This window comes from Poromitra crassiceps, assembly GCF_964638095.1.
Source record: "Poromitra crassiceps genome assembly, chromosome: 4".
NCBI lineage: Eukaryota > Metazoa > Chordata > Actinopteri > Beryciformes > Melamphaidae > Poromitra > Poromitra crassiceps.
The window spans coordinates 48,915,913-49,060,091 of record NC_139626.1 but is presented as its reverse complement, the minus strand read 5'-3'; the positions used below and the strand labels follow the sequence as shown (position 1 = coordinate 49,060,091).

General features: G+C 42.6%; 4 protein-coding genes and 2 pseudogenes across 8 annotated transcripts; 3 read left to right on the top strand and 3 right to left on the bottom strand.

Annotated features, from left to right (window-relative positions):
• Nucleotides 1–26,569: 26,569 nt before the first annotated feature.
• Nucleotides 26,570–41,931, top strand: grap2b (GRB2 related adaptor protein 2b). 3 transcript variants are annotated; one of them, XM_083636335.1, is made up of 9 exons: nt 26,570–26,646; nt 27,386–27,545; nt 28,929–29,007; nt 31,115–31,206; nt 33,962–34,084; nt 35,506–35,668; nt 36,143–36,211; nt 38,078–38,167; nt 41,387–41,931. In XM_083636335.1, exons 3-9 carry the CDS (start codon nt 28,930–28,932, stop codon nt 41,570–41,572), a joined length of 801 nt encoding a protein of 266 aa, XP_083492461.1. In that variant the 5' UTR covers nt 26,570–26,646; nt 27,386–27,545; nt 28,929; the 3' UTR covers nt 41,573–41,931. The 3 variants fall into 3 exon arrangements, with proteins under 3 accessions (XP_083492461.1, XP_083492460.1, XP_083492462.1); XM_083636334.1 differs by having other exon boundaries at nt 36,140–36,211; XM_083636336.1 differs by lacking the exon at nt 38,078–38,167 and having other exon boundaries at nt 36,140–36,211.
• A 3,805-nt stretch (nt 41,932–45,736) lies between these two features.
• Nucleotides 45,737–60,097, top strand: fam83fb (family with sequence similarity 83 member Fb). Its single transcript, XM_083634654.1, has 6 exons — nt 45,737–46,033; nt 46,550–46,737; nt 55,635–55,756; nt 57,310–57,676; nt 58,648–58,957; nt 59,386–60,097. Exons 1-6 carry the CDS (start codon nt 45,748–45,750, stop codon nt 59,433–59,435), a joined length of 1,323 nt encoding a protein of 440 aa, XP_083490780.1. The 5' UTR covers nt 45,737–45,747; the 3' UTR covers nt 59,436–60,097.
• Nucleotides 60,098–64,561: 4,464 nt separating this feature from the next.
• cyth4b (cytohesin 4b) lies at nt 64,562–86,544 on the bottom strand. The gene is made up of 13 exons (XM_083635469.1): nt 86,441–86,544; nt 82,033–82,115; nt 80,226–80,290; nt 77,731–77,797; nt 75,875–75,993; nt 73,927–74,007; nt 71,956–72,068; nt 70,347–70,495; nt 69,017–69,128; nt 68,796–68,872; nt 67,580–67,648; nt 66,155–66,309; nt 64,562–66,021 (listed from the first exon to the last, which is right to left on the bottom strand). The coding sequence occupies exons 1-13, from the start codon at nt 86,457–86,459 to the stop codon at nt 65,940–65,942; spliced, it is 1,191 nt and encodes a 396-aa protein (XP_083491595.1). The 5' UTR covers nt 86,460–86,544; the 3' UTR covers nt 64,562–65,939.
• Nucleotides 86,545–93,285: 6,741 nt separating this feature from the next.
• On the top strand, nt 93,286–111,828 carry LOC310776013 (ras-related C3 botulinum toxin substrate 2). Its single transcript, XM_083636159.1, has 7 exons — nt 93,286–93,413; nt 98,862–98,933; nt 99,883–100,000; nt 100,906–100,968; nt 107,884–108,043; nt 108,429–108,563; nt 109,643–111,828. The coding sequence occupies exons 1-6, from the start codon at nt 93,379–93,381 to the stop codon at nt 108,557–108,559; spliced, it is 579 nt and encodes a 192-aa protein (XP_083492285.1). The 5' UTR covers nt 93,286–93,378; the 3' UTR covers nt 108,560–108,563; nt 109,643–111,828.
• On the bottom strand, nt 103,991–105,955 carry LOC310776012 (endoplasmic reticulum chaperone BiP pseudogene; annotated as a pseudogene). The gene has a single exon. The product of its transcript is annotated as an endoplasmic reticulum chaperone BiP pseudogene (transcript).
• A 2,264-nt stretch (nt 111,829–114,092) lies between the features above and the next one.
• Nucleotides 114,093–115,598, bottom strand: LOC310775828 (serine--tRNA ligase, cytoplasmic pseudogene; annotated as a pseudogene). The gene has a single exon. The product of its transcript is annotated as a serine--tRNA ligase, cytoplasmic pseudogene (transcript).
• Between the last annotated feature and the right edge of the window lie 28,581 nt (nt 115,599–144,179).

Here is a 144,179-nt window from a genome sequence, read left to right as displayed (position 1 = left end):
GAAACGCAACAAAATCTGTGAATCTGTAACCGGCAAATTGTAATTGTTTCATATTTTTTTACATGACAAATGACACGACTAATCGCTTATCAAAATTATAATTGATTATTTTCTCCTTACTCTTTTATCCGCACCCTCTACTTTTCTCCCTCTCCGTCTCTCTCTCTCCCAGACAGACACAGGCCCTTCTTGTTCTCAGACTCTCCCTCTGAATAAATCAATGGCTCCTCTAACAAGTGTTCAGATCGGCCAAAACAAATCACTGGCACGCAGTCTAGAAACAGATGGTGATTTATACAGCTTCGATACTTCTGCACACACTGGGCAAAATGCTAAACTCTTACAAAGGTCACTGTATTTGGTTATACTCAGCGTGTGTGTGTGAGCTCGCGCGCGTGTGTGCGTGTGTGTGCGTGAGATGTGTGATAGAGAAAATGAACAAATTAGACGAGAGAGAAGAAAAATGGTTGGAGATAGAGAATATAAAAGAGAATAAGAGAGAAGGAAGGAGCGGAGAGATAGAGGAAAGGAGAGATAGAGATAAGAAAGATATAATGTGTGTGTGTGCGTGTGTGTGTGTGTGTTTGTGTGTTTGTGTGTGTGTGTGTGTGTGTGTGTGTGTGTGTGTTTCAGCAATGGCAGTGATTTGTTTGAAACTGAACGGAAGAAAATGAGTTGCTGTGGCACCTACAGAAACTCAAACTTCATCAACAAAAAAACCCAATGTCCCGGTCCCGCCCACACTGGCTGATTGACAGGCGATCTAGGAAGTGCAGTGTTGAAATGCCACAGCAATGAACGCTGACTGACGGGGGCGCCAAAACGAGGATCATCACTTTAAATGAATGTATTACGAATTCCGATGGACATTTGCCATAATTTGAAATGCAAATAAAAGCGTACAAAAGGGAGAGCGCGGGGGTTCGAGTGACTGGAGGTGCTCTTCTCCATGGCAACGCTATATACAGTATGTGCGTCCTATTGCAAACATGGAAGAAGTGGCCCTCATTTCAATAACATGCATATTCATTTCATCTGTATGACACACACACACACGCACGCGCACACGCGCACGCACACACACACACACACACACACACACACACACACGCACACACACACACACACACACACACACACACACCCACACACACACACACACACACACCCACACACACACACACACACACACACACACACACACACACACACACAGAAGGGTGGGTGAGAGCATCGACAGAGAAAAGATGGATGGACATATAAGGAGTGCAAGTGCACACATCCATCCATATGTACACACACGCACGCACGTATGTACACACACGCACGCACGTACGTACACACACACAGACACACACACACACACACACACACACACACACACACACACACACACACACACACACACGCACAGGGCCCCCTGCCAGGCCAGGGAGTTGAATAATTCAGCACAACCGAAGTGTGTGTGTGTGTGTGTGTGTGTGTGTGTGTGCTGAGGGCAGTGGTGTGTGGAGTGTGTCCTCTACAACCCTGACTTACCCACTCACCTTGTTGCACTGTCAGTCACACACACACACACACACACACACACACACACACACACACACACACACACACACACACACACACACACATCTGCAGGATGAAAGAATCTCTTAACCACTCTTAAATGACAAGTTGAAGATGATTGGACTACATTTTCCTGGTGCTGGTGTAACGGCGTTGTGTTGGTGGTACTTGCAGCAACCCATGTTAAGGGCTTACCCAGAGGTGGATTTGAACTGCCGACCTTCGGCTTACGAGGCGGACACGTTAACCACTTCACCAAGAGACCAATTAACGTGCCTTTATACTGGGGGAGTGAGTTTAACCAACCTACTCGCTACCACTCGGGACTCACGAGGAATCTGCGCTGATTCACTTCGGTTACACTGGGCCAACAGGCATTCGCTTAATCTCTTTCCATATGAGCGCTCTCACAATCTGTTTTGTTTGCCTTTTCATGAGATTCTCAGATCAATGTGGACTTGACAGAAGTCAGCATGGAGAAAAGGTGACACTGGCACGCCTGGAATTGCAGTAAGTGATCGGACGCACTGATTGTGCACTATAGGCCTATATGATTTGTTATTATACTGTAATAAGATATAGAATCTACAAAAAGGCAACAGACAGACAGACGGACAGACAGATTGTCTTTCAATCATTTATTTGAAGGGTATCTTTCCAGAATAAGAAATTTGAACAAAAAAAACAAAGCAAGCAACGCCTACTGTAACAGAACACTAAAGGGAGCAGGTCAATAACGTCACTGATAATGCAACGGAGCTTATTTAGTCCAAGTGGACTGGCAACATCTGCCGCATGTCTCAATCTCCCCTCGGCGATCAATAAAGTTATTCCGATTCAGATTGATACATTCATTGTTTTCCAGCGATTTCGGTTTTTGAAATACTGTAAGAAGAAACTCCGCCCGCTATTATATTGATAGAAAGTTGGACCCTGACATGATATTCAACTATTCCAGGATAAGCTCCGCATCCATTGTGTGTGATGGACTGTCTCTCCAGCCTTGCTACCAGTTGAGGCCCTCACCATTGATTTCACAGCCGTTTAAAAAGCTGGAGGCGGTGTCGGCGTGCTGCAGCATATGATGCATGGATATGAGCTGCTGATGTATGAGGCCAGAGGCTGAATGATGAATGGGCTTTGGGGGCAGATGACAGGCGCTTCTCTCCATCAGTGTGCCCAGGACAAGGCCAGAACACCGAATGGAAACGGAGGCCTATCAATAATGCAATGTTTTATTGTCACTTGTGTCCCTTCCACAGGGAAGTCACGGCCAGGTAGCGCTGGGCCTTGTCATAGGGATTCTCAGTGTCTTCTTGCTTAAGGACACTTCAACAGGGTGGACGACGTGTGCTGATAGCTTATGGCAGCTTGAAGCTGCATCCTGCGCTTGATGTGTTAGACCAGGGGTCACCAACCTTTTTGAGGTCGAGGGCTACCTGAAGGGTAGAGAGTCATGTCGGGGGCTACCTGTTGAAATTTGCTCGATTTACCTTTAAATAATGAGTATTATGCATTTAATCGAGACATACACTCTTTTCTTTCACTGTTGTGAAGAAGAACTCTTCCTCCCACTCCTCTTGAAATTGGTAATGTTTTTTCTTTCACTTTTCTGCCATTGTTCTTGCGTTCCATCATTTAGCTTAGCAGACTGATATAATCATTGGCAGCTGGCAGTCGCACTGTCGCAGAGTGAATGACGTAGTGACGTAACGTAAAACTAAACTTTGACCCCAGCCCAGGCGGATCAAAATAGTTAATCAATAATTAATTATACACAGACAATAAATTATACACAGACAATAAACGTTTTTAAAACGTATGCATTGTTAAACAAATTATTTTCTACATTTGTGTGTTATTGTGGGAAGGGAGGAGAAAAACAAATAAAAAATTAATTTTTCTGATTATATTTTTTTGTTTCGTTTTTTTGTTTTTTCTTTCTTTCCCCTGTGGCTGAGCCTGTTTGTCTGTTTTGTCTTGTTTGTGTAAAAAAAAAAAAAAAAAAAAAAAAAAAAAAAATTACATTTTTCTGAACGTGGCTTGCGGGCGACACAGCGCCACGGGCGACTGGTTGGCTACCACTGTGTTAGACCCTTCTTGCTCGCTAAGCCCCTCTGCTGGCCAAAGTGTGAATAGACTAAGTCAATCCTTCCTTCGATGATGGCAATGCCTGGCGCCTGATGGCTGTAGTGGAGCAAGGCCGGAAGGAGTTTTATTTGGGTTTTTTTTCGATTCCCCCCCCCCCATTTTCTCCCCAATTGTACTTGACCAAATTTGTCCCCTCTACTGCCCCGGTCGCTGCTCCCACCCTCTGCCGATCTGGGGAGAGCCAAGACTAGCACCGTGCTTCCTCCGACACATGCGCAGTAGCCAGCCGCTTCTTTTCACCTGACAGCGGGAGCTTCACCGGCAGGACGTAGCACGTGGGAGGATCACGCTATTCCCACCAGTTCCCTTCCGCACCGAAGGACTGCAGGACTACAGGAGAGAGATAGAGGACAGTGGGGGGTTGGGGGTTCCAAGTTACTGTGACCAAACACTGTATTTCAGTGATTGCTGTCAAAATATAGAGTCATGTAACACTTATTTTAACATAAAAACATCGCTGAATGCAGCTTTAATTCATGAATGTTAGAATTGTGCTCTTCTTAGTTTTGCTGTCAGTCATGCTGTTTTATAAAGCTGCTGGGTTATGTTTAGTCTTTAGTCTCTCTTGGCTTTGCCACTGTGCTAACACAGACAGAGCCACACTCAGTCACTTCTGCACTCTGAGCACAGTTCATAGGCTCATTAGCACTGTGTTCAGACATAAGAATCATTTCCACCTGGATCAACAGTGTGATGAGATGACACGAGGGTACATGGGATATGTCATGTAGCCCATTAAACCATGGCCAATTGGTAGGTGTCACACACGCACGCAGGCACGCAGGCACGCAGGCACGCACGCACACACACACACACACACACACACACACACACACAGACGCACGCACACGCACGCACGCACGCACGCACGCACGCACGCACACACGCACACACACACACACACACACACACACACACACAGACGCACACACACACGCACACACACACACACACACACGCACACACACACACACACACGCACGCACGCACGCACACACACACACACGCACACACACACACGCACGCACACACACACACACACACACAGACGCACGCACGCACGCACGCACGCACGCACACACACACGCACACACACACACACACACACACACACACACACACACACAGATCATCATGTCAAAATGAATAGGGCTGTAAAATGATGACCTTTAAGCAACAAACTAATGGTGATCTTAACAAAAACCTCTGAGGTGAGTAAAAGCCTTTATGTATCTTGCAGACGACCTATTAAGAGCATCTATTGTGCTTTTCTTCATGTTGAGGTATATTGAGGTGGGTTATTATTATTATCATTATTATTATTATGTATGAAAATGCATTTGTCCATTGTTGAATTATACCCTTATTTAATTTGTAATAGATTATGCCTTAATTAGCCTATTGCAGACAGCCTTTCATTTTTAGTTTCTGATTTATGTGTGGTGCTGATGGACAGGTCCTTTTTTTCTTTTAAGATAAAAAGTGCTCTGAGAACACATTGTTTGGCCTCTGTACAGTTTAAGTGGGGAAAAGGTTTGGAACTGCTGGTCTATTTCACCTTGGCTGTCTCCTGTTCTCGCACCCACCCTCCCTCCCTTTCTTTCTTTCTTTCTGTATAATTTCTGTTTTGGGCTGAAGTCACGCTGCTTCTCAGTATTGCTGTTCGTCAATATTGGTTCCTTGCTGCACCTGATTGGGCGAACATGCTGTCACTCACTGGGGCATCTGCACCTGATTGGGCGAACATGCTGTCACTCGCTGGGGCATATGCCCCCTGATTTCAAACTGGAAAAACATGGCAGCTCATGGAGCTTATGGAGCGGACAATGTGATGCCCTATCTCTCGAAACCAGAATGCATTGCACGGCTGCTTACATAGAAAATGAATGAGAAGCGTCAATGTCGACTTGACAGATCCTGTGGAAACATAGCTAAACGGTCCAGCCATACCATGTTTTACCTAAGTCCTTTTAACACTAGAACAGCCACGGAGGAGAGCGTCCGGGTAGTGTAGCAGTAGATTCCCTGCCTACAAACACGAGGGTCGCAGGTTCGCAGCCCCGTGTTACCCCCGGCTTGGTCGGGCATCCATACAGGCACGATTGGCTGGTGTCTGCGGGTGGGAAGCCGGATTGGGGGTATGTGTCCTGGTCGCTGCACTAGCGCCTCTTCTGGTTGGTCGGGGTGCCTGGTCGGGGTGTAAGGGAACTGGTGGGAATAGCGTGATCCTCCCACGTGCTACGTCCTGCCGGTGAATCTCCTGCTGTCAGGTGAAAAGAAGCGGCTGGCAACTGAGCATGTGTCGGAGGAAGGATGGTGCTTGTCTCGGCTCCCCTCAGATTGGCAGAGGGTGGAGCAGGGACCGAGGAATGCACTGTACTGAACTGCACTGTACTGTAGCTATACTGTACTGTAATGCACTGCACTGTACTGTACTGTACTGTAGGCTACTGTACCTAGTTCTAGTGGAGAAGTTGTTGTTGCAATTTTCTTCCTTTGGTTTATACAGCCCAGTTATAGTTTAACCAGGGCTTGTAAACAAAGGTCACATCACTCACAAGTAGCTTGCTTGACACACTAAGGCTAATGGGCTAGAACAGTGGTATGCAGCCAACCTTGCCCTACTCAGGAGCCACATTGACAAAAATAATTCTTTACAAGAGCCACAATCCAAAAAAGTCCCTTTTGTCCCTTTATCTTATTTTTATTTATTTATTTATTTATTTATTTATTTATTTATTTATTTATTTATTTATTTATTTATTTATTTATTTATTTATTTATTTATTTATTTAAAGTAGGACTTAAAAGAGCCACAACTACCCATAAAGGAGCCTCGGGTTGAGTACTGTTGGGCTAGACTCAAGAAAACTAATCTTTTTTCTTGTAACCTGCTGCCATCTTGTGGCAAAACATAATCATACAGCAGAATCCAACCCTCAATCTAACCTTCAAACGTCCTGATTTACCATAACCCACATTAAAAATAAAAGAAAATATGAAAAGTGAAAGTAAATAATAGTAATTAAAAGCTAAATGACTAGAATTGTACGGGGGAGGGAATTTCCAACAGGGTCTTGTGAGACCTGTTACATCTTAAGCTCCATTCTTCAATGTGAATCACACAATTTACTGGTGGTGAATAATAAGAGGGCATTTTAGAGGTGAATGAAAACAGACGTGTAACAGCTCTCACAGCAGAGACAGCAAAACAAGTAGATGTACAGTATGCTGTGCTGCAATCTACAGTACAAGCTTAAAACTCAAATTCTTATCATACATTTATTGTAGCCAATGCAGCACACGCCATGTCGACTCTCCGGCTTTGCTAGGAATAAGCTGTGAGATTTCAATAAACAAAGTAATGAATTATTCAGTCACACACTAAATATTGTACAAAACCAGTGGTTAATAAAAACACACGCTCACATGATGCTGAATATGATGCACACACAGTGGTGGATGAAATAGCCTGCCTGAACACAGTGGTGGATGAAATAGCCTGTCTGAACACATTGGTGGATGAAGTAGCCTGCCTGAACACAGTGGTGGATGAAGTATCCTACCTGAACACAGTGGTGGATGAAATAGCCTGCCTGAACACATTGGTGGATGAAGTATCCTACCTGAACACATTGGTGGATGAAGTAGCCTGCCTGAACACATTGGTGGATGAAGTATCCTGCCTGAACACATTGGTGGATGAAGTAGTCTGCCTGAACACATTGGTGGATGAAGTAGCCTGCCTGAACACATTGGTGGATGAAGTATCCTACCTGAACACATTGGTGGATGAAGTATCCTACCTGAACACATTGGTGGATGAAGTAGTCTGCCTGAACACATTGGTGGATGAAGTAGCCTGCCTGAACACATTGGTGGATGAAGTATCCTGCCTGAACACATTGGTGGATGAAGTATCCTACCTGAACACATTGGTGGATGAAGTAGTCTGCCTGAACACATTGGTGGATGAAGTAGCCTGCCTGAACACATTGGTGGATGAAGTATCCTGCCTGAACACATTGGTGGATGAAGTATCCTACCTGAACACATTGGTGGATGAAGTATCCTGCCTGAACACATTGGTGGATGAAGTATCCTGCCTGAACACATTGGTGGATGAAGTATCCTGCCTGAACACATTGGTGGATGAAGTAGTCTGCCTGAACACATTGGTGGATGAAGTATCCTACCTGAACACATTGGTGGATGAAGTATCCTGCCTGAACACAGTGGTGGATGAAGTATCCTACCTGAACACATTGGTGGATGAAGTATCCTGCCTGAACACATTGGTGGATGAAGTATCCTGCCTGAACACAGTGGTGGATGAAGTAGCCTGCCTGAACACAGTGGTGGATGAAGTAGCCTGCCTGAACACATTGGTGGATGAAGTATCCTACCTGAACACAGTGGTGGATGAAGTAGCCTGCCTGAACACAGTGGTGGATGAAGTAGCCTGCCTGAACACATTGGTGGATGTTAAAGTCACCTATTAAAATGTATATTTACTGTAAAGGGTCACTCCAGTTTTGCAGGCATTCAATTAGTTTGACAGTTATTGCGAGTTGATTTGAGTTCAGTTGTGGACCAGTGATGTTGTTTTCTGCATCACTGTTCCACAACTTAACTAAAATCTACTCAACTCTCAATAACTGTCAAACTAAACGAATGTCTGCAAAACCACTTACAGTTTTCAGATATGCATGAGATTATGTGCAAAATAAATGAGCATTGTTTTTCCCTTTAAGCATAAAGCTTAATTTATACTTATTAGAAAGTGTCACTCAGCACATGGTCGCAGACGAAAAAGAAAGTGTCGCTCATGGTGTTGCATTTATACTTCAGTGAATGTTCGCCTCGGTTCAACGGTCACGTGACACCCGAATGCTATAGTGCAGTGCAGACAGCCAAGAGAAGAGAGTGAATGCACAGTGAAACCACCTCGGAGGCAAGATGTAACGTACTTGGCTGCAGCCACATATAAACGACACACAACTCACCTCCTCTCTCTCTGGGAAATTGGTCACAATGTTCTTTGTGATTTTCACGAAGTCATACATCAAGGACAGGCTGATAAAAATAGCGGGGACACGCAGGGACGTGCAGAAAACATTAGAGGGGCAGGCGCTCTAATTCTTAAAAGGGCACTTCGGCGCAGAAATGCTGCTGTCCAGAGGGCGGCGGCGGAAATTTCAGGCAATTTGAAGGCCAATTTAGGGGTATAACTCATTTTAAATATTCAGATTTTAAGATTTAGAGGAATATCTCATTTTAGGATGATACTTGTCACGGAAAAATAACTCCACTCCTGCTGTCGTTCAGTCTGCTGGTTCAGAAGTTATGGACCAAAAAACAGGAAATTGGCTGTTATAGCGCCACTATCTGGTGGATTGGTGTAATTTTTTTACTCTGAGTAGTGGGTGATGTCGTGAACCTGTGTGGAAAGTTTGGGTGATGGTGGGTGTATGGTTTCTGAGATGTTGGTGGTCAGTAAGGGCGTTGTGGTCAGTCAGGGCATTGTGGTCAGTAAGGGCGTTGTGGTCAGTATGGGTGTTGTGGTCAGTAAGGGCGTTGTGGTCAATCAGGGTGTTGTGGTCAGTAAGGGCGTTGTGGTCAGTAAGGGCATTGTGGTCAGTAAGGGTGTTGTGGTCAGTCAGGGCATTGTGCTTAGTCAGGGCGTTGTGGTCAGTACGGGTGTTGTGGTCAGTATGGGTGTTATGGTTAGTAAGGGTGTTGTGGTCAGTAAGGGTGTTGTGGTCAGTCAGGGCGTTGTCGTCAGTAAGGGTGTTGTGGTCAGTAAGGGTGTTGTGGTCAGTCAGGGTGTTGTGGTCAGTCAGGGCATTGTGCTCACTAAAGGCATTGTGGTCAGTCAGAGTGTTGTGGTCAGTAAGGGTGTTGTGGTCACTCAGGGTGTTGTGGCCAGTAAGGGCATGGTGGTCAGTAAGGGCGTTGTTGTCAGTCAGGGTGTTGTGGTCAGTAAGGGTGTTGTGGTTAGTATATATACAAGCCCTGAGATGCCAAGTTGCCTTGAAAATATGTTTAAACCCTGTTTTTAGCTTAAATCTGCACTGGAGCTAGCGGCTGAAATACACCAACTAGGGTACAAACTTGCTACAGTGAAGATTTAAGCTAGAATCAGAGTGTAAATTACATATTTTCAAGTCAACTTGGCATCTCAGGGCTTGTGGAGACTTGGATTACGCCAGTTGAGCAGTATGGAAGCATTTTATGTATTTTTCTGTTGTTTTTTACGTTTTTGCTCATGGCCAACTTCAACAGCTCTCTGTGCCTGTTGTTGGAGTGCAATTCTCCTATCTCGGTGCGTGATGCGTCCAGAGTGCTTTGCCCAGTACACTGACTGTATGAGAGTACCTCATAGTGATGTATCCGTGCTTTACCCAGTACACTGACTGTATGAGAGTACCTCATAGTGATGTGTCCAGAGTGCTTACCCAGTACACTGACTGTATGAGAGTACCTCATAGTGATGTATCCGTGCTTTACCCAGTACACTGACTGTATGAGAGTACCTCATAGTGATGTGTCCAGAGTGCTTTACCCAGTACACTGACTGTATGAGAGTACCTCATAGTGATGCGTCCAGAGTGCTTTACTCAGTACACTGACTGTATGAGAGTACCTCATAGTGATGCGTCCAGAGTGCTTTACCCAGTACACTGACTGTATGAGAGTACCTCATAGTGATGTGTCCAGAGTGCTTTACTCAGTACACTGACTGTATGAGAGTACCTCATAGTGATGTGTCCAGAGTGCTTTACCCAGTACACTGACTGTATGAGAGTACCTCATAGTGATGTGTCCAGAGTGCTTTACTCAGTACACTGACTGTATGAGAGTACCTCATAGTGATGTGTCCAGAGTGCTTTACCCAGTACACTGACTGTATGAGAGTACCTCATAGTGATGCGTCCAGAGTGCTTTACCCAGTACACTGACTGTATGCAAGTACCTCATAGTGATGTGTCCAGAGTGCTTTACCCAGTACACTAACTGTATGAGAGTACCTCATAGTGATGCGTCCAGAGTGCTTTACCCAGTACACTGACTGTATGAGAGTACCTCATAGTGATTTGTCCAGAGTGCTTTACCCAGTACACTGATTGTATGAGAGTACCTCATAGTGATGCGTCCAGAGTGCTTTACTCAGTACACTGACTGTATGAGAGTACCTCATAGTGATGCGTCCAGAGTGCTTTACCCAGTACACTGACTGTATGAGAGTACCTCATAGTGATGTGTCCAGAGTGCTTTACTCAGTACACTGACTGTATGAGAGTACCTCATAGTGATGTGTCCAGAGTGCTTTACCCAGTACACTGACTGTATGAGAGCACCTCATAGTGATGTATCCAGAGTGCTTTACTCAGTACACTGACTGTATGCAAGTACCTCATAGTGATGTATCCAGAGTGCTTTACTCAGTACACTGACTGTATGAGAGTACCTCATAGTGATGTGTCCAGAGTGCTTTACCCAGTACACTGACTGTATGAGAGTACCTCATAGTGATGTGTCCAGAGTGCTTTACCCAGTACACTAACTGTATGAGAGTACCTCATAGTGATGCGTCCAGAGTGCTTTACCCAGTACACTGACTGTATGAGAGTACCTCATAGTGATGTGTCCAGAGTGCTTTACCCAGTACACTGATTGTATGAGAGTACCTCATAGTGATGCGTCCAGAGTGCTTTACTCAGTACACTGACTGTATGAGAGTACCTCATAGTGATGTGTCCAGAGTGCTTTACTCAGTACACTGACTGTATGAGAGTACCTCATAGTGATGTGTCCAGAGTGCTTTACCCAGTACACTGACTGTATGAGAGTACCTCATAGTGATGTGTCCAGAGTGCTTTACCCAGTACACTGACTGTATGAGAGTACCTCATAGTGATGTGTCCAGAGTGCTTTACCCAGTACACTGACTGTATGCAAGTACCTCATAGTGATGTGTCCAGAGTGCTTTACCCAGTACACTGACTGTATGAGAGTACCTCATAGTGATGCGTCCAGAGTGCTTTACCCAGTACACTGACTGTATGAGAGTACCTCATAGTGATGTGTCCAGAGTGCTTTACCCAGTACACTGACTGTATGAGAGTACCTCATAGTGATGTGTCCAGAGTGCTTTACCCAGTACACTGACTGTATGAGAGTACCTCATAGTGATGTGTCCAGAGTGCTTTACCCAGTACACTGACTGTATGAGAGTACCTCATAGTGATGCGTCCAGAGTGCTTTACCCAGTACACTGACTGTATGAGAGTACCTTATAGGACCCCACTTCAAACAAACTAATATCCCTTTAACAAATCAACTCTCAATAAGTGTCAAGTGTTGTGTTTATTTTTAGAGCTGTTCTTCCTTGTGAGAGCTGCTGTAATGAGTCAGTTTCCCCACTGTGGGATTAATAAAGGCAATCAATCAAATCAATGGACACAGGGAGCACAGGGAGTTTTCCCGTTGGCCTGGCCTGCTAAATGGCCTGCAGGCTTTTTTTTCTTTTTTGCCCTCAGTCAGGCGTGTGGACACGCTGAAGAAGGCCGTTAGGCTGAAACGTTCGTGTCTGTGTACCTGGTGAACTGGAATAAAGAAAAGAAAGGACATTCTGTGTGCTGGCTCTCCTTCTCCATAAAATACACCTGTCCCATAATCGTTTAGCCTGTGGTACGCACAATCATGTACAAGTTATGTACGAGATAGAGATAGAGATGGAGTAGGCTATATTATGTTCCTGGCGCACAATCTATTTTCAGTGAATGGATAGCTCAGTCGGTAGAGCACAGTGGTCAGAATGTGGGAGATTTAAGATCCCATTGAAATATGGTCTAAATATCAACGTCTGCAATAGTGGCTGCAAAAACTTTCACTTTGGAACCTTTCTTGCACGTTTTTTCAACGTTGACCCTAAACGTTTTATTTTCAACCGAAAAATGCTCGCTGGGCTGTTTCTACAAAGCCATTTGGACCTCGTTGAAACATCTGTTTAGGGGAAACAACGGAAGATAACGCTTGCCCTTACACTTACACTTGCGGATGTGGCCCAGAGTGAGAGCCTTTGGGTGCAACACTTTAGGTTTCAGAGCAACATTTCATGTGGGCTTATCAGGGCGTTCTGCTCTGTTCCACCAGCAGAACACATCACAGCAGACCGGACACGTGGCCAGCTGTGCACAATACAGGCTCCAGCTGATCACTTATTCAGAAGAGGTGTCTCCATCTCCCACTATGTCAAGCGAGTGTAAAGTTGTTGTTGTGCTGTTGTTGTTTTGCGAAATTGAGGATGTTTGTTCCCCCCCCCCCCCCCCGAATTTTGCAGGTCCATCAACATTTTCTAATCTAAAATACTACCTGTGTGCCTGTTTGCTTGCAGGCCATGGTCACAGTCAGCTTGCATATAGCTTGCATATGGCTCCAAAGCTTGCAGATGTGGTTTTTACCCCCACCCCCTTGACACCAACAATGGCTCATTTCCACCACATATAACAGCACAGTACAGCTACCCCATCTGGCCTTTACTCATCTCTACTTGATATAGACTCTGTTTCCATAGCAAGTTTACTCGCCTCCGCCCACACCTGGTCGTCATAGCAAGTAAAAGGAAAGTTAACTGAGAAGAGGGCACATTCTAACTGCATGCATAGGAGAGCATCTGTGTCTCATTATAGTGTGATTCAAGATGAACAGCAGCAGCAGTTATCTGGTTAACAGCACTCTGGGGTGAGACCTTTTCACTTTTGTTTGACAGGAGAGATGCCAGTATAGGTTGTAAATTTACAACTCACCAGATCTATAGGAGAGCAATATGCCTCTGTATGATGTGCTGTATTTTGTAATATGAGACAAATATGAATAACAATGAGTGATGCTGTATGACTTTTTAAACAATCACTTTTAACAAGCTAATCAATATTTATTCTGCTTTAACAAAGACAGAGGCTCCCCAATTCCCACCTGATATTTAAGTGCACAATACATTTAGTAAATTTGATATTGCCCTGATATTTGATATATTTCTGCAAATGTTTAATCTGTATTTAGCGAATGAATATTTTGGTACAGTAACGCTTTATATTAAGGTTCTATTAATAAGCCTGAATGGATCAATAAATAAGGCTCTTATAAGTCCTTATAGGGTGCTTAAAACACTTAAGTGCTAATAAGACTAATAAGTATTAATAATGGTATCATAAACATGTTTAGTGGTAACTTATAAGACATTTAGAATTTATTTATTTAGCGAATGCAAGGTCCTTGAGCCAAGCAGTTGCCTCCTGATCTGCTGTGTGGAGGGTGACTAGTCCTCCTTCAAGTCTTTGTAGAGGGCAAGCTTCGATGATGTGTTGCATTGTCTGCTGCTCTCCACAAGCACACAGTGGGTTTGGGCTGCTGCCCCACTTGTGAAGGCTGGCCAAGCAGGGGCCATGTCCAGTCCTGAATCTATTGAGGGTTGACCACTGCCTCCTTGGGAGGTTGGTGGTGCCAGGGACCGGTAGAGTGGGGGTCTGACACCAGGTGTTTGTTTGGGACGTCCTTGGACTCCCATTCCTTTTTCCAAGCTGATTTGGTGGTGAAGTCAGCTGCTGGAGGGTTCTTCCAGATTGGTCGTCTAGATGGAAGACGAGCAGTGGGTGGGTTGAAGATGTCTGTGTGGATTGGTAGGTGGGGGGAGTCTTTGGCCTTTTGGAGCATCCTTTGAGTGAAGGCTTCTCGCCGGATATGTGGAGGGGCTATGTTGGATAGGACAGGGAGCCAGGGGAGTGGTGTTGAGCGGATTGTCCCGGTGATGATTCTCTTTTTTTTTTTTTTTTTATAATTGTTTTTATTGAGTGAGGGTCAGGACAGGTTACATGAAAACCAAAACATGGTTTACCTTATATTTTTGAATATACCATCAAAAATGATCTGCATCCAAGGCATAATACGTTTCCTCCCACAACATTTTTTTTTTTTTTTAACCCACTAACCACCCCCCACCCCGCCCACCCACACTGCACACACACGCGCACGCACATTCACTCCTAAAACAAACAAAAAACAAAAAACAACAAACAAAAAACAAAAAAAAATAAAAATGTTTGATAAATGCTGGTTTGATTTTCTTTTCGCTGCCTCACTCAGTCTACAGAGCATCGTAGATTAACTTCCATATCGTGTGAAATTGTTTCTCTTTGTTGCTGTCATCCGACATTGTCTTCTCTATGCTTAAGTAATATTTCATTAATGTTTTCCATTTTTGAATTGAAGGTGCGTCTTTACTTTTCCAATTTTGCAGTATTAATTTCTTATACACCAGTGACACAAAAAGGATTTGCCACCTAGCTGGATATCTTATGTCATCAATGTCTTGAAAGATGCAGATCGTTGGAGAGAAATTTACTTTGTGTTTACACACTTTTGTCATCCACTTTTCGATATCATCCCAGACCTTTCTAACTTTGTCGCAGTACCAAAAGGCATGTATGAGGGAGTCACTATGAATACTGCATTTTAAACATTTATCTGAGGATCTGGTATCAAATCTATGAATTTTGTCTCTACTATAATATATTCTTGTCATTAATTTGTATTGTATTAAGCGTAAATTTTCATTTGTGGTAAATACATATGTATGTTGCAAACATTCCTTCCATTTTTGTTTTGCATCTATTCCAAGATCTTTGCTCCAGTTTTTATATATATTTTGAAGTAGTTCATTATTGTCCTCCGCTTTAAGAAGTATTTTATACGCCGCACCCAATAATCGCCTCTTTTCATCTGTTTTTTTTTTTTTTAGAATTTCCCCCATCTCAGTCGAAATTCTATTTCCAAGGTCAAAGTTTGTTATTATCCAATTTTTTAATTGAAGATATTTAAAAATTTCTTTGTCGTTCAATTTATATTTATTCTTTAATTCCGGAAATGAAAGTAACGAGTTCTGGTCTATGATATCTGATATTTTCTGAATTCCGCTATTTATCCATGTTTCCCAATATAATTGCGTGTTCTGAATGGTTATTGATGGGTTTTTCCAGATTTCTATATGTATGGGGATTCCTATGTCTTGACCTAGTATTTTTTTCATTTTTTTCCAGGCATTTAATGTACTATTAATTATAAAATTTGTAGATTTAATTTTTTTTTTGGAGAAAAGAGCTAAAAGAAAACTGCTGGGCTTTAACTGTTGATTTTCGATATTTATCCATGGTTCTTCACTTGTATTATTTATTATATGATCGAAATAAAACATTTGAGCTGCATTATGGTAAAACTCCAGATTCGGTAGGTTCAAACCGCCATCCTCTCGAGGATAATACAGTAACTTTTTCTTTAATCTGTTAGCTTTATTTGACCAGATAAAAGAAGAGAAAAGAGAGTTCACCTCCTTAAAAAATACCTGCGGTGGTGTAATTGTAATAGTCTGGAATATGTATAAGAATTTTGGCAACCACATCATCTTGAGAAGGTTAATTCTACCTATTAAATTAATTTTCAATTCAGACCACCTTTCTATATCTTGTTTAAGTCCTTTTATGAGTGGAAGAAAGTTATCCTTATATAGCTGTGTTTTATCTGCACTTATGTAGCAACCCAAATACTTAATGTTCTTTTTTTGTATTTTAAACTGTTTTAAATTTTCCAATTTAGTTGTACCTTTTTCTATTATCATTAATTCTGTTTTCCCTTCATTCATTTTATAACCGGATAATTTGGAGAATTCTGTAATAATTTCAATTACCTGTGCGATTGAGGTGTTTGTGTTACTTAAATAAAGCAGTAAATCGTCAGCAAATAAACTAAGTTTATATTCATTTTTACCAATTGTAATGCCACTTATTTTTTCCGATTGTCTAATTTTTTGGGCTAACGGTTCAATTGCTAACGCAAATAAAGACGGGGATAAAGGACACCCTTGAGCTGTACCTCTACTTAAGGGGAAAGGGTCAGAAAGAATGCCATTTGTGTATACTTGTGCTATTGGTGATTTATAAAATGTTTTGATCATATTAATAAATTCAACTGGAAAATCATAAACTTCTAAAACTTTAAACAAATAAGACCATTCAACTCTGTCGAAGGCTTTTTCTGCATCAACCGCCATGAGTGTTAATTCTTTGTTGTACTTTTTTGCATATTGAATTAAGGATAAACATGTTCTAGTATTAGTTTTTAGATCTCTGTTTTGTATAAATCCGGTTTGATTGTGATGTATAATATTTGGTAAGATTAATGTCAGTCTGTTATTTATTATTTTAGTAATAATTTTTTTATCGCAATTAATTAAGCTTATCGGTCTAAAATCAGAGGGGCTATCACAGTCTCTGCCTGGTTTTGGTATTACGGATATAGTTGCTGAATACATTGTTTGTGGGAGTTTATGATTAATTTGGGCTGATTTAACTACTTCTAAGAAAAGGGAGTCTATACTTGACCAAAATGTGGAATAAAACTCTATTGGGAGACCATCCATCCCTGGAGCTTTTTTAATTGGAAAATTTTTAATGGCCGATTTAATTTCTGTGCAGGTAATCTCCTTACTAAGTGTTTCTTTTTCCTCCATTGATAAACATTTTAGGTTAAGTGATTGAAGAAAGGGGAGAGGATCATTTTCTTTTATTTCTGATGTATATAATTTCTGATAAAATAATTTAAATTCTTCGTTAATTTTTTTGTTATTTATATAAACTACATCTTGTGTTTTATTTTTCAGAGATATAGGTTGCCTCGCTAAAACTTTTTTAACTAAAGAGCTTAAATGTTTGCCTGATTTATTAGCAGAGATATAATTGAGTTTATTAGAATTATGTCTGAAATCATTTGCTTTTTTTAATAACAAAGTATCTAATTTTAGTTTTAATTCCTGTAATTCATGTAATGTGCTATTATTGATTTGTATTTTATGTTTTTTCTCCAATGTATTTATTTGATCTTTCAGTTTATTTAATTCTTTATCCAGGTCTGCTTTTCTTTTTGCTGCAAATCCTAACATTATTCCTCTTATGTAGGCCTTAAAAGTGTCCCAAATTATGCCGATTTCTGGTCTGTCTAAGGGGTCCCCTTCCTTTACATTGGTTTGAATGAATATATCAATATGTTGTTTTATATGCTTCAGGAAATCGGTGTCACTCAAATATTTTCTATTCATTCTCCATATCCTATGTAAAAGTGTGTTTTGTTTTGGGGTCATAGTACAAGTGACTATGGCATGGTCAGATATTAATATGTCGTTTATTTTACTCGAAAGTACAGTGTCCAAACCAGTTTTAGAAACAAATAAATAATCTATTCGGCTGTAGCTATTTTGTGGATGTGAGAAGTATGTATAGTCTATTGTATTAGGGTGCAGAGTTCTCCATATATCTTGTAGTTCATTTACCGTAAGAAATTTCAAAAGTTTTTTGGGAGGGTTAATTTTCCTATTTTTTGTTGAGCTATCGTTAGAACTAAAAATGTTATTCAAGTCACCCCCAAGTATAATCACTCCTGTTGGAGATCTGTCTAGCACTTTTTGAATTTTACACAAAAAAGACATATCTGAGATGGGAGGCTTGTAGATATTAATTAGCGTATAAAGTTCTCCAAACATTTCACATTTCACTATTAGGAATCTACCGTAAGTATCAGCTTGCTGAGAGAGCAGCTTAAATGGTATCCTCTTATTGATTAATATTCCCACCCCCCTGCTTCTCGAAGTAAATGCAGCTTCAAAGGCCTCCCCCACCCATTGCCTCTTAAGGTATTCTATTTGCCCTTTTTTAAAGTGGAGTTCCTGTAGAAAGACAATGTCGGATGAGAGTTTTCCTAAATGATATAAAACCTTATGTTTTTTTGTACCTTCCTGCAGTCCGTTCACATTCCAGGTTGAAACTTGAAAAGTAGTCGGAAGTGTCTGTACAGGATTTTTATTAGCCATATTCTTTATCTAAACCAACCGTAGTAGTTTTAGAGATAGAGCAGCAAAAATCACACCAGCTAAGAACTAAAGAACCTAACATAACGTAAAAAGACAACATAGAACTTAAACCTGTGAAAAAGAACACCCTTTCATACACCATCACACAGACACATATTACAAACACATACTCCCACCCTTTCTCTTCTTTTAGAAACATGCTTTGTTAGAGCTTTAAACCCCCTAACTCTACTTTGGCGAGCCGACAATGGTTTAATTCCCCCCCCCCCCCACACACACACACCCACACACCCCCCCCCCCCCATGCACACACATCCACACACATCCCCCTCCCACACACCCACATACAAACCCCCATACACACACATTCAACCCCTCCCACACCCACCCACACACACTAATCATTAAGCACACCTGTCTCTTATATGAAATTTACAATTTCTCATTCAGTTTCACCCACTACGGTTGCATATCTTCCTATTTAAGCCGTCATCCCTCTTGTTATGTTATAAAGTTAACCAAAGATATCCAGGCACAACCAGTCTTCTGGACATTATTACAAATAATAATAATAATAATAATAAAAAAATAATAAAAATAAACAAGTATATATATATATACACACACATACATACATACACACACACACACATATATACATATATGCATACACACACACATACACCTATATACACACACACATATACACACACACATACATACATTCATATATACATATATGTATACATACACCTGCAGCATACCCACATACACACCCGCATACTTACATACATACACCCACATACATACACATACAAATAATAATAACGATAATAATAATAATAATAATAATAATAATAATAATAATAATAATAATATTAATAATAGTAACAATAAAACAATAACAACAAAACTAAATATATAACGAAAATTGGAGGGTTACTAGTAAAATAAATTTATCAGTCTCCCTAGGGCCTTCACCTCAGTCAGTCTGTCTCTGATAGTTAATACCAGCCAGGCTAACTATTTACCCACAATATGAAGGGTAGAAGCTTTTTTTTTTTTTTTTTTTTTTTTTTAATAATAAGGCCCTGTAAAATAATAAACATTCAAATAAGTAAATTAACAAAATAAAATAGAGAGGGAGAAGAAGATCAGGAGAGAAGAAGATCAGGAGAGGGGGGGGGGGGGAGAGAGGGGGAAGAGAGAAACGGAGAGAAAGCAAGAAGGAATAAGATGACAGAGATGACCGGTGATGATTCTCATGGTTGTGTTGAGTTGCGTGTCCACGTGGTGTGTGTGGGATGACCTGGACCAGACATTTATAATAAAAAAAAACTTCTTAACAATTTATAGACTTCTTAAAAATGTTAATAAAAGCCTTATAAGTTTCTATGAATTAATGAACAAATGAATACATTTTTATTATTGTGCCATGCATATGCCCAGCCCCAGGGATGTATTACCCTACCAGGCCCAGGTCCAGGGGCCCAAGAGCTCAGGGGGCCGATAACCCACCAGGTGCCCTTGAGCAAGGCCCTTAACCCCAACCGCTCCAGTGGAGTTGCTCATTGGCCAGCAGATGTGAACAGGGCGCTCCTGAAAAAGACAGCATTGCTCTCTGTGAGAGTCCCATGAATAAAGCTTAAATTAATAATAATAATAATAATAATAATAATAAAGGTAATAATAATAATAATAATAATAAATATAGCCGCAAGCGGCGATGCGGGGTCCAAGCTTCCGGTGACTTGGGGGGTATATGTCAGATAGTGCACATTTATTCAGACTTGGTATGTGCACAAGTAAACAAAGTTTGGTTGAGATCCGGTGACCTGACGGTTTCCAAGCAGTACTAGTAGTAGTAGTAGTAGCAGTAGTAGTAATAGTGTTGGTAGTAGAGGGAGTGGTAGCAGTAGTAGCAGCAGAAGTACTAAGAATAGTAAATGGTAAATGGACTGCATTTATATAGCGATTTTATCCAAAGCGCTTTACAATGTGCCTACATTCACCCATTCACACACCGAAGGCGGCCAGCTGCCACGCAGGGTGCTGGCACAGCCATCGGGAGCAATTTGGGGTTCAGTGTCTTGCCCAAGGACACTTCGACGTGCGGACTGGAGGAGCCGGGGAACGAACCACCAACCTTCTAATTAGTGGACAACCCGCTCTACCTCCTGAGCCACAGCCGCCACTAGTAGCCAATAGTAGTAGTAGTAGTAGCAGCAGCAGCAGTAGTAGTGGTGGTTGGCTGTTATAGCGCCACCATCTGGTGGGTTGGTGTAATTTTTTCCTCTGAGTAGTGGGTGATGTCTTGAAACTTGAAGTAGTACTTGGATAGAAAGCAGTTTTTGTGTACAATATCCCTTTAAGTATCTGGACAGAAATTGGTATTTGGGTAGAACATACTGTCAATACGACAAGTACTTCTCTGGCTCTGCAGATACATATAATATGGTCTACAAAGTCAAATACAACAGTCTGGATAGCTCACTTGGTAAAGCTCATGACTTATGCTAGCTAAAGACTATTGTGGCTCAAAGTTCAAACCCCATGTGGGATGAACAATTTTCAACTTCAGACAGTTAAGTCAGTAATAGTAATTAAAACCCCACATGTTGCCTCCTTATTTTGCGGTGTTTCATGAACTTTTTCAATATCTTGGAAATGTTAGCTGGAGATTGCGTGGCTGTGTTCAAGAACGTGTTTTGCAACAGGAGAGGTTAGTTCTTGTCTCATGATGGAGCTTTTGTGTTCTGAAATCAGAATTTTCAGTTGTCATTGAGTCTTTCCCACACACACATCAAACCATAGGGCATAGTGGCGTCCACTACAGAACGTTGATGGTTTTATCCCTGAAATTGCTTTTGATGACTATAGCCAGCACCCTGCATTGCAGCTTGTCATGCAGTCCATTTACCATTAAGGACATGTCTGTATTACACACATAATCCACCACTTTACATTAAAAGTCTGCCCTGAATGGAGGTGTTTGAACTAATTGGTGTGGGTTGTGCTGTTACAATGGAACTAAAGTAAAGGTAAAGTCCCACTGATTGTCACACAATGTGTGAAATTTGTTCTCCGCATTTGACCCATCCCCTGGGGGAGCGGTGAGCGGCAGCGTTCGCCGCCCTCGGGAATCATATGGTGATCTAACCCCCCAATTCCAACCCTTTGATGCTGAGTGCCAAATGGGTCTCATTTTTATAGTCTTTGCTATGACTCGGCCGGGGATCGAACTCACAACCTCCCAGTCTCAGGGCGGACATTCAGACCACAAGGCCACTGAGCTGGACACATGAGTGACAAGGATAATTCAGATTTAATTCTCTTTTTTGACCTTTCACATCTGAAGACACAATAATGTATTGGAATGTTTTTCCTTTCATATATCTGAAAGAAGGCTCCCAGCAAACACAATTACATCATGATGATGTTCTGATATCATCTTTCAGTGACGTCCAGGACTAGGCCAAATCACAGCCGATTTGGGGATCATTTAGACATCTACACAGGAATGTCAAGAGGACGTCGAAATATGACGTTAACATAAATAGGCATATTCAGTTATTCTGCTATGTACACAGTGTGTATTCAGCAGCGTTATACATAATTATATTTACCTTTATTAACACATTGACTGCCAGACGTTTTTCTTTGCTGTAGATAGCTTCTGCCAAGCCGTTTTTTGAGGATTATGGCTCATTTTATAAGAGCCGAGGATTCGTTTCAGCTTGGAGTTTGTGAACATACAATATCTCAAAAGTACTAATAGAATGTGTACTTTCTCTGTCTAAAAGAGTTAGTTTGTAGAGTTAGTAGTTATGTAAGCATTAGCAGTTGAATACAGCATGGTTTTAGCGTGAAAAAGAATATTCAGAGATAAACGGCTTTTTGTGAAATTGGATGGAACGGTCACTTTAACCATTCATTTTTGGCTCTCTCTCTCTCTCTCTCCCTCCCCCTCTCGCTCTCTCTCTCTCTCTCCCTCCCTCTCGCTCTCCCTCCCTCTCTCTCTCTCTCTCTCTCTCTCTCTCTCTCTCTCTCTCTCCCTCCCTCTCGAGTTGCTTCAACTCCGCCCTCCGTGGGCGGACAAGCTTGTCACCAGTCAGTGCTTTGCTGCTCTCCTGTGCCTGCTGCATGTCTGGGCCGCTGTTTGAGGAAGTCGGGAGGGACTCGCTCGTTTGGAGTTTTGGTTGAGAGAAGCTTTTGCGATTCTGGTCATATTTATGCTGCGTGTTTCAAAGTGTGTTCCTGCACCTGTAATCTATCACCCGATCATAGTAGATCGGCTGAATCTATTATGTAAATTTGCAATCCCGCATCGCCAGCAATCAGCGCGAAAAGGAGAATGGCTGGGCTGAGAATGGCTTGACAAGTTAAAAAAATGCTTTCCTTCCTCTAGCAAGGAGAGCACTGTTGCCACTTAGTGGGTCGGTGGAATGGGTTGTAAACGTTCGGTGGCTCCAATAATTATATAAGAGATGTAAAAGGCTTAGATGCACAACCCACCGTCAAAAAAAAAAAATCGATGCCAAAAACGTGTAAACACGTTGTTGGCAGGGAACAGCTGGATTCTGAAAACGTGTTCATACGTTGTTGGCAGTGAATGAGTTAATTAACCTTTATTCTACATTTTCAAAAAATAAAACAGTTACCTGGCCGTGGTTTGAACCCAGGACCTCCAGCTTTGGTGTCTGCTACTTTACCCCTACACCATCCTTCCACAGCAATGACAAGGCACGGATATAACCTTATTATGGCATAAACTTGTTTTTATTCAAACGTGGGTGTCAAGTCTTTGTGGATCGGGCATTACTGTGTGACATCTAAACCAACTATGTATTATGCTACAGCAGATGCAGAACCCCAAAACACATTAACCCCACCCAAAATGCTACATTCCAACTTCCAGTAGTAGTAGTAGTAGTAGTAGTAGTATTAGTAGTAGTAGTAGTAATAGTAGCAGAAGTAGTAATAGTAGTAGTAGTAGTGTTGGTAGTAGTGGGAGTGGTAGCAGAAGTAGCAGCAGTAGTTGTAATTGACCGGTTAATGAGTTGTGGGCAATTTAGTGTTGGCGTGTGTTTCATTAAAAGTTTAGAGATTTATCATTTCAAAACGGTTTCACGTATCCAAAATCCTTTACTAACCTTAGGTCGGGGTAGCCCATAGATGACCCAGAAAAAGTTTTGTGTGATTTGGCCAAACGGTCTAGGAGGAGCTCGCAAAAGTAGGTTTTTGATCAAATTCAAAATGGCGGAAAATCTACCACACAGAAATGGGCGTGGCCTAGTGGGTTAGATACATGATGCTCCAGGGAAACCAGTAGATGTGGAATTTTGATTCTACAGCTCGCAGTTCAGAAGTTATGGACCGACAAACATGAAATTGGCTGTTATAGCGCCACCATCTGGTGGATTGGTGTAATTTTTTTACTCTGAGTAGTGGGTGATGTCGTGAACCTGTGTGGAAAGTTTGGGTGATGGGGGGTGTATGGTTTCTGAGATCCACACACTTTTAGGGCAGGAAAAGAACAAAAGTAAATACACAAAAGTTTAAACATTTATCATTTCAAGACGGTTTCACGTATCCAAATTCTTTCTAAGATTTTAAATCAGGGAAGTCCAGAGATGACACACAAAAAGTGTGGGCTCATTTGGGCAAATGGCCTAGGACGAGTTCGTTTTTTTTTTTTTTTGAGAAAGTCCAAGATGGCGGAAAATCTAGGCACACGCAAATGGGCGTGGCCTATATGGATAGATGCGTATTGATCCAGGGAATACAGCCGAAGTGGAATTTTGATTCTACGCCTCACGGTTCAGAAGATATGGACCATAACGCGAAATGGTCTGTTATAGCGCCACCATCTGGCCAATATGGCTAATTTTTTGTCTCTGAGTAGTGGGGCACATTTCCAACCTATGTGCAAAGTCTGGCTACTGTACCCCTTACGGTTTTTGCCGTGCATACTGTTTTAGCGGAGAATAAAAAGAATAATAATAAACGGAACAGATACAATAGGGATCCACGCACTTCGTGCTTGGACCCCTAAATATAGCCGCAAGCGGCGATGCGGGGTCCAAGCTTCCGGTGACTTGGGGGGTATATGTCAGATAGTGCACATTTATTCAGACTTGGTATGTGCACAAGTAAACAAAGTTTGGTTGAGATCCGGTGACCTGACGGTTTCCAAGCAGTACTAGTAGTAGTAGTAGCAGTAGTAGTAATAGTAGTAGTAGTAGTGTTGGTAGTAGTGGGAGTGGTAGCAGTAGTAGCAGCAGAAGTACTAAGAATAGTAGTAGTAGTAGTAGCAGCAGCAGCAGTAGTAGTGGTGGTTGGCTGTTACAGCGCCACCATCTGGTGGATTGGTTGTCTTTTTGTTTCTGAGTAGTGAGGCACATTTACAATCTATGTGCCCAGTCTGGCTACGCTGAGCATTACAGTTTCTGCTGTACATACAGTTTTACCGGATACAATAGGGATCCACGCACTTCGTGCTTGGACCCCTAAATAATCGGAACAGATACAATAGGGATCCACGCACTTCGTGCTTGGACCCCTAATAAATATAGTGTATATATATAGTGTATATATAATGTCAGGGGTTCAAGCCTTGCGCAAATTGAACACCTAATAGTCCTTGAGGCAAATTTGTAGAGCACGTTCAGGTGAACATGTGGAAAAAGGTTGCTTGAAAATTGGAGAAACAGCCTGGGAGTTACAAACGGGTGTGAAGTTACGGCATATTTTGTGTTAGGCCACGCCCATTTCTGGCGTTTATGGCGCCCCTTTTGGTCGAATTGCACAGAATTTGACACACATAGTCTGTGATGATCTCCGAACATCTCCAGCAAGTTAATCGGTCATGAAGTTATGAAAGTAGATTTCAAAAATCCAAAAATCAGGATTGTAGAGCTTGCTTGCTAGCTTGCTCCATAGATGCTTCCTGGTGATTTTGGTGGAAATTGGTCAAACGGTCTAGGAAGAGATGTCAAAAATGTGTTTAAACTTTTCAAAATATCTCAAATTTTTTCCAGACGGACCTTAAAGCTTAATTTATACTTATTAGAAAGTGTCGCTCAGCACATGGTTGCAGACGAAAAATAAAGTGTTGCTCATGTTGCTGCATTTATGCTTCTCTCCTCGGCTCAATGGTCACGTGACGCTATAGACAGAGGGAGGCAGAGAAGTAGTGCAGACAGCCAAGAGAGGGAATGCTGTCAGTGAACCCACGTCGGAGGCAAGATCTAACTGCAGCCGCATATAATATAACGACACACAACCACACAACTCACCTCCTCTCTCTCTGGGAAGTTGGTCACTATGTTCTTTGTGATTTTCACGAAGTCATACATCAAGGACAGGCTGATAAAAATAGCGGGGACACTAATTTCAATCGAGCGAAAACTAGCGAGTGGACCCCAATCAAAACAAGGAAGTCAAGCGAGAACATCTGGAAAAAAAAGTTTGAAAATCGGACAAACGGCGTGGAAGTTATGGCCTTTAAGGTAAAACCTCTAATTATAGCGCCACCTTCAGGCCGATTCGAAAAATATTCCTTGAGCAGAAATTAGCACCCAATATCTGCCTTTGTGCCAAATTTCAGGTCTCTACCATTTACCAACTCACGGGAATTTGCGTCAAGGCAGATGAACAACGACAACAAGGACGACAAGAATAAACCAGCACAAAAACAATAGGGTTTCAGCCCCTTCAGGGCTTGAACCCCTAATAATAATAATTACATAGTACTGTAACCAAGTATTATTACGTTGTTAGCACTTCACAGCAGAAGTACCATCCAAGGAAATGAGTTTGACAATCCACAACCACAAAGTGTGCTGAAAGTGAAATGTTGCATAGTAACACAACATGCTTTTCACAAGTCATATTCTTTACTTTTACAGGAACTAAACTTCCCCTTCTCAGACAGCAGCGAGCTGATGTTGACCGAGTGTCTGATGCTGATGCCTGTGCTGCTATTGCTGTGGCCGCTTTGATATGTAAGTAAAACAACGCTTTTTGTTTCCTTGTGTTGTAGAATGAAATTGCCGATGCTAAATATGTGCTGTAACTATTTATTGTTATCAGTGCGTTGTCTTAACTGGGATGTGTGCTTATAATATGACATGGGGAGGAGTTAGGCTACAGGATATGGTGATATGGGTTATTAACTGGACACTTCCCATGAGCATTTAGGGTTAGGTTTAGGATTACACTCTGGTTTAGGTTTAGGTTTACACCTTTGGTTTATTTTTTAGGATTACGTTTAGTTCCGGGGGCCGAACAGTAAAGCCCAGTCTTTTCTAAATTCCCATTTCATTTTGCATCCGTGGGAGGATCCCATACCAGGAGGTACACAGACAAACAACCACTGGTTGAGTTATCTAATTAACTGAAACTCTTCTCAAGAGAAAAACTTTTGACACAAGTTGACTGTATACACAAGTTGTACGTTTTTGCCCCCCTGACCCCACACCACCTCCTTCATAACGTGAAGAATTTTCTCAAGGGACCCGGTGCAAATAAAAACTGCGGATGGCCTGTGCTTGATGAGGGGCATATTGTAGTAGGTCTAGTTAACAGTGGAGAGAGAGAGAGAATCAGCCATAGAAGATCGTGGACTTTGTGTGCATAATAGTATTTGTTTCTGTGCCTGTGTGTGTGTGTCTATGCATGTGCATGAACCATCCACTTGCACAGGTGCTTATTCCAGTGTGTGCTTGTGTCTGTATTTCCAAGTACATTACATTACATGCCCCAAGTGGTCAGCAGCAGCAGAAGGCCTGTTTGAGCAGCAGCTGCAGTCTAACTGGACATCCTAGTGGCAGTCGGTCCATTCACTCTGTCCACTGTAAGACACTGCCTGTTGGCTCTGCAGGGAGAACAACACGTACAAGAGGTGAGAAACACAACAATATCACTGTCTCTTTTCAAATGTTTTACTATGTGTTTTCAATGTTAACATACCAAATTTCCCTTCTGGGCAATAACAGTTTGACCGAACTGAACCAAGAGGTTAGTTGTAAGAGTTCTGTAACATAAGAGGATCATACTTTCAGGGCAAGCTTCCCTGAGCCTAGTTTACAGCAGGATGGATTTTTATTTATTTATGTATTTATGTATTTATGTATTTATTTATGTATGTATGTATGTATGTATGTATGTATGTATTTATTTATTTATTTATTTATGTATTTATTTATTTATTTATTTATTTATTTATTTATTTATTTATTTATTTATTTATTTATTTATTCATTTATTTATTTATTTATTTATTTATTTAAGTGACCCTAATCATCTTCGGTAGTATAGAGAGGCAAAGTGGAACGTCACTTCCTGCTTCAGCACTGTACCAGAGATTTTCATCCGCCATTTATTTTCCCATAGACATTTCGTAAAATGCTTATAAAATTGTTTTACTTCGTCGAACCAAACAGTTCAGCTAACGCTATAATTGGGAGAGACCATAGAACATTTCACTCAGACCAAAACTTAGAAAAAATATTTTCTTTAAACCCGCATTTTTTTTTAAACGTTTTGGTCCCAGTTAAATGTTATGCAATCTCTCCTGTTTCTAAATATATCTGTACCATTTGGTTTGAACCAGTACAACAATTTTTATAAGCATTTTACAAAATGTGTATGGGAAAATAAATGGCGGATGAAAATCTCTGGTACAGTGCTGAAGCAGGAAGTAGGCGGTCACTTTGCCTCTCTATTAAATTGTGTCTGGTTAAAATTTTTTTTTTTTTTTTTTTTTTTTAAGAAATTGCAGGAGACCCTATTTGAATTCCAGACGACCCCACTGAGGGTCTCAACCCTAAGGTTGGGAACCACTGCCCTACAGTATGAACTTCATGATAGATTACAGTACAGTAAGGCAGTAAACCTCACCTGCATTTGGACTGACATAGTACACAATACATTTTTGGGTGAACTATTCCTTTACAATGTGCTGATCTACAGTATACCCTATAGCTTGTATACTGTTCTACAGACTACAGAGTATCAGCAAATACCTACATGTATGGAGTAAATACACTGTAAATGCACCCGGTAAAGTGAAATAAGAGGCAACAAAGTTAACTCTGAGAAAGCATTTAAAATGTTTCTAAAGACTGATTTTTAAACTGTACACAGTCCAAATCAGAAGGCCTTTGCACTGTAGGCAGTTTAAGTTCACACTTCAAACTATCTTCAACGTTTCTCTCACTTGCTCTCCCCCCTCCCCCCACACACACACACAGACCTTTTGATCTCCATCTTTCAATCCTTGTAGCATGGAGGCTACGGCCAAGTATGATTTTGACGCAACAGGTGCCGACGAACTCAGCTTCAGAAAGGGAGACCACTTGAAGGTAAGGACACACACAAACACACACACACGCACGCACGCACACGCGCGCGCAGACGTCACACACACACACACACACACACACACACACACACACACACACACACACACACACACACACACACACACACACACACACACACACACACACACACACCCACACACACACACACACACACACACACACACACACACCACACACAAGATCAGTATCTTCTAATTGTCAATGTAGCCTTGACAGCTTGACATTCTTCATTATTATGAGTAATACGTATTTGCATCAACACTGTTTTCAGAAGGACTTTGAAATAGTTCTGCAGCAGATTGTGAAAATGCATCATGATGAAACGGCCTCAGTCTGTGCTAAGAGGCTGTTCTCTGGGTGTCTGAGTGACAACCTCCTGCACCAAGGAACCTATAAAGAAGGAAGAGGCATTACATCATCCTGACACTCTACTATGGGGCCAGTTCTATTGAAGCCTATAGGGAGATGCATGGGGAAGCACACTAAATCCCAATCAGTGTAGGACTTTAGCCCGGGGCAAGAGCAACAATGCCCCAAAAGATTTCGATAATGTTATTTTCATTCGACTCATTCAATTCCCATTTACACTCAGCACCTGCAAGCTGGTTGCCCGGAAGACGAGGATGAAGAACACACTCACACAAACAGTGCTGTTCACACCACGCTTTAGCAATCTCATGCACCAATTACTATTTTTTAGGTGCACCCAAAAAAAAAGTAAATGCCCCCTGTTTTTAGATAGTAGGGGCAAAAGTTGCCCCCAATATATATATATATATATATATATATATATATATATATTTTCCTACACTGATCCCAACATATGTCGTATGAGCTTTGATGAAGAACATGCCTTTACCAGGATGAAAGAACACACTTCAGAGAATAGGATGACAGATTTTTCCTAATGCACACATTCATTTTGTTGCTGTTCGTCTCCAAATAGTATCCAAACATGATTTACAGGGCTCATGATGAGTCAATTAACTGTTTGGAGACCAACTACAGCAAATAAACAAATGTGCACATTAGCAAAAATCAGTCATCCTATTCTCAGTAGTGTGTTCGTTCATCTGGTAGAGGCATTTCTTCATCAAAGGTCATCATGCAACATAGATACTGTATGTTGGGTTTTAGTGTGCTTCCAATCCTCATGCATACGCCCCATAGGCTTCAGTACAAGTGGCACCATAGAACGCTGGTATGATTTAAAGTCTCCTCCTTCTTTATAGGCAACTTGTCCGGCACCGGGAAGTGTCAGTCACACTTCCTCTTACAGTGAGCTATAGTGCAGTTCATAGGGTCATGTGACATCCTAAATGCATAGAGACAGTTGGCATGTGTGGGAACGCCCACAAAATGTTATACGGCTGGTGCGCGAGTGGGGTAAAACCGCCCATATATCTCAATGGGCTGACTCACCAAAGGACGGTGCTGCGGCTCTAAACTACAGGTTTCTAGAGCAGAACACAAGACGTCTGCTCAGATGTGCGTCTACTGCGGGGGTTAAATCCCCGATCGTGTCTGCCTGGGCTGGGTTATCAGCTAAATTCTAACTTTGCTGAATGGATAGAACGGGGGATTTATCCCACCCTGACCACGCCCCCAGCCAGGCTGAGCCAGCTAACCCAGCGTCTATGACGAGACATCGCCTCGACCTATAGCATTATTATTAAAAGCTTGATGTGTATTCTCAGTAATACAAAGTCAGATCCTCTGTTATGTTACAGAACTCACTTCTTGGTTCAATCAGTTCACATAAAACATGATTGAAAAACACAAAACAAACGACCAAAGCATGTATATGTATCAGCTGATAAGAGCAGACAGGGAATCATTAGCTTCATTTTGTGCAACTATGGTACAGTACAAAATTCAGAACATGTGGCTGTGCTGGAGGCTATAATGTTTCTGCTTTGATGCATCTCCAAACCAAACCCACGCCACCAGACAAACTCCTCTACACTCATTGTACTGTAATTGACAAAGTGATTCTGGTTGTTTTTGTGTCTATCGCTGCACTGTGTGTGTGTGTGTTTGTGTGTGTGTGTGTGTGTGTGTGTGTGTGTGTGTGTGCTTGAGTCAGATCCTGGGAACCAATGACGACTGGTACAAAGCAGAGCTTAATGGAAACGATGGTTTTGTACCCAAAAACTACATCGACATTAACCTGCCCAGGTAAAAACTACATCGACATTAACCTGCCCAGGTAAAAACTACATTGACATTAACCTGCAGTCCAGGTAAAAACTACATTGACATTAACCTGCAGTCCAAGTAAAAACTACTTTGACATTAACCTGCAGCCCAGGTAAAAACTACATTGACATTAACCTGCAGTCCAAGTAAAAACTACATTGACATTAACCTGCAGTCCAAGTAAAAACTACTTTGACATTAATCTGCAGTCCAAGTAAAAACTACATTGACATTAATCTGCAGTCCAGGTAAAAACTACATTGACATTAACCTGCACAGGTAAAAACTACATTGACATTAATCTGCAGTCCAGGTAAAAACTACTTTGACATTAACCTGCAGCCCAGGTAAAAACTACATTGACATTAACCTGCAGTCCAGGTAAAAACTACATTGACATTAACCTGCAGTCCAGGTAAAAACTACATTGACATTAACCTGCAGTCCAAAAAACTACATTGACATTAACCTGCAGTCCAAGTAAAAACTACATTGACATTAACCTGCAGTCCAGGTAAAAACTACATTGACATTAACCTGCAGTCCAGGTAAAAACTACATTGACATTAACCTGCAGTCCAAAAAACTACATTGACATTAACCTGCAGTCCAGGTAAAAACTACATTGACATTAACCTGCAGTCCAGGTAAAAACTACATTGACATTAACCTGCAGCCCAGGTAAAAACTACATTGACATTAACCTGCAGCCCAGGTAAAAACTACATTGACATTAACCTGCAGTCCAGGTAAAAACTACATTGACATTAACCTGCCCAGGTAAAAACTACATCGACATTAACCTGCCCAGGTAAAAACTACATCGACATTAACCTGCCCAGGTAAAAACTACATTGACATTAACCTGCCCAGGTAAAAACTACATTGACATTAACCTGCCCAGGTAAAAACTACATCGACATTAACCTGCCCAGGTAAAAACTACATTGACATTAACCTGCCCAGGTAAAAACTACATTGACATTAACCTGCCCAGGTAAAAACTACATTGACATTAACCTGCCCAGGTAAAAACTACATTGACATTGACCTGCAGTCCAGGTAAAAACTACATTGACATTGACCTGCAGTCCAGGTAAAAACTACATCGACATTAACCTGCCCAGGTAAAAACTACATCGACATTAACCTGCCCAGGTAAGAATTACATCGACATTAACCTGCAGTCCAGGTAAAAACTACATTGACATTAACCTGCCCAGGTAAAAACTACATTGACATTAACCTGCCCAGGTAAAAACTACATTGACATTGACCTGCAGTCCAGGTAAAAACTACATTGACATTGACCTGCAGTCCAGGTAAAAACTACATCGACATTAACCTGCCCAGGTAAAAACTACATCGACATTAACCTGCCCAGGTAAGAATTACATCGACATTAACCTGCAGTCCAGGTAAAAACTACATTGACATTAACCTGCCCAGGTAAAAACTACATTGACATTGACCTGCAGTCCAGGTAAAAACTACATTGACATTGACCTGCAGTCCAGGTAAAAACTACATCGACATTAACCTGCCCAGGTAAAAACTACATCGACATTAACCTGCCCAGGTAAAAACTACATCGACATTAACCTGCCCAGGTAAGAATTACATCGACATTAACCTGCAGTCCAGGTAAAAACTACATTGACATTAACCTGCCCAGGTAAAAACTACATTGACATTAACCTGCCCAGGTAAAAACTACATCGACATTAACCTGCAGTCCAGGTAAAAACTACATTGACATTAACCTGCCCAGGTAAAAACTACATTGACATTAACCTGCCCAGGTAAAAACTACATCGACATTAACCTGCACAGGTAAAAACTACATCGACATTAACCTGCCCAGGTAAGAATTACATCGACATTAACCTGCCCAGGTAAAAACTAAATCGACATTAACCTGCCCAGGTAAAAACTACATTGACATTAACCTGCCCAGGTAAAAACTACATTGACATTAACCTGCCCAGGTAAAAACTACATTGACATTAACCTGCCCAGGTAAAAACTACATTGACATTAACCTGCCCAGGTAAAAACTACATTGACATTAACCTGCCCAGGTAAAAACTACATTGACATTAACCTGCAGTCCAGGTAAAACCTACATGGACATTAACCTGCCAAGGTAAAAACTACATCGACATTAACCTGCCCAGGTAAGAATTACATCGACATTAACGTGCGGCCAAGGTATAAACTACATTCTTCTTCTTCTAGCCTTTATTTAACCAGGTTTGTCCCATTGAGATCAAAGATCTCTTTTACAAGAGAGACCTGGCCAAGAAACAGCATTGACATTAACCTGCAGTCCAGGTAAAAACTACATCGACATTAACCTGCAGTCCAGGTAAAAACTACATTGACATTAACCTGCACAGGTAAAAACTACATCGACATTAACCTGCAGTCCAGGTAAAAACTACATCGACATTAATCTGCCCAGGTAAGAATTACATTGACATTAACCTGCAGTCCAGGTAAAAACTACATTGACATTAACCTGCACAGGTAAAAACTACATCGACATTAACCTGCCCAGGTAAAAACTACATCGACATTAACCTGCCCAGGTAAAAACTACATCGACATTAACCTGCCCAGGTAAAAACTCTCACAGGAAAGCACCGAGAGAACAGACAACAGAGTCAACTTCACATGAAAGTATCTGGACACTGGATAAACACCAAACAATGTGTTACTGATTCATTGAAAGCTGGTACCAGGAGGCTGCCACTCGTGGTGATGCTGAGGAGAAGCTGAGGACCCAGCCTGCGGGGGCTTTCCTCATAAGGAGCAGCCATTCAGGCGGACCAGGAGACTTCTCCATCTCTGTCAGGTCTGTCCTACATGTGTGTGTGTGTGTGTGTGTGTGTGCGTGTGCGTGTGTGTGTGTGTGTGTGTGTGCACGTGTGTGTGCGTGCGCGTGCGTGCGTGGGTGTGCATGTGTGTGGTATGGGGTTGCATGTTGGGCAAAAGTTAAAGTAGATTTAATCCACCCACACAGATACTATAACTCTGTTACTTATCGTCATTTTATAATGTTCTAGGGGTCATTTTGTGATGAAGTGTCTTACAATTCCCAGAATGCATTTTGAAAACCTGCTGAGATGGGCCATGAGCTTGTTGCATACAGCTGTGGGTTTGACGTGCACAGGCAGAAGGTGATAGCAGGTTGATAAAAATGAGAGCCACATCCATCAAAAAGCAACATGGCCTGAGTCCGCATAGAGAGCTCCAGGAACGAGTCCGGAAATCATCGATGCTAACAGCCCTGGTTCTTCACAGTTTTCGCCTATGGGAGTTTTGAATGGGTTTTTGGCGCGATGCTTCTAATAATCTCTGGGCAACGCAAGCTTAATCAAACGCGAACCAGTGTTTAGTAACATCATCTTCACACATGAAGACCACTTTTATGAGTTTTGAAGCTTGTATGTGCCGTTAAAAGGGTGGCTAGCTAGCAAACGGCTAAATGAGACTACAATGTCGACGCGGATATTATACGTCATCACGAGTGAACGCGGAATTTCTTTCTCTCGCAATCAATGCGTGGACGCCTATGCGACACTGTGTGTAGTTCTGGATTAGCTTAGCACGAGCTTTTTACCTCTAGGGCTCGCAGTTACGCTTCAAAACTCATGAAAGTGGTCCTCATGTGTGAAGATTATCCCGCTGAATCTTGGTTCGCGTTTGATTAATCTTGCGTTGCCCACAGACATTATTTGAAGCATCGCGCCAAAAACCCATTCAAAAATCCCATAGACAGAAACAGTGAAGAACCAGGAAGTTCGGGACTTCCGCATTCAGCCTACAAAAATACGTCATCCCTGGAGCTCTCTATTGCATGCTGCTCTATTGAGTCCGCATTGCATGCTGGTCTATTGAGTCCGCATTGCATGCTGGTCTATTGAGTCCGCATTGCATGCTGGTCTATTGAGTCCGCATTGCATGCTGGTCTATTGAGGCTGCTGTCAGACGAGAGATTGGTCTCTCTCCTCTTTTAGTAAATACGGGCTATACTTCATACATCCACTGTATACCTTCTATATAGCTTCAATAGCTATTATAGGCTGAATGAAGACCAACAAGAAGCTGTAAGCCAGGAAACTGTTCTATAAAATGGTTTCTAATATGCGAATGCAGAGAAATAATGATGAAGTATGAATTCAAATTGTAAATATTAACTGGACACCATGAGAGTTTAATAGGCGAGGCGAGAGGCTACTCTATAATACTGTTCTCGATTCACTCCCATTGCAGACACGGAGGAGACGTGCAGCACTTTAAGGTGATGCGGGACAGCAGGGGGCAGTATTACCTTTGGGAAGAGAAGTTCCCCTCCCTCAACCAGCTGGTGGAATACTACAAGGGCAACTCTATCTCCAAACAGAGCGACATCTTCCTGAATGAGCCGGGGCAACAGGTAGACCTACGAATGGAAACCAGAATTTCATTTTGTAATCTATTTTTTCAATCTTGTGCTGTACATGATAGACATTATGCGGTCCTGTATTGTTCTATAGAAAATGACACTAACGCTACCAGAATGATGGGTTCTGAGACGGTGACCACCCATATATATATTTCTTTTGTAAACTTATGGTATTGCACGTGGGATGTGGAGAACGGTAAACACAACTAATGGTAGTTTAACACCCTTTTACAGTAATTTACACTTTACAGAACATAATTTACCCACCTAGGTATACTATTCATATACACGTTGTAGTAGGTCGTACAAAGCTGGTATCAGTTTTTTTTTTTTTTTTTTTTTTAATAGAACAGATTTGGTGATCAGAAATGAAGTTAGAAATAGCAAAATGTGAAAATGCTTGAACCAAATTTGACTATTGCAAACTCCAGCTGATGGGTGCATGTTTCCCCCTTAAACCAGCAGAGAGGAGCCGCGGACTGCTTACCACCTCTCCCTGCCCCCCGTGCCCTACCTAACCCTGCACCAGCACAGGTATACCTCTGCAATACTGTGTGTGTGTGTGTGTGTGTGTGTGTGTGTGTGTGTGAAAGAGAGAGAGAGAAAGAGAGAGAGTTATCTCAGCAGGCCTATCAAGCAAATATCAAATCTCCTGTTTGTAACTGTTGATTCCAATTCATGGCAACTGTGCAATTCTCTATATTCAAAGGTACTGACAATAATTTACCATTTAGTAATGAATACAGAAACATGAATAGGCTACTTGCTATTTAACTTCCTCCTGAAACCTGGCTTAGCCTTCAAAGCACATCAATGTGGTTTGAAGGACGTCTCAGTGCAATTTTCACACTTTGTAAAGTCATCCTTGTGGGCCGGATTGGACCCTCTGGCGGGGCGGTTCTGGCCCCCGAGCTGTATATTTGACACCCCTGCATTAGAGGGTCAACCCCAAAATGTCATACAACACGGGTAGTTTAGGATTTTATTTCAAATGCTAGGCCAGAGGTGTCAAACATATACGGCCCAGGGGCCAGAACCGGTTTTCGCCAATGGATGACTTTGCAAAGTGTGAAAATTGCACTGAGAAGTCCTACAATCCAATATTGTGAAGGCTAGGAGGTACCAGGTTTCAGGAGCAAGTTACATAAGGAGCAGTAGATTTGATCTTTTTTTTATGGTAGCTGAGATAACCCTACGTGAAAACGCGTTCTTAAAATCTACCTGTAATTCTTTGCACTAAAAGAAATTGCAAAAATTTTGAGGTTTTTGTCATTATTATTGATTTTCTTTGTCTGGCCTACTTGAGAGTGAGACCAAATTGCATGTGGCACATGAACTAAAATGAGTTTGACACCCCTGATCTAGACCCTCCCCCAAACTTAAACAGCAACTGTAATTGTATCCTTCACAATTAAACCTTGCAGGGACCGCTCATTGAGCTCTCAATACACTAGCCTAGCGTACAGTGATAAAAACGGAAGGTAAATGAGCCAATAGACCCTTCTCACGGGGGCCATTTTGTGTCGAGAAGCCAGGGTAAACACAGGTGCAAGCAAAACACTAATGAGGGTTTCCAAATCCCAATCATGGAAGTTGGAAACCCTCATTAGTGTTTTGCTTGCACCTGTGTTTACCCTGGCTTCTCGACACAAAATGGCCCCCGTGAGAAGGGTCTATTGTGAAGATCCACAGATTTCATTCATTTATTTCTATTTCTAAGTGTGTATATAGCTGGGTGAATGTTATTCCCCCCTAAACTAGCTTGTGCCCTGACAGCAGAGAGGAGCCAGCGACAGTTTACCACCTCTCCCTGCTGCCCCCTGTGACCCACCTAGCCAGGGCCGGCCCTATCCATCTGGGGGCCCTAAGCAGGATATAGATCAGGGGCCCCCCTCCCAGGGGCGGGGGTTTGGGGGCATCCGCGCTGGAAGTACTTTTGAGTAGGGGGTGCTGTAAGGAGGGGACTCTCGGGAAGAAAACTTGACGTTTTTTGGACTATTAGCCATATTTAGAGGAATATTTAAAACAAACAAACAAACATGACGATGACGCTCGTATGTAGCCCTATCAGTGTCAAGCAAGCGTGTAGAACCCAGCAGCCATAGGGGTTGCCAGGTCAGTTAAACCAGGGGTTCCCAACCTTTTTTGTGCCAAGGTAGATACATGCAGGACCGGTTGTCAATTTTAATGGTTTTAGTTACATATATATATTTACTCACCAGGTGGCGACAAAAGGTAAATAACAGCCTTTTGTGTTGTACTGTATGTAGCCTACAGTATTTATGTTTTTGTTTAAACTAGAAACCTAAATAAACGTCAACCTATGTTTTAACTACCACACACGGCCTATAATATTATAGCCTATGTTTATTTAATTTTTTTTTTTTTTTTTTTTTTTAGGGGGCTCCTGGCAACTCCCGGGGCTCTAGGCAGCCGCTTAGTTCGCTTATAGGGCGAGCCGGCCCTGCACCTAGCCCTGCACCACCACAGGTACTCTGCAATACTGTGTGTGTGTGTGTGTGTGTGTGTGTGTGTGTGTGTGTGTGTGTGTGTGTGTGTGTGTGTGTGTGTGTGTGTGTGTGTGTGTGTGTGTGTGTAAGAGAGACACAGAAGTGTGTGTAAGAGAGACAGAGAATATACATGCATACGTAGAACATGGAAAGCACATACTGTAGAGTACCACAGGGATGACGTATTTTTGTAGGCTTAACCAGAAATCGCCGCCATTTTGGTTCGTCAGGGAAAAAAAGTCTATGGGGTTTTAGAATAGGGATTTCACTTAAATGCATCAAATAAGGAATATGGTTAACAAGATTTTATGGGAACACAAATTTGGGTTCAGCAGCATAATCTTCACGAACGTGAATAACTTGTATGCCTTTTGAAGCGTTTTCTAAAAAAACACATTTACCTTCCAAAAGTGATAAAAGTTATTCACGTTTGTGAACATGATCCTGCTGAACCCAAATTTGCGCTGCCATAAACGTTTGTTAACCACAGACCTTATTTTATGCATTTAAGCAAAACCCCCATTCTAAAACCACATTCACTTTTCTACGAACCCGGAAGTATACTTCCGCTGCTCTATTATGGGACATTTTTTTGTCGTTTTTCATTTTGGGGGGTTTCAGAGGCTTAAAAAATGTTAATTTTTTTTAATAATTTTAATTTTTTAATTTTAATAATTTGGTAACATAATTGCCTCTTGCAGCTTTAATACTGAACCAAAAAGTGCTTCATGATCACCCTTTTTCTGATGAAACACCAGTCTCCTGTCAAGTTCAATGAGCAACCCAGTTTTGCAACCCAGTCTCACAAAACGGTATGACATACAGTACATGTTGGCCCACAGCCCAAAGACGTAGTTCACAAAAATGACGTTCAAATTGTTAGAAGCTTTGTTTTCCTGCTAGAGGTGACTGCTAGAGGCGACTTCCAGTGGTCATTAACACATTCACTGCCAGCCGTTTTTCAATACTGTAGTTAGCTTCTGCCAAGGTTTTTTTTTGAGGATTTTGGCTCATCTTTCAAGAGCCGAGGATTCGTTTCTGTTAGGATTTTGTGAACACACAATATCTCAAAAGAACTAATAGAATGTGTGCTTTCTCTGTCTAAAAGAGTTAGTTTGTAGAGTTAGTAGTTATGTAAGCATTAGCAGTTGAATACAGCATGGTTTCAGCGTCTGGAAATTTATTCTGAGATAAACGGCTTTTTGTGAAATTCGATAGAACAGTAACTTTAACCATTCATTTTTGGCATCAGTAAGACGTCAGACATCTAAACAATAGTTTTGAACAGTAATTTCCTCCATAACAGCAGGAAACCCCCCTCTGCTTCCAACTCCTCCCTCCGTGGGCGTTCTCCTCCGCCCTCCTTGGCTCTGCAGCGGGTCTGTGACAAACGAGTTGCTGCTGCCTGGCTGCTGCCTGGCAGTCTAGATGGGGCTCGCTGGATGGGTTTCGCTCGTTTCTTGGCGTTTCGGTTGAGAGCTCTGATCAAGCTCTTGCGATTCTGGGCTTATTTATGGTGCGTGTTTCAAAGTGTGCATCCAGTCTATTCTTGGAACCCCCCACCGTTGCCACCGCTGTGCGTCAGCGCGAAAGTGAAAGCGTTTTCGCCATCCATTTTACAGTATGAGAACGGCTTCCTCGCGCTTTTCCCTCCAGTTTTGGCTCGCCTCTTTCTACTCTGGAGAGACATGTCGCCACTCAGTGGGTCGGTAAAATAGATTATACACATTCAATACCTCCAATATTGGTATAGGAGACGTAAAAGGGTTAGATCAACGTCCCACCGTCAAAAAAAAAAAATCGATTTTTTTTAACGTAAAAACACATCATTGGCAGTCAACCGTTGGATTTTGTTTGACGTAAAAACACGTCATTGGCAGTGAACGTGTTAAAAGTAACGACAGTCTAATATTGAAGTAGGTTGCTGATGCATGAGGGTAACCGGGTGGGATTGCTGGAAGCCACCCTCACCTTGCGACTTTGTTGTCACGAGAGAGCCAGTTCGAGTCCTGATGTGTCCTATTTTTAACCCAAACCATAACACGACCAAGTTCTTTTAATTACCTAAACTTAACCACCGTGTTGAGCGACGGTAGCCGCGAGTCGCGCTAACGGGCTGAACCGGGGCGGCAGCCTCGCTCCGGCTCTATAACCAGGAAGTAGAGGTGGACTGCACTGTCGACACGCTGCACTGAGGCAAAACGTGACGTTCACATTCAACAATTTTAGAAACTAGAACGTTTTGCGTTGTTGTGGGACCAACTTTGCTATTTCACAATTATTTTTGAGATCCTGTTGGAATTTTAGCACATATCTGTCTGTCTGTCTCTCTGTCTGCCAGTGGTGTAATCTAACAAAGTATTAATACTTAAGTACACTACTTAAGTATTTTTGGAGTATCTGTATCTGTACTTTACTTGAGTATTTATATTCCTGTCAACTTTCATTTTTACTCCACTACATTTCCCAAATAAAATGGATACTTTTACTCCACTACATTTCCACAAGCATCTTAGTTACAATGTAAAATCAGAAGAAATTGGGTAGCCTGCAAGGCAATCAGGTTTGGTGAATCAGTGCTCCTAGTTTGCAAGTTACATGAATCATGATCCACATGCCATTCCAGTGGGTGGCTGTAATGCAACATACTGTAACGTTGTTTGCCAACCGCAATAAAACTCAAGAAGAAATAGAGTTCCACTCAAGCCCAGGCATGTCTTTTGCTTGCTTTTTTAACGGCATTGACTTGCATTTTTACTTTCAATACTTAAGTATATTTAATATCAGAATATTACTTTTGATACTTAAGTACAGAAAATATCAGCTACTTTAAGACTTTTACTCAAGTAATATTCTAATGAGTGACTTTGACTTTTACCAAAGTCTTTTTCTGGGAAGATATCTGTACTTTTACTCAAGTAAGGCTTTCAAGTATACTTTATACACCACTGACATACCGCTGTCTGTCTGCCTGCCTGTCTGTCTGTCTGATCTGCCTGCCTGTCTGTCTGTCTGCCTGCCTGCCTGCCTCTCTGTCTGTCTGCCTGCCTGTCTGCCTGCCTGTCTGTCTGCCTGTCTCTCTGTCTGTCTGTCTGCCTGTCTGTCTGTCTGCCTGCATGTCTGTCTGCCTGCCTGTCTGTCTGTCTGTCTGTCTGCCTGTCTGTCTGTGTCTCACCCTCATGTGGTCCTCGTGGTGCAGGCCCCGCCCTCGTCCAGGCTGCAGGTCAGAGCTCTGTACAGCTTCCAGGCCGAGGAGAGAGACGAGCTGCCCTTCAGCGCCGGTGATGTCATCGAGGTCCTGGAGAGCTCCGACCCGGCCTGGTGGAGAGGCCAGCTGAGGGGCCGAACAGGCCTCTTCCCATCTAACTACACCAAGCCCCTCTGATTACAACACACACACACACACACACACACACACACACACACACACACATGCGCACTCGCACGCATGCACAATCACACACACACACACACACACACACACACACACACACACTCCACATGCACGCGCGCACGCACACACACACACACACGATTTTCTGTCTGTCTAAATTTCTCAGGAATGAAGAAGGACTGGCTGTTTGATGGACAGACGGCTATAGGGACTCAGTGGTCCAGAGTCGTATAGAAAAAATGTCTAGTTTGTCTCAAATGTCTTTTGGATTTTCAAGAACAACTGGTTGGTTGAGGGAAGCAGATGTTTCAGTTTGACACATCAGGGCCGGTCTGCATACTGTTGGTTTCCTGGAATAAGAAAAGAAAGACTGTAATCCACAGTGTTGTTATGAAAGTAATACAAATAAAGATATTTATTTTCAAACTATGTTTATTTGTTCATTAATTACAGTGGTAAGAGTTACTATAGGACGAATTAAAAAACACGATTTCAGACGGCAGCCCGTCTTTATTGTCACACGAACACACTACAACACATGCATGCGGCCACTACACACACTCATGCTGACGGTGGCCGGTGAAATATGTCCTCTGCATTTGAGCCATCCAGGCTTGTCCTTTCCTCCAGGGGGCAGGCCAGGAGCAGTGGTCGCTATTTCTTTCCCGCGCCCGGGGACCTTCATTGGACCATCATTGGAGCAACTTCAGATGTTGTCGTCACTGGTCGGATGACGATCTGCATGTTTTTAGTGGGGGGTTATGTACGGAGGAACACCCTGGGGGGTACGGGGAGAACATGCAAACTCCACACAGAAAGGCCCTTTCGACGAGATAGCCCACCTGGGCAGTAGGCACTGAAGATATGGGGGGGTCACAACTCCAGCGCCCACAGCGTCCCAGTTGGGAATCGAACCCAGGACCTTCGAGCTGTGAGGCGACAGCGCTTACCACTGCACCACCGTACCGAACATGTTTGCAAATACACAGAATGGCTTTAGTTCCGTGTGCAACATGGCATCCGTTAAGATGTGCTTTAATTGCAGACTTCCAGCTTTACTTTGAGGGTATTTATATCCAAATCAGGTGAACAGTGTAGGAATTACATTACATTTTGAGGGACTACAGTTACATTTTAAGGGACCAAAAGTAATTGGACAAACATAATCATAAATCAAAATGTCACTTTTATGGTGAAACCGTGCCCTCTTTGAACTCAAACTACTCCTTCATACTTGAATCTAGAAACTCCATTCAAACTTTAAACGAGTCACCACATTTGGGGCTCTATCACCTTAATTCAGCTTTATTTTATCGTTTGTACTCTTTAAGAAACCACAATTTATGTTTGATACTTTTTTCAACCTTTATGGGACCCTATGGAGCCAGGAACTCATTCCAGCCGGCTGTACTTGTTACTAAATTCACACATTTTAAAACTGTGACAGTTCACACAACTTTAACATTACATATTATACATTGGACCCTTTAGCTACTTCTGTAGCCTGTACTACGAAGCTAGTTTAATGCCTTATCCGAGTAAGTTTGAGTTTAAACCTGGTTTAGCCGTACTACAAAGCAAGTTAACTTTCAATCACCATGGCAACTGACGCTGCAAAGCTAACCTGGTCGCGACCAGGTTAGCTTCAGAGGATAAGATCAAAATCCATGAGAGACCCATATAATATCGGCTCTCTGGAGTCACTCACCATTCATAAGATCGCCATATGAAAAATAGATTGCAGTCAACTGAGAATAGAACAAGCAAAACATTCGTGGCTCTGTAGGCTACATAATTAAATTAAGCCTACTTACCACTTTATGTCTTAACAGCTCAACGATGCGTGGAGAAATATGATCACTATTAATCACCGCGGCGCATATCATGAACGGACCCTCAAATGGAGTGAGGGTGATATTCTCCTACATGCCAGAAAAGCCTATAGGCCTACATATAATATAGATATTAGTTTAAATATGGGATAGCCCCAATACTAAATATGCAGGCTATTCTTGCATCTTTCAGCTGGAACTGTGTCCTGTAGGCTGTAGGGGCAAAAATAGGCTAGTTTTTATCAATGATAACTATGCCCGCATCGTCTCAATTAAGTTCAGCAGTTTTCTCTTTTATAGTAGGCTATTAGGCTTTATACTAGGCTATTTTATATATGAATTATTCGATCAGTGCAACCACACACATGAGTGATAGAGATCATTATTCATTGAGCATGCGTTTCTAAATCTATGGTCTAAATAGGCTTACAGATTGTGGAAATGTATAGACTGAGATTACACTTTTACATTTGTTGCTGCTGCCTGTATCAATGCAGCTGTATCAGACAGAAATCGCTGATCAAAGTAAATCAAATGACTGATGTGAATACAAGCTGCTGCTTTAGACAGCCCTTCAGCAGACTATCCAACGCGGATTTTCATTCTGACATTAAATCGCGGATACATTAAATATCCGCAAAAATCTCTGATCACACTGTGGCTGCGCTGAATGAGGAAATGGGTGTGGAAATGGGTGTGGGCGTGGATCAACTCAGCTGTTCATAATGTGATTGGCTAGCGCACCTCTTTCGCGTGGACGCGCGCCTGTGCACGAGCGAAAAACGTGCGCGTGCACAGGCAGATCCCAGCTTCAGTTATCGACTACAAAACCAGCGTCGTAGTATCCTTAAACTAGATAGCTTTGATCCTGTTCAGTCAAACCAGATCAAAGGGACTTATCGCAGATCTGTTAAACTAGCTTCGTAGTACAGGGTCCTGCTCTCACACCCAAAAATATAAGCAATGTGATGTATAGTTTTTGAATTATTAACATTTGTTTGGAAACACTTTTCAGCTTTACTAGTTTCTGCTGCAGTCACACCCAGAAGTAGCTACTTTGTTTCTGTTGTTGTTGTTGTTATTGTTGTTGTTGTGATATCACACCGATTTGTGCTATTGATAACTGACAATGCATTGATTGAAATTTCTGGAAAGCAAAATATTATTCTAAACTGATGTATTAATTTGGTCCATTATAATCAGCCTAACAAAGAATATACATTTGTTATTACACTTGTTCTATACTGATGACAATGAATAATACATCAAATACTGTATTTTGCCCCAAAACTTGTAAAAGTAACAAAAACGATTTGCAAAGGCTCTCCAAAAGTACAAAAGAGGAAAAGAGACAATAGATATTAGCCTATGTACATAGGCACCCATAAGGCTATTGCACACACCCTAGCATCTATCCCATAATACTAATTTGCATTTGACATTCAGCTGGGGAACTACAGAGCGACTTATAAAAAGTGCGTCAATAAAATCAGCTTGAATTCCTAAGCCACATACAGTGGCCTAATGCAGGCCATTACAATAATCTTCTAATCACAGAATGCATTAAGAGTAGAGTGAAGAAAATCAGGAGATACCACTGAGTTTGCTGCATTAATAGGGGATTACTTGGGGATCATAGCATCATGTTGTATGGAATAATACTTTGTCAAATCAAAAATGGGAAATGTCACCATTTCCAGGAAAGCGTGTGCCACAGCCTGTCTTGTTCATATCTTATGGTGTGGCAATTTATAACTTGGACAGTTAAATTTTCTGTTTACAATATAGGAACAAGGGTTACAATAAACTCCTTGGTGGTCCAATAAAGAAGAACCAGCCATCTATAGATAAACATAATGCCGCATTCAAGTGCTTCCTGTCAGTTCGGTTTAGCAAAGTAGCTCATTCATAGGCCTGCTAGCTTGAAGTTTACATTTGACAGTGGCACAATAGGCTATTTAACCGCATTGACAGATGTTTGAAGTTGTTTGAAGGAAATTATGATTTTGTGACTCAATAATAGACTAGGCTATGTTTTTTGTAGGGTGGATGACAGAAAATTCACATTTTCCCAGTCCTATTTTAGGGAGATCAAACTGAAACTACACTCCGCAATTACAATATTTCAGATGGCACTTGAATGCAGCATGAGTTTCCCTGCCCACCTCCCTCCTTCAGTGAGCCAGCCAGGTAAGAAAAGTTTCCCAGCTTTCAGTTGACCTGCCAGAGCCCGGCGTGACGCGTCACAGGTAAACAAGCTTCATAAGTTCAAAACACGAGGTGTGACAGCGCGTCTGAGCTCCAGAGGAAGGAAGAGGGGGAGGGGGACCAGCCATGGCCGAATCCCAGCTCACTTGCATGGATGACGGCCACATCAACGCCAAGGTCCCCGAGTCCAAACCGGAGTTTTACTACAGCGAGGAGCAGCGCGCCGCGGTGGAGCAGCTGCTGCGGCACGGAGACTGCGCCTTCAAGACGCGCCTCCAGGACGACCACACGGTGGACTTCCTGTCCGCCAGAGAGATCAAGCTGGTCACCAGCGCCTTCAGGAGCTACCACGATGATGACAGCAGCAAGACCAAGGCACAGGAGCAGGGGGTCAGCTCTGACACAGACCAAGGTTATCAGAGTTCAACTAAAACTACATTTAACACTAACACGTGTGTGTGTGTGTGTGTGTGTGTGTGTGTGTGTGTGTGTGTGTGTGTGTGTGTGTGTGCGTGTGCGTGCGTGCGTGTGTGTGTGTGTGTGTGTGTGTGTGTGCGTGTGTGTATGGAGAGAGAGAGAGAGAGAGAGAGAGAGAGAGAGAGAGAGAGAGAGAGAGAGATAATTATAACAAAAATATAAAATAAACTAGACTTTACAAAAAAAACATGAGTAATATGCAGGCTAGCCTACGGAAAATGTGTTTAAGACTTTGTCAATTTAGTCAAAATGTCAACAGGGAAACGAACTGAAACTAAACTTTTCTTCAAGTTTTTCCTGTATTCTACTCTTATTTATTTTTTTACTTTTACAAGGATCCAACTTGAACTTTTTTCTCATGAAACTAAACTTAATTGAAAGCAAAAATTTAAAAACGAAATACAAATCAAAACGAATGAAAAAATACAAAACTATACTAACTCTGACACAGACTCGGGGGTCCATTCCACCTACTGGCCCCAGATGTCGGACACCGAGGTGCCACCGCTGGACATGGGCTGGCCCAGCGGGGGGTTCTTCAGAGGGGTGACCCGGGTGGCCGTCCACACACACCCGCCCAAAGACAACGGGCCACACATCAGGGAGGTGGTGCGCAGACTCATCCAAGAGGCCAGCAAGGTGAGGGGTGTGGAGGGGTAAGGTAAGCTTTGGGGTAGGGCAAAGAGGGCCATCCTAGTTTCACACTAGACACTTTCACACAGAGATCGAGCAATATTGCTGTTTCAGAAGGCCCACAACGCCGGCAGCCTTGCCACAGAAATTGCTTTCACATGCACAGGACCATGCAGCCCTGCCATATTTCCGCCCCGGAAATGCGTTTTTCAGATAGCATCCCGGATTGAAATGAGGGTGAACCATGGGCGCTGAGTTTCGTTATTATAATTAATCAAAGTCCGACAACTTAAAATGATACTGGTCACCAAGTCCGGTGAAAATATATTTATATATTATATTATAATATAATTATATTATTATTATAATGCTATTATAATAATATTATTATATTATATATAAATATTTTCATGTGCAGGTTATAGTGTAGGGTACCGTATGATGAATGAAAACAACCAAAACACCGCCATGTATGTGCAGCAGCTCTCAACAGCTGCTCGTTAAGACATCAAAGAGAAACGATGAGAGCTCACCTAAATGGTAATCATTTAAAGTGTTCTCCAAGACGAAAAATCTTCATATTCCACCTGCAACCCCAGGGGGTTCCTCCGTATATAACCCCCCCCCACTAAAAACATGCAGAAGATCAGATCGTCATCGTCATCCGACCAGTGACGACAACATCCGAAGTTGGTCCCCGGGCGCTGTACGAGAAAGCGACCACTGCTCCTGGCCTGCCCCTCGGAGGAAAGGACATGCCTGGATGGGTCAAATGCAGAGGACAAATTTCACCGGCCACCGTCAGCATGAGTGTGTTTGTGGCCGCATGCATGTGTTGATGTGTGATCGTGTGACAATAAAAGACGGACGAAATCGTTTTTTTTGTTTTTTGTTTTTTTTTGGCATTATTACGAGAGGACGTACTGCGGATGCATGAATATATCCTGGGAAGTTTATTTTGCAGCTGTGCATAAAGCAGGCTGCGAATGGATTTCTCTATTGCGAGAGAGATTATTATTATATCCGAGGAGTCTATTTAACGCACAACAGGCGAGACAGACTGCAGATATGCTTTGGTTATCTCATTTCTGATAGTAGAACTTCAATCTGGAGGTGGTTTTCCCTCAGTCCTGCTGTCATCTTTAAATAATTAGCTGGGATTCCCGTCTTCCCGAGGCGTGCCCCCACCGGAGGAGAGGCTTAGTAATTCCGCAACATTTACCGCTTTCACAGGCTGTGTGAAAGCGGCCATTGTGTGTGTGTGTGTGTGTTTGTGTGTGTGTGTGTGAGAGAGAGAGAGAGAGATAGCGAGAGAGAGAGAGAGAGAGAGAGATAGACAGAAAATGAGAAAAGAGAGAAGTAGTTAATTATGTGTGTTACAGAGAGATAATACAAAGGAGAGCGTGTTAGAGAAAGTGAGAGAGCGAGTGTGTGGGAGTGGGAGCGATGGGGAGACAAAGAAAGTGTATGTTAATTTGAGTGAGTGAGTGAGTGAGTGAGTGAGTGAGTGAGCGAGCGAACAGGGGGAGATAGACTCTTCTTCTCTATTCTAAATGTCAGCTACTAATTTAAAGTCCTACAGTTTGCTTGGTGATGCCTTCACTGCCTGGTGGAAACCTGTGTGTGAGCAGTGTGCACAAGCACAACACAACTCATTTACTAACTCATTACTGCTGACAGATTTTAACACAAACATTCCCCGTCGCCCTGCCCCAGTTCAGTCAGCAGCACTGGATTTATGCGCGCGCACACGCGCACACACACACACACACACACACACACACACACACACACACACACACACACACACACACACACACACACACACACACACACACACACACACACACACACACACACACACACACACACACACACACACACACACGCACACACACACACACACTAGTGGTAGTGTGAGAATCATCAGCCATGGCCTTCATAAACAAAATGCCTCCATCCTTTGAAGGCAGATTGGAGTTTTAGGTAACAGAAGCCCTTTTCAGACATATTGCGCATTCCATTTGGATTGGGAACTAGGAATATCCCAGTTGAATGATGTGTTACACCCGAGTTGAACGTGTTCCAGTAAAACAGTCGGCAAACCAGCCAGGGTTAGCTGGAGCCAGGCTAGCCGTTAGCTATAACAGTTGATAATAATGCATTATGCGTATTATTTTACACGTACAAACAACGTAGCAACATGTCCACAGATAGAAGTTAGACAGTACTGTGTGTATGTGTGTACACAAATCAGACAGAAGTGTTGATAAACAGTGTATTACTACAACTTTCACCACTGTTGAAGCGCGGAGCTGCCATCTTGGATTTTGAGGTCGGGGTTGGTGAGGCTCCACCGAGATGGGGGTAGGAAATCCAAGGTCAGGTGCTGTCACAGGGGGGTATTTCCGTCTTTGACTTGGGAAAAAGTTCCTACTACAAATGGAATGTGCCAATAGTTCCCACTACATTTCTGGGAGAACCTTTCAGGGACCACTGGTGATTTTCACTATTTACGCATGAGGCTACATTCAGGGACATTTCCGTCTTGCGTCTATTCCATATAGACTGTATAAAAGAGATGGGTGGAGTGAGTGTGACCTCACCCACTGTGGCTACCACAGCACATGCACGAGCGGGTCCGCCATCTTGCACAGCTACATACGGCAAGTTCACTTGGACAAACCAGATGGATAGATAGATAGATAGATAGATAGATAGAGATAGATAGCTGTTTTATTTGTCCGCTTGGGGAAATTGGTTTGCAGCACTAGGCACTTCATCACAACATCACAAAGTCACTAGTAGCCTACCTGCTAACAGTAATATTAGCAGCTAACGTTAGTGTTAGCGATCTGTAGCTAACATTAGCAGCTAACATTAGCGAGCAATAATGATAGCGTTGATGTTAACTAAGACTTAGTTGATATAGTTAACTTAGTTAAGTTGGGGGGGGGGGCATTACTTATGCTGCCTCCACACACCCACACACACACACCCCGCTGTGGGGTGGGATGGGGCGAGGAGGGTCTTTGCTACCTATGTTTGAAATGTCATGGGAAGTAGTCTCTCAACTTTACACCCATTAGCTAACTAGCTCGTTAGCCAGCAAACAAACAGCCTTTATGTTTCAGATAACTACCGCTAAGTAAACCAGGGGATGCAAATGAAGTACTCAAGCTCAATGCTAAATATGGTTTGTCCAAGTGGGGTAGCCGTACGTAGCTAATCAAGATGGCGTACCCACTCGTGCATGCGCTGTGGCCAGTTGAGCAGATCGGGCAGTTGAGCAGATTGGGCAGTGCCATCTTGGTTCTCACACAGCTGGCGCGAGACCCAGGGTTTCCGGCAGTGTCGGCTGCTATTCGTCCGTGATCGACAAGCTGCACGATCACTGGACAGGCTTCACAATATTACCTGAGAAAAGTTAAAAACACGCACAATCACAGGTTGAATCCGGCAGGTGCAGAGCTGAGAGAGGCTGGAACAATAAGAACATGAATAAAACAGCTCGCAGACGGCAAGGGTCTCCAGTGAAAAGCAGACCTTGGTGTGAGGAAGAGCAGTCTGCTCGAAACGTTACCAACGGTGCAATAAAAATGTTTTATTTATGTTCTCATAATATGACCTACCTCCTCTCTTACCTGTTGTTTTTGTCCCCTCTGGTTCAGCCTAACATTATTAGATGACATTGCTTTGCCATACAGACTGTAGTTCTGGCTCCGCCCAAAAACTCCACCCAGCTCTGCCTCTGAGAAGTGTTTGTTTTAAAACTGCAATATGTGCCCGTCGTGTGTTGCTCAAGGTCCGGGTCAGTGACAGTCAGTGATTGTTTGAGTTATTAATACCTCCTCACGCACACACACACACACACACACACACGCACGCACGCACGCACGCACGCACACACACACACACACACACACACACAGCAACGTGTGTCGAGTGGATTGCTTCTTTGAGTTGCCCATCAGAATGTTTGCTCACAGACTCCTATAGCTAAGCTGTGTGTGTGTGTGTGTGTGTGTGTGTGTTTGCTCACAGACTCCTAGCTAAGCTGTGTATGTGTGTGTGTGTGTGTGTGTGTGTGTGTTTGCTCACAGATTCCTAGCTAAGCTGTGTATGTGTGTGTATGTGTGTGTGTGTTTGTGTTTGCTCACAGATTCCTAGCTAAGCTGTGTATGTGTGTGTATGTGTGTGTGTGTGTGTTTGCTCACGGACTCCTAGCTAAGCTGTGTATGTGTGTGTGTGTCTGTCTGTGTGTGTGTGTGTGTGTGTGTTTGCTCACAGACTCCTAGCTAAGCTGTGTATGTGTGTGTGTGTGTGTGTGTGTGTGTGTGTTTGCTCACAGACTCCTAGCTAAGCTGTGTATGTGTGTATGTGTGTGTGTGTGTGTGTGTGTGTGTGTGTGTTTGCTCACAGACTCCCAGCTAAGCTGAGTCATTCATTCCGCCTCTGCACATTCACACAGTGGCAGGCTTGACTTGACTCGCCCATGTCTTTAAACTGGGTCATGGAGGAATACTCATGCTGACTGTTGGGTTTTGTTTAAATGCCTTCAATCATTGCGTAACTCCTCGCTCACTTTTTCCCTGAAGTTCCTTTAGAAATTCCCTTTGTCTCTTCGCGTATTTCTTCTTTCCTTCTCTCCTTCCTTCCCACAGGGTGCGTTTGTTTCGTTTCGTTTTGTTCTTTCTTTTTTCTTTCTTTCTTTCTTTCTTTCTTTCTTTCTTTCTTTCTTTCTTTCTTTCTTTCTTTCTTTCTTTCTTTCTTTCTCTCTTTCTTTCATTATTATTTATTTTATTTTATTTGTTTTTGCACATATTTCAGTTTTATTGTGATTATCTTGCTGCCTTCCCAGCAAGTCACATTTCGCATTAAGGTCAATTACTGTAACACTTAACTTATCTTAGGGTCATGACCCTAAGTGGTGTCGCCTGGAATTCAAATAGGGTCACCTGTTTTTTGTTTACACCACACACAATTTAATAGTACCGAAGATGATAGGGTCACTTGCAATTTATTTTTATTTATTAAAAAAAAAATTAAGTTCTGAGTTTAAAGTGATAATTTCTAAGATTTCTGTTTTGTTCTCTTGGGTGACACCTATGGCGATGAGTGGTAATTGCAGGTGAGATCCAAACAGTGTTGCATTACTAATAATGTCACATAATGTCACTATATACTCCAAAGGCTTCCATCAATGGATGATAGCCTCAATCAACATTGTGAGTGACTCTTATTATTATTTGTATTTTTATTTCCCCAGATAATCCAGGGATTACAACTGGCAACCCTCAAATCTCAAGTTTACTACAGTACAATTACAATTCAAAATACATACTACAGCATGCGCCGGGACGCGTCATCAGTGATGTTAACTGGGGTCGTAAGGTGTTTCGGGTCTGTCGAACATCATACACCCTATGATACAGTACGACCCAGCCGAGGCCGATTAAGACCCCGACCCGCGTCCTGGAAGCAGCCGCTCACGGATCAGCCTTCCTACTCTGTCTGCAACGTTGCCCGCGGAAGGGTTGATCACGCCCAATCCGCTGCAATGGAGTTAGTGCTACACCGCAGCAATGAAAGACCCTTCGGTGCATGGAGGGCTAAGGCCCTGTGCGTGAATCCAGGCCGCGCCCCTCCTTCGTCTCACCAGACCCTCCCAAAAGGCAATCCTACTATGCCGCACCATAGACAAAGAGGATGCCTCAAGAAGGCCTGTGCGCTGCACGTCATTCGCCTGCGCCGAGCACCTCGCTCTAGCCTGAAGGACCCCAGGCCGCGCCGATCTTTACACAGCTTTTCAGGAGGCTAATCCCTAGCGTTTGTGGATTTCTCCCTCACGAGAGAGCCAGGCTGGGGTGCTAAACCCATCCCGTACCAGGTGCCGTCTCTCCGACCCAGGGCCGGCGCCAGGATGAAATAACTGAGGGGGCGGTTATAACTGGGGAGGGGACTGATTTTTTTTTTGATTTTTTTAACACGTTCACTGCCAATGGCGAGTTGACTCGTCAAACACAATCCAACCGTTCACTGCCAACGACGAGTTGAGACATCAAAAAAATCGTTTTTTTTTTTTTGACGGTGGGATGTGCATCTAACCCTTTTACATCTCTTATATAAGTATTGGACGTGTACAACGTGTACAACCCATTCCACCGACCCACTAAGTGGCGACAGTGCTTTCCTGACTAGAGGAAGGCAAGCAAAAAGCAGTGTGATGAAGCCATTCTCATGAAAATGGATTGGCGAAAACGCTTTCGTTTTCGCGCTGATTGCTGGCGGTGCGGGTTTGCAAATTTGCATAATAGATTACCGGTGGAACACACTTTGAAACACGCAGCATAAATATGACCAGAATCGCAAAAGCTTCATCAAAGCTCTCAACCAAAACTCCAAGAAGCGAGCGAGTCCATCCAGACTTCCTCAATGAGCGGCCGCGCAGACAGGCAGGAGCAGCAGCAAAGCAGTGAGACTGGTGACAAGCTTGTGACATGCCCGCTGCAGCCAAGAAGAACGCCCACGGAGGGAGGAGTTGGAAGCAGAGGGGGGTTTCCTGCTGTTATGGAGGAAATTACTGTTCAAAACTATTGTTTAGATGTCTGACGTCTTACTGATGCCAAAAATGAATGGTTAAAGTGACTGTTCTATCGAATTTCACAAAAAGCCGTTTATCTCAAAATAATTTTTCTGACGCTGAAACCATGCTGTATTCAACTGCTAATGCTTACATAACTACTAACTCTACAAACTAACTCTTTTAGACAGAGAAAGCACACATTCTATTAGTTCTTTTGAGATATTGTGTGTTCACAAAATCTTAGCAGAAAAGAATCCTCGGGTCTTGAAAGATGAGCCCGAATCCTCAAAAAAACCCTCTGGCAGAACCTACCTACAGTAAAAAAAAAATGGCTGGCAGTGAATGTGTTAATATGATATTTTTATATCGTAAAACATAGGTTATATACCCGCTATGCCTATTTCTGGACTTTTTAACCATAATAACCTCTGAAAAGCGCAATAACAACACAAGAAAGACTACTATTCAAAATCAAATAAAACATTTATTTCACAGCAGCAGATTAAGGCATTAATAGAGCTGAGCTTTGCATAACGTGAAATGCGGGACCTGTCTGGAGCACTCTGAACATATATGTCTATATGAAAAGTCATAGAATAAACAATTGCTGCAAAAATCGACAAAAAATTAAGCAAAATAATAGCCAGTCAGTGCCAGGTTCATTAAATTATAGAAATAAAGTGATCAGATGCGTTGTCTCCATCTTTCTGCTCATGGCATGCTGTGTGCTTGGGTGCAGCTGATTTCTCTCTCTGTGTGTGTGTGTGTGTGTGTGTGTGTGTGTGTGTATGTTTTAATCACGTCATGATCACTACAACATGCAGTGAGGTTCAAATTTAATAAATAGCTGATATGCAGCAGTAATATAGAAAATTGAGGATGTGATACTTCGAGCTGCAATACTTGAGCTGTATCGAGATGCATCTTGATGCATCGTGGAATCGAATCAAATCGTTGACAGATGAATAGGAATCGAATCGAATCATGAGGCCAGTGAGGATTCACAGCCCTAGTACATACATGTACTTACTACGAATAATTCAGTTATTTTTATGCTGAGTTTTATGCCTCCTATATGGTGCACACGCACGCACGCACGCACGCATGCACACGCGCACACACACACACACACACACACACACACGCACGCACGCACGCACGCACACACACACACACACACACACACACACACACACACGTCTCTCTTTCTCTCTCTGTAGAGATAACACATGTTGAGCAACCAGTTTTCCAAGTACTGTACTATTCATCTCTCCCCACAGATATTATTATTCTTCCGTGTTGCGTTTTGTTTTTACTGTTTGTATGATGATGGTTATGTCACCATTAGTGCTCAATAATTAAAGTATCGCGCGAAATAACACATTATCAAGTTAGTATAGAATCTTCTCCAGTCAAATGATACCTGCATTGGATCCTTTTTGTACACAGATCTAGAAAAAAAACATATTTGTATGGTTTTCCTCGCAGCCAAACACAGCACGCAACAACAGCTATACAACCCACGCAGCTATACGCTTTTTGAAGGGGACCCCCTGCAAACCCCTCAAGGACCCCTGGGGGTCCCCGGACCCCACTTTTAGAACCACTGCTGTACTGGTAATTGGTATCACTTTGTTGGTACTGGTATCGCAATCTTTTAAATGTTAGCCAGCCTAGTCTAGTCACCATGACAGTTAGTCTCGCTGGCCAGCCTCCTCTACCCTTCCGTCCGAGGAGTCTGGCACCGCAGATCTCCATAGTGGGATTGCGATGGGCGGAGCTTAGCGGCAGTGCCCTTGGAAAATAGTTTCAAACAATCCAACTTGCCGTTTTCAGCGTGTAGCAACGAGCTAGCGTGTAGGTTTCTGCCGTTAGCTTGCTAGCTAGTTAGCGTTGTTGTTTTCACTGAGGCGGCAGGGCACCATTTTGAAATTGTATTTGACAGTGGCACAATAGGCTATTTAACCGCATTGACAGATGTTTGAAGTTGTTTGAAGGAAATTATGATTTTGTGACTCAATAATAGACTAGGCTATGTTTTTTGTAGGGTGGATGACAGAAAATTCACATTTTCCCAGTCCTATTTTAGGGAGATCACACTTTCGGCGGCGACCGAAGGTCGCCGCCGAAAAGGGGCGGCGACCTTCGGTCGCCGCACTAGCTTCCTCCCCTGCTTCCAAGGTCACCAGCCACCACTGGTCTAAACATATAGGTATTGACCTTCAGAAAGCCATATGGGTCAAACCCTTGTTGGTGATGGTGTGTGCAGTATTCCTACAAATGTTCTGACAGTAAACCTTTCCCTCTGTGGCTCCAGAACATCCGGACCAGAACGCTCCAAGGAACCGGCTTCGCGTTGTCCTTCGGCAGACTGCCCGGTTCACTCTGTAATAAGTACATGCTGGTAGATGGGGAAAAAGTCATGTCCGGCTCCTACAGGTGAGGTGTGTGTGTGTGTGTGTGTGTGTGTGTGTGTGTGCGCGTGCGTGTGTGCGTGCGTCCGTGTGTAGGGGTGTGTGTGCACATGCGTGTGTGTGTTGTGAAGATGTTGATGTTTCATCTTGTGCAGAACTTGTCTTATTACAGAATTCATTCATAATAGTGCATACTTTAAAGTGTAACTTACCCCCAACACACTTTTTTCCCAGCTTTTAACCAATATATATGGCTTTTAGGGTGGTATGGGAAGGATTCTGCTCAAAATCTCCACATTTGAGACCAATCTGTTACAATTTTACAAACCCCTATCATTTCAGCAGCATAAGTGCCCTCTATGGGTTCAAACCTGCTTGTTTTTGTGCCCTCAAATGAATGGGCGAGTTGGTACATCGTTACGTCACGGTGGTATTTGCGCGTGCCCCACTCATGTGATTTTTTTTCCCCCATGTGATTATTACTGTAGTTCACGCGGCGCGACCCCTTTAAGAGCAATGCATCATGTGTAAACGCCTACTGTGGCTAATGTTAGCGGCTAGCTAGTTATGTTACATGGCAGTAAAACGCCACTGAATGACCAAATTGATATAACTTTTAACCATTTCGAGTAACACTGTTTCCATACGGATCACCAGCATTAGTTTGTTGTTTATAACGTGGCTACAGTATATTTATCATTTGTCGTTCTCTATCTCTGATACACTGAAAATACTGGGAGGCGGGCCATAGCGTCTCTGTCGATGATTTGATTTGACAGTTCTGGGCACTGCCGTTGGCGTTGGCCAATCCTGGCGTGGTCCACCCCCAAATCGATTGTGTTCTGGCGCAAAGCGAGTGGGTTCCAGGACGAAACAGGCTCGAGCCACTTACGTTATCTTTAGAGCAGCGCAGTAAATACAATATTCCTGGAATGTGAGTTTAACTAAACAGTTACATGTCCTCTGCATTCTACAACAAATAAAGACATTACAATTTGTTTTATTTTATATCTTACATACTTATTGGCCAAGTTATGATAGCTTATTCTGCCAGGGTACAGAAGGGAGTACAGGCGGCCATCTTGTCTGCAGAGTTTTCAAATCAAGTAGAATACCGTTTTGCAAGAAATCTGGGGGGGGGGGGGGGGGTCAGTCCCCCTTTAAGCTATAAGTATGCATATTAATTCGCTCTCTCACACACACACACACACACACACACACACACACACACACACACACACACACACACACACACACACACACACACACACACACACACAAGCTAATAATTTTTCACTTTGACCTTCTGGATCCTATATTTGACCTTGTAACACTTTAGGCTCTTTTCTTTTTATCCGTTTGATGTAAAGCACTCTGAATGTCCTCTGTGTATGAAATACATCATGCTATACAATTAAACTTGCCTAGTCGCCTTGTGCCAGTAGCTCTGCATCGACACCTTGCATTGGTGACCTACTGTTGTTTGATATGCCTGTTAGTTTTCTTAGTCATTCTTATGCAATGCTGTTTTTAATGCCAATACATTTAAGTTAAAAACATTGTTTTTCTGTCTGCTAGTTTCTCCTGGTGTACGTCTCGAATGGACCGCAACATGATCACCGTGATGACGGGCCAGGTGGTCGACTTCTTTGACCGGGACTTCCGCGAGCTTTACGCCATCTCCGACAAACTGAACCTCTACAAAGAGTTCCACGTCAGCCCGCCCGCCGCCGCCGCCGCCGGCACCCCGACCCGCAGCACCGCGGGGCCCAAACGTCCGCCTTTACCAGCCACCACGTCCCGGTTCCAGGTTAGCTTAGGCGACATCAAGGTGCCCGCGCACAAATACCACAACCCCAAATACTTCCTGGCGTTCGGGGACCGCCCGCGTCCAACGGGGTCCCTGCAGGAGCCGGGGCCCAGGAAGGCATCGGTCCTGGCGGAGGTTTGTACCACTCACAAATATGCCTACTACAGTGCTTTTGGGGCATTGTTTGATTGCAGTAACAGATTAATCCACTCTGCGGGCCTTCTTATTTATAAATGGTAAATGGCCTGCCTTTATATAGCGCTTTTATCCAAAGCGCTTTACAGTCAGTAGGTGCATTTAGTATCTTGGACACTTTGACATGCAGACTGGAGGAGGCGGGAATCGAACCACCGACCTCTTTTATCCAAAGCGATTAGTGGACGACCCGCTCTTACCTCCTGAGCTACAGCCGCCCCATTTATATTGCGTTACAGCAACAGGTTGATTTAGTGCCGCTCTCAGTCTGTCTCTGGACAAGCTAGCTTGTCTCTTCAGTAACAAGTGTATATATATATCTATGTGTATATATATCTGTGTATATATATCTATGTGTATATATATCTGTGTATATATATCTGTATATATATATATGTGTATATATATATATATATCTGTGTATATATATCTATGTGTATATCTCTGTGTGTATATACTGTATATCTATGTGTATATGTATCTGTGTATATATATCTATGTGTATATATATATCTGTGTATATATATCTATGTGTATATATCCATCTACATGTATGCTGAGAGATTATAGTGCCGTCCAGACCAGGCATTCAGGGTTGCAAATTAGTCACCTTTAGATGACAGTTACCTTTTTGATCCCGAAATAAGGCACTTAAGTGAATGGTTTTGAGTGATTTTGTGTCTGTATGTCACCTTTTTCACTCTCCATGAGTTTGCATCCTTGGCATTGTATGGTTGACAAGTATAGGTGAATAAAGTGGTGTGTGTGTGTGCGCGTGTGTGTGTGTGTGTGTGTGTGTGTGAAATCCCAATACTGACGTTGTCTGAGTCTGTCATCCTACGACGCTGATGGTATCCAGGAGCAACCTAAAGCTACTGTAAGCTAACACACGACCAAACCTGTTGTTACAGGTTCCTGAGGAGATGGACCCTGGAAGGCCAAGAACGGCCAGCAGTGACAAGATGGACAGGTTGAGTAAGCTGCCTTCAGAAGAGCCCAGCGGAAGCTTCAGGAGGCCCCACGGGCTGGGACAGGACAAGAAGACACAGCCTTCGTGGAGGCAGAGACTGTTCCGTGGAAAGTCGGGCAGTAAGCTTTCCATCAACAGCAGGGCGAGCAGCAGCTGCCCTTCCCCTGAGGGCGAGGACAGCTCTGACGCGACGGTGACATCCTCCTCCAAACGGAAGAGTAAGAAGTTACCCAAGACCGACGAGAATGAGAGTAAGTCGGGACTGAGTGAGCGCACATTTGAAGAGATTTGTTCTAAATTTAAATACATCCATTATTTAAAAACTATATCAACACGATAATAACATGATAATATAATGATAATGATATCATATTATAATATCATAATATTATGATAATGATGTAATGGTAATTTGTCAAATAATGTTAATGATAAAGACAATCTTTCCAATCGTTAATTTCTACCTTCTATATTTTAGGATGAATGGAAAACGGACTTATTCGCATAATTCATATATAGCATTTTGGAATAAAATCATGCAATTTGTATGTGTATTCTTTTCTATCTTTGACTGTCCCCTGCGCTCTCTCTCTCTCTCTCTCTCTCTCTCTCCCTCTCTTCTTACCTCTCCTCAGCATCATTCTCTAGTATAATCTCATCCTTTCTCTTTTTGTCACAGGCATGACGAGTCGACAGCGTTCAAAAAAGCCACCTTGTGCAGTATCCTGAGCTGAGCATCCCACGCGACACAGTCCACTCAGTCTCTGAGTGCGGTCACGCGTTCTGTAACGAGCTTCAGAACCTCCTTAAAACTCCTGTCACCTTTGATTGTGCAATAGGCCTATTCTAAATACTTCATCGGGCCATACTCAATGTACTGTACGTTTGTTGTGTGTCTCTTGGGTTAATAACAAATCTAATGATGTCAGTACGTGCCTTACAGAAAATAATTGTTTTTCCTACGACCAAGTGAATGTACAGTCTTCCAGGTGTTGGAACGTGTTGCGTTTATTTGTTTGATGCCAAAGTCTAATGCCAAAGTCAATAATCAATGTGCTGTTGGATGTCTGTTGCCGATATTAAAGGATGTCTTTACCGATAACCAACCCACTTTGTATCATTAATAATCTCGGTAATATAAGCACATGAGCAGTGTTTACCTTCTCTCTCTGTTTGTAATATAAGCACATGGGCAGTGTTTACCTTCTCTCTCTGTTTGTAATATAAGCACATGAGCAGTGTTTACCTTCTCTCTCTGTTTGTAATATAAGCACATGGGCAGTGTTTACCTTCTCTCTCTGTTTGTAATATAAGCACATGGGCAGTGTTTCCCCTCTCTCTGTTTGTAATATAAGCACATGAGCAGTGTTTCCCCTCTCTCTGTTTGTAATATAAGCACATGGGCAGTGTTTACCTTCTCTCTCTGTTTGTAATATAAGCACATGAGCAGTGTTTACCTTCTCTCTCTGTTTGTAATATAAGCACATGGGCAGTGTTTACCTTCTCTCTCTGTTTGTAATATAAGCACATGGGCAGTGTTTACCTTCTCTCTCTGTTTGTAATATAAGCACATGGGCAGTGTTTACCTTCTCTCTCTGTTTGTAATATAAGCACATGAGCAGTGTTTACCTTCTCTCTCTGTTTGTAATATAAGCACATGGGCAGTGTTTCCCCTCTCTCTGTTTGTAATATAAGCACATGAGCAGTGTTTCCCCTCTCTCTGTTTGTAATATAAGCACATGGGCAGTGTTTACCTTCTCTCTCTGTTTGTAATATAAGCACATGAGCAGTGTTTACCTTCTCTCTCTGTTTGTAATATAAGCACATGGGCAGTGTTTCCCCTCTCTCTCTGTGTTTACCTCACAGAGAGCTCCCATTTCCTCCTCTGGCAAAGCGCTCCGTTGTGACGCGTTTTACGTCACAACGCGTCACAACGGAGCTGCGGAAGTTCTGCTCGAGACGCGGAATCTGCTCAGAGGACGGCTGTTATTGTTTATTTTTGATTTTTGAAGTATGCGCACATCCACCGAGAATCACATCGAGTGCCTTAACGAGCCTTAATGACTTGCGGGGGCGGAGTTTCTGCAGGCAGTGAGAGGGAGCATTTCTCTCCCTGAGGAAAACAGAGAGAAGGTAAACACTGCCCATGTGCTTATTACCAAGATTATTAATGATACAAAGTGGGTTGATTAGCGCTAAAGCCATCCTTTAAGTGGATGTGTCGGTGACGGCTTGAATCTGGCGTCTCACGCTCTGGACCTTGTTTCTGCCTGGGTGGTGCGGGGATGTCGTCGGGGTGAGCCTGCCCCTGCTGGACGCTGAGTGCATTACGGTGGCATTCACATCCAGCTCAACCCCCCTTTTCTCCCAATTGAACATTTCCAATTCCCGCTGCCTAAGCAGTCCCGGTCGTGGATCCACCTCCTCTGCCTATCTGGGGAGGGTGTAGACTAGCACATGCTTCCTCCGATACATGTGCAGTCACCAGCTGTTTGTTTTCACCAGACAGCGAGGAGTTTCACTGGGAGTTCATACATGTGTAGTGGGTGCGGAGGAACATGTTATTCGCCCCAATTCCCATCCCCCCATAACTGGCGTCCCGACCGACCAGAGGAGGCGCTAGTGCAGCGACCAGGACACATCCCCTTGTCCGGCTTCCCACCCGCAGACATGGCCAATTGTGTATGTAGTAACGCTCGACCAAGCCGGAGGTAACCCGAGGCGTGAACCTGCAGCCCCTTTGTGGATATACTGCTACAACACCCGGGTGCCCCGCGATCTACTTCTGACTCCCACAAAAGAGAACGGGGCACCCTCAAAGACTGTCTCAACTACACTGTACACAGAGAAAGTGCAGAATAAATAAATAAAGGATCACTTACAGTCTGGAGCAATTTTGACATGGTGTCTCTTATGTCAAGGGGATCCTGATGGTCCCTCCTGTATGAACCATACTGTAATGCATTACTGTATTTGTTTTGATGTTGTCATTTATCTGTGAATTAATGTTGCATGCTAGGCTATTTGTTTCAATGTCTGTATTTGATGCACTAAAAAGTTATGGGATCTAAAGGTGCAATAAATTATTTCCCCATTTTTCCCCACAATGTGGATTGTTTAAACAGTGGAACTCATAACTTTATATTTATACTGTAGGTCCACGTTACTTACAAGTATGAGATTGATTTGACTCTCAGACACTGCTAGCCCATGTGACAAGAACAGATCCACAAATTCTAGACTGGAAGTTGCTTGTAATCGATTGTCAACTGTAGGTTTCCCGTCGCAGAAAATATCCTGTCAGGCCTTTTCTGTGTGAGGGTTTGCCCTGATGAGGCGTCAGTTGGAGGACAGAGCCACCTAGTGGTGATGCTCACCAGTGTGCCAGGATTTGATGAGCAATTGCTCTAAAACTGATGAGCTCCACATCTGTGCTAGAGGGTGTGTTAGAGAAAGCGTTTGCATATTCATAAATAAAAAAAAACCTAACGGGAGCTCCTTTTGGTGTGCGGACCATTCTTCTTTCACTGTGAGTAGCCTTTTGATCCAGCACCCAGGCCCAGTGTGGCCTAGCTTTGGATGTGCGTGTCCCTGTCTACCTTTTGCTGTGTTAGAGAAAGCTACGGATCGTAAAGCATCATAGCATTCTATTTTGTCTCTATCTCGCTTTCTCTCTCGATGACACCTAACCTCAGAGAGGAACTGAACTGCAGGCCCGATGGAAACTCGAGAGCGTGGGGGGCTCGCTGCATGGAGAGGGTTGGCGTTGCTGTATGGCGATGTGGTGCAACACTGAAACAGGAAGTCTGAGTTGCAGCAGGAAGAGGTGTAGTCATGCCTATATACAGACTAACTGTTTACTGACAAGTGACTCAGTTTCTGAAAGTCCAATATCTACTCACAATGGTTCTCCAGCAACATTGCAACTACTTGCTGTCCTGACTTGTGTGTTTCTGCATTGTACATACATATGATACTTTGCTTCATTTCATTCCTGTCTAAATGAAGGGAAAATTAGTCTGCAGCATGTTGTTTCCCCCTTAGATAACCATGCATCTTTATGTTATATATAACATAAAGATACTTTGTGCAAATCCAGATACAAGCTTAGATCAATTTTATACAATAAAAGTCTCAATGGCGACCTCCACTGAAAATTCAACATGATTGCACACTCGTGGGAAATTCTTCATCCAGGAGGCTTCACAGGACATACGATTTAAAGGAAAAGCAACACGTGATAAATATTAAACATAGCAGAAGGGAGTGCAATAATAGACAACACACAACACACAAGTGCAATAGTAGAGAGCCAAAGTCGACCTCACTTCCTGCTTCAGCATGCGCGCCAAGAGGTTTCATCCGCCATTTATTTTCCCATAGACATTTCGTAAAATGCTTATAAAATAGTTTTACTTGGCGAAACCAAGTGATTCCGCTATATTTAGAATCAGGAGAGACTAGAACATTTCACTCATGTTCTTCTATGCCATGGTGTCTCCTGTTTCTAATGCTGAATCGTTTGGTTTGATTAAGTAAAACTGTTTTTATAAGCATTTTACGAGATGTCTATGGGAAAATAAATGGCGGGTCTCTTGGTAAGTATGCCTAACCTGGAAGTGGGCGTGACTTCGGCTCTCTATAATATAAATTTGAAAGAAAGGAAACTTAAGAACAATGAAGAACATGCTCAATGGCAGTGCAAGGTGCTACAATGAAATGAAAGGTGTGAGATGTAGATATTTTTATGCATCAGGTATTAGTCACTGTTACAGTCAGTCAGTCATATTGCACTACAAACGTGTATGAGGTGTGTGTGGGTTACTCGTTGAGGATTCTTATGGCTGGAAAGAAGGTATTCCTCGGCCGGCTTGTGCGTGTTTTGGGGATCCTGACTGTATCTCCTCCCTGAGAACATGCTGTTGTGTGGGTGATTTTGGTCCTTGATGATCCTCAGGGACCTCCTGAGGCACCGCTGGGTGTGTATAGTTCTTGCAGACTGGGCAGCTCACATCCGGTGACAAGCTGGGCCGAGCAGTCCATGCTGTTACAGTTCCCGTATACCAGGTTGTAAAGCAGCCGGTCAGCAGGCTCTCTATGGTGGCTCGATAGAGGTCCTTATGGATGTGGGGCCTCAGGCCAGATTTCCTTTAGGCGACTGAGGCCGTACAGGCGCTGCTGGGCTTTTTTGACAACCGTGGTGGTGTGGTTGGCCCACGTGACGTCAGGTCCTGGTGGATGTTAACTCCCAGGTACCTGAAGCTGTCCACCCTCTCCGCCACTGTGCTGTTGATGGTGACTGGCATGTGCGTGCAGAAGGGGGCTGGAGACACAGCCCTGTGGCGCTCCTATGCTGATGGCTTAATCAATGGCTGTAACAACGTCTCTAGGCCATACACTATTGTGTCTTCCATGTGGTGATGAAGACTTAAGATTCAACACATGTTGAAAAAGAAATGATCAAAGAAAGTGGATTTGCTGACCTTGTGTGTGACCTAGATTTTCTAACATACCTGCCATGGCACAGTAAACCACTGCTTTTTAGTAAAACTAATACTAACCACTACTGAGGTTAAACCGAGGAAGTGTCACACACGCACGCACGCACAAACGCATGCACGTATGCACGCAAGCACACACACACACACACACACACACACACACACACACACACACACACACACACACACACACACACACACACACACACACACACACACACACACACACACACACACACACACATTGAATATGAGGAAGTGAGGCGTGGTGTAGTTTCAGAGCGTTCAGCTGGAAACACAGGTGACATTCTCTTTAAAAACAGGATGTATTTTTACATGTCATCATGCACCGGTTTAGTTTTTTTATTAAACAATATCTCCATGAAAACAGAACAGATACCGTTACAAACACATACCTACAGGCCTACATGCCTACATGCAATAGGTAAAGCAAAGGTAAAGCATTTCTTTGATACGGTAGTTAGTTGCACATTTCAGTTAAAATGAAGCACACCTATTGCATATTGCACTGTACATTGTTTGTAAAATCTAAATGAAATATAAACTCTGGATTATTCTACATTACAAACTTTAAAACATATTGAACGAATGAAGAGTGAACTCATTGTATATGCATTTGACAAAAATGTTGAAAGAATTCAGAACCCAATTCTATATTATTTTACAAACGCAAGGATTTCATCTGGAGATGCCATGCCACCTTGACACCAACTTTAAGTCAAGTCGAGTCAAACGTATTTACAGAGCACATTTCATACAGAAAGCAACAGAATGTGCTTCACCAGGCAACAAGTGTAATCAAATAAAATACAAACATACTTATCATCGATATATAAAACATAAAATCAAAAAATGATAACCTACAATGCGCATTAAACCAGAAATAATTCTGTAAGAGCATGGCATCACTTCTTCCAAATGCTACAGTAGATAATGTCATTTTGGATCGAGGCTTTAAATGACGTGCTGGCTGGCCAGAAGTAGAGCTGTGTCAAACATCGTGACATGAGAACGTCTTTTGCACCGTGTGAGAACTAAGGGGAAGATGAGAGACTCTGCATCTCTCTTTTAATAGCACAGATCTGCTAGGATGTCACATGGTTGATTTCTCACAGCCATAGGCTATTCATATCAAGAAAATATTGTGAACAGAATTCACCCAAAACAGAACAACACTCTTATCACGGCAAAAGAGAGACGCACACAGTCACCTTTCAGTACTGCGAACTGAAAAACATCAGATCAGCAGAGAAATATCCACACACACGCACGCGCACACACACACACACACACACACACACACACACACACACACACACACACACACACACACACACACACACACACACACACACACGCACACACGTGTGCTCGGTCCAAAACGTGCATGTGACAGATCTTTCTTAATCTCCCACTTCCGCCATTTTGTCCACCAGCAATGTCCGGCTAGTCGTTGACAGTGAGGAAAAACAGAAACTAGACAACTTTGTTCACCTTTGACACCCTTTAGTTTAGCTCCACAAAACGAGAAGTGGAAAGAGAAGTCCCTCTTTTATCCCAAACGACCTCTGTGAACTTGCCAGTGTCTAGCCTCCAGTGTCCAAGCCTGTTGAGTCCACTTGCAGTGCATTTTGCTATATAGTCTACACCGGGAGGTGGACCCCCACGGGGGTGCAGTACCCTGATGCTTCCACAGGGGGCGCCAGGCGGCTCAGTCCTGCGGGGCCTGGTTTATCACCTTCTTCTTGCGGACAGAGACCAAGTCGTAGAAAGGATCCTTGGTGATACTCGCTCTGTTTGAGGTAAAGGTGATGGTCATGATAGGTTGATACATGTAGGTTGCAGAGATAGTGGTGTGCGTGTGTGTGTGTGTGTGTGTGTGTGTGTGTGTGTGTGTGTTGTGCGTGCGTGTGTGCGTGCTCAGACCTGATAGCCTCGATCCAGGAGTCTCTCTCCTCGGCGTTGGCGGCACAGATGGTGTAGGACTGGTGTTTCCCCTCCACCACCCGGCCGTCTGTCTCTGTTTTACAGGCTTTGATCTTCTGCCCTCGGCTGTTGGGGTTGTACAGCTCCAGACAGTACTAGACGAGCACGTGCAGAGGGTATGAGCATGATCAAAGCAACAAAAGCAACAAATCACTGCCACCGTACTAATTTAATATGTAGAAAATTACTCTGCTCTTATTGGATGTGAAGGTAGATCAAACCCTCTATTCATATACATCCATCAGTCATCATCCATCTCAATTATCATTCAATCAAGCAAATAACCAATATGTATATATGAATCTTATCTTATGTATCTTATGTATACTCTTATCTTAGAGTAGGGGTGTAACCCCGGTGCCCTGTGGGGTATAACCCCAGTGCCCTGTGGGGTGTAACCCCAGTGCCCTGTGGGGTATAACCCCAGTGCCCTGTGGGGTGTAACCCCAGTGATCTGTGGGGTGTAACCCCAGTGCCCTGTGGGGTGTAACCCCAGCGCCCTGTGGGGTGTAACCCCGGGGCCTTGTGGGGTGTAACCCCAGTGCCCTGTGGGGTGTAACCCCAGTGCTCTGTGGGGTGTAACCCCGGGGCCTTGTGGGGTGTAACCCCAGTGCCCTGTGGGGTGTAACCCCAGCGCTCTGTGGGGTGTAACCCCAGTGCTCTGTGGGGTGTAACCCCAGCGCTCTGTGGGGTGTAACCCCAGCGCCCTGTGGGGTATAACCCCAGTGCCCTGTGGGGTGTAACCCCAGTGATCTGTGGGGTGTAACCCCAGTGCCCTGTGGGGTGTAACCCCAGCGCCCTGTGGGGTGTAACCCCGGGGCCTTGTGGGGTGTAACCCCAGTGCCCTGTGGGGTGTAACCCCAGTGCTCTGTGGGGTGTAACCCCGGGGCCTTGTGGGGTGTAACCCCAGTGCCCTGTGGGGTGTAACCCCAGTGCTCTGTGGGGTGTAACCCCATCGCTCTGTGGGGTGTAACCCCAGCGCCCTGTGGGGTGTAACCCCAGCGCCCTGTGGGGTGTAACCCCGGCGTTCTGGCTAAATCCCCACACAGGCCTTCCTTTAATCATGGCCACCTAATCATCCCTTCTTACTTAATTGGCACATTTAGCCCTGAGTTGAGTCCCCCCATTATATAAATGCAATCAATTATCATTGTTATTATTATTATTAGTATTATTAGTATTATTATTATTATTATTATTCCATATCCAATTAAAATAAAGATTAAAATAAAGCTATTCAAACATATGTGCTAAAATATTTGAAAGAAAACATTATCAGTCAATCAGATAACTAACATAAACAAGTACAAAATAACAAGAATTATAATGCATTATCATACAAAACATAAGATGAGAGTATCTTACAGGTTTGCGAGAGGGCACCTCTCTGACACACAGGTTCTCTAAAGGGATGATGCCTCTGGGCTCTTTATCCTACAGACAGATGGAGAGAGAGAGAGAGAGAGAGAGAGAGAGAGAGAGAGAGAGAGAGAGAGAGAGACACACACACACACACACACACACACACACACACACACACACACACACACACAGATGCAATGAGACTGTCAATCACTTAAAGGCCCTATGTGTAAATTCACTTCATTTTAAAAACTGCGACAGTTCACACAATTTTAACATGAAATGCATAATATACATGAGACTCTTGAGCTACTTCTGCTCTCACTCGGAATATCAAAATATAAGCAATGATTTGTGATTTTTTGATATATTAACATTTGTTTGGCACAACTAATACTAGTTAACTGCTGCGGGGTTCCACATTTCTGTTCTGGGTGGTTGTGATGTCACACTGATTCATCCTATATTTCAAAGCACAGTATGAAACCATCTGAATGTAATTGAAACCTTTCCAAGAGTCGATCATACCTTTCATAATGGTAGCTTGTAAAGCGAGTTTCAGGAGCAGAACCACACAATCAATCAGGCGTTCATAGCCACGCCTCCCCAGGTATACTCAACTTCCTATATAACCTCACCTAACCCACTGTCTCTTCTTGGCTCTTGTTCATGCACCCCTCCCCCCCACCCTTATGTGCTCTATCTCTCCTCTCTTCTCCGCCTCCTCGTTCTATCTCTTGCATAGGTACCTAGAAGCAGAAGGGGTCTCACGAATCCGAGCTCCTGCCGGACGCACCGGAAGAGCGAACGTAGGCCGGACCCCGCCTAACCTCCCCAAACCACTACGATTCGCCGAGATGAATCTCTCCACCGAGATGAATCTCTCCACCGAGATGAATCTCTCCACCGAGATGGAGCTCAATTTACTCCGCCGAGACGGAGCTCATCCATTTAAATAAATGGTTAAACGTTCCTGGTTGTAGTGTGGTTCTTGCTAGTGAAAGAATCATTAGTGTAAAAACAATATACTGTCAAATATTGCTACACTGTCAATAGTGTTTGTTATTTTTGGCTGTGTCACCCCGCCTGTGGAAAAGGAGTGTGGATCTGAATTGAAATGGAAGGGGAAAGAATAGAAATTGAGAAGAAGATTGGTACAGTAGGATTAGTAAGCAAGGATGGAGCAGAGGTGCAGATGGATGTCACGGTGAAGCCTTACAGTGGTGAACTCAAAGTAGTAGAGGCAGTTGTCGGTCAGGATGAACCACCGCCTCTTCCACGTCTTCACGCGGCCTCCTGTGATGCAAAACATTGATGAATGTAGCAAAAAAACAAAACAAAACAAGCCACCTGTCTCTATTGAGTTATTGCAAAAAAGTGTATCTTCTCAAAGCGGAGACAGGTAAACATGTCAAAACTGACATGAACGATTTTCTTTACCAAGTTTGAGGAGCCAGCCTTCTCTGTCCGGGTTGAAGAAGGTGTGAGTCAGGTCGTTGCCATCATCCTCTGGGATTTTGAAAGGCTCGTTGCGTATGCTCTCGTACAGTTTCTGAGCAGGAAGGAAGTGAAAGGATTAAGCAAAATAAAGTCAAAATCGCTGTCCGTACTGGGTGAAAGGAAAGAAACGGGCGCTCAAAGTCTGCAAAAAGGCTCACTGTCTGTCTGGCTAAAATCTAAAATGGCTCACTCACTGTCTGTCTGGGTGAAATCTTGGAATTGTTGCCGAACCAACAATTTAGTCTAGCTTCAGGGTGAAACGCTCACATTCTGCCACTAGTCTTCAGCAACATTGTGTCTGCGCTTTGGACAAAACTATGCTGCTGTTTTTGTTGACCATCAGCATGAGCTTTCGTATTTATATCGTGTTACTTCCTGCATTTTTGACACAAAATGGCTGCTTTGGCTGCATGTGAAATAGGCATCTAAGCACACACATTATCACACATTTAGCTGCCTGTAGTTGGTTTCACAATGACCTGTCTGACAGATATCTGTTTTGCAGATATCAGTGTGCAGTGTTGGGCGGCACTGTTTCGTGTAATGGATTATCATTTCAAATTCAGTAAATACATTCAGTAATTACATTACAGTTAATCCCAGTTACACTCCGTTACTGAACCACCCTTCAACCTTTTCTTTTGTCTCCTCAATCTCAAAATCCCTGTTTGGTGCTTTCATCATATGCACTTAAGTTGGCTATTAGCTAAAACAAGTAAAACATAAGATGTAGGGTGAGGGAGAGACGCAGGAAGCTTTCCCCAATTGATATGAGTCAAGGGTGCAAAAAACATTATCGTCTATGTGTACCGCAGATACCGCAGGGATGACGTATTTTTGTAGGCTTACCCAAACGCCGCCATGTTGGTTCATAAGGGGAAAAGTGAGGGACTTTAGTATGGGCATTTGGGTTAAATGCATGGCATACGATCTCACAGACAACACAGCAATGTGAAACTCAGGGAAAAACGAGTCTCAACTGCAAACGAAACGTAGAGTAACGAGTAACGTAACTAATCACTGCTCGGTTGAGTAATTAGTAATGCTACTGCTTTTTAAATGAGTAATAAGTAAAGAGTATTTGATTACATTTCTGAGTAATGTGCCCAACACTGTCAGTGTTTGAAAGTGGGTGACGTTCAATCATACTTCTTGCAGACAGCAAAAGGTGTTCCTCAAGGTTCAATGTTGGGTCAGCTCTATTTAGCATCCAGGAGTTTTGACTTCCCGGCGTCGAATGCGGATGCTGTGATTGGCCATCGGTTCTCACCGTGAGCAGCTCATTGGGTAGATCCCCTCCATTGTTGATGCCTCTGTTCATGGAGGTGAAGCGCTCCATGGTGGTCTTGTCCTTCACGTTAGGGTTGTGGAGGCTGGTGTTCAGCATGATGATGGCAAAGGACAGGATGTAGCATGTGTCTGTGACAGGGGACACACACACACACACACACACACACACACACACACACACACACACACACACACACACACACACACACAAACACACACACACACACACACAGTAAGAGGAAGCAGTCATTACAAGTAACGTAATGACAATGTGCACACCAACACAGTGATAGAGAAAAAAAGTCTGAAAACAGAAGAGAGACAGAGAGAAAGAAAAAGGAAGCAAGACAGATAATAGGAATAACTAGGAATCATTTCCTATATTCACTAGCTTTTAACTGTGTTTAACCTTAAACTGATCCTATTTTAATCTCAAATGGTTCAAAAGGTTCAGTGAGGAGGTCAGGAGGACATCTCTTGCTTATGCTGTACAGCAGGGGTGCCCAATACGTCGATCGCGATCGACCGGTCGATCGCGAAGGTAGTGTGGTCGATCGCATGGCATTGAGGGAAAAAAAACAACTGTTTCCACTGTTTTTCCACTGTTTTTCCACTGTTTTTCCACTGTTCCACTGTTTTCCACTGTATACTCAGTGTATATACAGTATATATAAATAAATATGTTTGGTAGATCACTTTGACTTGGTCATTTTAAAAGTAGCTCCCAAGCTGAAAAAGTGTGGGCACCCCTGCTGTACAGTTTGACTTCTCATACCATCCTGCCTCGCACATCTCTCATGCTGGCTCACTCATCATTTCCTTGCTGTCACTTCACCGGGGCGTCAATTGAGATATCAGCCGGTCGCATCGGCCGGTCACATCTATCCAATAGCACCGACACACCTCCATGGGAAGCCAATCATCTCGCTGCTATATACACAAAATAAACTTGAAACTTAAAAGGTGAAGTTGAAAAAGATATGTCTTTAAGAGGGAATTAAGTAAGGGATAATGGATAGTGAGCCGGTGATTACTGGCGAAATAATGACCGACAGGTGATATTGAGCCCGACGCGCAGCGGAGGGCTTAATCATTCACCTGAAGGTCATTATTTCCAGTAATCACCGGCTCACTATCCATTATCCCGCTTAGAACACGGCCTACAACTAAATCATTCAATAATCTGACAAAAATATTATTCAAATAGATTTTTTAATAGCGTTTTCAACGACAAAGCGGTTTCATTCATAATTGGCACACAAGACACCACAGCTGCAACTGGTTGGCCTAATTAGTAGTGTCTTCCTGACAAAAGGCTCTTATCAACTGATTAATCCAGGTGTGGCAGAGCAGCGGTCGGTTGTCGAGAAATAATGACCGGTGAATCTTGTTGATTGACCAATCAGAATCGAGTATTCAAGAGAGCCGTGTTCTAAAGGGGGATAAGGAGCTCGCCAGTCTATTAGAAAGGAAGGTTGAATAGGCAAAGAAACAAAGAGAAAAAGAAAGACAGAAGAACAAAGGTGCTGTCACCCACCACCCCCCACACCGCACACCGACAGACAGGAAGCAGACACGTTGAAGCCCACCTGTTGACTGGAAGACGTGCACGTTGCAGTCGCAGTAGCGTGTGGCGAAGGACTCCATCATGCGGTCAATCTTCTGGGCTTCACCCGGCAAACGGAAACTCCACAGGAACTGTCTGTGGCGGCACAGAGTCATCAGAACGTCAACACCAGACCAGAGCTCAACTCACTCGTTAACCTGTCTGTGGCAGCACAGAGTCAATAGAACCACAAGACCAGACGAGAGCTCAACTCACACGTTAACCTGTCTGTGACCACACAGAGTCATAGAACCACAAGTCCAGACCAGAGCTCAACTCACATGTTAATCTCTCTGTGACAGCACAGAGTCAACAGAACCACAAGACCAGACCAGAGCTCAACTCACACGTTAACCTGTCTGTGACAGCACAGAGTCAATAGAACCACAAGACCAGACCAGAGCTCAACTCACATGTTAATCTGTCTGTGACGGCACAGAGCCAACAGAACCACAAGACCAAGGCTCAACTCATCCAACTCATCCTAACCGATATACAGTATCATCACATTTGCAGATGATTCTGTCATTGTTAGTCTCCTTGACGAGGATGATTCACAGCACGGACCGGTGGTCGATGACTTCATAACTTGGTGCGACGTGTCCTTCTTAGAGCTGAATGTGTCTAAAACTAAAGACATGATCATCAGCTTTAGAAAGTCCCCTCCTACTCCTACTTGCATCAAAGGCACATACATTGAGCTTGTGGACAGCTATAAATACCTGGCTGTTGTTCTTGACAACAAACTGTGTTTTGATTCTCATGTTGCTGCCACTTCAAAAAAAAGTCCAGCAGCGTCTTTTTTTCCTGAGGAAAATGCGTTCCTTTAATGTCTCTTCTGTAATGATGACCCTTTTCTACAGAAGTTTTATTGAAACTGTTCTTTTGTATTGTGGCCTGGTTTGGCAACACGACCCTGGCTAATGAGAACAGGTTCGGTAGCCTCGTCAGAGTGGCCAGCAAGATTTCTGGGAGTAGCCTACCCAAGCCCAGCTTATAGACCTCTACAAGAGGCAGGTGCTGAGGAAAGCCACTTCCCTCCTGGAGGGCCCAGATCACCCCCTTCGTTTAGAGTTTGAGCTGTTGCCCTCAGGTCGTCGGCTGAGGGTGCCCACAACGAGGACCAAGTGCTTCAAACTCTCCTTTGTCCCGGCTGCTATTCAGCTGATGAACAGCAGATAGAACTTTATTTCTCTGGTTCTGCCCTTTTGCACAGACTGCCCACTTATGCACTTTTGTCGATGCTGCTACCTGTTGTACTTTTTAAAGCCTCTGTTTGCCCTGTTTTTAGGTTGTTAGGTCTCTGTCCTTTATTTTCTTTTTTTACGCTTGTATGTTTGTATGATGTGTGTGTTTTATATTACCTGGCTGCAAACCAATTTCCCTGCAATGGGACAATAAAGTTACCTTTGACCTTTGACCTTTTGACTCACACGTTAATCTCTCTGTGACAGCACAGAGTCAACAGAACCACAAGACCAGACACAGAGCTCAACTCACTGATGTCTGTGCTGTGTAGCAACAGATCACAGCACAAGGAGAGACACATGTGTAGAAGTGTTTCCAGTTCCGTGTTTGAGTGATGAGCCTGACTTACATTGTATTATTGGTTTTGGAGTTCAGCTGCAAACAGGGATTTTTCAAGATCATAAGGTCTTCAGGTAACCTGACACTGACAGATGGTTTTGAAAAAGGCAAACGGGTTCAAAAAAATACCTGGCAGGTGATTGGATGAACCATCTGTCTATCACCGTCTATCATGGAATCGCTACTTCAGACTTCAGAAACCTTTTCAAATCATCAAACTATGAGTCAAACTCAAGTCCCAAGTCACCCAAATCAAGTCTCAAGCAATTAGAATTGTGACTCCATTCAAACTCATGTGAGTCAAATCGCCCACCTCTGTAAATTAGGGTAAGATGAGAGGGGGGAAGTGTAAATGACAGAAGCTGACCTGAGTGCCTGGACTAGGTTGAGGTCGGAGAACTCGTGAAGCTCCACAAAGGCCTTCAGGGTCTGGAGGTGGAGCTCCTCTCTGGGGGGATAGAGGTGGGGAGAAGACACATGGAACCAGACCAGAGGCATGGTGCAGTAGACACTTGGGAACTGAGTCTTCACAATCACTCTCTCCTCCTACTTAGCCTGATATTCAGACTGGGGGGTGGGGTGGGGGGTGGGGTTCAATAAAGTGAACCTTGACCTTGACCTTGATCACTAGTGACTTTTAGCCTGGTTACAACTATCCTGATCATGAACCTCACATTATGTTTGGCTCTGCTTATCAGTCTGGACTTCCAGCCATCCACATCGATCCTGGAATTAACAGTGCCATAGTTGATGACATAACTGCAATCAGGGCTGGAAAAAGACTAACGTTACAATTAATCAAGACCAAAAGTATGCCCGAGTGGAGCAAATAGCTATATGCTATTTGCACCTAACAGAATGTTATTATGTTTAATTATGTTTAAAGTATGTTCATGCCATTTGCACATATGTGCAGTGAATACACCACTGTCTGTGGCGTGTCTTACTGCTTTATTGCTGGTTTCCTCTTGTTTTTATTTATTCATTTATTTTTTATTTTTTGCACTATGTTGTAACGGAGTCTACAGCACAAGAATTTCACACGTGATACTTGTACTACGGAGTGACAATAAAAATCTTGAATCTTGAATCTTGAATCTTGAATCTTGAATCTTGAGTTGCTCGGCGGAAAAAATGTTTTTGCCATCCAGCCGGCTGGATTCGGATTGGATTTGGCAATGCTGATTGGCTGAAGGAGTTGTCTGTTAAAGCAAGTACTCCCACCCACTGAAATTGCTGGGGATGGCTGGAAGGCTAGATCCATGTAGCGAAAAGGTGTGTGAGGTCCTGTGATCAGGATGCTTTTACCCAGGCTGAGTGACTACTGTACACGAGGAACTTCAAAATGTTGGTTGTCTTTGCAAAGACAATATACTGGAGGCTAACGGGGTGGATTAAAAAAATACTGCTCTGCCCAAACTCCAATGAAAGCCATTGCAAGCTTTAGTCCTGGTCAAAAAAGTTCAGATCGACTCCTTTGGGGGTTTTTTACACTGTGGTTTTGCTGCTTTTACTAAAGTCAAAAATCTGAATAGTTCAACCACTGCCCACATCCTCCCGCTTTCCCACCGCTCAGGCCCCATTAATGTGCCCTCCAATTTTACCCTTCTGCCCCCTGTCTGTCCAACCCTGTCTGTCCATCCCTGTCTGTCCAACCCTGTCTGTCCAACCCTGTCTGTCCATGCCTGTCTGTCCATGCCTGTCTGTCCAACCCTGTCTGTCCATCCCTGTCTGTCCAACCCTGTCTGTCCAAACCTGTCTGTCCATCCCTGTCTGTCCAACCCTGTCTGTCCAACCCTGTCTGTCCATCCCTGTCTGTCCATCCCTGTCTGTCCAACCCTGTCTGTCCAACCCTGTCTGTCCAAACCTGTCTGTCCATCCCTGTCTGTCCAACCCTGTCTGTCCAACCCTGTCTGTCCATCCCTGTCTGTCCAACCCTGTCTGTCCATCCCTGTCTGTCCATTCCTGTCTGTCCAACCCTGTCTGTCCAACCCCGTCTGTCCAACCCCGTCTGTCCAACCCTGTCTGTCCACCACTGTCTGTCCAACCCTGTCTGTCCATCCCTGTCTGTCCAACCCTGTCTGTCCAACCCTGTCTGTCCAACCCTGTCTGTCCAACACTGTCTGCCCACCCCTGCCTGTCCACACCCTGTCTGTCCAACCCTGTCTGTCCATCCCTGTCTGTCCAACCCCGTCTGTCCAACCCTGTCTGTCCAACCCTGTCTGTCCACCCCATGTCTGTCCACACCTGTCTGTCCATCCCTGTCTGTGTCCACCCCTGTCTGTCCACCCTCTGTCTTCCTCCTTCCGCCTCACCTTTCTCCAAGGAATTCTCCAATGGCGGTCTTGTTGAGTCCCTCCTCCTTATAGAGGAACTCAGCGATGGGCTGGGCTCTTCCCTCCAGCAGCTTATTCTCCACCAGGTAATTGATACCCTACACACACGCACGCACACAAGCATGCACACACACACACACACACACACACACGCACACGCACGCACACAAGCATGCACACACACACACACGCACGCACGCACGCACGCACGCACGCACGCACGCACGCACGCACGCACACACACACACACACACACACACACACACACACACACACACACACACACACACACACACACCAGATGCAGCCAGTTTTTGTAATGATCTCATTTCCATGTTCCCTGTGAGCTCAGAGCTTCTGTAATCCCAATTCCTTAAAACCAATTTCTCTTCCTCTTTCTCTCTATCACAGCTTCTTAGACAGGAACATATCATGTAGATTACTGTCAAATACATTTGCTATGGGAAGAAAAAAGAACACTGAGAGCTATAACAGCACCTTTTCCCGGAAGGAAAGAATCCTTATTCTATAACTGACAGCCAAGTATTTCTGAAATGATGCAAGTCCCCCCCTTCCCAAGCGCTCACGGGCCATGGGACTTTCTCTAACCCACAAGTGGCCATGCAGACTTTCCGTTTATGCGAGAGAAAGGCCAGCACCAAAGCTGCAACTTGCAGACAGACATCAACCACATAGGATGCAGAAGACATGTGACACTTGGCTATATGTAGCATGCAGTGGTTCTCAAACTGTTTCACATCAAGGAGCCCTAAACTGACATAAAGAGAAGACCATGGACCACCATCTAACAAGATTTGAGCATTTAGCTGTGTTATTGCAGCAAGTGTATGAAACCCATGACCAAAACGGTCATACATTCTGCCATTGTTTTACTGATGGATAAAAATTTAATTTAATTTAATTTAATTTAATTTAATTTAATTTAATTTAATTTAATTAAATTAAATTTAATTTAATTTAATTTATAACGACCTTGACCTGCTACCCAAACCACAGCCGGAACTGAACTGTGGGCCCATGTCACTGTCAGTATACCGAGCCATGACGACATGTGGTTGAGTCAGAAAGGAAGTCAAGCAGCTACTTAGTAATGAGGATCTATGAACAAACAGATGCTGAAGGTTCTCGAGAGAGACAAGCGAGCGCTAAAATGCTTTTAGATGTTGGGAGAGGAACACTGAATCCCAGATTATGTTGAAGATTGTATAAACATGCTACTCATTTTTGTCCTATATACGCACTGTGTCCGAAGTTGAGTTTTTGACTCACTTGTTAAACTAAGAAACTGCCTGCAACTTTAACTATAGCCAAAATAACAAATAGCTAATTAACAGACTGGTTGGTACAGAACCATTGTTCATGCTTTGATTTGTTCACTGTCAGAGAGACACAGGCCAGCAGGGACAACGTTAAGAACATTCAAAGACTAAGGGCTAATGTACACCGCCTCCAGAACAGATGCGGTACGGCTGCGAACAGACCCACACTCATGTCATCTGTCAGACGTATGCGGGATCCGACAAAAATAGAACAGGTGCGTAATTTTTCCATACCGCATGTATCGTCCATCAATTAACATGGGCGAGAGTCGATCCGGATCCGATTCGGAGACTGGAGCCGGATCCGCAACGCAGCCGTAACGTATCTGGTGTACATTGTCTGTAAGACTAAAGAGGAATTCATTATCTTCATGTCTTAGAGATTTTTGCTTGCCGGTGAGTAATTTTGGACCCTGCTCCATGCAGTAAAAGGAAAAATGCAGGTGAAATCTCAGACACTGCCTGATTCTGATGACACGAAGTGTCCGCACTCACCTTTTTGGGATCCATGTTGAATTTCTTCTTCCCACTAGAGAACTGCTTGCCCTGCACTATGGTCTTACTGCAATACAAATAAAAGCATCATTGGAGAAAGAAACTCGTTAATAATGAAGGTTTTGATTAGGGGGGGGGCGACACCTGAAATCATCAGTCAATCGGTGTTAAACTGACTCATATCCATCAACCTGTGAAATTGATTGTGTGTGTGTGTGTGTGTGTGTGTGTGTGTGCCTGCTTGTGTATTAGGGGTGTCAAAATTAATCGTTTTAGGGGGCGCAGAAAGCCCTGTAAATGATTTACACATAATTTATAACAAGGTGAGGAACACTTTTTATTTAAAATTTACTAAAGGTTTATAGATGACTTGCAACACATTTGTGATATGGTAACATAGCATTTATTAATCGTCTACAAATACATATTAATGTTTTGTAAATGGTTAGTTCATCATTAACTAAAGGCTTATAAATCACTTACGACTGAACATTATTATAAAGTGTCGCTATGCATTGAATCGAATCGTTGACACTGAACGAATCGAATCGTTGACAGATGACTCGTTTATGTTCCGATTTTAAAGCACTTTCTAAGTAAAAAAGGGAGTTGATATTTATCTGACTGCTTGTATTAATTGATGAAAAAGTAGCCATGTCAGACCCGTAACCAAGGGCGGGCTTTGAGGGGCCGGGCCCGCCCACTGAATCAGCTGTGCCCGCCCTGAGGAAAAGCTGTTATTTATTTATTCTTTCCATGAGACGTTGTACTGTTGTACTTTCTCTTTAAATCTCTGTTATGACGTAATTACCTGACCAATCCCAACTAAGGAAGGCAACGCATTAGCCAATCACAGGCAGAGAAGGGCGGGTCACCATCTTTGGTTGTGTTTCGCCATCCAACGCTGTATCCAGTTTCCACCAGGTTACATGCATCGTCCACATTGACGGTGTGTCACCCTTACTCAATTAAAACATATCTATCGCAGACCCGTTTTTTCTTTTTATCGTTAGTGAATCTATAACAACACAGCAACTCTTCGGCATATCTCTATCAAATTAAACGTTTTAAATAGTTTGTTTGAAGTGGTTTCGGCTTCTTGTACCGTGTTTTACTATGGTAGGTTTCCCCTAAAAAGGGGCGTGGCCTTGGTGCTGGACTCTATTTGCATGCCTCGCGCAAACTGCGATCGCGAGACAGGAATCTGATTGGTTTTGATTGATGTAATGCCCAGCATTGCCTGGCCACACCTGTGAATAATTCTGGTACTTAAATCTGGCCTAAATCCCGTTTGATGATTTTGGCACAGCTCTAATTTGCGCCTGCGTCACGTGCCGTGAACGTTTCCGCATCCCCGCCGAGAATTGCATCCCCAACATATTTCAGGGCTGTTTTAACTTAGAAATCAGGGAGGTCACGTCTACCCAGACAATTATATCACTTAGGTACATTTCTGTATAAATCATTGCAATAGCTCCCGTGAGGTGGGGATGCTGCCGGGCGGGGGTGCAAAACTCGGCATAACACCTGGACAAATGTGCAAAGCGGACTGTTATCTTGCCTGCCTTAAGGCATGCGCAAACAGGTGCGCAAGCGCAAATAGGGGATATTGCCTGTACCAAGATACTGTAGGGCCCTACCCATCTCAATTGTTTTTATCTGGTTGAATAAATGTTAAATAACAAAATAACAAAATAAAAACATACATACATACATACATACTGTACATACATACATACATACATACATACATACATACATACATACATACATTTATTTTATTCTATTTTTTTTCATTCACAAATCAATTTTCATTGATTTGTGATTGTTTTTTATTCCCCTATGTCCTCCTCCCTCCTGCATGGTAGACTCAACCACGCTATACCCACAGGCTCTGACTAGTGCACTTTAACCATGCACCTTTACATTAAACACTTACACGAACCCAGGCATCCACTCATCAGTACATATTCCACACAGACATGTTCTTCAAGGACCGCAATAGAAACAAGCTTTTAGCTTTATTGCGTTTTTATCCTTTTGATAGTGGTGGGCCTATGTATATATATGTATGATATGTATATATGTGTTCATTGTCAATAAAGTCTTCAATCAATCAATACATACATACATACATACATGCGTACGTACATACATACATACAGACATATATACTGTATATACGTACGTACATACGTACGTACGTACATACATACATACATACATACAGTACATACATACATACATACAGTACATACATATACATACATACATACATACATACATACATACATACATACATACATACATACATACATACATACATACCTATATACATAAACCAAATTCCTCACTTGTAATCTGATTATTTACTGTGGCCAATAAGGTGAATCTGAATCTGAATCTGAATATATACATACTGCATACATATACAAAACATAGAAAACTAGGAATGGATGGGTTTGTAAGGTGAATTTGTGCATTTTGAAACTCACTTTTCTTCCGCAGACTCAAAGCTCATTATACCCGCCATGACGTGGTCTATCTCCATCTTGAGCTTCTGGACAGGGTAGGGGAGAAGAAAGAAAGAAAAGATCCCGTGTGATCCACACTGACTGCACAATTATAGGACCATTCATTTCCCCCAATACTATATAGATCTATATCACTCACACATGGAGAGGTGGAGGAATGAGAAGAGAAAGGATTAAAGCTATGTTTTATACTAAATAGAAGCTATGTTTTATACTATATAGATCTATATCACTCACACATGGAGAGGTGGAGGAATGAGTAGAGAAAGGATTAAAGCTATGTTTTATACTAAATAGAAGCTATGTTTTATACTATATAGATCTATATCACTCACACATGGAGAGGTGGAGGAATGAGAAGAGAAAGGATTAAAGCTATGTTTTATACTAAATAGAAGCTATGTTTTATACTATATAGATCTATATCACTCACACATGGAGAGGTGGAGGAATGAGTAGAGAAAGGATTAAAGCTATGTTTTATACTAAATAGAAGCTATGTTTTATACTATATAGATCTATATCACTCACACATGGAGAGGTGGAGGAATGAGAAGAGAAAGGATTAAAGCTATGTTTTATACTAAATAGAAGCTATGTTTTATACTATATAGATCTATATCACTCACACATGGAGAGGTGGAGGAATGAGAAGAGAAAGGATTAAAGCTATGTTTTATACTAAATAGAAGCTATGTTTTATACTATATAGATCTAAATCACTCACACATGGAGAGGTGGAGGAATGAGAAGAGAAAGGATTAAGAGCTATGTTTTATACTATATAGATCTATATCACTCACACATGGAGAGGTGGAGGAATGAGAAGAGAAAGGATTAAAGCTATGTTTTATACTAAATAGAAGCTATGTTTTATACTACCGGTATATAGATCTATATCACTCACACATGGAGAGGTGGAGGAATGAGAAGAGAAAGGATTAAGAGCTATGTTTTATACTATATAGATCTATATCACTCACACATGGAACGATGGAGGAATGAGAAGAGAAAGGATTAAGAGCTATGTTTTATACTATATAGATCTATATCACTCACACATGGAACGATGGAGGAATGAGAAGAGAAAGGATTAAAGCTATGTTTTATACTATATAGATCTAAATCACTCACACATGGAACGATGGAGGAATGAGAAGAGAAAGGATTAAGAGCTATGTTTTTACTATATAGATCTATATCACTCACACATAGAACGATGGAGGAATGAGAAGAGAAAGGATTAAAGCTATGTTTTATACTATATAGATCTATATCACTCACACATGGAACGATGGAGGAATGAGAAGAGAAAGGATTAAGAGCTATGTTTTATACTATATAGATCTATATCACTCACACATGGAACGATGGAGGAATGAGAAGAGAAAGGATTAAAGCTATGTTTTATACTATATAGATCTATATCACTCACACATGGAACGATGGAGGAATGAGAAGAGAAAGGATTAAAGCTATGTTTTATACTATATAGATCTATATCACTCACACATGGAACGATGGAGGAATGAGAAGAGAAAGGATTAAGAGCTATGTTTTTACTATATAGATCTATATCACTCACACATGGAGAGGTGGAGGAATGAGAAGAGAAAGGATTAAGAGCTTTATATAGAGCTTATTTGTTTTAGAAGTGGAAAAATTGATACGAGGATTTATGCAAGGATGCTCAACTCATCATGCGATGTGCCACTGCACACTGCACACTTGCAATTTGGTGTGTCTGAACCAGTGTGTGGGAGTTCACCTGGATATCATCCAGAAGGTCTTTCTTGTACATCTTGATGGTCTCGATCTCCAACCGCTCATCTGCTGTGAAGTCTGGGGACACTGTGGAGAAGACAAATGTAGGTCATGCGGCGATATGGGCTAACAGAGTTTCATTATTGAATTCTTTTCAAAAGGAGTCAAACTTCTCGAGAATCTGAATGAACATCGTCAGAGGTTAGGTCAGTAATACTCTTATTGCAATGATGATTATATCGTTACCAGTAGGACTGGGAAGGAAGGTGTCATGGGAAAATGAGCAACACCAGCCCCGCACCTTCGGAGGCATCAGTAAGTTTCCACTGCTCACAGAAGTTCCATTTAGCCCAGTACATTTCAACCAGACACATTAAGCACACTAGCAGACATTACCTGTCCTCACATGAGAAATGAAAGTGTATGTATGTATGTATGTATGTATGTATGTATGTATGTACGTATGTATGTCACTAATGTTCAGGACGACAATGTAAAAAAGGATAACAAAATAAATGTATACATGTTATCTATCTCTAGGAATGCTCTGCAGATGGAATTTGGCTTTGACAGCAATTATTCACGAGTTTCCTGGTGAGACCGCGGCGCGCTTCCATGACACCCTCGCTCCCTGTTTCCAGCTGCCGGTTGCCTGTTTCCGCCCAGGAGCGTTCATAGCGAAAGAGACTGAAAATAATCATAATAATTGTTGTGACTTTGTACCTACCTACAGTATGTCATTACATTACATTACGTCACTTAGCAGACGCTTTTATCCAAAGCGACTTTAGCACATGTTGTCAACAGTAGTGAAATCAACTGTGCAACACACGCTGCCCCAGCTAAGTCTGAATTCTAGTCTATTGAGGGTATGAGTGCAGAAAGTAGTATCACTTATGATGGGGTTTTCCCTGTATGATTGTTGAATGTCAGTATAAAATGGTGAGTCTAGAAAGAAGCCCTTTCTCTCTTTGATTCTGATGGACTGACACTAAAACCTGACGTTTACCGTTCATGTTTTAGATCGCTGAAAATATGTCTGCTATCAAATGCCATTGTAGCTGAGCTGGAAATATCTGGACGTGATGCCATGATGACTGTTTGCCCAGTTATCCAGTCATCACACAACACAATGTGCCCAGAAATGCACATGGTATATCATGTAAGTTACATTACATGTAACTTGTATGTAACATGTATGTCTTGTAATGATGCCCACAATAATTTCACACGTGCATGATTGTACAACGGAGTGACAATATCTTGAATCTTGAAGGAGAGAGACCGCTAAAGCTACGTTCAATGACCAAATAATAAGAGTTCCGGTTTCGACGTTTAGCCTTCAAAACAAAAGCGGCCGCTATGCAACCACATACTATTTTTTAGCCATTTCGGCTAAAATAAGCCCGTATAGTAGGAGTGAATTGACATTCACCTCGTTTTTGTAAAATATCGCTGCTATGCAACCACACAACGTTACTATTTTTAGCCATTTCGGATAAAATAAGCCAAACATTCCCACTTTTTGACAGCGGTGCGCACCTCCTTGCTAGTGAAAAAAATGTAAACAGGAAGTCGACAACCGGCAACCGCTGAGAATCATGGGAAACGTAGGTCCAGGAATAAGGTGAATAGGCAGCATTTTGGTAAACAAACCGCGTCACTGGGTGGCAACGGCAATGGAACCCTATGGAGCCCAAGTGGCGTGAGGCGTGAGTGTCTGACTCTAGCCAGTCCCTTACTCTGTTTACATTTTAAAAACTGCGACAGTTCACACAACTTTAACACGACATGTATATATTATACATCAAACTCTTGAGCTACTTCTGCTCTCACTCAGAATGTCAAAATATAAGCGATGTGATGTATAGTTTTTGAGATATTAACGTTTGTTTGGCACAACTCATACTGAACTCAATGGTTCTATTGAATCAGAAGTCCATGCACTTATTCATTGTGAACTTTATGTGGACATTCGTTCAGAACTGTTTCTACAACTCTCAAACTACGTTGAACATTTTAATGATCTAGATCAGGGGTGGGCAATTATTTTTCATGGGGGGCCACATGAGAAACCCAGATTGTTGCTGGGGGCCGAACAAATATTGTCATGCCGTAACCCAGGAACTTTGATGATAGAGAGGACCACAAAAAAATGTCCTCGCTACCAGAGCGCCAGATTTTGCTGAGCGTTGGGGGCCGAACGGCGCCGGCGCAAATTTTTTGGGGGCATTTGAAGTCAGGTTTAGAGGAATACCTAATTTTAAATTAACAGTTGTGATGTCATTATTCAGTCTTAAACACCAATATTTGATCCTTTTCTCACTCACTCCTATGTCATTAACTTTTTTGACCACCTGCCAATATGGCTGCTATATTTTATAGTTACCAGCCAATTAGAATTTCCACTAGCCAAAATGTTTTTCTTTAAATAAACCAGAATATGAGTGTGTTAATTTAAGCATAAGTATCAGTAAGTGGCCCGGGATTCTCAAAGCCTGTGTTGAGGGTCACACAAACAAAAATGCACTCTTGAAGCTAAATAAATCCAAAACCAACAAGTTAATTATTTCCATTTTTACTTCAAAGTAGAACAGTCATTTCTTACACATGAGATTACTTTTAGCCTTTTAGTCATAAAGATTATTGAAAGATATTCCATACCAGACTGAAATGTTATAACAGAAGTGGAGTATTGGCCAGAATGACATGAACATTTGGACACTTATTCAGCGGGTACCTTGCATGTTGCATTCAGGTGCACTGTAAAAAAAAAAAAAAAAAAAAAATTTTTTTTTTTTTTTTTTTTTTTTGCAATTCCAGCGCGGGCCGCACAGGGGGCGCTCGCGGGCCGCATGTGGCCCGCGGGCCGCCTTTTGCCCAGGTCTGATCTAGATGATATAAACAAGTTGTGTGTAATTTTAGCTGGTAAACACTGTATCAATGAATGTGCCAAAGCCTGCCAACTCATCCTGAACAGGAGACAGTATTTTCTGTGTGTTTAAAACATGTGCTTTTTCTTTTCTTTTTATTTATTATTATTATTACCATTGTCGTTTCCACCCAGTGATGCCGTTTGTTTACAAAAATGTTGATCGGCTGATCCCTCGTATTGGAAACTAAGCAATATTTAAGAGCACAAATAACAAACCTTCTGATTTATGATTTATTTATTGTGATTGAAACAGTACGGCCTTCGCCAATGGAGCCCACAGTGAAAATACTGGGTCGTTGTGTGAGACTATGATTGAGTGAGAAGAAAGAGTAGTCAAAAAAAATTCTAAGGCTAAACCATGCTTTGCAGTTCTTCCTTAACAGAGGGTGGAGGAAAGTAGCAGTGTGTTTTACACCGTTAGAGAGAGTGACATATGGGTCCCAGGTTCAATTCCCCATGACAACAAATGTATTCAAATGTAACAAATGTATGTAGAATATACAGTTAACTTAAAGTCAACAACTATATAGCTTCCTGTAGAGTCCTCGACTCTGACCACAGTTCCAGTTCCCCACCCTTCCTTCACGCTTCTTGAGCAATATGCCTCCGAAACGTCTCACACACACACACACACACACACACACACACACACACACACACACACACACACACACAAACAACAGTTAGTTTGGATTTTGGTCTTAGCCCCAAAATGCCTTTAGCCAAAAGGATTGTAGCTATCACCAAGGATGGCTACTCCTTATCTCTCTCTCTCTTCTCTCTCTCTCTCTCTCTCTCTCTCTCTCTCTCTCTCTCTCTCTCTCTCTCTCTCTCTCTCTCTCTCTCTCTCTCTCTCTCTCCCTGTTGTCAGTGATGTGCAGTCTTATGACTCTCATCAAAAAGAGTATTATGTTCTGTCACTTCCCTATTTTGGACCTCAAAACCTCTCACATGGCAAGACGTTAGAGTAGAGCAGTGTGGCAGCCACTTATTAAACCAATAATAGACTCTATATATAATGGGTTGATAGAAAGATACCCACAAAAACTAAAGAAAAAAAACATGCATGGGATATTGATTTGCATTTTATTGTCTGTTTGGTTTTGCAGTTGATTATGATGAGAAATTCTTTGGTGTCTCAGCATTCATAGCAAGATGAATATTGTTTTTGTTGACTTCATGTGGCGTCCAAGTAGAGGAGTTGGTATTATGTTTACCACGACTAGGGCAATATAACAAATATATACATAAACCAATTGGTGTCAGATAATGACCTCATCATATGCAAGAATCCTTTCCAAAAACAGCCGAGGCTGGTAAATGACGTGTGATAATGTTCTGAAATATTGTCCTGACCCCTCAATTTTATACAGGTTTCTCAAGCCACAAATACAATCAATCTGGATATACATTACAGATAACTTTATCCTTTTAAATCACTGACAAGTACACAAAAAATAGGAAAAATAGGACTTACCCATTTGGCAATCGGTCATTGATATCCAAGAAGAAATGCAACAATAGCAACACAGTTAAATATAGTAAAGTCAAAATATCAGGACATCCCAGGCAAGTTTCCTCAGCACAAAGTGCAGCGACGCTGGGACGAAGTCGAGGTCCCCTTTAACTCCACCTCTTCCCCCTCCATCATCACAGTGTCAAGCCAGCGTCAGCGTCAAGCCACACACAGTGAAAAGTATAACTTGATCTGGTCAGGATTTTCAAAATAAAACCTTAATCTTACCTGAATCGAAACCTTAACATAACGTAGTGGAGCAACCAGAGAGAGATAGAGGCCCCATTGTTATGGTGTTATTGGTATCAATGTTTGTTTTTACGTTCAGTAAAATCTAAAATACCTTATCGATGCTAGTTGTTGTTGTCAACAGTTTTGCTAAATATTGATGGGCATACTTTAAAAACCCATTAATCCATTACATTACATTTAATAACTAATCAAAATTGCAGTACTTAACTTAATACAACCCAAACTCTCAAACATAGCTATTTGGATAACTTTCAATTTCTTTCATATTTGATAGCTTTATAAGAGAGCATCCTGTCCTTATTAATTATTAGATGTCTCAATGTTACAGCTTTAGTTCAACCAATATTTACTGTGTCTGTACTGGATATTGTGATATGATTATGAGGGGTCTATTTTTTTAAATTAATTAATACACAGGACAAGATGTTACTATCCCTTGTGCCAAAATCCGAGGAAAAACACATTTAGAAGCCCAATCCAGAATAAAACAAGCTAACAAGCTAACAAACTAATAAACAAGACACAAATCACCAGTTACCTACCCTAGCCAACAGCAGTATGAAGCATGTCATTGGAGTTTTCAAGTGGGCACCTTCCTTCACCGACGTTTCGTTAAGTTAGGCCCACGACACCTCAAGAAGGCTTAACGGTGTAATCCAGCGTCCTGGAAACACCCCCCTCCATGCTACCACCGCACAACTGCATATTACCTCACTATCTAAGCCTAGCTATCCAGGTCGGTTCGGTATGACATTCCTGACTACACCACTGTGTACTACTGTGTCTGTACTGGATATTGTGATATGATTATGAGGGGTCTAAAGTAATAATCTATTATCTCTGATTGGCAACATGTAGGAATCACAACCAGTCTTGATGCCAGTGACGTAATCACTGAGCCATATTGGCCAACAACCCCATCAAACCCTACAGAACACTATGGCTATTCAGTTCTATGTGGCACTAAAGAGCTTACTCATTTCCCTTTAATGATTCTTTCATTTAAAGGGGGACTTACCACCCAGATATGTAACAAAACGGCATGCTGCTTGATTTGAAAAAACCTACGGGAAAAACCAAGAAATGACGTATCCTCTTGTCTCACTAATACTCTTTGGCTGTGCTCAGCTCAGGACTTTTTTCCGGAAATCGACGCCATGACAGTTTTCCCGCAGTTTCCCCAAAACATCACAAGACAAAGTTACGAGAGCTCCAAAATCTTTATAAATATCAACAACTAGCCAACGCTGGTGGCCTGTATGGAAACAGCGATGCTCAAAATGGTTGAAAGTTATATCAATTTTGTCAATCAGTGGCGAACTAGAAATTCACTTTATTGGTTCCCTTTGTGTGTATGTGGGGCTCTGTAACTGTCGTTAAAAGAGACTAGTGACGCGAGACCGCAGCACAGCACAATAGTCAGGACAAACGCCCCGCTCTCACGCTCATGTAATCACAATGCGAGATTTCTCCGCGTCATTCCCTCGTCCAACTTGCCATATACCGCGCCATGAAATCCGTTTTAAATTTTCGTTTGGGGGCTTTTCGTGATTCTTGTAAAAAAGTTACTGCACCTCTGATTTTTCCTCTCGGGCGCAGCGCAGGGCAGAGCTGCAGAGCTCCCTCCTCCTCCTCGGCTCAATCCATTCCAGTCTGTCCAAACTTAATACCGATCTAATCTCTCAGTATGAGATGCAGGGAAATATATTATAGTAGCCGATGTGTTTAGAGCAGCTTTGTCACGTTGTCACGTCGTAGTATAGCGTTATATTTTACATGTGTGTTAAACTGCGATGAGATTTGTTTGCAGAAATGACGGCGGGGATGAAAGTCGCTGTGTGAGGGGAGGCTCACTTTGGTGCGGGGGGTCGGAGCTGCTGCAAACACACAATAACCCCTCCCTCCCTCCCTCCCTCCTCCTCTCTCTCTCTCTCTCTCTCTCTCTCTCTCTCTCTCGGCACAATCAAGTGGTTGAGTAATTCTCAATGTGGGGCACAGAAGACCACCAGTGGTCCTTGAGAGGATTCCAGCATTCTCTGTTGTCTCTCAACCTAATATATATGGAATTCTGGACAAAATCATATCTAGGCTACATAAAAAAAAATAAAAAAAATAAGATTTGCATCTGAGAGACCAAATCTCATCATATGGGGGTTCATTGCCACAATGTGAACTAAATTAGGGCTCCTTAGTATGAAAAAGGTTGGGAATGATTTACAGCAACACAATGCCATTTCCTTCCTTTTATGATTATAGTGGCGTTTATTGATAGTATTGTGTTACATAGGAGTTGGTAGGAGAATAACAGGCGATTGTAATCAATTAACAGGTGATTAACAGGTCAAGTGACACAAACAGCCAATGAGCTGAGCACCATATTGGTAGGAAAATGCTTGTGACATCATGGGAATAGGCTTGGAGTTGTGAGGAGCTGGGAAAGGGTACAGGGGGGGGGAGTAACTATCTTGAAATCCCATAGTCTTTGGGGACAACGTGACGTCAGGTTGTACCAAATCTCCCATTCATTTGAGGGCAAAAAAAGCAGTGTTCCACCCATAGAGGGCACTTATTGATTGATTGATTGATTGAAACCATTTATTTCAAACAGTTAAAACAATACATAAAGTGAAAAAACAGTAAACATAACAGTCTAATAGACTTCATCAAAAGGAAAATACGTAAACGCAAACATAAAAAAGGTGAACTGTTTGAAAAGTTTGTTTTGTCTGTTTGAACTTATGCCATGTATGCTGCTGAAAAATGATACAAATGGTAGAATGGCAACAGTTTGGTCTCAAATGTGGAAATTTTGACCAGAATTCTTCACACACCACCCCCAAAGTCATATATATTGGTTAAAAGCTGAAAAAAAGTGTTTTGGGGGGTAGGTTACACTTTAAAGTTGCAAATTGTACACTTGACTTTTATTTTGAAGGCAAAATCAGTTTACTTGTGTTACTGTGGATAACTAACTGATGCAGTTTGAGGCTTCTGACTAAAGCAGAAGTCTGAGAGGCGCACAGGTTTTCAGCACATGCTGCATGACGACTGACAGTATACGCTTCTGCTTTTTAGACTGTCACACTTACAGGAACACAATTTTCAACCAGCTATATCATTACAAAATCAGCAGTGTTGGGGAAGCTACTTTGAAAGCATAGCTCAGGAGGCTACCAACTACTTCACAATGGAAGTAGTTGAAACTACAGCAAAGCTACCCTGGGAGAAATGTAGTTTAGGAAACTACAAGCTACCCAGAAAAAGTAGTTCAAACTGCAATTTGTTAAAAAAAATTAAATTGACAATGTATAGCCTAGCCTACATGTGAAATAAAATATAATAGCCTACAAAAAAGCACAATGCCAGCAAAAATATGCCTCTCAATTGAGTTTATTGCAATAGTTTACATCCAATACATTCAATGTTATATTTTTGTTGTTGTAAACAAATCTGGGTTCTTCTGGGTTGTTTTATCAGACAAATCAACAGTAAAGACTTGACTACAATTGGTTAAGGTTAGGGTAAAAATATCATGGCAAGCCAATCAGAGACAGCATACAGTAGGCTGTGGCTGTGTGTCTTGTCAAGAAGTAGAGTAACGTTAGTGGGATCCTGGCTGCCTTCACGGTTTATGCTGCCTTCAAAGCGATCAGGATGAAAGAAAAAGGGGCAGTCCTGTCAAAAAGGGGGTTCTGGTTCAACAGTAATGGTAAAATAATAAATGTTATTGCTGAAAATTGTAGTTTGTAGTTTGAGTAGTTAAACTACAAAAAACTGACCAAAAAGTAGTTGAAGTACTTGACTCAAGCTACTGCAAAATGTAGTTAAACTACGTAGTTCATACTCCCCAACACTGAAAATCAGTAGTATATCCGGAACCTGTAAACAGTTTTGCAGGCATTCATTTAGGTTGACAGTTATTGAGAGTTGATTTGAGAGAAGTTATGGACCAGTGATGTCATGCATGCACAAAATGACATCACTGGTCCACAACTGCACTCAAATCAATAACTGTCAAACTAAATGAATGCCTGCAAAACGGTTTACAGTTTTCTGATATACTACTGATTTTGTACAAAGCTGGTTGAAAATGATCCCAATATCCCTGGGAGATACTAACATGATAAAAATACCACAAATGCTAAGTGCCATAGACGCATGTATAAGTCACGACAGTGTTCAAATGAATTTCCTATGGATTTGTCACAATGTAAATGTTTTGTGTATGTTTCTTATGGTTGGTCTGACAAAGGCGTTGGCTGCTTTTCAAGAAGCTGTAGATTCACCTACTGTTAACCTACTGATATAGAGTATGACAGTGCATAAGCTGTAGATTCACCTATTGATATAGAGTATTACAGTGCATAAGCTGTAGATGCACCTACTGATATAGAGTATGACAGTGCATAAGCTGTAGATTCACCTACTGATATAGAGTATGACAGTGCATAAACTGTAGATTCACCTACTGATATAGAGTATTACAGTGCATAAGCTGTAGATTCACCTACTGATATAGAGTATGACAGTACATAAGCTGTAGATTTGCCTACTGATATAGAGTATGACAGTGCATAAACTGTAGATTTGCCTACTGATATAGAGTATGACAGTGCATAAGCTGTAGATTCACCTACTGATATAGAGTATTACAGTGCATAAGCTGTAGATTTGCCTACTGATATAGAGTATGACAGTGCATAAGCTGTAGATTCGCCTACTGATATAGAGTATGACAGTGCATAAGCTGTAGATTTGCCTACTGATACAAAGTATTACAGTGCATAAGCTGTATATTCACCTACTGATATAGAGTATGACAGTGCATAAGCTGTAGATTCACCTACTGATATGACAGTGCATAAACTGTAGATTCACCTACTGATATAGAGTATGACAGTGCATAAGCTGTAGATGCACCTACTGATATAGAGTATGACAGTGCATAAGCTGTAGATTTGCCTACTGATATAGAGTATTACAGTGCATAAGCTGTAGAGTCGCCTACTGATATAGAGTATGACAGAGCTGTAGATGCACCTACTGATATAGAGTATGACAGTGCATAAGCTGTAGATGCACCTACTGATATAGAGTATGACAGTGCATAAGCTGTAGATTTGCCTACTGATATAGAGTATTACAGTGCATAAGCTGTAGAGTCGCCTACTGATATAGAGTATGACAGTGCATAAGCTGTAGATTCACCTACTGATATGACAGTGCATAAACTGTAGATTCACCTACTGATATAGAGTATGACAGTGCATAAGCTGTAGATGCACCTACTGATATAGAGTATGACAGTGCATAAGCTGTAGATTTGCCTACTGATATAGAGTATTACAGTGCATAAGCTGTAGAGTCGCCTACTGATATAGAGTATGACAGAGCTGTAGATGCACCTACTGATATAGAGTATGACAGTGCATAAGCTGTAGATGCACCTACTGATATAGAGTATGACAGTGCATAAGCTGTAGATTTGCCTACTGATATAGAGTATTACAGTGCATAAGCTGTAGAGTCGCCTACTGATATAGAGTATTACAGTGCATAAGCTGTAGATGCACCTACTGATATAGAGTATGACAGTGCATAAGCTGTAGATGCACCTACTGATATAGAGTATGACAGTGCATAAACTGTAGATTTGCCTACTGATATAGAGTATGACAATGTGTTCAAATAAGGAACAGACACAAGGTGGAGAGATGTAGGCTAACAGTTGAAGAAACAGATCCTCTGAAGTGTTTGGTCATGACCCATGAGTGACAAACATTGTGCTAAAACCCCACCTAGTGGTCAAAAAGCAACATCACATTATACATCACGCATGTGTGTGTGTTACCGTGGCGTATCACTTTACGCTAAACTAAACTTGGAAAAAATTGCAATAGTTTAGTTTTCATTACAATGGGCCTTTTTCACAGCTGTCATTTTGTGTCTAAAAGGCAGGGTAAACACAGGTGCAACCAACTTTCTAATTAGGGCCCCAGCACAGCTGGAACACCTAAATGGACTGGAAGTTGGAAACCCTAATGAATGTTTTGTTGCACCTTTTAGACACAAAATGGCTGCTGTGAAAAAGGCCTATTGACCATGTTTATTATGTTTAGTTTGCATGTATGCAATGACTCATTGTGAATGCCTGCAGAATGAAGAATGAGGAAGCCCCGCCCTCAATTCGATATTCACCAACATACACTGACCAAGCCCAACATGTATAGTATTTGAATTCTATCAGGACCTTCTCACCTTCCAAACACACCGAGACCATTGAATTGACAGATTTCTCAAAGTTCTTATCTACTGCAGCACTCTCCTTATTCCCATGATCTCAATGGGACATATTTACACCCTGCTGTTTGCATTGCACTTATGTTTTTATCTCCCTCGCACACTGTTTGCACATGTTCTGCTGTTCTGCAAAAAAAGCGAAGGAGATACGAGGGCGGGCGAAAATAAAGGAAGAGAGAGGGAGATAGAGAGAGAGCAAGGGAGGGGAGGAGGAAGGGAGGGAGGTGTGTAACAACTTCCTGTAAGTGCATGCTGAGTTGTGTCTGCACTTCCCTCTGTGCCTCTGAAGCTGTCACAAAGAGTGAAGAACCCAGACGCAGCGACTGAGCGGAGCTGAGCTGAGAAGGATGCAGGCTATCAAATGTGTGGTCGTGGGAGATGGGTACGCTTTGACTTTTACATTACCTTACCTTTTAACGTCTCTGCTGCCTTTCCAGTGTGAAGCATCAGGTGTTGGATGGATGAGGGAGAGCTATAGTATTTGGCCTTGGCCTGTGTTCCAGCCAGCAGATCTTTTGGTAATGGACTATGGGTGATCATTTAAACCACCCTGGACAGTCTGTGGTGTGGTTGTGTGCTACAGCGTCAACTCAACGACTTACTCTCTATGTAGATCAGGAGATGAAGAAGGTGAGAAGGTGATCTATAAAGTGTGACGTGCAGATGTTAGGTGTCTGTGTGACAGAGTTGATCCAGCAGTGGAGAGAGAGAGAGAGAGAGTGCTCGATGTGCTGAGCAGGCCACAACATGCAGGAAAATGCTGTCATGCTACAGGCTGACTACCTCGGCATATGTAGATTAATACCCGGGAAACCCTATTGGGACTGGCTTATAACAGCCAGAATACAATAGATACAGTATATGAAAACACAGCAAAACTCCCACTTTTGTGTTGGTTGTTGTTGAAGCTGATCATTAATTGGTTCCTGTAAAGGCCGGTGGATGGATTTATAGTTGTACTATTTCCTGGTGTGTGTTTTTATTGACCAAATGTGGTTCATTTTCAAATGTTCAAAAGTCGAAACATTTCCAAGCCATCCATTATGTGACTGCTGCTTCTTGGCCTTTGTAGTTTTAAAGAGTTACAGTACAGAGTGCTTTTCCTCTTCACGACAAGAAGGCTCTGCTTATACTGTATAGAACACAAGGAGACAATGCTATCTATTTAAAGAAACACAGCAACTTTATTGTTTGTGTGTGTGTGTGTGTGTGTGTGTGTGTGTGTGTGTGTCTCTCTCTCTCTCTCTCTCTCTCTCTCTCTCTCTCTATCTCTCTCTCTCTCTCTCTCTCTCTCTCTGTGTGACCAAACAAGTTTGAGCACATAGACAGAGTCATTATAAAGTGTTCATTAAGAGGAACTTGGCCTCAGGTGGGGAAGCCACTCACTTCTCATTGAGTCACTGTGTACAGAAGCCACCATGCTGCTGAAATATGGCCTATATAGAGAGCCAAAGTGAACTTCCTACTTCAACACTGTACCAGAGAGTTTCATCCGCCGTTTATTTTCCCATAGACATTTCGTAAAATGCTTACAAAAATGGTTTTACTTGTTCAAACCAAACGGTTCAGATATATTTAGAAACAGGAGAGACCACAAAACATTTCACTCAGGCCAAAATGTAAAAAAAGATTGCGGATTTAAAGAAAATATTTTTTCAATGTTTTCGAGTGAAATGTTATGTGGTCTCTCCTGTTCCTATATCTGAACTGTTTGTTAAGTAAAACATTTTTTATAAGCATTTTACAAAATGTCTATGGGAAAATAAATGGCGGATGAAAGTATCTGGCACAGTGCTGAAGCATGAAGTGACGTTCACTTTAGCTCTCTATAGAGCCAGCTTGCTGCAGTGACTGGGCTCTCTGGATGGATGATAGTTTAGTTTAGAGTCTATTAAATAAACACATGTCAAGAACTTACTTATATATCATATTTAGTATATTTTTTAGTACTATGACATTCTATCGTCAGTCTTAAAAACGATGGATTGGATTGTCTAGTTGAATTGATTGGATATTAAAATTATCACGTTAAGCACTTACACAAATCGTTATTTTCTCAAGGATGACCAAATTAATTACCTTAATCAAGTCCCATCTGACACATAGGTGGATGATGTTTAGTTTCAATTCTTGGACGTTAAAAGACACTAAACACATTAACAAGTCGCAAAGTCATAAAAGATATCTGACATCATAAGAGTATAGGTGGAGACTCTGGAGATGATGCGCCATGGCTGCAGTTATGGAAATCGCCCGCTCCACAGGCTTCCAAAATCTTGACTGACAGACGCAGGCAGACCCACCCAGGCGCCATCGTGCAACTGTGTGCCATCGGCTCATACTAGATCAGAGTTGCTTGAGTGACATCACTGATGACATCACAATCGTGACCCACACTGCTGCCACACCGTCACCACAGACACCACCAACCACAAGATATATTAGTTGTGTCTCTCTAATATGATACACTGGTTTGAATATGCAGTAAAGAGTAAACCGTTTAATTTGCAGAGAGGCCAGTGCATGCAATATCTAATCATCATATTTATATTAGTAATTTATCTCTGGGGGAATTCCCACCAATCCAATGCTTCATTACTAGTTTAGACGAAGAAGTGATGTGAAGTCTGACTCAAGACCCACCCTACTCTGCCTCTGATTTGTGGTTGTTTGTTCTGAGGGTAAGCCAATCAGAGGCGGAGTAGAAGTGACATGTCATTGCATTTTTTTTTATTCCAAAGTTTAAACCTGTGCCGATGTAAAAAATGTGCTATGGATTGATGGATGGATGGATATATGGATGATGGATTGCATTCTTGCATGGCCTTGCATGGCATCGCATGGCCTTGGAATGCATGGCCTTGCATTCTTTGCCTTGTGTACAAAATTCTACATAACACTGCTCCCCCTCCGCTCCGATCATTCATCACACAGAGGTCAGATACTAACCGGGCAACCAGAGGTGCAACTCGAGGCGACTGTGTTGTTCCGAGCAGAAAAAGTGCCTTCAGCCACTCTGTATTTTCAGTTAAGGCAACGCAGGAATGGAACAAAGTACCAGTGCATATTAGAGAGCTTGCTACTTACCGTTCCTTTACAGCAGTGGTTCCCAACCTTTTTTGTCTTATGTACCCCTTGAGCTGTTTTTCCATGACAATAGTACCCCTCACTCATGCGTGTTGATGATCACATACAAGTAAATCTATACAAAATATATGTTTCACTGAACTGCCGGTGTTTGGGCTTTTTAGTTGTTGTTTTTGCCATTATCAGTAGCAGAACAGTGTAGCAGTTGACACTTGCCAGCAGAACTAGTTGCGGCACACGCATCACATTTTAACAATGGGCTTATGAAATGACTTGGAATATATATATATTTATTTATCATTTTGGAGGTCAATTGTATTCCCCAATCATTCCAAGTACCCCCTGCAAGCTGCTCAAGTACCCCTAGGGGTACACGTACCCCTGGCTGGGAATCACTGCTTTACAGGACACCTGAAACTATGGCTCACAAATAACCAGTCATGTGCACATTAACAATACAATAACTACTTCTCCCAGCATTCAGTCTCTAGTGTCTTATGTGTTTTTATTGGTGTGTCTGTTTTAGATGTGTTCTGCTATGCTTATATGTGCTTTTATTTTGTCTGCATGGCATCGTATTAATCATCCCTTTATGTTTTTATTGTCTTCTTATTTTTGTAACACATGCATTTTAATTGATTTGAATTTTAGGCTGCCTTTTCAACATCTGGCCAGGGACAGCAGATGGAAACTAGCCGTCCAGGCTAACTCTGGCTCACTTACAGTCTTACTGTTGATTGGTGTGCATTGTCCCTGAGAAATAAACTAATAAATAAAATAAATAAATAAATTTAAGTTGGCATAAACATTCAACAATCAGTATAAAACACATCTGCAGTGAAATCATAGATTGTATAAAAATATGGACATAGCCGCCGTGATGTCACCCATTTGTCTGTGGAACCCCGATTTGAAACCAGGGGACAGAGAAGCTGATGGAAAACCAGATGACATGTAAGACCAAAGCAGAGAGAGAGAGAGAGAGAGAGAGAGTAGTCAGATTTCCATCCACCTGTTTTGATGCGAAATTTCAATTTGCGCATAAAAAACTGAGTGGAAACGCTGCCTAATTCGCAAAAACCTCCAAATATCGCAAAAAAGTTTTCACGCTTGAGAGAGGCGGAAAAGTTGGGTGTATCGATAAAAGGAAAATGCGAAACGTGCGGTGGAAACAGTTTAAGCGATATTCCGTTGTCTCTCCATTCAAAAACAACACAGTTTGCCTTGATCACTGCAAAACGTGACATGCCGTGTGTAGCCGCCACACAATAGGGCTACAGACAGTAAATAATGGAACGTGCAGCACAATACCCGCCGTGGTAAACAGAAGAAGACTGGGATATTAAATTTAAGGTGACTCACTTCTAGACTTGAATGAAATTGTATTCACTTACTATATGCTCCATGGATTACCATTTTACAATTTCAGAGCCGAAATTGTAACATAGCAACGTTGGTCCACAAGCGTTGCTATTTTACAATTTTTTTGGAGATAGGGTTGGGATTAGTTTGCCGAGTCACACCTGATAATCCAGAAATGGCGTTATGGTACCTTTGTCTACTTGTAGATCATCAAGAAACTTTAAATGAATAACGTTAGATGTGTTTAACAGAGCTGTAGGCCTACAGTATATCGTGTCTAGCAGCTGATCAGCAGCTCAGACAGCCTCAAACACCAGGTGATTGACAGCTCTATAATTCACAAAATAGCAGTGGATGGAAACACGCATTGTTTCGCATTTTATTTTGCCGACTTTCTGAAAATTCGATTAAAACTTGCAATACATTTGGATAGAAACCCAGCTAGAGAGAGAGAGGAGAGAGAGAGAGAGAGAGAGAGAGAGAGAGAGAGAGAGAGAGAGAGAGAGAGAGAGAGAGAGAGAGAGAGAGAGAGAGAGAGACATCTCTTTCATGATCAGCCAGTTTCACTGTTTCCTGTTTTCAACACCAACTGATGCTTTTGAAATAGATCAGTTCCTGGTACACCATTTTGACTCTCGCGCACACAAACTCACGCACGCATGCGCACACACTCACGCACACACAAGCACACGCGCACGCACGCACACACACACTGATTTAGAGGAAACAGGTGTAGTCCTCTCCTCTCTGTAAACGGCACACCGACATCCCACACAGTCATGTGATCTCCGCTTGTTGCCTTGGCGACATGTGGCTCCACTTTGCTGATGTCACTTCCTGTCGCGTTACCCCACACTTTGCAACATTCAGTCGCTGCCAATATATTGTAATGCTTCTTTCTTTCTTTCTTTCTTTCTTTCATTCTTTCTTTCTTTCTTTCTTTCTTTCTTTCTTTCTTTCTTTCTTTCTTTCTTTCTTTCTTTCATTCTTTCATTCATTCATTCATTCTTTCTTTCTTTCTTTCTTTCTTTCTTTCTTTCTTTCTTTCTTTCTTTCTTTCTTTCTTTCTTTCTGCTGGTGCCATATCTTCAGTCAGGTGGTGACACACAGCAGCAAGCAACCTTTTTGAGCAACCTGATGGGCAACAGTTCAACCAAAAATCTGACATCGAAACATATTGAACATATGTTACAGTATATGATACATGTGGTGATTGCACTACTATCTCTTGCTACACCTCCTGCTTCTCTCTCTCTCTCTCTCTCTCTCTCTCTCTCTCTCTCTCTCTCTCTCTCTCTCTCTCTCTCTCTCTCTCTCTCTCTCATGGAGCCAGGCTATATTTTCATCTTACATGTTCTGTGTGTGTTTTCCTGTGTTTTAGAGCTGTGGGGAAAACGTGTCTTCTCATCAGCTACACTACCAATGCCTTCCCCGGGGAGTACATTCCTACTGTGTGAGTATTACACACACACACACACACACACACACACACACACACACACACACACACACACACACACACACACACACACACACACACACACACACACACACACACACACACACACACACACACAACAAACAAATAAAAAAATACATGTATCCAAACTCATACTACACGCATATAGTCAAATCTATACACTATACAGACATATACATACATATACATACAGAAATACACACACTTTTGTAGTACTAACCATTCAAACATTAGCAGGGAAAATGTCAGTACAGAAAGTAAATGAGAAACAGTATCCTCTTCCTCTGCATTGTTGTGGTGCCCCTGAGCAAGGCACTGACCCCCAGCTGCTCACTGGCCAACAGTAGAAGACTGTGGCTGTTCAGCTGTGAATGTGTGCTCAACTCTACAAGTATTAAAATAAAGTTACCATCCATACTAAACATCCATGCACTGTGATGAGGTTGTATGGCTGTTTGGATGAAGCCATCCACCAAATGTTGTTACTGGTAGGTTAAGTACTATATGGGAAGTTGAGGGAAATAGAATACAAAGCTAATGGATAGACTGTACTGTTTCAGTTTAACCACATGGGTGCAGCACTGCTTCACATATGGTCTCAACAGTGTCTTTCTGCAGTGGCTGTCATTCTTTTCCATTCAGTCAGTTAATAGGCTATTAATCTTTCAAGACAAATGTAGTTTTTCTGTAACCAGTAGATTCCCAGATTGGCATAGTTTTTTATGACATTTGCACTGAATATTCGCGCCTCATAATATCATACTTCAGTCGATCATTGATGCTTTTTTATGAGACAGCACAGCATTTATTGATTGCTTAAATAATTGCTTAAATAAATGATTATTGATTGATTAAATAACGGGTTAAGATAAATTGACTGGGCGACTGATTGATTTTTGATTGATTTACATGTTGCCCATAGATTTGACAACTACTCAGCCAACGTAATGGTGGACAGCAAGCCAGTCAACCTGGGCCTCTGGGATACAGCCGGACAGGAAGACTACGACAGGCTCCGCCCACTGTCCTACCCACAGACGGTATGCACGCATGCACACACACACACACACACACACACACACACACACACACACACACACACACACACACACACATACACACACAGAGACACACACCGTCTGCTCATTAAAAAGTGCACTATCCACTTTTGTAATCCACTATTTCTCTCCATGACAATAACAGTCATTGGATGATATGGACTCAGACCCAGGAGCCTAACCATGCCATCTAACTGCCTGATCCATACAGACTGATTGAGCTACCTCCCACTAACTGAAAGCACCTTAGTGTGTGAAGACCATGTGACCAACATCTGAGAGAGGAACAACCCAAATACAATTCATAATAACAGCACGCTATGAATCATTAAGTAAATTAATAGTAAATACTTAATTTGTCATTTATAAAGCATTGTTCACACATTTAATACCTATTAGTAAGTCATTTGTGTTGTGTCTGTTTCCTTTTTCTGATGATACAATTTGAGACTTTTGTGAGTCTTGAGATACTACTTCTGGTATTGCAGCCTGTCAATCTAATTTGTAAATGCTTTTTAAGGCATAGTTAGTCCTCACTTTAGATGAGGTCACACAAACTTAACTAACAAAACAGACACAAACAAAAGTAAATGCTTTCTAATTACCTTATTAATGTGGGAGCAAATGCTTTATAAATGATGAATTATTTACTAATACTTAAATAATGCTTCATAGCGTGCAGTTATTATCAAGTGTTACCCATGATGGCATTCTCACTCATTTATATTGAGTGTCATTGCACACTGATAAACAGCAAAGCTTAGGCAGAAAAATACAAATCTGTACAGGTGAGATAAATGACATAAATCTAATGTTCACAACATATAATATAATCTGCCCTCATTTCTTTTTGAATATTTCCATCTCCACCCCCTCCATCTGTCCAGGATGTATTCCTCATCTGTTTCTCCCTGGTGAGCCCAGCATCCTATGAGAACGTCAGAGCTAAGGTGAGTCTGCTCTCTGGATGATACATTACTCACCGCTCCTCTCACTGTATTACCTGAATAATAAACGAATAAGTCACCTGAATGACTAGTTACCCATACGTCAGCTGAATTATTAGTCTCCCAGCCAGTTACAGTAGTAACCCTGAATGACTAGTTGCCTAGATATTAACTCACCCGAATGACTAGTTGCCTAGTTATTAAGTCACCTCAATGACTAGTTGCCTAGTTATTAAGTCACCTGAATGACTAGGTGCCTAGTTATTAAGTCACCTGAATGACTAGTTGCCTAGTTATTAAGTCACCTGGATGACTAGTTGCCTAGTTATTAAGTCACCTGAATGACTAGTTGCCTAGTTATTAAGTCACCTGAATGACTAGTTGCCTAGTTATTAAGTCACCTGAAGGAATATCCAGTTAATAAGTCACTTGAGTGATTGATTAGTCATCTGCATGTAGTCGCCAAGTAAAAAAGGCACCCAAGTGATTAGTTACCTAGCCAGTTAGTCACATGAATGCCTGTCACCCAGTTGATATGTTTATTAGTTGCTATTGTAGTTTAACTTTATTTAATCATGGGGCACGGTGGTGCTGTGAGCGCTGAAGAAGTGCGTGCCCGTCCGCATGTCCTCAAGTACCCACCGCCCGGGTGGGGTCGTCAAAAGGGCCTTTCTGTGTGGAGTTTGCATGTTCGCCCCGTGTCCCCTGGGGGTTTCCTTCATATAGGAACCCCTCACCAAAAAACATGCAATATCCTGGTCGCTGAAGTGGTGCCTCCTCTGGTCGTTCCTGTTTGGAGGGAGGGGAACTTGTTGGAATAGCGTGATCCTCCCACGTGCTCTGTCCTACCGGTGAAGCCCTGTCAGGTGAAAAGAAATGGCTGGCTACTTACTGCCCATGTCTCGGAGGAAGCATGGAGCCAGTTTCGGCTTTCCCCAGATCGGCAGAGGGTGGAGCAGCAACCAGGATAAATAAATAAAAAATTTGCACTAAATATGGGGTGAAAAAAATCTGGAAAAGACAAACAAACAATCAATTCACCAACTTCACAAGTCAATTGAATGTCTGACATCTGCCGAAAGTGAACAAAAGTAATACACATCAATAAACTTGATATACAAAACGGTAAAACTATGTTTTCTGTTTGAACCAATAGAGTACCGCAGGGATGACATATTTTTGTAGGCTTTATCCGGAAATCGCCGCCATTTGTTTCTTCAGTGGAAAAGTCTATGGGGTTTTTGAATGGGGATTTCACTTAAATGCATAAAATAAGGTCTGTGGTTAACAAAAGTGGAAATGGAAATGCAAACCTGGGTTCTGCATGATACTCTTCACAAACGTGGATAACTTTTATGCCTTTTGAAGTGTTTTATATAAATGGCGTAAACCCCCCCCACACACATTTACGCGCCAAAAGTCAGGACTATAGGTCTGGCTATATAGGCCTATTGGTCTAGCTGCAGTCGACAATGCTCCAAGTCGATGCTGACATAGTAGCATGTTTCCAGCTTTAGACTCGTGTGGAAAAGTTGGGTTTTGAGATTAGTACAATAGAAATTTGCACATTCGATTTTGTTTGTTTCGTGCTCTCAATCGGAGTTTCTCTGGCTGGAGCCAATTTGTGCTTGGCTTCTTCTCCAAGTAGTAAATTATGTCACAGACAGTTATGAGGTAATAAATCACCGATGGCATACAGTTCTAGATGGTTTGCATCTAGAACTGTATGACATTGGTCATTTATGACCTCATCACTGTCTGTGACATCATCAGGCATGTCAAATCATCAGTGATGCACATTACCTGCCAATCAAACAGTGTGGGCAGGGCCTCTTACCAGACATCACCATGTGGAGCAAAGAGTGATGTCATCATCAGTGATGTTATAAAGCACTGATGTCATAGACCTTATGAAGGTGATATCATATACATTGTGACATAATTTGCTAAGCCACAATGGCTCTGTGAGTGTGAATGCATAATACATAAAATATTGCTGGGCACATTTATTTTTGATTTTTTGATTTTTTTTTAGGCTATACAAAAGAGAATACACTGATGTGAATACAGATGCTGTATATAGAGCCCAGTGTGCTATTTCTGTCTGGATTCCTCTCTATCTTATACACTTCTGTTTTTTGACGTAGCTCACACGTCACAGTATCACTTCCGTATGCCACGTCAGCTCACCTTGTGCCACGTATTGCTCTTATACAGGTGCGGCAACCAACTTTTCTGCCCTACAGCCTGACGAAGACCAGAGGTTGAAACGCGTTGCGTCTCTTGTGCCCTTATCCTTCTCTGAAGATGTACTTTGTATTAACTGATTAAACACGATTTCAGACGGACAAGCCCGTCTTTTATTGTCACACGGTTACACATCAACACATGCACGGAGGGCCACAAACACACACATGCTGACGGTGGCCGGTGAAATTTGTCCTCTGCATTTAACCCATCCTGGCTTTGTCCTTTCCTCCGGAGGGCAGGCCAGGAGCAGTGGTCGCTTTCTCGTACAGCGCCCGGGGACCGACTTCGGATGTTGTCGTCACTGGTCGGATGACGATGACGATCTGATCTTCTGCATGTTTTTTTTTAATGGGGGGGGTTATATACGGAGGAGCCCCCCTGGGGGAGCACGGGGAGAACATGCAAACTCCACACAGACAGAAAGGCCCTTACGACGAGATACCCCACCTGGGCAGTAGGCACTGAAGATATGGGGGAACACAACCACAGCGCCCGCAGTGTCCCAGGCGAGAATCGAACTCAGGACCTTCTGACTGCGAGGCGACAGCTCTACCACTGAGCCATCAAGAAGCTCCCTTTTTCTAATTACTGTTTACATTGGCCTGCTGAGCTACCTTGTCGCCACTTTTTGATTTTTCCTATATATTTTTCTCAACATTTAAATTAGTTTATTTCAAAAAGTATTTCCAAAGAATTCAGTATGGTCGCTCATCACCACCGTGCCTCTACCAGTGAGACGGCACGGCAGTGAGAACTTGAGTTGACCTCTACCTAGCTACAACTCATCTTTCTCATCCTGCTCACCTTCCCCACCCTCGGGTGGGGGTCCACCTGCACTAGCGTAAAACTGGCTGATAATGGGCTGCACCATCTCCTCTAGCTCCTTCTTCTTGGCTTGGAAGTCTTCCAGATCGGCGTCCTGGTGGGACTCCATCCACTCAATCTTCTCTTCCACTGCCTTCTCAATGGCTTCCTTATCCTCGTCGGACAGTTTTCCACCAAGCTTCTCCTTGTCCCCCACCTGGTTCTTCAGAGAGTAGGCATAGCTCTCCAACTCATTGCGGCCATCAATGCGTTCCTTCAGCTTCTTGTCCTCATCAGCGAAGCGCTCCGCATCATTCACCATGCGCTCGATATCCTCAGGTGTCAGTCGGTTCTGGTCGTTGGTGATTGTGATCTTGTTCTTGTTTCCCGTTCCCTTGTCCTCAGCGGTGACACGCAGGATACCATTGACATCAATCTTGAAAGTGACCTCAATCTGGGGGACACCACGAGGCGCAGGAGGGATACCACTCAGGTCAAATGTTCCCAGCAGATGGTTGTCTTTTGTCAGGGGATGCTCACCTTCATATACCTTGATGTTGACAGTGGGCTGGTTGTCAATGGCGGTAGAAAAGATCTGGGATTTTTTGGTGGGCACCACAGTGTTCCTGGGGATGAGCTTGGTCATTACTCCTCCAATGGTCTCAATACCCAGGGTCAGGGGGCACACATCGAGAAGAACCACATCACCAGTATCCTCTTCTCCAGACAGAACTCCAGCCTGCACGGCAGCTCCATAGGCCACGGCCTCATCAGGGTTGATGCCCCTGGAGGGCTCTTTGCCATTGAAGAACTCCTTCCCCAGCTGCTGGACTTTGGGGATACGGGTAGAGCCTCCAACCAAGACAATCTCATCAATGTCAGACTTCTTCAGGTCAGAATCTTTCAGCACCATCTGTACAGGTGTCATGGTGGAACGGAACAGGTCCATGTTCAGCTCCTCAAACTTGGCACGGGTCAGGGTCTCAGAGAAGTCTTCTCCCTCAAAGAAGGACTCAATCTCGATGCGGGCTTGGTGCTGGGCAGATAGGGTCCTCTTCGCCTTCTCAACCTCACGACGCAGCTTCTGCACAGCACGGTTGTCCTTACGCACATCTTTGCCAGTCTTCTTCTTGTACAGCTTGATGAAGTGCTCCATGACGCGCTGGTCGAAGTCTTCACCTCCCAGGTGAGTGTCACCGTTGGTGGCTAGCACTTCAAATACACCATTGTCAATGGTGAGGAGGGAGACATCAAATGTGCCACCACCCAGATCGAACACAAGGATGTTCTTCTCGCCGTCCTTCTTGTCCAGGCCGTAAGCTAAAGCAGCAGCAGTTGGCTCATTTATGATTCTCATAACATTCAGACCAGCGATCACTCCAGCATCCTTGGTGGCCTGACGCTGGGCATCATTGAAGTAGGCAGGGACAGTGACCACAGCATGTGTGACCTTCTTGCCCAGGTAAGCCTCAGCAGTCTCCTTCATCTTAGTCAGCACCATGGCAGAGATCTCCTCAGGGGCAAATGTCTCCGTCTGGCCTGCAGAAATGTCAACCTGGATATGGGGTGTGCTCTTCTTCTCAACAACCCTGAAGGGCAGGTACTTGATATCTTGTTGCACAGAGGAGTCACCCCAAATGCGACCAATCAACCTCTTGGCATCAAAGACTGTGTTCTCAGGGTTGGAGGTCAGCTGGTTCTTGGCAGCATCACCAATCAGACGCTCACCCTCACTGGTGAAGGCCACATATGATGGGGTGATGCGGTTTCCCTGGTCATTGGCAATAATCTCCACACGGCCGTTCTTGAACACTCCAACGCACGAGTAGGTGGTCCCCAGGTCGATTCCTACCACGGTTCCCACATTCTCCCTCTTGTCGTCGGCATAGGCAAACACAGTGCCGGCGATCAGCAACACCAAGTACATCAGTTTCATCTTTGCTTATATCCTATGAAGAAATCCTAACAGTGGGACTGTTACGTGTCTCTGTTCTCAAGTTGATCCTCCCACCACTTATATAGCCTCACCCAGGAAGGATTTATGACATCACTGATGACATCACAATTGCCCGAGTGACATCACTGATGACCTCACAATTGCAATTGACATCACTGGTGACATCACTGATGGCCTCACAATAGAGCTCAACAGTCACATGACATATTTTGCCCCGGAAGTGAGTTTCCCATTCATTTTCTCCATAGACATTTCAAAAAAATCGTTATTTAGTTTTAAGGCTGGAACCAAGCCAACCCATCACCTACTAACTCGTGAGTGACTATAAAACATATGACTAATATAGTCACTATATGTGACTATATTTAAACATAACATTTCAGAAAACTTGTAATACAAAAAAATCTCTATAAATAAATCATTAACTGACTGTAATTTCACTGATTCAGTTGTATTCCTTGAGCCATAAAACCTAGGGTTAGACACCAAAACCACCTTTCTACGTTGAATAGCAATTTAGGTATATAGTAATTTCAAGTTCCCATCGATGGACGTCATCATGAAAATGACCCCTTTCTGGAATTTTCATTTCAGTAGACTTTTAGTATATTTACCCTGCCCAAGAATCCATTGAAAAACTCCCCTGTGACCCCCTTGTCAAGCGGACGTTATAGGCTATATAGGCCTAGCTGCAGTCTGTGACGTTGAAGGGAAACGTCTACCTGACACACGTTTTTTTTGTTTTATTGTTAATATATATATGTATATATATATATATATATATATATATATTAGAGATGCGCAGATGAGCTTTTCTGCCACCCTAATCCGCGTGTGAACCATCCACCCGCCATAAATCTGCACAAATTATTTCGTACTATTTATAGATCCGCGCCCGCTGTGCACCCGACATTTCACAACGCTACAAATGAGCGATTTGGCGATTCACTTACGGTTTCTGCCTCTGTCGGTGCGATCGCTGGAGTCTCCAAATAAACTTCCATGCTGTATTACAATCCAGTCCAGCACTTGCCCATGTAGCATACATGGGCACGCTATAGCTTTAAGTTTAGATCAAGACTGGATTGACCTGTATGGGAAAATAATACTAGCGTGTCGCATCTTCTCTTCCAACGTGTCTTCAGTGGAGACTCCTTTGATGTTCTGGTGACATCATTGACCATAAGCAGTAAGAAAGAAGGAATCCATCACGTTGATGCGTGGCTATTTGCTTACTACTGCCTTGGGTCCTTGCCATGGGCGGCTAACATGTGCCTGACAAAAAATGAAGCTTAAAATACGTTCATAGATAACCTAATTAATATGAATGTTCTTCATTAATGATACATCATTTCACCCGCCCGCAACCCATCCGCTATTAATCAGAGTGTTCACTTTTATGATCGGGATATCCGCGGTCAGCGCGGTTATAACTGCAGCCCGCTCATCTAATATATATATATATATATATATATATATATGTATATATATATATATATATATATATATATATATATATATATATATATATATATACATATTCGGCTTCGGCTTCGGGATTGGAGAGCAGCCCCTTCCTTTTGGGCATTGTAGTTTGTTCTACTGTCGCACATCATCCTTTCATGGTGTGAAAACGTTTTCCTCTCATTGTTTGTGTTATTCACATTTTAAGTCATGTTCATTTCACATTTCATGAAAGCAAGCTGATTTGTTCCCTCTTCTGTCTACCTCCTCCTGTCTCTCCTCTGCCATCCACCTGCTGTCTACCTCCTCCTGTCTCTCTCTCGTCTCCCTTCACCCTCTCTCCTTTCCTCTCACCCACACATCACACCTGTCTCTCTCTCCTGATTGATCCCTCGTCATCCTGTCACTTTCCGTCCCCCTGACCCTCCCCTCCGCTCCGGCAGTGGTACCCGGAGGTGCGCCACCACTGCCCCTCCACACCCATCATCCTGGTGGGCACCAAGCTGGACTTGCGGGACGAAAAGGAGGCCATTGAGAAGCTGAAGGAGAAGAAGCTGGCGCCCATCACCTACCCTCAGGGCCTGGCTCTGGCTAAGGAGATAGGTCAGTCGCGCCCATGCGGTTCCCTCAGGTCTTGACAGTATAGTTACCTATTTGACTTCCAACAACCTACTGGCTGATTAGAAGGAGTTTCAGAGACTAGTCGACTATAAAAACCACCAATCGACACTGGGCATCGTAGTCGACTAATGGTTAATCTGTGGTTTTAGGAATAAACAATATAAATCAATAAAATAGTAGTGACGACTACTAAAATGCACTAGTCATGAATGCCCTCCTGGTTAGACCAGCTTGCCAATATGTTGAGTCAATATTAGAATTGTATGTGTTTGATGTGCAACTCTGATATGATGTTGTGTGTGTGTGGGTGTGTGTGTGTGTGTGTGTGTGTGTGTGTGTGTGTGTCTTGCCCTGTGTGTCTGTGCAGACTCAGTGAAGTACCTGGAGTGCTCGGCTTTGACCCAGCGCGGCCTAAAGACAGTGTTTGATGAGGCCATCCGGGCCGTCCTCTGCCCCCAGCCCACCAAACCCAAGAAGAAGCCCTGCTCACTGCTGTGAAATGGTAAGACTATGGAAAGACAGAGGAAGGGAGAGGGAGGGGGAGAGGGAGAGGGAGGGAGTGAGACAGGGAGGAAGAGAGGGTGAGACGGAGGGAGAGAGAGAGGGAGGCAGGGGAGGAAGGACGTGGAGGGATGCATTGGACAGAGCCATTCAACAGGAAGTTAAACAATCGGAATTGTATTTTCACTGTGACTCATAAACCTAGTCTGACTCATATATGTCAGTCGAACTAGGTTTGACCAGGTGAGCCAGACTAGATTGAGCAGGGAAAACAGTCCCCTGGACAGGAAGTTGTGACACAATGGGTCAAGTGGGCGTTACATAAGGTGAGTAGGTAAGGCTAAAGTGGGGATGAGGGGGTAAAGGGGGAAAGAGAGGCACACTCAGAGAGAGAGAGAGAGAGAGAGAGAGAGACAGAGATAACAGTGACACAGACAGAGAGACACCGTGTTCAGACAGGAGAGGTTGAGACAGATGCGTTGAATGTATTCTGGGAGATAAAGTCAAATTCTCTCACAAGATCTCCTTAATCTCTTTGTAAGCTGATTTTCACTCATGTCACATGATTTGATATGTGAGAAAAGGACTGGGTAATTATTTTCAAGCCTCAAGGGCAGATTCCAATTTGCCAGGAGGAGGAGAGAGACACATGGCAGTCACTGAGGTGGAAAATATAGCAGTAATTTGACAGACAAGGATCCAACCCTTCTCTCTGCAGGAGATGCATTAGCAACCCCAAAACACAAAGACCAAAGGAAAATGGAGCTTATTTACTGTAATAATGGTGGTGTTGAAACGCATCCCGCTGGGACTGTATTATAGGTTAAGGTAAGGAGAGAATGAGAAGGGGGGGTATTTTAGGAAACAGTGGAATGATGAGTCATTTGTCCTCTCAGACAAATACTTGATTTAGTCAGTCCGTTATGTTGAAGCAGAAATTAAATTAATTAAGTTTCTGGATGATAGGGGGGAACATACTCTCTATCCTCCCACATGCATTGTCATTTTTCACCCTGTGTGTGTCTGGTGACGAAGGTGTTCTAGTTTCATACTGTCTCTATTGTCTTCTATTTCTCCCAGGACCTGTGAAGAGACCGTCTGCTGACCCTGGGTTGAAGGAAGAAGATTTGAAAGTTCTGTTATGTCTCTAATGGAAAACTACAACCGCCATCGCCTTAGTCATAATAATAATAATAATAATAATAATAATAATATAATAATAATAATAATAATAATAATAATAATAATAATAATAATAATAATAATGACAACAATAATAATAATAATGACAATAATGACAATAATAATAATATAATAATAATAACAACAACAACAACAATAATGAAATGAGAAGCGAATTATGAGTGCTTTAGAGACAATTAAAGCTGCCCTATAGGCACGATTGTTATTTAATAAAAATATAAAAAGTAATCAGTCCAAATCACAAAGTGGGCTGCAACTGGCTGTCCCTTCTGCCCTAATGAATGAATTCACCTCTTTTGCTCAGATGAAATTCAGGAGTTGGGTGCTTTATGTGTACTGCCCAGAGGAAGTGAAGAGTGGCAGGCTGGCCTTATCCTAAATGCCAACTTCCTGTAGCCAGACTAGCCTACCTCTTACTGCCAACGGGCTCAGCAACGTACAAAGTTGCCTAGTGGTATTGGTACTGTACTGTACTGTAGGTAGTAGTAGTGTTGTGTTACGATTGTGTTTTTGAGAGGAACGAACAATAAGGATGCATAATGGAACAGTGGAGGGATAATGTAATTGTTCTCAGAGTGGGGAGAGCTGAACAATATTGTATTAGAGTGAAATGTATTTGAAATGTGTTGCTTCTTTTGATATTAAAATTATTTGGTTATATTGAAATTATATTGATTATATTGATCTGCAGAGAAAGTTATTTCTAACAGAGTGGAGGTGTCAAGTTCAGCTTCAAGAATCTAACGTCCTTACTCTAAGCTGTCTTGCAGCAAGAGATACGCAGATACACAGATAATCAGTTCAGCTCTCGCCCAGAGTGAGCAGGTGGGTGTTCGGTCTCTTGCTTAAAGAGTGTGGTGCAGGTAAAAATAAATAAAAATATTTACACTTAGGACTCAAGATTCTTATGAAAATACCCCCAAAAAACTAAAACAAAATTAACATATGCCCCCAGCACAGAAATATGGAGGAAAAAGGTAGCAATATAATGCACAAAAAAAAGCCATTTGTGCAGATAACACCTGTGACGACACTACTGTAATAATAATAATATACAGTCAATGTGTACAGCAGAAAACTTTCCAAAACACCAGATGTAATTATCATATTTGTACGATAATTTACCACCAAAACCAATAACATTTTGTCTCTCTGGCTGGTACGATAGTTTGACACTGCCCCGAATGCATTTCGGCATTGACGGGAGAAAAAGAAAACTCCACTCCATTTCCCCCCCAAAGGCAACTTTTTACTTTCTGTTTACTTTGGGCTCTATCTATGGTTAATATCGCACTTTATAGTTTCAGCAGTCAAACGTAACTAGTAGTAAAAACTAGTTGACCCCCAATATGCAATTGGTTTTTCAAAATAACGTCTATTTGCAAAGATACATTTGGAACCGACCATCTAAGCCGGCTGCAGAATGGTCTGAGGCGGATAACTTTATCATCGGAGACGGACGCAAGTGGCACTCGCTGGAGCTCAAGAGGAGAGCAGTTTCAGCTACAGAGGGGAGGAGTTTTAGCTGCAGAGTGGAGTTGATGTAGCCTACTGTAGTGAGCGGCCTCTCGAGACGGTCGGCGTACGGAGGTAATGTTCCGAGGGAACATTTATTTATTATTGTGTATTAAATCATCACAGGTGTTATTGCTACAGTAGATTTGAGGGTTTTTATGTGCGCGTGGCAGATGCTTCACAAAAACCAGTCTAGATGCAGCTATGTGTGGGGGAAAACAAAAAACAAAAGATAATCCTAATTGCTACATAAAAGTCCCACATAAACATGCAAAGTGGTGTCTAACCTGCATCATGCTCTTTAAAGACGTTTTGGCTGGACGCCCGGCGGTCGATGGATGGATACACATGTAGGTTGCCTGTATGTGACTGGACGGCCTCTCAAGCCTCTGGGCCACCCTACCACTGCTGTATTCCAGGCAGTCACCAAATTATAGATGCATACTAAAGAGCAGTCAAGTGGAGGGTCTATATCTACTATAAATTGACATTAATGTACCATCTTTTTGAGTTAATCTAATTCCATTTGTAGCATTCAGAATAAAAAGTATCGTAATTGGATTTTATTTGATTGATTTATGTTATGGTCCAACCCCCTCAAACAGTTGTTCATGTGCCTCTTCAACTCCGGGGGGTTTCATGTTAATTTCAGTTATGTTTATAGCCCCTTATCACATAAGCATGGCTCAAAGGGCTTTTAGCATCATCACAGTATTACATCAGGTAATCATAACATAACATCATAACATAACATACTATACTTTTTTTACTACATTATATAGCTACATATCTTTAGACTGTGGGAGGAAACTGCAGCACCTGGAGGAGACCGCCACAAACATGGAGAGAAGATGCAAACTGTGCACAGAAAGGACTGGGGTGGAGATTCGAACCCACGACTGATGTGTGGCGACAGTGCTACTGACCACTGAGCTGTGCCTGGAAGTTGAGCAATTGCACACCGTGGAATCCGCCTTAGTGTGAGATACCTAGGAGAGACATACCCTACCTAGGTATCTAGTTTGTGGTTGAACAGTCTCATGAGGCTGTGATTATCCTAGACTAGTCGTCTCGAAAAATGGTCTCTCACTACAATGAAATGGCTGCTATGGGGACTAACATGACAGTTGAACTGGGCTCATTGAATCCACAAGACTCAGCTTAACAGTCATAGCCAATTTATGCAAGTCCAAGACTGTTTGTGAACCCCTGTATGCAGAAATCTTCAAATTGAATAGGCAAAAAATAACATTTATACTGCATGTACACAAGACACAGATGTCTAATAACGTCGTGGCTACTGGATTCAGCTTGGGCTTCGTCGATGATCTTGCGGCAGGTTCAGGCTTTATTGGCTGGGCTATGAGCAAGAGTTGTCCAATTTATAACCTCAGCAGGGAAGGATTTATGACATCACTGATGATGTTACAATGCATATGACATCATCAGTGGTATAGACCAGAACTGCAACGCGTCATCGCACTGCACCGCGCCCCTTTTTCGGGGAATGCGGAAATCCTCTTTGACTCAGGCTGAACGGACATGACGACAGTCCAGTCAACCTTAATTTATTCATATATCTCGACCGTTCAGGTTCGGGCAAGGTCGCAAAATAATTAGTAGACATGTTTATCAAACCAAAAAAACACTTGAACCCGAAATTAATGAATTGGTATTTTGTCTATGCTAGCTAAAAACACGGCAAAAATACCATCACAACAACGCTATTCATTCTTTCTATCCCCCAAAAAGGGGCGCGGCCTTGACGCTTTGGATGTGCAGTTCTGGTCTATGACATCATCAGTGATTGTCATGTGACTGAACAGAAGGCATAGGCTACAGTTAGCGAGGTCATGTGACTGAAGAGAAGGCAAGTTAATCGAGGTCATGTGACTGAACAGAAGGCATAAAATGAGCGAGGTCATGTGACTGAACAGAAGGCATAAAATGAGCGAGGTCATGTGACTGAACAGAAGGCATAAAGTTAGCGGGGTCATGCAGATGGTTACTCACTTCACATAGGTAATGGGGATTTGATTCAGAGTAGGCGGACTACCAGACGCATTGTGTGATTATTTTAAAATTGTTTCGAATTCGATTTGGCGCTATATAAATATAATATAATGATTGATGAATTGATTCATTGATGTCAATGTTTCACTTATGCTAGTGAACAGCATTACAGTCAACAATGACAAAGGAACATTTCTGGGAAATGATGATGTAATGTATAGATAATTCAAAAACCAAAACGGACAATTTAAAATAGCCCAAGTAATTTTCCGGACATAATTATATTTGTGAATTAAAATAATCAACTTCACTTGTCACAACTTGTCAATCAATGCCTGTTCCACAGAAGATGCAGGTTTTGTTGTTTGTAGCTCATTGCAGAGATTAGGTAAGAGAGTAAATTCACTCAATGTTACACAAGATACTCAACTCTCAGAAACTATTCATAACCTTGAATAATTTATGATCCCCAAATGGAAATAAACTTGTTTCTGCATGTAACCAGCGATTCAGTTCCACTAAGTGCCAAGGAAACAGACCAAAAAATGTAGCTGCTGATTCTGAATGTAGCATCAAACTGGCATTTTCTGTTATCTGTCTGCTTTGAACTCAGTAGAGAAGGTGCCAGACAGATTAGTGAAGTGGACTGCAGTCAGGCAAGAGGACACAGCCATCCCTTTTTCAAATGTGCTTCATGTAAATGAGAGGGAGTGAAGAAAGGAGGAACCGGTGAGATGAGTGAGAACTAGAGCATGGGAGCCTTTAGAGTCGACATGTTCTCCACCGCGCCCCGCAGGCTTTAGTCTCGTCCCCCCTGCTCCTTCTTCTTCTCTCCTCCTTCCTGCTGCTTCTTGGCCTTCTTGGACGTCTCCTGGTCGATGGGGGCAGGCTTCACGAACTTGATCATCTCCGTCAGACCAGGGGGCATGAAGCCCTTGAGCTTATCTGGAATGATGATGCCTTCTTCGGTCTGGTAGTTCTCCAGGATGGCGCAGATCACGCGTGTGGTGGCGCACATGGTCGCGTTCAGCATGTGCACAAAGTCTGCCTTTCCCTTCATCTTCTTAGTCTGTCCGTAGCGTATGCGGAGGCGTCTGGCCTGGTAGTCGGTGCAGTTGGAGCAGGAGACAAGCTCTCTGAAGGCACCGGAGCCAGGGAACCAGGCCTCCAGGTCCAGCTTCTTACTAGCTGCATGATTTAGGGCTCCAGAGACAATGTTGATGATACGATAAGGAATTCCTAGAGACTGGTAGAAGTCCTCTGCCGTCCCGATCATCTCATCAAACATCTCCCAGGATTTGTTGTCATGGGGAGAGGCATAAACAAACTGCTCAATCTTCTCGAACTGGTGCACCCTGAAGATGCCGCGGGTGTCTCGCCCATGAGAGCCCACCTCCTGTCTGAAGCAGGTGGAGAAGCCGGCATAGCGGATGGGCAGGTCATCGGGCTTGAGCCACTCTTCCCTCAGGAAGGCTGCGATGGGCTGCTCCGAGGTGGCGATCAGGTACTTCTCGTCGATGGAGTTGTCGTCTGACTTCTCGCCGGTCTTGCCGATGACCTTGTAAAGCTCGTCGTCGAACTGGCTGAGCTGGGCGACTTCCTGCATGACCTCCTTCCTCATGAAGAAGGGCGTGTAGAGCATGGTGTAGTTCTTGCTGTAGAGCATCCTCAGGGCGTAATTGATCAGGGCCTGCGACAGGAACACGAGAGGCCCCTTTAAGAAGTAGCCTCTGCTCCCAGCCACCACTGCTCCCTTCTCTCCGTCAAAGCCATCGATCATAACCACCAGGTCAACGTGGGAGTACTTCTTCTGGATGCTGCAGTCACCCCAGATACGCTCCACCTTGTTGTCTGCGTCCTCATCATTGCTGATGGGTACAGACGGGTGCAGCAGGTTGCCGATCTCTCTCAGGTACTCGAAGCGCTCCGCCTCCAGCCTTATCAGCTTACTGTCAGCCTTCTCCACGGTCTCGTCCACCAACAAATGCACCTTCTTGATCTGGGTTACTGTCAAGGGCAATAATGTTTCAGTTGTAAGGGACTCCAGGTCCTGCGCTTCATCAGGTAAACACTCATCCTCTCCAACTGGTTCCTTTTTCTTCATCTTCTCCCCAATGCTCTTGCTGCAGAGGTTCTTTGCCTTGTTGAGGTTGTCTGCAGTGAAGCGGCATTTTCTCCACGCCGTATCTGCTGCGACAACTTTATCAACAAATGTAACATCTTTAAACCTCTTCCTCTGAGTCTCACGGACGACTTCTGGATCGCCGCCTTTGTCAGTCCGAAACAGGTCCAAATCCAGCACCATCTCTCCACACTGCTGTCTGTCTGACAAGGACGACCAATCACACTGGATTTCCGACCCGGCCTCACACCTCAGCTCAGCTGCTGCGTGGCCTTGCCTGCTCTATTGGCATGCACAGAGCACAATTGCTCAACTTCGCATCACTGATGAAGCGCTTGAGTGACATCACTGATGATGTCATATACTGATGACATCACTGATGATGTCATAGGCATGCATGATGTCACAGTGGGATCAGGGATTTATGACATCACTGATGATGTCACAGTGGGATTTATGACATCATGGGTGATGTCCCAGTGGGATTTATGACATCACTGATTATGTCACAGTGGGATTTATGACATCATGGATGATGAATGATGTCACAAATTTAAGTCCATGCTAAAGGAAAACAGTACTTTGTAGGAATTTTCATGTTTTTATTTAAATTTTATTAAATTTTAGACAGCTCTTACCATTTTTAAGTATTTTAAAATGCGTTATAGTTCTTTTAGGTTTGGTTCTTTTATCTAATTTTTATGTTTTTTTAGTATTTTAAACAGTTTGTAGTTCCTATAGACGGTTTTCACCAGAGCGCAACCCCACAGCACTTCCTTTTTCTCAGCATTCGGCAAACTGCAGAAATATTCACTCGACATCGTTACTTTTGTTTTCGCTGCTCAGCTGTATAGACGGTTTTCACGGAATGGTCAGTCCTGCACTTGAATGCTTTTTTTTCTTTTATGTCCATAGCAAACACTGCAACAGGAAGTGAGCGGGGGTTCAATTTAGAATGTTTTTGTTGTCAAGTTAAAGCCATCTATACGAGGGATCAGCCGAGCAGCATTTTTGTAAACAAACCGCGTTTCCGGGTGGAAACGGCAATGGGACCCTATGGAGCAAGCCTTGATCAAACTCTCAAGCTACTTCTGCTCTCACTCAGAATGTCAAAATATAAGCGATGTCATGTATAGGTTTTGAGATATTCACGTTTGTTTGACACAACTCATACTAGTTAACTGCTGTGGTTCCGGGTGTTTTGCGGTGATTTGTTGTTGTAACATCACGCTGAGCCCTCGTATAGGTTTGTACTTTTTATGTATCAATGTTTCTTCTTTGTTGTTTTGAGCTGTCTGTCTGAGACCAAGGACCACAATGGGAAACAAATCCTCGGACTTTATTGTGTTTTTATTCTTGATGTTGTTGTCTGAGATGCATATCTTTTGTTCATGTACTCTTTTCAAACAATCATCAAATCAATCAATCAATCTCAGAACTTGTAATAGCCTCACCCAGGAAGGATGACATGATCACATCAATGGTGACATCATCACTGACCGATGACATCATCCCTGATGACATCATGACATCATGATGACATCATGCCCGATGACATCATCCCTGATGACATCATCACTGGTGACATCATCACTGACTGACATAGATGTGCTCGGCATAATGCTGCGTGTAGCGCTGATACCAAAATATCGAGTGCCCTGGTCCACACCCACTAATCTGGGCTGCGCCTGGCACTAAACGCAGTTCATAGGCCGATGCAACGATAGAGCCCAGTGTTTGTGGTGTGTGGGAGATTCGAGCTGTCAAAAGGGAACAAAAGACTCACTCCTGGCCAATCCCCTCGCTTGACTGCTGCGTAGCCGGGCACAAGGCGTGGTTATGGAACCGCGGTGGGTTCCATAATAACGCAACGTTAACTGCTCGCTAGGCTAGCAGCGTTGCCAGACCAAAAGCATCACAGAAGCACCTCTGTTCCGTGAGCAACAATAAGACGAGCAACGATAAGCACTTCCGGTGACTGTTTTTTAGAGTAAAATAACCTTTTTGCACAAGCCTAGAGCACACAGAAGCCATTGAATAATGATACATTTGCACATAAAACAATAAACTAAGCATTTAAACCAGGGGTGTTTAAATGTAGTTATATATACAATATATATATATATATATATATATATATATATATATATTAGAGATGGGATAGTTAACGCCATTAACGGCTGCGTTAACGCAACTCTTAACGCGCGATAAAAAATTTATCGCCGTTGATCTATTTAATCTATTTTTATTTTTTATTTTTTTTACCTTTTATTTATACAGGGGGAGTCTCACTGAGAGCAATGCTCTCTTTTTCAGGAGCGCCCTGTTCACATTCACACACACATTCATACCTGGAAGCTGTCCAGTACAACCACAGTCTGATCTGCTGGCCACTGAGCAGCTCCACTGTATTATTATTATTATTATATATATTATTATTCTCAAAGTTGTCTGGTAGCAGGGTCCACTTATATTGAGCAGGCCATGATGATTATCACTTTAGAATGGAACAGGTATGTAATGTATACCTATGAATGTATGTATGAATGTGTGTGTGAATGTGAACAGGGCGCTCCTGAAAAAGAGAGCGTTGCTCTCAGTGAGAATCCCCCTGTATAAATAAAGGTAAAAAAAAAAAAAAAAGCGCGGACATTTATGTCTGCCTCCCCCATCCTGGCTGCTGTGGGGGGGCGTGAACAACCGAATAAACAGAAACCTGTTCACAAGGACTTACTTCTAGTCATTATTATGTTGCACACACATATTTTGAATGGCTTCGACAGACTTCAAATGACCCATTTTAATCTAGATTAATCTAGATTAATGACCAGGATTAATCTAGATTAATCTAGATTAAAAAAATTAATCTATTCCCATCTCTAATATATATATATATATATATATATATATATATATATACAGGGCTCGACATTAACGGATGCCCGGATAACTGTACTGTTTCAAATTTTCATTATCATTAAAACCGTGGTACCGTGATTACAGTGCTTTGAAAAACATGGTAAATACTGTCCATCATCAACCAAACTTGGCAACCGTCTCCCAGATGCAAGCGCACAGCCTTGTGGAGAAATGATTTCAGTGAGTGTATCAATCCTTTTTGGGTCTGAGTTTTCAATATACAACTTGGTGAAATGATTTCTTAAGTGTATTAGTACATTTGAACATTTTCAGCACATTTTAACACACCGCGATAATTCGATAAGCGTGATAATTCTGGTCACGATAAACGTGATGTGAAATTTTCATACCGTTAACATCTCTACTCGCACACAATCACACTGGCTGCAAGACGCACCGTGAAGATGTCAAAGCAGATGAAGTCTGGCTGGGTCAAAGCCCCAACTAAAAACGCTACCTGCGTCAGCATCAACATCACAAGTCGAGCTGCAAGATGATAATTCAAGCGACAAGGAACAAGAACCGCCCGCACAGAAACGGAAGACGAGGACATTTTGTCAAGTCACGGGAGTGGTGAAATACCCTGGCGTCTTTGAACGGGATGTAAAACTACTGCCAAGCATGTAGCCTACAACATACACCTCGACCAGGACATCATTAAAAAACGTTTTACCACCGCGTATTATGTGCTGAGAAATGAGGAACGCTTTACATCCCTGCCTCGTCTGCTGGAGCGATCAAGTAAAGAACGGATCAGATCAGGCATACGTCTGCCCTAACGTTATTCATTTTTAGTAGCCCTACAAATGCAATTTGACATCTTTAACTTCTTTCGTAAGGTTGACCATATTGTCATTGTTCCCTTGATCCAGTCATTATCAGCCCTGAGTCTCTTCCATGGACCATGCCCTTTCAGATAAGAATGGAAGTGATTCCAAAAGTGAATTCTGACATGCATTTTGTTCAATTCCCACCAATAATGCATCTGTCTCGTTAATTATCCACAAAATTATAGCTCTAAGTTGTGCTGCCCAATCATATTTTTTTTAATTAGGTAAATTCAACCCTCCCTTCTCTTGTGTCTTTTATTTAATTCATACAAATTTTGATATGATTTTGTCTAGCATTTTAAAAGTAGCACTAGAATCCCCAATAGGCAGTGACTGGAACAATTTTGGTAAAATGTTCATTCTTACCATTTCTATTCTCCCTATCAAAGTCAGAGGTAAAATCTCCCATCTAGCCAAGTCTTTCTTTATTTCAGTTATCAATTTTCCATAGTTTGCTTCAAATAGCTGTGATATGGTGGGAGTAATAATGATACCCAAGTATCTAAACCCCTTGTTAGTCCGTTTAAAATGTACTTTTTTCTTTAGTTCTGCTGGAAATTCACCTGAAAGCATCATCGCTACCGATTTGTCTTCATTGGTCAGATATCCAGATATTTTTCCATATTCATTCATGTTATTCAACAAGGCTGGTATAGATGAGGATGGTTCACATCCTCATCTAAGTTCATAATATATCGTCCGTGAATAAAGATATTTTGTGTTCAACCCCCCCTTCATCCCTTATTCCCTTTATGTCTTTATTTTGTCTTATTGATTCAGCCAATGGTTCAATACTTGCAGTGAATAATAAAGGACTAAGGAATCTCCTTGCCTGACCCGCCTCTTAAGGTAAAAAAAAATCAGAGCAGCAACCATTAACTCTGATTCATGATTTTGGATTTTTATCCACCATTTTTACTCAGTCTATAAAAGTTGAGTGAAATAGTTTTTATTTTTTTATTTTGATAAACTGACCGACCTCATAACGGGAATCTACATTGTTACGTTTGTCTACTAATTATTAACACTTCATAAGGTGCTACATTAACATTAATAAAGCCAAACAACGTGTACTGTAACAGTGAATTTCACGCAGGCACATAGACAACCACCTAACGCTACAAGGAGGGGTCCCAACATTTATCATTATGTTACATGTATAATACAACATATACGATACAATACAATACAAGACCCAAACCTCTCCACCATGACACAATACAAAACGGAAAACGTTCACGTCGTAACTAATCTGCAGTATTTTGCAACAGTAGAATTAAGGCCAAGTTGTGAGTGCTTCAGGACATTTGCGACTCCTGGTGGTAACATAACAGAAGTGCACCTCCAGGAAGAAAATTAGATGAATCCCACAGCCATCACACTGCGATCACGCTGCCATCACGCCACAAGGTCACATGCTCGCCAGAGGACGCGCGGGATTAGAGCAAAGAAATGGATTTCTGCCTCTGTAACCATTATGCTTTGAAGAAATGAAAAGAAGTCAGAACATTTATGGGGGAAAAGAGACAGAAATCACATCAGTTTCTTGTAGAGGTGAGATCTCGTAGAATGTTTATTATGACACAGTTTCAGCCTAGGATCTACATGCCAGTAATATCACGGATCCAGTCTCTGATTGGGGGATGACAGATATCCATGAACACAGCTGGTTGACAGTCATTGGAAACTCCACCCTTAGTGACACCAAAAAGCGTGGACCCCAAAATCACTGCTGCACCGGAGTCACGCTGAGGGACAAAGAGAGAAAATACATGAGACACATATAAATCATAAAGATTCAAAGTCACTTAGAGTCAGTAGAGACAGGAAACCCTGATTGGCTTATTTGAGGTCTCTTACCTAAGAAATTAAACCAATATTAACAATTTCATCAATGCATTCAATATGAACAAATACAAGGGGAAAGAACAAGCAAACAAAAACAAGAACAAAAATCAATCACTCAGAAGATATATTAGAAAAGACATGTCACTAGAAGTCATGCCATTTATTCACACATTGATTTCTCTTCACTTGACACTTTGATAAGTGAATAACTTGGAATCATTGGACAGTAAAAATAAGGTTAGAGGTCATGCAGATGATTACTCACTGGACATGTCGTTGTGTCACTGGCACAGATGTGGGGCTCTATTCTCCCACAGGCCATCGGCGCTATTACGGGCCTTAACCGCAAAAAAACGTGCCTTGCGCCTGTTTCGGCAAGATAGCAATAGGCTTTAGGCTGCCAAATGCGCTTTAGGCCGAATGGGCGTGGCGCAGTCCCAAAGTGGGCGTGTCGGCGCTAAATACCAGCCTAGTCATATCTTGGGAGCTGGCCTACATTTAGCGCTTTGCGCTTTTCAAAAGCAGGCCTATTCTTTGCCTTCACTGCTTCTTCTCTGTCACCCTTCTCTCTCTCTCTCTCTGAGTTCCCAGCATGCATTGTGTTTCTTCATTTCGCTACTAAATAGCCACCAAATGAGCCAAAATAGATATAAAAGGTAGTTCTAAATTAATGTGTAATGGTAACACAGCCTGCCATTGTCAACATTTCAATATTGGACCAAATAAAACCTCGAAATGAAAACACCACCCTATGTGAAACATATATGTCCTCCTGGGCATATATATACCCCTTGTCGAGTTAACGTGATTTAGAGAAGTAACAGCGGAACGCGCTTCGGAACGCGCTTCTAATGGCATCTGCTATACTGTGATGTCCGTCCAATAACTTGGCCCTATTTCACATTTAGTTTTACAATAAAAACACATTTATGCAATGACTTGACATAATGTAGGGTATATTTATGTGCATCATCCTTCCTGCAGCAGGCGAGAGAAAATGATATCTTTCTGGACAAACTTTCACCAATCTAATAGGCTATATTTTTCTAGCTGATGCATAGAACATTATTTTCACTTTGATCTTGCTATAGTGTAGCGTATTTACATGCTTGCAGTAGGTATTGAAACTGCAGTTAGATTGGTTTGAGAAGCATAATAATATGGAATAATAGCCTATAATGCAGACAGACAGGCTGGATGAAGGGAGGGGGGGGGGGGGGGGCAGAGCGTTTGGCTTTCGTCTGGTTTTGCGGGATCACTGGAATTGGAGCTAAAAAGGCAAGCGTGCGATTCGTTTATTGCACTTATCCAATGAGCATGACGGTGCATAATTTTACGCCTAAAAGGCGTGGTTGTAATGCGTTGGGCTGCATCTAGCGCCAGCACGACGATATCAAGTGCGCCTTTCCACGCCCACTGCTTTGATCTGCGCCTGCCGCTCGGCCTAGAAACTGCGCCGATGCAACGATAGGGGCCGTGGTGTTCATATGCAGGAACAGGATCCGCACAAGCTGTAATAGTTGCATCCGCACATTGGAGGGTAGTTGGCGGAGCAGCTCCTATAGAATTCAAAAGAAAAGTAAGCCCCTCCACTGCAAAAACATAAACATCTATCTTCACCAGTTGGTTAATCTTTTATTTTGATTGATTGATTGATTGATTGGTTGGTTGGTTGGTTGGTTGGTTGGTTGGTTGGTTGGTTGGTTGATTGATTGATTTTTTTTGAGTGAACATGTAAGTAAAAATGCACCAATTTACTTTTTGGAAATGAAACTAGTCAATTGATTTTCACCTTTATCTTATTATAATCAAAGGAAATACGGGTAATGGACCATCAGCAATTTGGATATAATGACTAAGTGGGTAAAGGCAAATAATAGAACCCAAGTAACGTAGTAGTAGTAGTAGTAGTAGTAGTAGTGGTAGTAGTAATAGTAATGGGGGTAGTAATACTACTCGTAGGGGTAGCAGTAGTAGTATTATTACAGGAGTAGAAGTAGCCTAGTGGTGGTATATTAATACTAGTAGAGCAGTAATATAGTAGCAGCTATAGTGTTACTAGAAGTGGTGGTGGTGGTGGTGGTGGTGGTGGTAGTAGTAGTATAATAGTAGCAACAGTGCTACTAGTAGTAGTAGTAGTAGGAGTAGTGGTCATAGTAGTAATAGTAGCAACAGTGCTAGTAGTAGTAGGAGGAGGAGGAGGAGGAGGAGGAGGAAGAGTGGTGGTAGTAGTAGTAAGATGTAATGGCCTGTAGGCTATATAGCATGTTTCTAGTCAACAAACCACTCAAAGGACTTTACAGTAATGCCTACATTCACCCATTCACGAACACATTAAGGTGACCAGACGCTCCCGATTTCCGGGGACAGTCCCCATTGTTGGTGATCTGTCCTCAAGTGGGAGCTGTCCCCGAAAATGTCCTCGATTTTCTACTCCTCATGCGCGGCCAAGATTCCTGCCTTTCACAGGATCTCTGAAGAGCTACACATTGATTGGATGACAAGCACAATTTTCTGATAATGGCTCAGAAAAACACACTTCAATGTAGGCCACCTGGACATCCCATACATTTTTATGTATCTACATTCTGGGTCTAGACTAGAGAGTTTATTTAACAAGGCTGTAATTATCCTAGAGCTCACAATAGGTCATTTCATACAGTATAAGGTCAAGTAAAAAAAAGTATCATCACATTTTTAAATGGTTACTAGTACTGTATGAGGCCATATTGCATCACACATTAATGTGATTGGGCTCTTTTTCACAGGCGTCTCATCTTTGTAGCCATACCCAAATTATACAATATATATAATATACAGAAATAGTGAAACAAAAAGGCAAGAATAACATATTTTCACTGCATGCAGAACACTGTCTTTAGGACCCTGGAGCTCATATACCTTATTATGTAGCTGACATATGTCAGACACATGTGGTTCTAATTAGACCAATTTCATTCAGATATCTTGATGTGAGAGATCAAGGGACCCAATTGAGCAGTCATACATGTTTACATTTGTCAAAAACTTTGCAGACTTTGGAGCTATATGTCACACCCGCTTCCCAGCGAGTTAGCATAACATGGCTGGTACCTACGGATTCATCTGGATGTCTAGTATTTGGGGGGGCTGGGGGGGGGGGCTCAGATGAAATTTGGGGGGGCTCAAGCACCCCGAAAAACGGTCTAAAACCACCTATGCCAACAAGTCAGTGATTGAACAAATAAAACCAGAAATGTCTCTGGAAGCAAGCATCCAGAAGCAGAAACTTAGATATTTTGGACATACTGTATTATGAGATCAGGAGGTAGGATGGAGAAAGAAAGAAATGTTATGCTGGGAAAGACTGAAGGAAGTCGAGGTAGAGGAATACCAAGAGCAGGATGGATTGACACCATAAAATAAGTGACGGGAGAAGACCTGGGAAGATTGAAACATCTTAAACAGGCAAGAGACAGTTGGAGGATAGAAATCTATAGAGTCACCAAGGGTCGCAAGCGACTTGATGGAACATAAAGAAAGATCTTGCCCAAGGACACGTTGACTAGTGGAACCGGGGATCGAACTACTGATCGACCCGCTCTACCTCCTGAGTCACCGCCCCTGAGTAAAAGCCTATATCTGTCCTTTGAAGTTGTTAAATTATGAATAACCTTACCTTCTTCAGTGGCACCGAAGCCAGCAATCAGAACAGATGTACCTCTGAAAAATAACAATCATAAGGATATTTTTTTATATCAGTATGAATGACCTGAGATCAGTTTCACATAACAAACGGATAACTCGGACGTCTGAATTCCTCAAGCAGCTGAATAAAACAGTCCCCTGATGCAAATATGGGTCATTGTGGTTCTCTATCACTTGGTCGGCATTGTCTCCCAGCTACAGATTTCCTGTACGACAACCGCCCAACTGAGCTGGGAGGCATTGTCTCCCTCAGACAAGGCCAGTTGGGTACCGTTCCAAACAATATGAATCAGTGAATCCATGCACACCTGGGCTATTTATAGCCGTGCATGCCCCACGTAGTGGGAGTGTCTTAAAGTTGTATCCATGTCAACTGCCCCAGTGGGGACAGCCCTCGTACAGATTAAATCTGTAGCTGGGAGACACTGACTTGGTTTACATGCACACAATATTCCACTATTATTCGGAAAATGACAATATTCTCAATTTGATAGGGTCATGTAAACGGCATCAAATTTGGCCGTTTTCTGAATTTAGCATTTTCCGGTTAAGACATCTGGGTTATTCCAGTATTATTCTGGTTTTAGGAGTATAGAACGCATTCGGAATATGCCTCTCAATCAGGGTTTTTAACTGCAGTTTGCGATGCATGTTGCCTGCTTGCGGTCAGCTGGTGTGTGCTAGAAAGCTCTAGAAGAGGCGATATAATCATATCCATCATCTCTGGCATGCGAAAAGAAAAGCCAACATTTCTGATCGGGAGCAGATGAGAAACATCGATTTAAAGAGAGAGATATTTAGAGAGTGGTGCCCACGGAAGTCCAAAATGCTTGCGAGCCTGCAAGGTATAGGCTACTAGCCTACTTTTTATGAAAGACTTGGATGTGCAAATATCGCAACGCCAAACTTTCCAGCAGCAAGCTCCTGAAATGGACCAAGTGATGCTGGTAGGAATAGTGCTGCTCTGTTTATTCTCAACAGAAAAACTCCGCCCACCTGCATCTCTCTCTCTCCCCCCCCTCCCTCACGTGTTCCTGTCGGGGAGGGTGAGCTACGGCTGCATGTAAACGGAAATATTAGTGGATTATTAATTTAGTCGGAATATTGTCATTTTCCGAATATGGGCAAAAACCGGAATATTGTGTGCATGTAAACGTAGTCAATGCCTCCCAATTCAGGGAACCGAGGTGACAGTGTAACTACGTTTTGGAGAATTCCCCCTCCATCACAGATGCTTTGTTGTTAGAGCCAACAGGAAGTTCTGACATCCCTCAACCTCCTCCTGCTGCCTCCTGCATCCTCACTGATCAGAAATAGACTCACTCTCCTGTATCTACACCTGTTTCAAGAGATTACACAAAATAACGGTCTCACTGACAATAGGCGGATAGACAGTTAACATGTCTGGCTTTCAGAAGTTCATTCAACTATTTAATTCTTCATCATTCTGATCTCTGCTTGAAGATTTCTCGATGTCAGACAGATGGATCTGCAGACAAACCATTTACAGCCTCAAAATAGGATGATAATTGGCTCTTAAAGGAACACTCCGCCCATTTTCAACCAGCTTTGTATCATTAGAACATCAGTAGTATATCAGAAAACTGTAAACGGTTTTGAAGTCTGTCATTTAATTTGACAGTTATTGAGTGTTAAAGTGTGGACCAGTGACATCACTGGTCCACACTAACTCAAATTAATAACTCATTAACTCAAATCAACTCTCAATAATTGTCAAACTAGATGAATGATGAATAGTTTGACAATTATTGAGAGTTGATTTGAGTTAATGAGTTATTAATTTGAGTTAGTGTGGACCAGTGATGTCACTGGTCCACACTTTAACATTCAATAACTGCCAAATTAAATTACAGACTTCAAAACAGTTTACAGTTTTCTGATATACTACTGATGTTCTAATGATACAAAGCTGGTTGAAAATGGGCGGAGTGTTCCTTTAAGGGGGCTTTGACACCAGCCTCGTTTGGTCCAGACTTTTGGATTTTTCATTTTGGTCGGAACCAAAGTGGCAGGTGTGAAACCTTCCCCCGGACCACGGTCCGGACCAATGGTAGACCAAACGCGGAATAGGAATAATAGCTCCTAAAAAAAAAAACGAGAAACAAAAACAAAACAAAAAAACAAACATACAAAGATGTTTTTGGGGAAAAGATTGCAACTCACTCTGGAAGCTTGGGCGCGGCGAAACAGTCAGGAAGATAAAGCGGATAATCCGTCGTCTGCTTAATAGCAGGTATCTGCAGTAGCATGAGGTCATGTAGTGCACCTGCGTCCACATAGACATTCTGAGCTTCCAGTGGGATTTGAACAGCTGGGTTTGATAGAATGTCATACACAGCTATAGTTGCATACATCTTCCTACAAGTGGGAAGGGGTGAAAGATGAACATAATTTGAGAGGTGACCACAAACCATCTCTCTCTCTCTCTCTCTCTCTCTCTCTTCAACAAACACATTCGATTACATAGTCTTATTGTTTAGATGTTTGCAGCTATTATTTTAAGCCAGGATTTTCTTTATTTAACACTTGCCCCAGTCATTGGGTCATTGACCTGTTTGGATCGGTCCGACGACCCACTTATGGACTCGTGACCGTCAGGTTGACTGATTCAACACTGCTCTAACTGTTCTGACATTATGTCCTGAAGGAAATGCTGTGCCAGTCAGAATCATCTCTGCTACTGATGGGCTGATTTCTCCCCAAAGCACAGACTACAGGTAAATGGGCTCACTCACTGCAACATTCAAAATGGTTGCCAATTTGGTTAATGAGCTCGTTTTGTTTTACGATAGCATTTTTACACGAATGCAGTGAAGATCGCAACTTCAAAAAGTGTCTGAATGAATTTAAAGCTGCATTCAGCGATGTTTTTGTGTTAAAATAAGTGTTGAGGATTGAGCGATAGGCCTATAGTGCAGCTAATCAGTAAATAATGCAGTAAATAGTCTCTTTATCACCATCTTGCAGGCCAACAATAAGCTGAAGTCAGAATCCACCGGTCACCGATCACAGCGCCACCGCATATACGCTCATCTTTATCAGGAGCGATTGCTCTCAGTCGGACTTGGTAACGCTTCCCGTAGGATCTGTGGCTGAGTTTTTCACAGTCTTGACCGCCAATGATACCCGCTGTGAAATCTGAAAGACAGACACAGAGAGAGAGAGAGAGAGAGAGAGAGAGAGAGAGAGATTGAAATAGACCAGGGGTGGGCAACTGGCGGCCTGCGGGCCGCATGCGGCCCCCGACCTCACTCAGTGTGGCCCCTGGGTCAATTTCTTTTATTATTATTATTTTTTACAAGGTGGACGTTTTTGGTTAGGTTAGACCAGTGGTTCCCAACCGCCGAGCCGCGGAGCGGGACTGGGCCACAACGCATTTGTTACCGGGCCGCGAGCCCGGTCAAAAATATATATTTACATATTTACATTTTTTTTTTTACAAACTACAAACTTAAATAAACGTCAACTTGAAACTATGTTTCAACTACCACACAGCCTATAATATTATAGCCTATGTTTTTTTTTTTTTTTGTTTTTTTTTATTAAAATTGACAACCGGTCCGCAACTTTTTTCCCATCTATCTACCGGTCCGCGGCACAAAAAAGGTTGGGAACCCCTGAGTTAGACCACCAAAATCTGTGTTCTTATTTTATTCTACAACCCAGAACATGGCACTAATGGCGTTAGCATTGTCCATCCACATACTGTTTTTTATACATTTTTTTTTTTACAAACTACAAACTTAAATAAACGTCAACTTGAAACTATGTTTCAACTACCACACAGCCTATAATATTATAGCCTATGTTTTTTTTTTTTTTTTTTTTTTTTATTAAAATTGACAACCGGTCCGCAACTTTTTTCCCATCTATCTACCGGTCCGCGGCACAAAAAAGGTTGGGAACCCCTGAGTTAGACCACCAAAATCTGTGTTCTTATTTTATTCTACAACCCAGAACATGGCACTAATGGCGTTAGCATTGTCCATCCACATACTGTTTAACGTTAGCATTTGAGCTAACGCTATTGTAACAAACTATATCCAGGATGCACATTGGATATGCAACATTACTAATCTGATTAATATCACATATTTGGGTGATGTAACCCATCAAATTGCTGTAGCGGGCTGTTTTAAAGCTAGAGCCACGTTTCTGGTATCGTCTGAATGGAAGAATTACTACATTTGAAGATGAAAAATATAAATGTTGGTATAATAAACTTTGATTACTAGTCCTTTTCATCAAATTAGTAGCTATAATTGGGAGTGATGGTGTTACAGTATAGGCTACTGGTGGAAGTGCACGGTCACAATCTGGCCCTCTGGTAGCGAGGATTTTTTGTGTGTGGCCCTCTCTATCATCAAAGTTCCCCATCCCTGAAATAGACACAAAAGCACAAGTCTCCTTGGTCCGACTTAATTTGTATAGTCCATTGTTGATACCAAGCTTCCTACCATGACTATAATGTGTCACTAAAAGGTCGACTGAGTTTCATCTGAGTCATATTTGTGTGAAAAGTCTACAGATTTTCAGTGTCTGGGCGAAGGTTCATCTTAGGGTTGAGTTTGGGTTTAGTCCAAAATTTAGGGTATGAGTTACGTAGAGATGATGCACCAAATAGACAACATTTTGTTGAAGAAGTTTCTTAAAAACAAGCTTGTTCAACAACTTGCAGGGTGATTTTCTCTGAGTGTTGCTTTTACGAGCAAGCAAGAGAGAAAAAGAGAGGGAAGAGACAGGGCACATATCTGATCAGTCAGCAAAATTGCCAATATAGTGGGAGAAGATATTGATAAGTGGTTTGAGGTAACTACTGACAAAAAAGTACAAAATGTCATGGAATAAACGGTGCTCTTGTCCTTTTAACAAAGAAAGATGAAAGAAATGTGAATAACATGCCAATAAAAGCTGGCATCATATTTATGTAATACGATTTCAATGATACATTATTATAGGCAGACAATCAAAGTATGATAATTTGAAAAAAAACCAAGGGAATATACGTTTCAGAAGTGGAACATGTTGAGTACTCACCAGCCCACCCCAAAAGGAGAAGAAGCATTAGCCGAGCCATGGCTGTCACTGAGCCTCCAATGTCTGCCCTGCTGCTGGGACAGCAGCGCCTCTTTAAATCTGTTCACACCTTCCTGTTGGCCTTTGAACCACCAATCACCTTCTGAACCTTTATCAACACAACTCCATTGGCTACCAAGCCGTACAATTATGCACATTTATGCCCCCCCCCCTTTTTTTTCTTTTTTTTTTTACCATCAAGTGATAGTGGGATCATGCCTTAATGCTAATATATTGCCAGGAAGACAATGATTTCAACCTAAAGTAATAAAAGTTACTCATCACAGTAGTGACAGTAGTGACGTACATATTGTGAAATTATTAAAAGCAATATAATCAATTAAAAGTTATTTGGGCACACAAACCTGATTGAAAAACTGCCTCAGACTTCTTTCCATAGGTGTCATTTACTGTACACTGGGGATGGTGGGGCCAGCAGGTTCCCACCATTTTTCGAAATTACTGATTTTGTCCCCATCACACGCAAATAGTAAATGTCTCCCACCAGTGGAGTTCCACCCTTGGGTCAGTACCATGTCATTACCCACCCCCTAGTGGTGCAAAGTCAACATTACAGTGTGACTAGCAAATGGACGATCCATAGTTTCCCCTTTAGTGGGTGACGGTGACTACAATAAGACAGCTCCCCCTAGAGGCAGCAACCCAGCCATACCTAGTTAAGAACCAAGAGAAAAAGGAGCCAACCAGTTGGTTTGCAAAAGCTCCGGTATTTCCCTGGGGCAAGGTTTAACTTGACTAGATATAGTCATTAATCATGTCATTGTGTATTATGGTTTCATAAAAAAATCTAATAAAAATAAAAATGAATAAATGAATAAAGAAAGAAATTCATACATTGTAGGGCACATTAAGACGAGTACATGAGTATAGTGTACTGAAGAGCCAGTGATCTGGGGCGGAGTTTATTTGTTTATTAAAAAGATCCCCATTAGCTGCTGCCAATAGAGAGCCCCAGGAATGAGTCCGGAAATCATCGATGCTAACACTCCTGGTTCTTCACTGTTTTCGTCTATGGGATTTTTGAATGGGTTTTTGGCGCGATGCTTCTAATGAGGTCTCTGGGCAACGCAAGCTTAATCAAACGCGAACCAGTGTTCAGTAGGATAATCTTCACACATGAGGACCACTTTCATGAGTTTTTAAGCTTTTACGTGCCGTTAAAAGGGCGGCTAGCTAGCAAACGGCTAAATGAGACTACACTGTTGAGTCGATGGGGATATTATACGTCAATAACGTCATCACTTCAAAGGACGAACACGGAAATTCTCTTTCCCTCACCTGGTTCAGCCCGGGGTAATCAGTGCACAGCAGCGCACACATCAACAACACTCCAGGTTGAGTGGGGAAGTGACGGGGAAGCCTATGCGACACTGTGTAGTTCTGGATTAGCTTAGCACAAGCTTTTTACTTCTAGGGCTCGCATTTACGCTTCAAAACTCATGAAAGTGGTCCTCATGTGTGAAGATTATCCGGCTGAACACTGGTTCGCGTTTGATTAAGCTTGCGTTGCCCGGAGACCTTATTTGAAGCATCGCGGCAAAAACCCATTCAAAAATCCCATAGGCAGAAACAGTGAAGAACCAGGAAGTCCGGGACTTCCGCGTCCCGACTACAAAAATACATCATCCCTGGGGCTCTCTATACGACCGCTAGTCTTCCTGAGGTCCAAGCACATTACACATTACATGACAAACCATAGCAAAATGCAAGCAAGAGTAAAATGCAATAGTAAAATGCAATAGTAAAATGACAAGCAATCGTAAAATGCAATGAGCACAAAGGAAAATCCCAGAAGACTGAACAGAAAGCAATACAAAATCAAGACAGACAGTAGCATGGTCAGCTAGTCCTCTAGCTGGCCTTTAGCCCAAATATTATATGATCCGTACTAACTCTCTGTACTTTAGAAAACACACATAGAAAGTCAAGTCAAAGTGATGTGACCAACATCAATGTGTGTGTGAGTGCAGATGGGTTCTGAGCTTCCGTTATTATAGCAAAGAGCCTGGTCAAAACCATGGTGGTAACATGATCTCACATTCTGTTTGCATGCCGGAGGGTGCCATGGCACTAGTCCGATACCTCACGAGTCCGACACCTCACAAGTCCGAAAAAAGAGGCATTGGACAGGGGATCATGTCTATATTCCCCGTTTTTCACTAACCCTAAACCTAACCTCCCCCAGACCCTAACCCAAAACCTAACCTCTCCCACCCCCACGCCTAAACCTAACCTCCCCCAGACCCTAACCCAAAACCTAACCTCTCCCACCCCCACGCCTAAACCTAACCTCCCCCAGACCCTAACCCAAAACCTAACCTCTCCCACCCCCACGCCTAAACCTAACCTCCCCCAGACCCTAACCCAAAACCATGAGGTTTCGGTCTCGTGAGGTGTCGGACTAGGGGGCAGTCCCCTGCCGGAGGCCAGCCTGATCCACAGAAAGACACAGCATGTGACTTCCTGTGGTCAATATGGTTTACCGGCCTAATGAGCAACGCAATGTGGGTCAAAAAGCAAGGGCGGGGGAGGGGCGTCCTGCATTCTGCCAACTCGATCGGCCATAATGGTCACATTTAATACACTGATCATCATGCTGTTTATGTTTTATTAGTATAGTTCTAAATTTCTGGCTTTTCGACAGGGGTGGAAAGAGTACCAAAGAAATCTACTCCCGTAGAAGTACTGTTACTTTGATGACATTCTACTTAAGTAGAAGTGAAATTAAATTACTGGTGTAAAAAATCTACTTGAGTAAAAGTAAAAAGTAGCTAAAATGTACTCAGAGTAAAGGTTACTTAGTTACTTGGGGGGGGGGGGGGGGGGTATGATCTCTTCTATGCAATAGAAAGTACCATACTGTAAGACAGTTTAAAGCTCAAACTATAGGTTCTTTTTCTCATTTTCTTCAAGTTCATCCTCAACTTCAATCAAATCTGATGGGGTTTCAGTTGGATTGACGTCTGCAGAGGTGTTTTCTAATGAACTCATCTGTTTGCATCACCTCTGTGTAGCACCAATGTATTCTCTATCTCATTCGTCATTCACCTTCTCGCAAACTGTTGCATCTTGGTACCTTCAGAGAGGTCTGATGATCACAGCGTAGCCCAGATACAGCGTAGCCCCGCCCCCCCCACTCCCTCCATTGTGATGATGTCATCTGGTGACTTCTAGCGAATGTTTGATTAGCCAATAGCTACTTTACTTGGAAACAATTTGGCAACACTGGCAGTTAGCAAGGGTCAACAGTTTTTGGTGCACAGAGAACTTGGGGAAACCTTGGATGTATTTTACTCTGTAGTCTGAAGCTATTTAAAATGTAACACAGTACATTACTTCAAACAAAATGTACTGTACAAGTAAAATTACAGATATTTAAAAACGACTCAAAAAAGTACAAGTACACAAAAAACCTAGTCAATTACAGTAACTAAAGTAAATGTAATTAGTTCCACCAGTGCTTTTTGATGTGTGTGAACGTGGTCTGGAGACCTCTGGTGTGAATGATAATGGATGATGGCCATTGAGCAGCAGCCGTGGCAGTGTGCTGCAGAAGAGGATGAAAGAAAAGCAGGTAGACCTGGGCATGGGATGTCAGATAAATAGCCAATGGGAAGAACATTATAATATGTTAAACTGATAATGTTATATAAAGAGCTAGGGAATTAATGAAAAGGTAACACTTAAATAATGTTCAGTCGTAAGTCATTTATAAGCCTTTAGTTAATGGTGAACTAATCACTTACAAAACATGAATATACATTTGTAGATGATTAATAAATGCTATGTTAACATATCACAAATGCGTTGTAAGTCATCTATAAACTTTTAGTAAATGAATGTGGCTCCACATTGAATGCTAATGTGGAAGTGCACTCAACCTGCGTTCTTTCAAATGGCCTGCAGGGGGCGACCTATTGGTCTGTGGACTTCTGTTTTTTGATGCCTCATGTATGGCATTTTGGCCATTGCCATCTTGGATCTTGACACAAGTCCAGGGGTTTCCCACAGAGCACAGCCTGCTATTGGTCCGTGACCGGCGAGCTATGTGATCAGTGGACGAGCGACCTGTCAATCACACCCATAAACATAGTCTGCAACTACAACATAGTCTGAAACTAGCGATTAAGACCATAAACACAAGTGGCTTCAAAATAGAAGTCCACAAACCAATGGGTCGCCCCCTGCAGGCAAAGAGAACACTTCCGCATTGCCTTACATTTTTGCAAACAGTTACCCCCTAACACTTTTATGTCATGAATGTTTTACACTTTAGATTAGGGGATGCAGAAAGCCTTGTAAATGAATTGTAAATTATTTACACATAATTTACAACAGGTGAGGAACACTTCATTTAGGCTACTAAAGGTTTATAGATGACTTACAACACATACATTAACATAACATTTATTACTCCTCTACAAATGTATATTCATGTTTTGTAAGTTCATCATTAACTAAAGGCTTTTAAATGATTATGACTGAACGTTATTATGAAGTGTTACCAATGAAAATAATAATGTCACTGACAATACAGTACCAGTCATGTATAAGTGGGGCTTATAGTCAATAGCAAAGGTCCCCTGCAGTCCAGGCAAACAACCAGCGCACAAACTACACAAGCCCCATGCCAAACTAAACATAAGCTCACAGCCACACTGTGTGGCTTACATGGCCCTCAACTTTACCAGCAACAACCTTCACTTACAGTAAAACAAACAGGTTCAAAAGGTTTGAGAGACGTTTAACTATACTCACGTTTTGTTCTTCACACATGCTCATAATTAGCATGCCGAATTATTTGGCATTCGAGACAGTGTTTGAAATGTGGGATTGTTTGACCAGAGAGAGAGAGAGAGAGAGAGAGAGAGAGAGAGAGAGAGAGAGAGAGAGAGAGAGAGAAGGAGGGGAGGGAGAGAGAGAGAGCTGGGCTGTATTGCATCCAGCGGCCCCCTAGCGGCACAGAGGCAGCATTACAGTGACTCTGATGATGTTCTATATATATATATATATATATATATATATATATATATATATATATATATATATATATATATATATATATATATATATATTTATAAAACGGCTCTCTCAAATCAAGCAATCTGATTGGTTCACAGCCATTGTATAAATCCAATAACCGAGTCCAATAACCCATGGCCATGGGTTATTGGACTCGGTTATTGGTTGCCATGGCAACTCTCTTACTAAAAGCCTTTGATTAAAAAAAAAAAAAATGGCGGAGACAGCTGTCAGATCCTTGTGAATCGATCTTCGCTTATAACTTTACTAATACTTCGCAGAAAATGATGTTTTGTACAAGAATAGATGCGGGCTAATGTCTTCTTTGCAAAAGAAAGGCTGTTAACCCCGCATTTAACTCCGCATTTAACCCCGTAACGTTAGTTGGTGTCAGCTTTGCAGAGAGCATTCAGCTTCTCAACAAGCGCTGAGAATGCAGCGCTGCGGCTCGAGCTGCCTGTCGGGGTTTCCAGAAAAATCTCAGCTACTCAGAAAGCGCCAGGATTGGCCAATGTCAACTTCAGTCTCCAGAACGATCCAATCAAATCACCCGCATGTTCTTGCGGTCCCGCCTTACAGTAGTGTTTCAACTGACTCTATCAGAATGACATGCCAGTCGGAGTCGGACTTATGTATTATTATTATTATTATATTATCATACTTGGAAACCGTTTTATAAAAGCAATATAGCACTCGAGCAGCGTGTGTTGTGGAATATATCCTGCTGATAAACTGTTATCCCACTCGGCCTGCGGCCTCGTGGGATAACAGTTTATCAGCAGGATATATTCACCACAACACACTTGCTCTCGTGATATATTGCTTAAATATAGGCTACTCATATATAGGCTACTCAGATGTAGGCTATTAACAATGTAAATGTATAGAAAAATCAATTGGGAGGTACCTGTCTTGTGCCTGTCTACATTTCTATACATTTCTATACATGCCTATATATATATATATATATATATATATATATATATATATATATATATATATATATATATAATCATTATTTGAAGCTGCACTAGGCAACTTTGTACGTTGCTGAGCCCGTTGGCAGTAAGAGGTAGGCTGTCTGGCTACAGGAAGTTGGCATTTAGGATAAGGCCAGCCTGCCACCCTTCACTTCCTCTGGGCAGTACACATAAAGCACCCAACTCCTGAATTTCATCAGAGCAAAAGAGGTGAATTCATTCATTAGGGCAGAAGGGACAGCCAGTTGCAGCCCACTTTGTGATTTGGACTGATTACTTTTTATATTTTTATTAAATAACAATCGTGCCTATAGGGCAGCTTTAATTGTCTCTAAAGCACTCATAATTCTATTATTATTCTGTTATTCTGTTATATTCTGTATATATATATATATATATATATATATATATATATATATATATATATATACTGTATATATACTGTATATACTGTTGATAAAACGTAACAAGCATGAGATGCTTCAAGCATCTACTGCTTTGTGAGAGCGTATAGGCTACTCAGATGTAGGCTATTAACAATGTAAATGTATAGAAAAATGAATTGGGAGGTACCTGTCTTGTGCCTGTCTATAGTAGCATCATTCTGTTTCCCCAAAATCCTGTTGGTTCTGTCATTCTGTGGTGTATACCATTTCAGACTTGATGCTTGCAGTGCGCTATAGGGCCAGAACATCAGTGTCAAGTTTCGCTCCCAGTGCGTTTGGGGCTTTAGTGGCCATTCACACCCTACGCCGAAGCAACGCTCAACCTAAACTCAACCTACGCTGAACCCACACGTTTCATTTAGGCGTCCTTGTTAACAGGCGAGTCCGTTCACACCACCCGCGCGCGTGTCACGCTCAAGGCACGCTCACGCCTTGCTCAAGCGATCGTTCAGGATTCACTCCTATTTTCCAAGCGTGATGCGTGAAGCGTGAAGCTGCCAGGAATTGAGTCAATGGGAGTTGTGGGCGGGTTCAAGGCGTGCCGAGTGAGGCGCTGAGGAAAAGAGAAGGCTTCTTGTGTGATCGGTTAAGCGTCAGCTCAGCTTGAGCCTGCCTCAAGCTTCAGTTCTGCGTAAGTTAAGCGCCAGGTGTGAACAAAGGCTTATACTCTGTGGTAAATTCACAGGTCATTTGATTTAAGTATAGGTTTACTTTTTTTAAGAGATCAGACGTAGGTCTGTTTATTATTTTAGTGGCAGCAGCATTCAGGACAGATTCCTTATCCTCTTTGTTTAAATTTATTTTGCATTTCACAAATGTTCCGGTCAAAATCCTCAGTCAAAATTGACTAAAAGGGAGACTGTTTTTTTTTTATGGTACAGTAAGGGCTGATCAGAGTCTGCCCTTAGTAAAGCATTTCTGGCAGTACGTTAGTGCCTCACCCTAATGAGTGTCTAACCACCATCATATGTGTGACTAAGGTGTGGCCCAGATACCATCTCCAGTAGCTGTTGTCATACTATTGTTGATCTTGAAGAAGGCCGGAGGGCCGAAACATCATGCAATAAATATAGATGCATATGGAGCCAGAGTGTGCGATGCTTTTTTCTACCATTTCCACTTAATGACAAAGTCACATACCCTAAACTGAATAATAATAATAATAATAATAGCGTAAAAATCTTACTACCGGTTTCGCTCCGCTGCGGGGCGCACAATTGCTCAAGTGACATCACTGATGACATCACAATTCATGATTGGCATGAGCTTGGTCAGACCCCAGAAAAAGTGTGACCATGGCACATCCAGATTTCTAGTAATAATAATCCCCCCCACAGCCTATCGGTCCTATGTCAGAGAAGGCAATGTGGGCTACAGCCAGGAAGAACAGCATGGGGAAAGGGTTATATGGATCTCATCTTTCTTCCTCTTTTTCAAAAGAGGCTGAAAGGTAAAAGATGTGTTACGGGTTAGTTGAGTCAACTGAAGATGATCCAACTCTGGAAAGACAGCAAACGTCAAGCAGCTGTGTGTTGGCGAGTTGACTAACGTAGGTGGCTAGATGGACACTGGAGTGTTAGCTTGGACTGACACTTGCTTGATAGCATCATGGTAATGCTTACTTAGAGGAAATGGTGAAATGAAATAGCAGCTCTGTGCAGCCAGGAACCGAGACAACATAGTAAAAGCCATGTATGTGCATGACAGGCTATACATTCAAGGGCAAAATACAAATTTACCTGACACAATCTTAAGCACGTGTGTGTGTGTGTGTGTGTGTGTGCGTGTGCGTGTGTGCGTGTGCGTGTGCGTGTGTGTGTGTGTGTGTGTGTGTAATATGACTCTGGGGAGTGTGTCCATAGTCTACTGTACTGTATAGCTGCTTCTGTGTGGTACGGTGGCGCAGTGGTAATCCCTGTCGCCTCACAGCTCCTGGGTTCGATTCCGCTGTGGGTGCTGGAGTTAACTTGTGACCCCCCCATATCTTCAGTGCCTATTGCCCAGGTTGGCTATCTCGTCGAAAGGGCCTTTCTGTGTGGAGTTTGCATGTTCTCCCCGTACCCCCCAGGGGGTTCCTCCGTACATAACCCCCCCACTAAAAACATGCAGAAGATCGTCATCCGACCAGTGACGACAACATCTGAAGTTGGTCCAATGATGGTCCAATGAAGGTCCCCGGGGGTTGGAAAGAAATAGCGACCACTGCTCCTGGCCTGCCCCCTGGAGGAAAGGACAAGCCTGGAGGGGTCAAATGCAGAGGACATATTTCACCGGCCACCGTCAGCATGAGTGTGTGTTGTGGCCGCATGCATGTGTTGTAGTGTGTTCGTGTGACAATAAAGACGGGCTGCCGTCTGAAAATCGTGTTTAATCGTGTGTGTGTGGGCTGCATACTGATAGACTACCTTCAGGCAGGCCTGTATTAGTAAATATTCTCCAAATAAGCAGGTTGCTTGAGCGAATGTAGCAACCTGGTCACTGTTCAGGTTGAATGATCACTTTCACAATAACTTCAAACAAAAAGTAGTCATGGATCAGGACGGAAATGATATGATTGGGCTTCCAGGACTTTGCTGGAAAAAGAACAGTGCCAAACCTTCACCTGAGAGAAGAAGGGGGGGGGGGGGGAAGCCTTTCCTTTGTCTCCATTTTGCCATTCTTATGCTGTGGTGGCTCAGTTAGAGCTGGCATTAGTTAATCTACAGTAGGAAGGCCCCTGGTTATCTGCAGACAAACAAACACAGAGAGGTCATGTCAACAGTAACATGCGATAATAAGGACTGTTATGTTGTCAGAAGCAGCTATACAGTACAGTAGACTATGGACACACTCCCCAGAGTCATATTACACACACACACACACACACACACACACACACACACACACACACACACACACACACACACACACACACACACACACACACACACACACACACACACACACACACACACACACGTCTGTGAATCACCATCATTTATTATTATTATTATTATTATTATTATTATTATTATTATTATTATTACCATTATCATCATATAAAGATTTTGGTCATTTGAAGCCAGATTTATAGGAATATCTCATTTCAAATTAACATTAGGATCAGATTAGATTAGATTTCTCACTCCCATGTCACCACCTGCTCTCCCTGCAGGGCTTGAAATTCATTTTTGATCACCAGCCAATATGGCTGCTAGATTTTAAAGTTACCAGTCAATTAGAATTTCCACTAGCCAAAATGTTTTTCTTGAAATAAACCAGAATATGAGTGCCACTGGGTTAATATCACCGAGCTAAATAAATATGGAGAGAGGATCTCCATCTCCTCCCTGTATGGTCTATTGAAGCCAAAATCTTGTCAGATCAAGAGAACCAGAGTCTGCACAGCAGCTCCGTTGAGTTAGAACCTCTGAGAGCTCCCCGCCCCTCTGAACTTTCTTATGTAGAGCTGCTGCTTCTAGAATGCGCACAGTGCGTTGCGTAAATATGGCACTTTAAGTTGTAAATATGGCACTTTAAGTTGTAATATTTTTTGTCTCGCTAAAAGTAACCAGGAAGATTCCCACTATGAGATCAGTTTATCACAATGACGCCTGTACGAAAATCAGATTTTCGTTGTGGGAGATTGAAGCCTAATGTTTCCGTGTCATTTTGATTAACTTTATGATTTAATTCCTTTTGGAGCAAATGTTGGTTTAACAAATCTAACCATGAACCTATGTTGTTGTACCCCCCCGGTACAGTGTGGGTAGGGCAGCCAAACCTATAACGTTAGCCCGGCAGTGCGTGAGCCACCCACAGGCAGGCAGCCTGCAGGCTGTGGTCTATTCTCTGACTCGGTATATCCCACTGAGCTATATCTTATTTATGCCAATGGTATATCATTACTAAGAGAGGAGGTTGTGAAGAACGAACATCCCCACAGTCAAAGCATTTCTCTGAGATATCCATATAAAAACGTTTGTTGCTTTAATACCAAAAATAAAACCTGTTTGTATGTGACGCTAACGGCTAACCCGTTAGCCATTAGCTAATGGCTGGTGGTTACGTACTAGCTAGGCCCCATCTTACCCGGGACGGGAGTTAACATTATAAAACACATTTCCCGGCAGTTGGACAACCTGGTAAGTTCTGAAAATATGTGTATATTATTGTGTTATTCCAGCTATTGTTATTGGTTGTTAAGTTATAGTAATATCAATTAAATAATGAAAAACAGCCGACTAGCAAAAGCGGCTAACGCTATTGCTAGCCTGCATGTTAAAACCATTGTGTACCTATAACATAGCTGGAGTAACTCATAAAACACATATTTTCTGAACCTACTTCAGTCCCCAACCAACGTTAATTCCTCACGCACCTTTCTCAAAACAATGTTCTTTTTATTGCGGTCCATTGATATGTCTGGTAGCCAGCACAGCCAACCCATGAGCCACCCGACCTCCAGGCAGCGTTAGATAACAGATGAAGCCGTGTGTCTTCTCTATGACGATAGATCTATAATGTGAACAGCCTGTCCAGCCAATGACGGCTTGAGACTGGCTGCCACAGCTGTCAATCATCCATTTTTATCCCTTTTTATATGTCAAATAACTACTTAAAAACAAACTGATCTGACTGAAACTGACTGAAAAATTATCACTTGCACAGGCATTAGCATGATAATGACTGATCTAAAATGATACAAACCACCTTTGGAAAAAGATTATCTCACGTATACTGTGATTATTTCGGTTGTGATTTTCCCATCCACTAACATGGGGAGGCGGGCCTTGTGATCTAATACTGGATTCAGCCGCCAGAGCGGCGATCTAACATGCAGCGGCCTCACTGAACGGGACCAGAGCTGCACCCTTGGTTAATATCAGTAAAAATAAGTTATAGCATAATGCATGTAGAAAATTACAGTATTTCACTGATAAATTGATTGATTTTAAATTATGTGAAAATAAAGAGATTTTTATTTATTTATCCATTTATTTATTTTTACATGTAAATTGGTAGCAGGGGAGCACTTCAAGTGTGTCCAGGGCCGTAGCCAGGGATTTTGGGCCCCATGAAAGGATATCACCATGGGCCCATGGATGCCGCCGTCCATGGCCATTTGAAGCCCAATTTAGAGGAATATCTCATTTTAAATTAATATTCAGCTCAGCTTAGGGCCCCTGTCAGTCAAGGGCCCTTAGAATCGTCCACACTTTCCTCCCTCTAGCTACGGCCCTGAGTGTGTCACTGGTTACTCTGTGTTTATCCAGGCCTGACTTGTATACTTTAGTTTTTTATAAATAATTATGAGGGGGGTGCCCCTTTTTCACTTAATGCACCTGGCCCCTAAACTGTCTGTGCACATCTCTGGATAGCAGCAGCACGTTCGTCCGGGTGCTTTGTCAATGAGTTCGCCTTATATGAATCAGCAGAAATGTTTCAACACGGCTCCAGACTACTGAAAGTGACCAGGATTAACTCATTGAGTGCCAGCCACTTTTGGAGAACGGACGCTCCCAGTGCCAGAGTTTCAGAGCGTTTTCAGTGATTTCTCGAGGCCCACAGAATATTGTGTGATATTACTATGTAAACACTGAACACGCACAAAGAACGATGAGACTCTATTCTATCATCTGCAAAAAAAAGTTTATTGATCCCATTTTCCGTTCTTTAGTTATGAGCCGGAGAAGATAGCTTGATTCATCCAAAAACAGCAATTTTTTTCTAGAAGCTGAGATAATTGGCCTTTTGTGAAATTAAACATTTCAAGCACACACTGACTCTGAAGCTAATCTTTTCTAATGTAGTCACACCTCAAAAATAATTTCCTTCAATAAAACAGTTTAGGCCAGGGAATTTTGTTTGGCAGAATAATATTTTTAGCTACAACCAGCAGCGCTGGCCCCTGCGTGCGCTGCTGGTTGCAGCTTCTTGCTGGTCTTGATTTGCTGCTGGTGGGCATCGGATATTCTGGCTTGCGTTTGTCAATCCTGTCCTGCTGCCTGGGTCTGTCTGGGTGTTGCGTGCTGCTCTGCGTGCCCCCCCCCCCCACCCCCCCCCCCCCCCCCCGCCCCGCCCCGCCCCGCCCCGCCTCGCCTCAACTGCACACTCCTCCTCCTGTCTGTGGTGGCTCTCTGCTGAGTTTGCTGTGCGCACAGTGAAGGGTGCAGCTTTTTTACAGCGTTCCGCGTGTGTTTGTCACCGGCAACGATGCTTCCAGTTGAGAATAATAACTCCACGGTGTGGATGTGCGGATGTGCTGTCGCAACCGACACAGAGCGGCTCAATTGTGGGAGCAGATTGGCTGCTGCAGGCACAGCTGCAGTAACGTGCTTCAGCATATCGATGCATACGGATGCGATGCGATTTCCGTTTCCATAACGACTTCTTCTTTGTTTTTTCCTTGCCTTTCTGTTATGTGGAGAGCACTGTCGCCACCTAAGGGTTCTGTAAAATAGGTTATAGACCTCCAATAGCTACAATAGTTGTACCAGAGATGTATCAGGGATTGATCCACGTCCCACCGTCAAAAAACGCAATTGACGACAACCGTCGTCATTGGCACTCTACGTCAGTATTTGAATTGACGACAGCTGTCGTCATTGGCATTCAATGAGTTAAACGCTAGTCTAGCAGATGTCAAACGGGGAGGAGAAGGCACTAAGGCAGGTGAAGTGACACTCACCTCCGACGTAGGCAACTCAGCTGCTGCACTGACGCTGCGCATGGATCCTGTCTGTGACAAGCGGCTTGTCCAGTCGCATGCAGCGTTCTGCACCATCAGCTAATTGCTAATGATAGACCGGTTCGCGTAAACAGATGCGGGATTCCTGCAATCCTGCACCCAATTTCAGGCACTGATTGTGCAGAAAAGGAGGGGGCGCCTGGGCGCCTTGTTTTTGTGGGTTATGCCTCCGCCGGCGATAGCCAGGCCAGAGGCATTATGGATCCGGGTTGTCCGTACGTACATCCGTCCGTACGTACGTATGTCCGTCCGTCCGTCCGATCTTCGTTAACGCAATATCTGAGGAACGCCTTGACGGATTTTCATCAAATTTGCCTCAAACATTGACTTAGGGTGTATTCACACCTATCTCGTTTGGAGCAGTTGTTCCGAAACAGAGAGCATTTTCCCCCTTGGTGCGGTTAGTTTGGGGGAGTGTGAACACAGCAATCGCGCTCGGATGCGGGACAAAACAAGCGGACCGAGATCGCCAAGAAAGGGTGGTCTCGGTCCGCGTGCGGTTCGTTTGTGGTGAGAACGTGAGCCGACCTCGATCCGCCACAACGGCAGTAAACGGTGCGCATTTTTGGATAAACCAGCTGCCGTAGTCAGCTGCGCTGTGCGTAGTAATGGCCTGAAGAACGAACATTTTTATCGTTTAAAAACAACATATTTCATATCCTGTTTTGGCGACTTGTGACTTGCATCGATAAACTTTGGGGGATTTTTGGATCATCACCAGTTTGAACTCAATCAACTTACCTCGGACCATGGGAAGCAACGTTAATGTGTTGAATTGAATCTCTACGGATTTTGCCTGTAAATGTGTGCAGTGTGCTGCTGGCTCCCTCTCTCCCTCCCTCTCTCTCCGGTCTCCATTCAATAAATGAAAACAAATCGTGGTAATCAGAGCCAGCCTTCTTTGTGATAAGATTGTCTGGTTCAATCAGACAATCAGACTGATTGCATGTCTTCCTCGAAATGTCCGTTATTATTAAATTATTTATTAATATTTTATTCCTGACAGGACAGGTGTTCATATAGCCTATGTCTCGGCTAATCCTCATCTCCGTGATAGTAGCCTAATAGCAGAATTTGCGAGGGTCTTTGATCTCCAAATTCCCGATAGCCTAAATAGGCTAAATAAATACATAGGCTTACATAGGCTACATAGCATAGCCTACAACAGGGGTCGGCAACCTATG

Coding starts and splice junctions, on each gene's coding strand:
- LOC310776013 (XM_083636159.1), top strand. CDS start 93,379: ATGCAGGCTATCAAATGTGTGGTCGTGGGAGATGG. Junction 100,001..100,905: donor CACTGTCCTACCCACAGACG/GTATGCACGCAT, acceptor CCATCTGTCCAG/GATGTATTCCTCATCTGTTT. Junction 108,044..108,428: donor GGCTCTGGCTAAGGAGATAG/GTCAGTCGCGCC, acceptor GTGTCTGTGCAG/ACTCAGTGAAGTACCTGGAG.
- cyth4b (XM_083635469.1), bottom strand. Junction 67,649..68,795: donor ACTACTTTGAGTTCACCACT/GTAAGGCTTCAC, acceptor ATCTGTCTGTAG/GATAAAGAGCCCAGAGGCAT. Junction 66,310..67,579: donor AGGTGCCCTCTCGCAAACCT/GTAAGATACTCT, acceptor GTGCTCGTCTAG/TACTGTCTGGAGCTGTACAA.
- grap2b (XM_083636334.1), top strand. CDS start 28,930: ATGGAGGCTACGGCCAAGTATGATTTTGACGCAACAGGTGCCGACGAA. Junction 34,085..35,505: donor GACTTCTCCATCTCTGTCAG/GTCTGTCCTACA, acceptor CTCCCATTGCAG/ACACGGAGGAGACGTGCAGC. Junction 38,168..41,386: donor CTAGCCCTGCACCACCACAG/GTACTCTGCAAT, acceptor CTCGTGGTGCAG/GCCCCGCCCTCGTCCAGGCT.
- fam83fb (XM_083634654.1), top strand. CDS start 45,748: ATGGCCGAATCCCAGCTCACTTGCATGGATGACGGCCACATCAACGCC. Junction 46,034..46,549: donor CAGCTCTGACACAGACCAAG/GTTATCAGAGTT, acceptor ACTCTGACACAG/ACTCGGGGGTCCATTCCACC. Junction 57,677..58,647: donor AGGCATCGGTCCTGGCGGAG/GTTTGTACCACT, acceptor CTGTTGTTACAG/GTTCCTGAGGAGATGGACCC.